This window comes from Myotis lucifugus, unplaced genomic scaffold (assembly GCF_000147115.1).
Source record: "Myotis lucifugus unplaced genomic scaffold, Myoluc2.0 scaffold_23, whole genome shotgun sequence".
Classification (NCBI taxonomy): domain Eukaryota; kingdom Metazoa; phylum Chordata; class Mammalia; order Chiroptera; family Vespertilionidae; genus Myotis; species Myotis lucifugus.
The window spans coordinates 2259981-2394801 of NW_005871071.1; the positions used below are offsets into that span (position 1 = coordinate 2259981).

General features: G+C 38.9%; 2 protein-coding genes across 2 annotated transcripts; one reads left to right on the forward strand and one right to left on the reverse strand.

The window, feature by feature from the left end:
• The first annotated feature begins 21958 nt into the window (after positions 1-21958).
• MNS1 (meiosis specific nuclear structural 1) lies at positions 21959-48991 on the forward strand. Its single transcript, XM_006085915.3, has 10 exons — positions 21959-22094; positions 22804-23025; positions 26160-26287; positions 37309-37411; positions 41117-41346; positions 41900-42116; positions 42220-42327; positions 44311-44568; positions 47132-47257; positions 48713-48991. Exons 1-10 carry the CDS (start codon positions 22092-22094, stop codon positions 48803-48805), a joined length of 1488 nt encoding a protein of 495 aa, XP_006085977.1. The 5' UTR covers positions 21959-22091; the 3' UTR covers positions 48806-48991.
• Positions 48992-49577: 586 nt separating this feature from the next.
• TEX9 (testis expressed 9) lies at positions 49578-95203 on the reverse strand. The gene is made up of 12 exons (XM_014453414.2): positions 95172-95203; positions 94982-95067; positions 85573-85636; positions 83596-83675; positions 72235-72280; positions 71337-71419; positions 69208-69386; positions 67111-67193; positions 66544-66717; positions 57312-57446; positions 50324-50458; positions 49578-49673 (listed from the first exon to the last, which is right to left on the reverse strand). The coding sequence occupies exons 1-12, from the start codon at positions 95196-95198 to the stop codon at positions 49596-49598; spliced, it is 1170 nt and encodes a 389-aa protein (XP_014308900.1). The 5' UTR covers positions 95199-95203; the 3' UTR covers positions 49578-49595.
• Positions 95204-134821: the final 39618 nt, after the last annotated feature.

Here is a 134821-nt window from a genome sequence, read left to right on the forward strand (position 1 = left end):
GTCTCAGTGGATAGAGCGTCAGTCCCCCCTGGGCACTGAAAGGTCCCAGGTTCAATTCCAGTCAGGGGCATGTACCTTTGTGGGCACTTCCCCAGTAGGAGGTGTGTAGGATGTTTCTAACTCTCTATCCCTCTGGGTAAAAAAAATCAATAAAATATGTCTCTGAAAACGAAGTTAACATTGAGTATACTGTACTCTGCAGACCTTACAAATATTTCACCAATTGTCCCATGTCCTTTGTTATAAATAATTTATGGATGAATGGATAAATAAAATCTGATATATCATATTGGTAAAAAGTAGGTTTACAGTTGTGGGTATGCGAAACAGTGAGCTTATTCGTGGATGATTATTTTTTATTTATTGTATTATTTTCATATAAACAAGGCTAAACCTAAATAGCCTCACCCTGAATAGGGGTATATATCCTATATAGTAAAAGGGTAATATGCAAACTGACCCTAACAGCAGAAAGACTGGGAATGACTGGTCACTATGACACACACCGACCACCAGGGGGCAGATGCTCAATGCAGGAGCTGCCCCTTGTTGGTCACTGTGCTCCCACAGAGGGAGCTCTGCTCAGCCACAAGCCAGGCTGACGGCTGCCAGCACAGCGGTGATGGTGGGAGCCTCTCCCGCCTCCTCAGCAGCGCTAAGGATGTCCGACTGCAGCTTAGGCCTGCTCCCCGCTGGCAAGTGGACATCCCCTGAAGGCTCCTGGGCTGCCAGAGGGATGTCTGACTGCCAGCTTAGGCCCGATCCCCTAGTATAATAATAGTTTACTTATTTGTCAATAAACTCATGAACAGAACTTCAAATTTGATCTGGAAGTCAATGTAGGCTCTGCTCCACTATGGTATTATTCCCTGGGCGGGAGGAACAGTTCTCTGTGAAACCTAATACATTTCTAGTGCTCTTCTTAGACACTCTAGGTATTTTATTTGGAAATTTTAAACTTCTATGTTAGAATGTCTGTTGGTTTTAATGTTTTAGAGAAATGTTTTTTACCTCTCATATTGCTTTTTCTAGTTGAACATATTCCATGTTTATTTATTCAACAAGTATTTATTGAATGCCATGATGAACCTTTTATATTAAGTGGGTGTTCTGAATAGAGGTAAAAGGAGGATGATAAAAAAAAAGGTTAATAGGTAAACATCTTTTCAAAATGTATTCAGTATATATGTGTAAATTTTTTTTTTTTTTTGCATCATGAGTCTAAATGCACTCAACTCTGTGCTTTCTTAGAATTGGGCTACTACATCTCTATGGTATTTTGGTAAAATTCCGTTTTTCACAAGGTATCATGCATCTACTTGACATATTTGTTAATTGATGCTAAAATATTGTAATCAGTCATGGAGGCAATGAGTCTGAGCAATGTGATTACCATTAATATAGTTGCTCTTATTTGAAGGAAGTTATAGGTATGAACTTAATCTGAATAAAATGATACAAGTTGTAAATCTTTTTCCAGACTTCAAGCTTTAAGAAAGTTTGAGGAGTTAAGCTTTATTTCTTTAAAGTGAAATACAAATAGTTCAGTGGTTGAGCATCAAACTATGAATCAGGAGGTCACGGTTTGATTCCCCGTCAGGGCACATGCCCAGGTTGTGAACTCAATCCCCAGTGGGGAGCATGCAGGAGGCAGCTGATCAATGATTCTCTCTCATCATTGATGTTTCTACCTCTCTCTTTCTCTTCCTTCTTCTCTGAAATCAATAAAAATATATTTAAAAATAAATAAATAAATAAATAAATAAATAAATAAATAAATGCTAAAATTGAATTCCAATTTAGGATGTAAACTCTTCACAAGCAAGGGAATAAAACTGTGTGAGAAGCAGTTTACAGCATGTACCCTTTATGCTACAGCATAGACTGTATAATCAGCTTCTGTTAAACATCTGTAAATACGTGTAGTTTCCTAAGGTGTTAATAATTGTAATCTCTGGGTGGCAGAAATATAATGATCTGGTCTTATATTTAGTCATCTGTACTTTCTAAAATGAACATATATGGCTTTTGCAATAATAAAAGCAAAAACAAAATAAACTACAGTAAACACCATACTCAGAAGTGAGATGTCAAACATAGGTCAAGGATGCCCCTATTAGTTCTTCTATTTAAAATTGTATTGTAGGCGTTAGCCAGGCCAATAAGGGAAGAAAAGAATTTAATGGTATTCAGTAGAGGAAAGAAAAAGGGAAAAAATGTGAGCATAGATAACTCAAGAGAATCCACAGATAAATAGAATTTAAAAAGGAATTCAGCAAAACTAGTGGATATAAAGTAAATATACAGAAATTGTTTGCATTCCTACATAACAGCAATAAACAGAAAATTATGTTTGCAAAAGAGACAGTGCTGGACATCTATTAGCGCCCCCAGACTTGTTCTTCACGTTGTCTGTCTGTAGCCTTATGGACTGGCAATAACAGGCTCCCTTGTTCTCCGGCTTCTGGTTTCAGTCAGTGGTAGCACCAGCTGGAGATCACGAGAGGGGGGAAAAGGATGGGGATTGTGTCCCTTCCCCTCTCTCCCTGTGGGGTTGTTCCTGGCTGGCTGTATGCCTTGACTGAAAGTCATAATTTCCATCGAAGGATTCTCTCCACAGAGCTTTTTGTGTCTTTGGGTTCTGGAAAATTGCCTCCCTCCCCCATTTGCCCTTAGCTTTAGGAGTGGTAATGGTTCCACAGAGTGGCCCCTGGGCACTATACAATCCCCGGTGCTGTCCTTATGCCGTTCACATAAGTGACCCCAACGAGGTCCTGTTTCCTACTAGGGCCTTAAATGATTTGGATATTACTTATCATAGCAACAATTACAATACTTAATTGAATATGTCAGGTATGGAAACATGGGTGTTCATATTGTTCTCCATGCTTTTCTATATGTCAGAAATATTACCAATGCGAGTGGACATGACAAAAGTAGAAATAAGGTATCAGAAATCAAATGTCCATAAATGTGGTGGGGTTTAATTTTTTAAATCTAAACTGGATGTGAACTATAGTACTTATGGGAAAAATAGGAACACATTGTTTAAATGAATAGGCATTAAAAGGAAGATAAAATAAAACCCTTACTAACTGAAAATCAAAACTAATTTTTCGCTAGAAAATTAACCAACACAATTCAATGTTCACCCAAAGTAAAGACAAGGAAAGGCAAGGTAAGGAAATGCAGAAGCCAAAGAAGAATTAGAAAAACATAATGGAATTAGAGGCCCGGTGCAAAAAATTTGTGCATAGGGGGGGGGGGGGGGGGCTTCAGCCCAGCCAGCACCATCTCCAATCTGGGACCCCCTTGGGGGATTTCTGACTGCCGGAGATTGGGCCTAAACTGGCAGTTTGACATCCCTCTCATAATCCTGGATCGCTGGCTCCTAATAGCTCACCTGCCTGCCTGCCTGGCCGCCCCTAACTGCCCTCCCCCTCCCCCGCCAGCCTGATCGCCCCTCACTGCCTCTGTGTGCCAGCCTGATTGCCCCTAACAGCCCTCCCTGCCAGCCTGGTCACTCCTAACTGCCCCCCCCTGCCAGCCTGGTCACCCCCAACTGTACCCCCCCTGTCTGCCTGGTCACCTCTAACTGCCCCCCCCCCACTGGCCTGGTCGCCCCCAACTGCCCCCCCCCACCAGCCTGGTCTCCCCTCACTGCTCCCCCACCGGCCTGGTCACCCCATGTAGCCTGCTTGTTCAGTCGTTTGGGCATCCCTCACTAACCCCCCTGCCAGCCTGGTCATAGGCAGCTATCTTGTGAGGGCATGATGGTTAATTTACATATTACCTCTTTATTATATAGGATTAGATGGAGTAGGTGTGGGCACCTACTAAAGTCCCTGACCTCAAATGTCCTTGATCACTTCAGAAATTGGTAAAGAATTTCATAAAACCGCTGTCTGTCATTTTATAAAACTCTGGCTGAGTGCCTGCTGAGGTTCAGGATATAGGGGGGGTTGGGGGGCGGGGGGAGAAAGCCATCACAGTGACTCTTTTTTAAAATGAAAAGAATGACCTTAGCATTATAATATGTCTATCAGGTCAAAACTCTTGCCCAGAAAGCTATTGAACTTTTTGTGAAAGCATTAATTTGCAGATCTTAAAAAATAATGTTGAACTTAAGATCAACATGAGTTGGTGAAGATTAAAATCTGTCAGTTGAATCCAATTTTCTTCTGCTATGGGTCTGGTAAAGGGCAGCGACAGTGTAATTAATTGCTTGAGGCTCAGAAACCCAATTAATCTTTAAGTTGACTTTTATTTCATAGAATGTTAGTGCTAGAAGAGGCCTCAAGGATGATCTAGCCCACCCCTTTCATTTTATAGAGGAGGAAACAGACGGCAGGGAGGTTAAATGACTCGTTCAAGGTCAAAGATACTGTCTGTTCTTGCCACTGCATCCTGCAAACAGGTTCAGTGCTGCTTCCTTAAAGCCTTTAAGGGTTTCTTTGCAGCTGATCTTGAAATATTGTTCGAACACAAGTTTTTCTTATGTGATAGCCTTTCACAAAATACGTGGAAATACACTCATAAATGTCTCCTTGCAAGGGTTTTCCAAGCCTCAGTTTTTACAATTTGAAGCCTGTTCCCTAGTGTTTATGCAGCAAAGCGGAAGTGGGAGGGGCGCAGTCCTAAGTCTGTGCACTCAGTAGAACTCTGTAGACAGAGGAGCAGCCTGCGTGGACTCGTGGAAAAACAGGGGGCCCAGTTTGACAGTGTGAGTGACACCTAATCCTGGAGGTACCTTGCAGGTCATGCCATCCCTTGTAGCAGCGGTTCTCAACCTGTGGATCGGGACCCCTTTGGGGGTTGAACGACCCTTTTCACAGGGGTCACCTAAGACCATCCTGCATATCAGATGTTTACATTACGATTCATAACAGTAGCAGAATTACAGTTATGAAGTAGCAACGAAAATAATTTTATGGTTGGGGTCACAACATGAGGAACTGTATTTAAAAGGCCAGAAGGTTGAGAACCACTGCTTTACAGCTTCTTAGGGCCCAATTCCAAGACACATGTAGAAAAGCTGGTGCTTGGAGTAATTTTAGAAAAGGTATCAGTAGGGCAATAATGATCGCAGAGATGACATGTGGCAAGGTCGGGGGAAATGAGGCAGCCACTGTCAATGTGGGAAGCATGGCAGCAAGCCGTGTGTCCGTGTGGCAGCCTTGGAGCTGCTCTGCTCAAATCTGCCATTAAGGGAGCCAGCTGCACAAAAAGTGGTTGTTTGAGGACCTCCAGTTGCTGCATGTTCGGATCTGCTGTGGCGTTCATGCTGAGGTCACGCTCCCCAAAGCTGATCCCAGCCAGGGCCAGAGGACAACCGGCGTCAGAGCTAGGACTGTTTGGCTCTGATCTCTAATGGGAAGTCTTTGCTTGGGGTATCTCCATGCTCCTGGCACAGACTTTCCGAGATGTGCTGCTGTTTGAAGCTCCTGCTTTCTCTTTTCCTCTCTCCTTTGACAGGTGTCACACCTGTCAGTCCTGAGAGCTCTCCCCAGTGACCTTGACATTCCCCTCCCACTTTATCTGTTATAGGCTTTTCCCCAGATAAACCTCTTGACCAGCCCATTCTGTCAGCATCTGCATCTCAGAAGACCCCGGCTGATAGGAAGTATAGCAATTACTCTGGTTGACACCAGGAGGGACAAAAGAATGACTTGAGAAAGAATTGGGATACTACTTTGCTGGTGGGGGCTATAGTAATGGTTTCCATTTGGCTGTTCTACTTGTCATTATTGCACTTCCTTAATTGTGCTCCTTCATAATGGCATGGCCTTAGGATATATGTACTATTGTAGTAAAATTAGTTTCCAGTGGAAAAAAATCCAGGATTCCTAGATTGTAAGATACGATTTCTTGTTTGTATTTTAACCTTTCTGAGATGGCTCTTAAAATAGATGACGTGTCAATTTAATTGGCAGCGTTTTTTTCTTCTTTGCTGATGAATAGTAAAAGGGTGCATCGTACCACTGACAGTGTCATAGATCCACTAAAATGCATTCGCTCAATTCAGGTCACCAGATGCAGGGACTGTAATAGATTCTAAAGAACGAAGGGGCTGAATTAGCCTTTGTGGGTCATTATTTGAGTATTTCTTAGGTATATCTACTAGGAAAGGAAAGAAAACCCAAGGGAGCAGACGTGTGGTGGAGAGGTGTGCGGTGGGTAACTGTTGCTATGGATATATTAGTATAGAAACAGAGATCCACTGAAGCATTAAAAATCATAAGCAGCAAGAAAATGTGCTCTTTTGCTTCTGACTCAATTCCCTCTTTTACTCTTTCCTTTTTTGCTACTTTTATGACTGATGTTTACCTATAGACCGTAGTCTACCTTATAGTTCTGGTTATTCTGCCACACGCCCAGCAGTATCTTGAACAACGGGAGGTATGACAAAGGCTTTCACTCTCTGTGTCAAGCCCTATCTTGATGTAGGACTGAGTGGAGGACTAAGCCAATTCAGTAAGCTTACTGCTCATCTTCAGGGAGACGGGTGAGATGGAGGGATCTGCTGCCTGGACTCCCCAGAAATATACCTGATCATCTAACATTGGATTCCCTGGTACTGACTCCTTTTAAAATTAGGAGTAAAACCATTGTTTCCTTTCCCTCCAGGCAGTCTTTATGGGTGGATCAGTTTCCACGGGCATCCCCTGTATTTCCAATAAGAGAAATCTCTGCCTCTGAACTAACATGAGTGTATTCCTTATCTGTTACACAACTTCTGGGCCATTATTGTCTGTCAACTGTCAGTTAACGGATACAGCCTCTCTCTCTGTCTCTCCCTTTCCCCCCTTTCACTTCCTGCTCCCTCCCTGCTCTCATGGCAGTAGACAAGCAGGGCCGGGTCTGAGGCAGCCTAAACAGCCTGGTGCCAATACTCCTCTGCTGTCCGTCCGGTGCTCACAGCCAGCTCAGGCTCCCCACCGGCCTTCTTCGCCTGCCGTTCCTCTGGAGGGGCATGGAGTTGCTGCTCAGGTCCTGGGTGCCCAGACATTCTGCTTTCCAAGGAGGCTGCTCAGGCTCCCCACAAGCCACCCCTCCCTGCCTGCCCCTCTGGCTCTCCACACACACTCAATTTCTCTAGCCACAGAGCTGATGTACTATCCTTTACTTAATCGTTTCCATATCATTACATATTTTTCTAAACTAGAAAATTCTACAACAAATAAAATAATTGATTTAATGGTTTAAAGTTTTTCATCTGGTTAATTTTTTATTAGAAAAAATTAGCATAAATGTAGCATATTTGATCAACTCAGGCACTTTTTCTAAAGTTAATAAATGAAAAACACCCTTCTAAAGCTGGTTTACATATATCCTCCTATATAATAAAAGGCTAATATGCAAATAGACCGAACGGCAGACCAACCGAACAACTGGTTGCTATGACATGCACTGACCACCAGGGGGTGTGTATGGAACATGGTGGGTGTTGGCCACTGCAGGATGGTGGAGCAGGTGAGTGGAGGTTCCACACCAAGGCGGGGCGCTGGTCGCTGTCATCAGGGCGAGCCTCTGGTGGTTACTGAAAATTCTTTGTTCCCATGTGCCGCAGTTCTGCCCAGCACTCTCACCCTCTGCTGGCACTGGAGCCACCACTCGCACCCACTGCCAGTGCCTGGCGCTGGTCCCGATCACTCGGCGCCATCAGTGGGTGTGAGCGGTACCTGCTGGCCCTGATCACCACTGAGTGCTTCTCCACCTCCCCCTGTTCCTGAGGGGCGATTGGGGCAGCAGCCACCACTCGCACCCACTGCTGGCGCTGGCCCCAATCGCTCCATGCCATCAGCAGGTGTGAGTGGGGCCGGTGCCTTCAGCTCATGGGAGCGGCAGCAGCAGGAGCGGAGCTACGGGCGGGCAGACAGAGGGCTGGGGGCCCGGTAGGAGAAGCCGGGCAAGGGTGCGGAGGATGGGCTGAGACCCGCCCCTGTGCCTACTGCAGCCTCATGGCCCACAGTTCCTTTCAAGGTGCATGAATTTGTGCACTGGGCCCCTAGTATGTATATATCTTAACACGTTAAGAGCCATGTCAGTCACTGGTGACTGACACTATGCTTTTGGTCCGGACCGGTCAGTCACTGGTGCCGCCAGCATATCGGTGAAATCGGATATCGCAGGCTAAACGGAAAGGAAGACAAAACAGGCTTGGCACTTAACGTGTTAATATGTATACACATTCTTTTAAAAAATCAATAAGAGCTTTATAATTCAGAAGAGGACTCCTCTGTTCTCCACAATGAATAATATGTGGTCATCTCTGCTTCACCACTAACCAAGTTACAGTCTCTGTGCCCCACAGGACAATCCCTAAGCCACTGTTACAGGACATCACACGTTCTATACCCTGTTTATGTCACACACACACACACACACACACACACACACACACACACACCACACATACACCAATCCCCTGTTGACTAATTTACATAATTTTTCATTCAATTCTGTGTCTATACCTGTTGTGTATTCTCTGTTTTTCTCCTATGATTAGAATATGGCTTTTCATGCAGAAAAAACAGACAGTTGAGGCAATAATCTGGATGAAGGTCATTTTTTCAATCATATGGCATTTTAAATAAAGGCAACTTTTTACAAAATTACCCAGATAAAATTTTATTTATATCCACAATGAATAAACATTCTTCTGTGGCGTGTTCCCCAACCCTGGAAATCCATAATCACAATTCTGAAGTTATTTCCCAGTTTTATTTTAGAATTCACAGTCAGCAATTTCCTATAGACTTGGTGAGGGTGCGAGAGCAAGAGTGAAAGTGGGAGAGCAGGAAAGGAAGAGACCCGCTAATCTAGGTTTACACGGGGCACCAAATAAGCCATTTAATGGTGCCCTTACCACCCCCCACCCCCCACAACAATTATTTAGCACTTGATCACATCATCACACAGTCAGTGTGATTCCAAATTATGGTGGCTAAAATATCCAGAAACAGATCTTACTCTCTTAATGAAACAATCAGATACAACATATGGAAGCAACAAAAAATCAATGAGAAAGTAGTCACTTCCTAACTGCATATAATAGAGACAAAAAGTAGGAAAGGAAGTTATATACAATGAAATCATTAAATGCAGATTTGCCACAAGGCAAGATGATAATGCTTGAACATTATGAAGTGCAAAAACTGCACAACACATTATATTTTAAACACTTCATCTATTTAACCAACTATGTACACTCTTCATCTAAATAAGATGAATTGAGATTCAAGAGGCAGCACCGTACTGGCAAATCTCGTCCTAAAGGCATCCATTAATATAAATCAACAGTAGCAATTTGGTTTGATCATTTATTTGCAAGAATCATTAAGGTTTATTAGCATAATTATTCCCTGTGGGATTTCATGTCGAGAAAATGAAAAATGGCATTATCAATATTTAAAAGATAAGTGTGTAATGTTCAGAGTACTTAGGCAGTCATCTGCAGGTGGCGTCCAGCTGCAGCAAATTAGATTAGATTCGGGCATTTTTTTGAATGAAAGAAAAATTGTTTTGTTCTGATTTCTTTCTTTTATAAAGCAATTCAATTTTGTAAATAATGTCTACTGTATATTTAGAACTTCTAGGGTATACCTATGAACATGCCTTATTTCAGATTAGCAACTCTGATATGTTCAACCCTCTTATGTTGTAACTATTGGGAAACATTAATCAGTATAATCCATCATTTATTATGAGGAAAAGCTCTTTCCCTTCAGTTCTCTAAACCTTTAGTCCAGACCTATATGTGAAAAGTTATCTTCCAAAGGGAAATGGACCAGATTTCTCCTTAATGCTAGGAGGGCATAAATCTTTCCTGAACAATGAAATATCATTTACAATGGTAATAACTTATCATGAGAAATAATCTTTAAATGTAATAATTGTTTTTTTAAAAGCCATACAATATAATATTATTCAGTGATTTAAAAAAAAAAAGAGCTTTCAAGCCTTGAAGAGATATGGAGGAACCTTAAATGCACATTGCTAAGTGAAAGAAGTCAGTCTGAAAAGGCTCCATTCTAGATGATTCCAACACTATAACATTCTGGAAAAGAGAAATCTATAGAGACAGTAGAAAGATTAGTGGTTTCCAGAAGCTTGGGGAGAAGCAGGAAGGGATGAATAGGTGGACCACAGGGGATTTTTAAATCAGTGAAACTATTCTTCATGACACTGTATTGGTGGATACATGGCCTTATGCATTTGTCAAAACCCATAGACCTGTACAAAACAGAGTGAACTCTAATGCCAACTATGAGCTTTAGTTAATAATAACACACCAATATTGGTTCATCAATTTTGACAAATGTACCACACAATGTATGATGCTAATGATAGAGGACACTGGATGGGAGTGGACGGGAGATGGGACATAAGAGGAACTCTCTATAGTCTATCATTTTTCTGTAAATCTAAAACTGCTCTATTAAAAATATAGTTAGGCTATTTTTTCCAGGTAAAATAAGTTAAGTAGTGTAATAGATTCAAGCTCTCTTTGATTTAGATGAACACTCCGGCCAAAAATCCTTTTCTCTGAAAGACCACCTATTAAATTACATAAATTGTTGTAGAATCTGCAATAACCTTAGGTAGACTGGAAACCAAGAGCTATCACTAAAATTTTTGTTAGAATCAAATGTCACCAGTTAGGGAAGCAAGAAATAATGAAAAGCACACATTTGCGAGAACACTTTGCAATGCAGCTTCAGAGTTCACTATTAGGAATCAACACATTCTACTCTATACGACCTGTTATTCCCCGTTTTTCCCTACCTTTACCCTCACTACAGGGAACCTAACTCTTTGAAAGATGCTGTGCTTCCTCTCAGGTCATTTTGTGCAGAACACCAAGAGGGGGAGCGTGTGCTCTCTCTCTTCCTCTCAGACAGTGTTGCCAATGAGCAGAGCAGTGCAGATAACACTGATTCACAACCACATCATCAAAAGCCCAAGGACAGCCTGCCTCAGTGACTGAGCCTCGACCTATGAACCAGGAAGTCACAGTTAGATTCCCGGTCAGGGCACATGCCCAGGTTGTGGGCTCAATTCCCAGTGTGGGATGTGCAGGAGGCAGTCGACTGATGATTCTCTCTCATCATTGATGTTTCTATTTCTGTCTTCCTCCCCCTTCCTCTCTGAAATCAATATAAATATATTTTTAAAAAAAACAACAACACCCAAGGACAGAGAAGGGAGGCTTGCAGCTCCCAGGAGCTCTTTCAAGGCTCAAGAGTTAAACGTTTGCTGCTTCGTATTCTTTTCCTCATCGTCTCAGTCTTCACCACACATCTGCCTTTCCACACTCCTTACCAGAATGTTGGATATTTTAACTTGATTATGTATGGCCATACCTTTAATCACAGTTTTCTTCCTTAGGAAACATTGCTTTTATTATAATATCATTACTTTAAGATGGGGGCCCTTTGCTGGGGCAACCTAGAAGGCAGTGGGAACACTGAGAACTTGAACTCTGCTTGATCAGAGTCCTATTGGCTTTCCAGCTCCCCTTACTCTTGTGGTTAAAAACCTGCCAACCATTCCACAGTTTGGCCTTTTAAAAATTCTTCTTTGTGTCTCTTGTCTTAATTTCTGGTGATCTACCTGGTTTCCCCTTAGATTATTTCTGACTAAATGCAAAGCTTTCCCTCCTCCTACACAGTAGATTCCCCATCTGAATTATCCTTCTGACCCTCCTAACACTGAAAGTACTGTAAATAGACTGTGAGCCATTCAGTGTATATTTGTTAGGCTATACTATGTTCAGGACTCTGTGCTAGCCATATTTTAGTAAATTTAGACAATTAGTAATGCATTTTTAAACTTTATTTTTACAGTTGAGACTATTACAGATGTCCCCATTTTTCCCCTGGTTGCCCACCTCCACCCAGCCCCCAACCTCCCTTCCCTCTGGCTTTTGTCTGTGTCTATGAGTTCTGCATATACGTTCTTTGGCTAATCCCTTCACCTTCTTTCATCCAGTCCTTCCCACCTCCCTCCTCTTTGAGATCTGTCAGTCTGTTCCATGTTTCCATGCCTCTGGTTCTATTTTGTTTGTCAGTTTATTTTGTTCATTAGATTCCATATAAGTGAGATCATGTGGTAATTGTCTTTCTCTGAATGCCTTATTTCATTTAGCATAATAATCTCCAGGTCCAGCCCTAATTGCTTTGGCTCAGTGGATAGAGAGTCGGCCTGTGGACTGAAGGGTCCCAGGTTCGATTCCAGTCAAGGGCATGTACCTTGGTTGTGGGCACATCCCCAGTAGGGGGTATGCAGGAGACAGCTGATCGATGTTTCTCTCTCATCGATGTTTCTAACTCTCTATCCTTCTCCCTTCCTCTCTGTAAAAAATCAATAAAATGTATTTTTTTTAAAAAAATAATAATCTCCAGATCCATTCATGGTGTTGCAAAAGGTAAGAGTTCCTTCTTTTTTTATGGCCACGTAGCATTGTGTAAATGTACCACGGCTTTTTTACCACTTATATACTGATGGGCACTTGGGCAGTTTCTAAATCTTGGCAATTGTATATAATGCTGTAATGAACATAGGAGTTTATATATTTTTAAAAAATATATATTTTTATTGATTTCAGAGAGGAAGGGCAAGGGAGAGAGAAATAGAAACACCAGTGGTGAGAGAATCATTGATTAGCTACCTCCTGCATGCCCGCCCCCCTCCAGGGATCCAGCTTATAACTCAGGCATATGCCTGATCAGGAACTGAACTGTGGCCTCCTGGCTCATAGGTTGAAGTTCAACCACTGAGACACTCCAGCCAGACTATTCTTTTGAATTGGTGTTTTAGAATCCTATATTAATAAAGAGCTAATATGCTAATTAGACCGAACAGCAGAACAACCATCAAGATGACCTTCCAGATGAAGCCGGGGCTGTAGGTGCTGGAAGCCGATCCATCCTTGCTGCTTGACGCAATCGCTGCAGGGAAGAAACATCTGCACAGCTTATGTTTCAAGGGACCTGGCGTATATGGCATACTGTTCTTAATATGTTTGCTCCCCCTCTTAATGCTATGTGTTTTAAACAGGACCACCTCTCTGAGAAAGATTGTTTCCCCAGGTGAGGATTTTTATCAGTAAACCCCTTAACTAAGTGCCAGGTGGGTAGTTAATCACTTTAACTATGAACAATCACGCTTAAGCTACATAATCTTTACTTAGAATAACCTCCTTCAGTTACTTCCTTGTAGCTTAATAGAACAATAGAGTAACCTTGGAATGGAGATAAGAAACACCCTGACCTTTGGAATAGAATGGATAGGGTTAAGATCAAATAGGATAAATACAAATGTAAGAGGACAATAAAAAAAGGAACCTGGCTAGAAGGAACCTGGCGAAGAGGAACCTTGCCATGATGATCACCTGAATGCGGCCTCCGTGTCTTTCCTTCCTCGCCGACTCCGTCCACGCCATGGGGAACCCCTGGACCTGTTGGGGCTGGACCCCAACATGTAGGGGCTTCGAGGGCTGGCCATGGCAGGCGGAGCTGCAAGGGCCGAGCCCCTTGCATGAATTTCGTGCACTGGGCCTCTAGTTCTTAGGATATATTCCCAGAATTGAGATCACTGGGTCAAAAAGCAGTTCAATTTTTAATTTTTTGAGGAAATGCCATACTACAGTAGCTGCACCAGTCTACATTCCCACCAATAGTTCCCCTTTCCCCACACCCTCACCAGAACTTGTTTGTTGATTATTGATGATAATCATTCTGACAGGTGTGAGGTGATATCTCATTGTGGTTTTAATTTGCATCTCTCTGATGATTAGAGACGTTGAGCATCTTTTCATATGTCTATTGGCCATCTGAATGTCCTCTTAGGAGAAGTGTCTATTCAGGTCCATTGCCCATTTTTAAACTGGATTGTTTGTCTTCTTGGTGTTGAGTTGTATAAGTTCTTTATATATTTTGGAAATTAACCCCTTATCAGATGTATCATTGATAAATATGTTCTCTCATACAACCGGTTTCCTTTTCATTTTGTTGATGATTTCCTTTGCTGTGCAGAAGCTTTTTAGTTTGATGTAGTTCCATTTGTTTAGTTTTTCCTTTGGTTTCCCTTGCCCTAGGAGATGTATTGGCAAAAATATTGCTGCAGAGATATGTAATGCATATAAACTATTGCTTACTGTGTGTGGTATTCTGAAATACTGGGTGTTTTAAGAAGCAAGTGGTATTGATTATGTAAGAGCCTGACTTAATAGATAATTTATGTATTGATAAGTGAAATACTTTGTGTATTTGATTAGCTAGTCTTTAAATTACAAATATTTTCTGCAAAAATATATCAGTGTGATTTAGAAGTTCATCGTAATGATAGAATTTACTTTTACCAAATAACTAAACATTTAATGATCACATTTATGACCTGTTCATGCTTTAAAAACATTTCTATTTATTGATCTGTGAGCATTTAAGGTAAATAATGTTGACCTGAATCTATTCAACCAAAAAAATTGTCATGTGGTTGTCAAGCAATCAATTGGATTGTGTTAAGCTGTTAAGGGAGATGAAGAAATCATAATGGATCTCTACTTTAGTGAATTCTCCCAGTAAATTCTTACAGAAAAGGTATAGAGATGTTGGTAGTATATTAGTAACACTGGTGCCTTGGTAACTAGTTGAGTGATCAAGCTCACAGGTTGTCGGTCTGTTTACAGTGGGAGAGAGATTCTCGTGGTGGAGGCCAGGGCTCTGCATCCACCCACCCTTAGTCTACATTTTTATCTATGGCCCTGGGATTTATCCAATTACTAGACAAGCATGTTGCATGGGTATTTTGGAAAACAAAACCAAGAATCCAATGTTGTGATCAAAACTCTGAGAGTACATAAATTAAGGGAAAGGAAAAACTGGCCAGTAGCTTCTAGAAGGTAAAAAAGGGAGAGAGGAAAATATGAGAAAGGAAATCAGAGAATTCCACTCTGCCTACTAACCTTCAAAATGAAACAGTGATAAAGTAGGCGTGTGTGTGTGTGTGTGTGTGTGTGTGTGTGTGTGTGTGTTTGTTATTCACTTTCACCCATTATATTAAAAAGAGATAGTGCTGGTATCAGTTAGGAATTGCATTTGTTTAACAGTAATAGAATTCTGGGTGAAAAACAGGACTTAGAGGCTTAAATTGTTTATTTTTGTTTCATTTAGCATAAGGTCAAGAATTAGGCAGGGCTGGTATAGTAGCTCTTTGGTCATAAAAATATCATAGCTCCTTCTATTTCTCTGCTATCTAGAGCATGTACTATCACATCGACAAGGTGGCTGGTGGAGTTTCAGTCTTGTTACAGGCAGAGACCCACACATATTAGTACAAAGGCCCTCTGACAGGAAGGAGCTCAAAAAAGTCCATTATGGCTAAAGTTTGAAGAAGAAACTTGAAGTAGGCATACAAACCTTTACAGATCAGGTTAGGGGTTGGGAACTTAGAAAACAGAGAATACTTACCATTAAGGAAAAAATTTCCAATTTATGATACCCTTCACAGCTAGCTGACCTAATGCTGAGACTGAACCAGGACAAAAGAGAAACCTCCTCCAACCACCTGGCCAGCAAGCATGAGCAACAAAGAACAGGGATCGACTCCTGGAGGCAGAAGCCAGGGTGTGGAGAGAGAGACTCTCCAATGAGCAGGAACATGGGGGAAAGCCTAACGCTAGGGGCGGATCAGGGACATTGAGAGAAGCCTTCTTGAAAAACAGCCCCCAAGATAATACAAGCTAATGCTAAAAACAAAAAAAGCTGAAGGCAGTGGAGCATGGAAGGTAACCATAGTAACAACCAAGCTCAAATGCAGCTCACCTCCTATTACACTGCCTCACCTCCTACACTAATGTTGTAGCAGAAGAATAGGTGTTTTTATTTCCAGGTATAAATATGATTTATCATCGTCTCTATTGTCTTATACATGATGTCTGGCATTTAATAAAAAAATGAGACCCACAAAAACGAAAAAGACATTGTAACCTTGTAAAAGGTGTATAAATATGAAGCAATCAGTCAAAATTCATATATGACCCAGATGGTGAAACTCTCAGGAAATTTTAAATACTATGACTAATATAATTAAAGCCTCTAATGGAAAAGGTAGACAGCATATGAAAAGATGGGTAATTTTTATGAGAAGATGGAAACTATAGGAAAAAGTTAAATGGAAATGTTAGATAAAAACCAAAACAGTACTGAACTTGAAGAATGCTTTTGAGAAGCTCCACAGAAGACTTACAGCTTGGGAAGGAGTCAGTGAATTTGAAGATATAGCAACAAAAATTACCCAAACAGAAACACAAGGAGAAAAAGATTGAAGAAAGAGAAAGAAAAAAACCCACAGCATTTGAGAGCATTGAGGCAACATCAAACCATCTAACATATGTGGAAACATATATTGTGGATTTATATATGTAAAAGTAAAATGTATGATAACAATAGCACAAAATATGGGATAGAGGAATTGGAATCATACTGTTGTAAGGTTTATACACAACAAATGAGACAGAATTATAGTGTTTGAATATTTAAATATACATATATTAAATCTTAGAGCAATTACTAAACATAATGAGGTAAAAGTAATAAATTGATAGTGAAAATAAAGTGGAATCACAAAAAATATCAAAAAAGACAGAAAACAGAGAAAATGAACAAAGAACAGATGCAACAAATTTTAAAATTAGCAAAATTATAGGTTTTAATGCATCCATATCAATAATATGTTAATGTCATACGTATAACAATTAAAAGACAGATGTCAGATTGAATAAAAAAGCTATCTATGAAAAGACATTTTAGACACAAAGATTCAAAGTAAAAGCATGGAGAAAAATGTGTCACGTAAGCACCCATTTAAAAAAAATCTGGAGTTGTAACATTAATATCAAATAAACTTTAGAACAAATATTATTACCAGGGATGAAGAAGTCATTTCAAAACGCTAATGTCAAAAATGTTATCAGGATGCAGTAATAATCTTTGAGGTGTATACACCTAACCACAATAATATTTGATGACCTCAACACGTTTCTCAGTTATTGCTAAAGTTTAAGAATACAGAAACTTGAACAGCATGCTCAACCAACTTGACCTTGTTGATGTTTACGGAACACCTCACCAACAGTACCAGAACACACATTATTTCCCAGTGCACATGAAACAATCACCAGGATACATCATATTCTGCACAATAAAACAAAACTCAACCAATTCAAAAGATTTGAAGTCATTCTGAGTGTGTTCTCTGACCATATTGTATTTGAATTAGAAATCAATAACAACAAGACATCTGGACAATGGAAATATCTGGAATGTTTACAAAACACTTCTAAGTAATTCATGGGTCAAAGACATTTCTGGATAGTTTGAGTTGAATGAAGGAGGAAGCACAACATATCAAAATCTGTGGAAGGTGCCTAAAGCAGGGCTTAGAAGGAAATTTATATTATACATTTGTATTTCCAAAGAAGAATGATCTTAAAGATTTAAGCTCCATCCGTAAGAAAGTATTTAAAAAAGAGCAAATTTAACCCAAAGCAAGCAAAGAAGGAACCAAGGGCGGTAAAAGCAGATATCAATGGGCTTGAAAATAGAAAAACAAAATACACACAAAAAAGACAAAAGTTTGCTCTTTTAAAATATAAAATTAATAAAACTAACGGATGAAGAAAAATATTTCTTCAGTGTTAATTCTGGGTAATGCTTTCTCCTATGTGCATAACAGTAATATAATTTCAATCATCTGCTCATTTACATAGCAAATATTTATTTAGCACCAGCTATATGCCAGGCACTACCTATTTTTGTTAATCCTCACCCGAGGATATTTTTCCATTTATTTTTAGAGAGTAGCAATGGGGAGGAAGGGAAGGAAGAAGGGAGGGAGGGAGGGAGAGAGACAGAGAGACATCGGCGTGAGAGAGACACATCGATTGGTTGCTTCCTGAACACCCCCCAACTGGGGCAGGGGACCAAGCCTGCAACCAGGTACATGCCCTTGACTGGGAATCTGCCCTTTGGTGCACAGGCCGATGCTCTATCCCAGGGGTGGGCAACCCCTGGCACGCGTGCCAAACATGACACGCCAGTAACTTTTGTTGGCATACAAAACCCTCTCTTATAATCTTCCATTTACATTTTTTTTCTTAATATCGACTTTTTATTTTTCAGATAAATTCAGTGTAGGTGCATCTTAGATAAATAATTTTACATAACAAGTTATCTTAAAGACCATAGACATGGATTGACGAGAGAGGGGAAGAGCAATTTCTATGCCGCTGCCTTAACTCTCCCTGCCTTCCTAGATCCGACCAGTGTTTTGGTTTCAGCCTCAGACAGCATGAAACTGGAGGAACTAAACTTACAAATGTTTTCATGGATAGACATGGCTGACTTTGAAATGCAGTTGATTGAATTTCAGAGTAGCTCAATTTGGAAGCAGAAATTTATTGACCTTAGAGTTGACTTGGAATACATTGAAAAAAAGCGATTAGAGACAGGAGTACCAGAGAGAAGTGTTGAAAACGAACTATTGAGGACTTGGAATGCCATTCCAGAAAATTTTTTCTGTTTAAAAAACTTTGCAACAGCGTTACTCTCCATGTTTTCATCCACATACGCTTGTGAATCTTTGTTCTCAGTGATGAATTTTGTTAAGTCTCATAATAGGAGTAGCCTGATGGATGAAAGTAGTAGCTCGTGCATATCTCTGAAGGTCATGAAATATAAACCTGATGTAAAATCTCTGTCATCAGTGATGCAGCAGCAAAAGTCCCACTGATAATATCAAACGGAATCATAAAGTTTTCTGTCAGACTATCAGTGTACATGTATACATTAAAAAATAAATGTATTTTTCATCATCATATACTGTGTTTTTATCGCTTGAATGAATTTTATTATTTCTTCAAGATTCTTCACATATGTACACCTAAAGAGATATCAATTAGGCATAACATGTTCTCAAAAAATTAGGGTTGGCATGCAGAAGAATTTTGAGTCAGAGATTTTGCTGGTTTTGCACAAACTCACAAAAAGGTTTCCCACCCCTGCTCTATCCACTAAGCAACACTGGCCAGGGTATCTTTTTTTAAAAAAATATCTTATTGGTGAGAGAGAGAGAGAGAGAGAGAAAAGAGGAGAAAGAAAGAAACCAATCTGCCTGGGGTGGAACCCACAACCTGGGCATGTGCCCTGACCGGAATTGAACTGGCCAGGATGCCTAGCACTATATTTTTTTTTTTTTAAATATATTTTATTGATTTTTTACAGAGAGGAATGGAGAGAGATAGACAGTTAGAAACATCGATGAGAGAGAAACATCGACCAGCTGCCTCCTGCACACCCCCTACTGGGGATGTGCCCGCAACCAACGTACATGCCCTTGACCGGAATCGAACCTGGGACCTTTCAGTACGCAGGCCGACGCTCTATCCACTGAGCCAAACCGGTTTCGGCACCTAGCACTATATTAAATGCTTAGGATACATCAGTGTCTAAAACAAATACAAGTTTCCGGTGGCAGCCTAGCCAGCAAGTTTTAATTAGAGGCTGATTCTCGACAACCTGTACATAAGCCATGTCTTTGGTAGAGTTCTTGTGGAAGCTGCTCAACGAATGGGATTAAATGCACGTGACAGTTGCATCCTGGTTTCAAAATGTTTTACACTGTACACGCCCTGTAGTCAAGTTTCATTTTGTGGGAACCAGGTTTATAATAACAAGGCCCCCAAACTACAGAAACACTGACAATACCCACCCGCCATACACACACAAGTCCTCTTCTAACGTAGGAAAGTAATTTGGATCTAAGATGAGGTATCCAAGCCCATAGGATTTATCTTTTTTTCGATCAATCCTTTTGCATTTTGATTTGGGAAGTTTCTATTGACAAATCTTCAAGCTCACGGGTTCTTTCCTCAGGGGTACCCAGTCTACGAATAGGCTTATATCAAAGGCATTCATCAGTTGCTAAGTGTTTTTGATTCCTAGAGTTTCTTTTGGGTTCTTTCTTAGAGTGTCCATCTCTCTGCTTATATTACCTATCCGTTCTTGCATGCTGTCCACATTTTCCATCAGCACTCTGCAGAAATTAATCAGTTATTTTAAATTCCTGTTTAATAGTCAACAAATCTGTGTCAAAGCTGAGTGTCCTTCAAGCTTACTTTGTCTTTCAGACTGTGTTTTTCCTTGCCTTTTAGCAACTTGCCTTGCGTCTTGCAGTCTTTTTGTTGAGAGCTGGGCCTGGTATATTAGGTAACCGGAACGGAGGTGGATAAGGCTTTAGTGAGGTGTGAGGTTTTTGATAATATTGCTGGAGGTTGGGCTGCGTTGAATGTTTGCTGTACCTGTAGGTGCCAGAGGCTTCACATTCCTCCGGTGTTTTGTTTTTGTCTCCTGTGGTCCGTGGATTTCCCTAAGAATTTCTCGTTAGGTGGTGTGTGTCTTGCAGCACTCCCAGCTGTAATCCGCTGTTATTACACGGGAGCACTGTGGGTGTGGTGGTGAAGCGTGGAAGAGGGAAAGCTTTTACAATTTTATGATTGAAACTTTATCTGCAGGGCTGTGATCTTCACAGGTGTTTCGTAGCTTCTTTCTCTCCACGTAGGTGAGGCAGGGAGGCCGGAGGAGTGTCCCAGGTGGGGTGAGGCCGTGGTAAAATAGTGTCCTCTGGACAGTAGGCCTTTACGATGGAGAAGGTTCTGGACATATTTCACCATGATTCTTCTCATTCCAGAGGAGATCTTCCTTGGCTTTTCATGGTGAGAACCTGCTGGGATTCCTGGAGGCGAAACCCTTGGAAGTGCGGGGCCTCCCTAACACTGCAGGCCCTCGTGGTTCACTCAGGCTAATCCGCACTTAGCCTTTATCATCCCATCAAAAGTGCCGCTTAAGTGTTATGAGTTTATGGCTCGGTGGCTTCTGCTCCAGGTAATTAGGTCTCCAGATCTCTGGGGGGTGGGCGGCTCTGTGACCTTGGTTCTGTAATTAGTCCAAGAAAAAGAATCAATGTTTAGTTTATTCAGCTTTTCCTGGGAAGGATGAAGACCATGACTTCCAAGCTTTTGATATTTTGGTGCTGAAACTGGAAGTCTTTTTTGTTATTAATCTTTAAGCAGAGATAGTGCTACACAAGGTGGACTGTAAGTTAGACAACACAAACTAAGTCAGATTCTTGCACCTGCGACCTTAATTTTTTTTAAATTTCATATTTGTCTAAAAATGTCATCTCTAAAATCAATATTTGACTAATTTCTCTGACCTGTTCCTGTCCTTAAGTTCTTTCATTTAAAATGGACTTTTCATTTAACCTGCTGATGAAATACACCAGACCTACATCCTGTGGTCATCTTTATTTTCTCTCATTGGTACCAGAACCATGTATTACGGAGCAGAATAATATCCATGTGCTACATACATTTTATTCCCAAAGTTTATCCACAGCTTCCTGTGTGTGCGTGCGTGCGTGTGTGTGTGTGAAGGGCATGTGTGCGTGCGTGCGTGTGTGAAGGGCATGTGTGCGTGCGTGCGTGTGTGAAGGGCATGTGTGTGTGCGCGCGCGCGCGCGTGAAGGGGCAGGGGCTGAGAAGCCACTCCCAGCGCCTCACCATTTCCCTGCCAGGCCCACGGGACAGGGCCTCCCACTGCTGAGGACAAAGCAGTGCAGACCCGGGCGCGATAGGCCCGAGGGCACAGATGGTCCGCGCGTGGACAGTGACCACAGCCGCAGCTCCTCGAGAGGGTTCTGCGCGTTTCTATGGAAACAGTTTCCTCGGTTTGGCTCCCTAATGACCAGAGTTTAGCAGCTGAGGGAAGCGAGCTCCCGAACAGACCGCAAAGGGCTGACTGCGCCAGGACACGGACCTGAACTTCCCGCGGCTTCCTTAGGACCTATAGGAGGAGCACCTCCCAAGAACCTCACAGCTGATTGGGTCTTACTTGTCCAATGGGAGGCCGCGCCTTGGTCAGGTTGGGCCGTTGCGGGGGAACCACGTAAACACCAGAGAGCACAGCGGGTGTTTGCGTTTGCAGGAGGCGGTGGTGGCTCCCTGAAGCCAGGGATTTTCGTCCGCCAAGATGGTGAGCGGGTGGGGCCGGTGGGGAGGTCTCGAAACTGCTTGTTTATTTGTTGATTGAGTTGTCGTTTAGAGCTTGCCTGCTTCTGAAAAAGGATTTGAAATGCCCAGCCTGAGAATTGGTGGGAAAGTGGCATTTGCGTTCAGGTGCGCGGTAGCTTCCAGTTTATGTCGCACTTTCCCCACACTTTTAGACCTGCCCCGTATAAATCTTATTTCCCATATAAGTAGCAGTGGGTTGACCTATTAAATCTGTATTAGGGACACCTGCAGGCATGAGAACAGCGCTTTATGGCCAAGCTGGGGGAGGGGACGAGGTCGAGAGGGGGGAAGGGAAGGAGGACGACAAGAGGAAGAATTCCCTCCGAAGTGGTAAAGAGCTGGGTGTACAGAGCGCAACCGCAGGTCTTTGAATCCTAGTACAGCTATTAACGGAAGAACCTTGTAAAGTTGCTTTTACTTTTGACCCCTCATCTATAAAGTGGGGAATAATAGTACCCGCTTCTTTGATAGATTTATAGCACATTTACGCTTTTATTATTTCTCTGAATTTAAGGAAGCCAAAGCCTCCCCCCCCCCCTTTTTATTATTACTGTTACCTATCTTTGTATCATTTGTTCCTGAGGCTTACATAAATATATTTTAAAAAATTAGATTTTGCAACACCAAAATATACATACTTTTATATATTTTTAAAAATTTTTGTATTATAGGCTTCCAAAGGGAGAACTTTGAGCTTCAATGAAAAGCACCAGCAATTAGTAGATAGAAACTACCACAAAATGTTGCACATTAAGGCTCTAAATAAGATAGAGTCTCAAATCAGGGACCAAATTGTGCGGAATGAAAATGATGATCGAGCTGATCGCAAGAGATTCCTCAGGTTATTACAGGATGAACAATTTGAGTTGGATATGGAAGAGGCCATTCAAAAGGTAAATTTTATTATTCATTCTGACATCATTTTTCCCCCCTTCGTTTTCTCCTTGGAAATGATGAAAGCTAACCGCTCATACTGGAATTGAGTAGATAGACAACAGCATCAGACATAGGATGCCTCAATGTAAGTCAGCCCAGTGTATTGGTTCAGAGCTGGGTTTTGGGAGCTAGACTATGTGTCTTTGAATCCTAGGACTCCTGTATATTAGTTGTGGAAACTTGGGTGGGTTGCTTTTAATTTTTATGCCTCATTTACAAAATGGGAATAATAGTACCTACTTTGTATGATAGTTTTAATGATGAGTTAATACATGCAAAGCCCTTGTGATAGTGCCTGGAACAAAGTTAGCATTCAGGTGTTTTTTTCTTTTTTTCATAAATATGATATCCATAATTACTAATGTCCATAGTTTTGTTCACATGTGTACAATTCTGTTGCATTCCATAAAATTATAGAGACAAACATTTAATACCTTTTGAACTTACTGAGATTAAACGTGTACTATTAAGAGGCAGAAAATGAACACTTACATATTAGGTATATTTACTTGTATTTTTAAATACTGCCTTGAAAAATTTGGGTACAATTTATATCTCCTAAAATACGGAGATAATTTTCCAGTGGAAATTTCTAAATATTTAAAGGGATGAGGGTGGTAGAAAAAGGGAAGCCAATAAGAAAAGAAATGAGTTCTCATAAATGTGAAAAAAGTATCCTGATATTTCTGTGTTTTTTGAGTGCCTATTTTATGTTCAACATTTTGTAGGACATTATGGGAAGTGGCGAAAGCAAGCTTTTTTTAAAAAAATTAAAAGTAGTAACTATCTCTCTAAGTTCCAAATTCCAGAAACTTAGACATGATTTTTTTTAACCGTGAGCAAGATCTCTGGGTTTAGATTTTATTCTTATTCTTTTTATTCTTATTTTTCTTTAAAGATAATCCCAGATATCCTATCAACTATCTCCTGCATACTTCAGTAGGCATTTTATAAAATATTTTCTTACATAATGCCACTATCTTCACCCAGTAGAATTATCAATAACTTCCAGGTATCATTTCATAAGCAGATTTCTGTGATTATGTCAGGAATCTGCTTTTTCAGTTGGTTTGTTTTAATCAGGATCTAAACAAGGCTCATGCAGTATATTTGGCTGTTTGGTCCCTCTTAATCTAAGACAGTGCTTCCATCATCCTTAATTTTTTATTGTTGTTGGTTAATTCTCCCTGGAAGATATTTTTCCCATTGACTTTTTAAGACAGAGTGGGAGGGAGGGAAGGAGGGAGGGAGGGAGGAAGGGAGGGAGGGAGGGAGGGAGGGAGACAGAGAGAGACATGACCTGTGGCCTCCAGCACACTCCGACCAGGGCGGGAAGCAAACCCCCAATCCAGGTACTTGTCTTTGACGCCCAATCAAACTTGTGACCCTCTGGTGTGTGGGCTGATGCTCTAACCAGGGCTCCTTAATTTTTTTACTTCATGTTTCTTGATTGTTATTAACTAGGCCAGTTGTTGTATACAATATCCCACATTCTGAATTTATCTGTTTACTTCCTCTTTGTTGTTTTTAATTTGTACTTTTATCTATATATATAAAAGGCTAAGCGACCAGCTGACTGGCTGGTAGCTATGACGTGCACTGACCACCAGGGGCCAGACACTCAAAGCAGAAGCTGCCGAGTGACAGCAGCTTTGCAGAGTGTCTTCTCGCACTCCAGGACCCCTCGGGGGTTGTTGGACTGCCAGTTTTGGCCCGATCCCCACAGGCCAGGCCGAGACCCCACCTGCCGGAGGGACCCGCTCACTCCACATACACCCCTTGAACCCCGGCACTCCCCCAAGTGCTGTCAGCCAGGGAGGGACTGCGGGAGGTTGGCTCCAGGGCATGTCTGGCGGCCCGTCTTGCCCAGTCCCGCCCCACCGGCCACCTTCTAATTAATTTACTTTCAATGTGCACGGGCCTCTAGTCTTTTATATTTTCTCTAAATGGAAGTTAGCTTTAGAGGCATGATTAGATTTGTATACAACTCTTGGTCAGTTACTCCATAGATGATGCTCTCCTTGACATTGTATCCCATCAGCAGGCACATGACTGGTTGTTTCATTTTCAGTGATGCTAATGTTGGTCAGTGGGTTTAATGAGACAGCCTGGTCCCTCCACTGTAAAGATCCCCATTAAACTGAATGAATGAATCTTTTTTTTCATTAGGGGGTTGCAAAACACTGATTTCTGATTTTGTTATTCTTGTCACATTTAGCTAAAATTCCTCTGTAAAGAAATTTCCCTCATCAGCTAGGGTATTTGGTGCCCTAAAATACAGTTCTGGAAATGGAGATAGTTAAAATCAGAGAATAGAACTGGTACCTGAGCCACTTCCATTGGTGTCTGCCTATGTTGTTTTTTAAATTTTGCATTTTTTTAGTTTTTGACTTTTTCTCTTTTTAAAATTATCTTTATCTTGATGGGGTCTTTATAATGGCTTTGAAGGAAAAAGTGTATATGTGGGGGTGACTTACAGAATAAAAGACTCAAGAGAAATAATAACAAGATGCAATATATGGACCTTGTTTGGATTTTCATTTGAACAAACCAAAAAAAAAAGCATCTTTGAAACAATTAGGGAAACCTGAATATACACAAGGTATTAGACCTTACTGAGGAATTACTGTTAATTTTTTTTACGCATGTTAATTGTTATATAGGAAGAAATTCTTATTAGGTAGAGATCACTACTCAATTATATACATGGTAATAACATATCTAGGATTTGTTTTAAAATACACCAGGAAAAAAAAAGAACAAAGGAAAATGTAAGAGTGACATAGAAGAGTAGAGAAAAAAGGTTAGTAAAATATTGCTAATCATTGAAGATGAATGATGGCTGCCTGAGGGTGTATTTTAATATTTTTCTTACTATTGGTGATGTTTGAAATTTTCTATGATAAAGTATTATCTATTATTTATTTAGATAATAATTGGTACTTTAAAATAAAACATAAATAATTGTTGCTCTGAAGGCACTTGCAGTTTTCTGTTATAAACAAGTAAATTCAGCCTTCATGAAAAAAATCTGATTCTGGAAGATAAATAACTAAAGTTCTGTGCTTTGTTTTGTTTTGTTTTTATTCAGGCAGAAGAAAACAAAAGATTGAGGGAACTCCAGTTTGAACAAGAAGAAAAATTGGCTGTGGAACTGGCAAAACTAAAACACGAAAGTCTGAAGGATGAAAAGATGAGGCAACAAGTAAAAGAAAACAGGTATCTTGGTTTCTATAAATTTCATGTAGTTAGTCTTTCTCTGTAAACTTTTATGTAATGCTTAGTAGTGAAATTTATTTCTTTATATCACTGCAGTTAGTTAACATTTTGCCTGGAAATACTGCTTTATATCCTATATATATTCATTTGAGAAAAGAAGCTGTATTCCTAGAAGTAAAGTGTTAATATTTAAGGTGGGGGAAAAAATCAATTCCCTCTGCTCTTTCCTCTAAACCTAATTTTTTAAATGACCTATTATAAAAAAAAATAGACTCATGGAATCCTACTCTTAAGAGAACTTTGGGTGATACCTCATTTAATTTTATACTCCTATATAAACTTCCTACAGTATTTCTGGAAAGCAGTTGGTCATTTGTGATCAACACCTCTAGTGACTGTGATAGGAACTTAATTTTTTTCATTCAACTCTAACTTTGAATAACCTTTTCCCCTTGCTGTCTCAAAGTTGATTTTCCTGTAACTTTCAAGTGCTTATCTCAGTTTTGCTATCTGAAGGGGGGAGGGGGTGGAATTAGTTTTTCTTGAGGACATCCTTTCATATTTATGAAGCCACTAAATATTTTCTTCTGTAAGCTAGATATCCTTCATTCCTTCATTTGTTCACCTTCTAGGTTCTCTTCTGTAAATCTAATTTAGATTATTGGTATTTCTTAACAAAATATTGCCACCATAATTTCTTTCTTGGTATCATTGCACTTTCTCCAGGGTACTGGGTAGTACCCCTAATAGTGAGATTGTTAACCACATTGTTCTAGAACAGTGATGGCGAACCTAAGACACGCGTTAAATGGCATTTAGAACTCATTTTTTTGGTTGATTTTTTTTTGTTAAATGGCATTTAAATATATAAAATAAATATCAAAAATATAAGTCTTTGTTTTACTATGGTTGCAAATATCAAAAAATTTCTATATGTGACACGGCACCAGAGTTAAGTTAGGGTTTTTCAAAATGCTGACACGCCGAGCTCAAAAGGTTCGCCATCACTGTTCTAGAATATGTTTCTTGTCTAAGATTGAGTTGCTTTTTAGGGGTATCCATTTCACCCTTTTGATTAAAACTCGAGACTAACTAAATGCCCATGTACTTATATAGTTGAATATATTGGAAATGTACTTTGATAATTGTTGCGTTTTATCTAAACTGAGAGGGTTTCTGTAGAATATGATAGGACCCATGAATGAGTTTCAGGGGTTTTGAACCTCATTAAAATTATGTGTTTGGCAAATAAACCCATGTATATTTTTTTTAGGTCCACAACTTTAAAATTCTCTAAGGGGTTATTATTAAAAAATGATTTAAAATTACTGCTAATGTCTCCATATTGTTCTAGTCTGAAACTATCTTTTTGTACCTTAATTCTCAAATCATGATAAACTATCACTCATGGTTTTCTATTATGTGACATGTCTTGTCTAATTTACTGATAAAAGATTTAAAGAGAGGAACTTCCCACGTCTAGCAATTGTAGACGAGGTGATGCAGATAAATGCTCCCTCTGAGCAGAGACTGTCTGGAGAAAGCGTAACAGTGAGATCTGGAGAGGAAGGAAACCAGAATGGCGAGCTGGGAGTTTGTAACCTGCCGATTCCAAAACTATGGGTGAGAGTTAAGTGAAGCAGAGCTTGGCTAATAAGCAGATGGCCAGGTGTTTGACATCATTCTACAAGTTGTGTTTCAGATTTGTGCACTCTAGTGTATGTTTTACTTCAACAATAAGAATTCAATTAGATGTTATTTGATTGAAACAGATGAAGAGATAAAGTGTTAGCAGGTTAGTGGAAAATATCTAGAATATAAAGCACAGAGAGAAAAAGGATAGAAAAATATACCACAGAACTTCAAAGAGATATGGGATATAGTGAAAAGTTCTCACAGATGTATAATTTTAGTCCTGGTAGGAGACATGAAAGAGGAAGATGCAGAACAGTATTTGAAGAGGTAGTGGCCAAGGATTTCAAAAAATGATAAAAGACAAAGCCTATCTATATAAAACCCTGTTATGCAAATTGACCGAACAGCGGAACAGCCGGTGGAACGACTAGTTGCTATGATACACACTGACCACCAGGGGGCAGATATTTAACATAGGAGCTGCCCCCAGCCCGCAGGCCCCAACCGGCGGCGGTGGGGGGGGGGGGGGCGGTGAGCGGGCGGCACCAGGCCAGCCAAGGCAGGGGCGAGTGGGGGCCCCCTGATCACCCCACCGGTCGCCCCACAGATTGGCCCTGATTGCCAGCCAGGCCTAGGGACCTTACCCATGCACGAATTTCATGCACCAGCCCTCTAGTATATAATGAAAACTACACTCATATTCATCGTAGTCAAACTTTTGAAATCCAACAGTAGAGAAAACAAAAATAACAAAAGTAGCCACACAAGAAAGATTTCAAAGGAGCAACAATAAAAAGTATGACTGAATTTTCAGCAGCAACAGTAGAAACTGGAAGACAGTGCATTTAAAGGGATGAAAGAAAATAATAGTCCATCTAAAATTCTATACCTTGTGAAAAATTTCTTCTGATTTAAGTCAAAAGTAATTCAGTTGAGCATTCTTTCAAATAGAGTAAGCTGCCTCTCACCCATGCAAAACTGCTAAGAATGTCTTATTTTGTGCATAAGCCATGGTAAAATTTTGACTCACATGCAGAAATAGACCATTTTCCTAATGAGTATGTTCACTTGCAAACTGGCAAGTCTAAGAAAATGTTTGCTGTGGTACTTAAAATGTATCCAAAATAACCCAAAGTCACCTATGTTAAAATTCAGCTGCTTACATTTAAAATAAATTAATTTTTTTAATGCAGAGTAAATTTTTTTTTTAAAATATATTTTATTGATTTTTTACAGAGAGAGAGAGGGAGAGGGATAGAGAGTTAGAAACATCGATGAGAGAGAAACATCGACCAGCTGCCTCCTGCACACCCCCTACTGGGGATGTGCCCGCAACCAAGGTACATGCCCTTGACCGGAATCGAACCCGGGACCTTTCAGTCCGCAGGCCGACGCTCTATCCACTGAGCCAAACCGGTTTCGGCTGCAGAGTAAATTTTTAAAAATAATTGAAATTTATTTAGAAAATAAGTTCAGAATTCATGAGACTTTTATTTGATTTTGAACATGTCATTTTTTTATCCAAGAAAATATTTATAAGACAATTTATTTTATCATTTATTTATTTATCTATTTATTTATTTATTATTGTCTAAAGTTTTACATATGTCTCCTTTTTTCCCAATTGACCCCCTCCTCCATCCCTTCCCAGCCCGGGCAAGCCCCCACCGCCCCAGTGTCTGTGTCCATTGGTTATGCTAATATACATGCATATAAGTCCTTTGGTTTCTCTCTAACTGCCCCCCCCCCACCTACCATTTGTCTCTAGATCGATCTATTCTTGTTCATCAAATTATGTTGATAATTATATCCCACATATGAGTGAGATCATGTGATATTTATCTTTCTCTGACTGGCTTATTTCGCTTAGCATAATGCTCTCCAGTTCAGTCCATGCTGTTGCAAATGGTAAAAGTTCCTCCTTTTTAATAGCAGCATAGTATTTCATTGTGTGGATGTACCACAGTTTTTTAACCCACTCATTGCTGATGGGCACTTAAGCTGTTTCCAAATCTTAGCTATTGTAAATTGTGCTGCTATGAACATAGGGGTGCATATGTCCTTTCTGATTGGTGTTTCTGTTTTCTTGGGATATAGTCCTAGAAGTGGGATTACTGGTCAAATGGGAGTTCCATTTTTAACTTTTTCAGGAAACTCCATACTGTTCTCCACAGTGGTTGCATCAGTCTGCATTCCCACCAGCAGTGAAGGAGGGTTCCTTTTTCTCCACATCCTCACCAGCACTTGTCATTTGTTGATTTGTTGATGATAGCCCTTCTGACAGATGTGAGATGGTATCTCGTTGTTTTGATTTGCATCTCTCAGATGATTAGTGACTTTGAGCATGTTTTCATATGTCTCTGGGCCTTTTGTATGTCCTCTTTCAAAAAGTGTCTATTTAGATCCTTTGACCATTTGTTGATTGGATCATTTATCTTCCTTTTGTTAAGTTGTATGAGTTCTCTGTAAATTTTGGAGATTAAACCCTTATCGGAAATATCATTGGCAAATATGTTCTTCCATGCAGTGGGCTTTCTTGTTGTTTTGCTGATGGTTTCTTTTGCTGTGCAGAAGCTTTTTATTTTGATGTAGTCCCATTTGTTTATTTTCTCCTTAGTCTCCATTGTCTTAGGGCCGTGGTCGGCAAACCCCGGCTCGCGAGCCACATGCGGCTCTTTAGCCCCTTGAGTGTGGGTCTTCCACAAAATACCACGTGCGGGCACGCACGTACAGTGCGATTGAAACTTCGTGGCCCATGCGCAGAAGTTGGTATTTTGTGGGCGAGCCGCACTCCACGGGCCACAGGGCCACATGTGGCTCGTGAGCCGTGGTTTGCCAAGCAGCAGTTTGCCAGCCACTGCCCTAGGGGCTGTGTCTGTAAAGATATTGCTACGACATATGTCTGCTATTTTACTGTCTATGGAGTCTTGTAGAATTTTTATGTTTTCCCATCTTACATTCAAGTCCTTTAGCCATTTTGAGTTTGTTTTTGTCCATGGTGTAAGTTGGTGGTCTAGTTTCATTTTTTTTGCATGTGTCTGTCCAAATTTCCCAGCACCATTTATTAAAGAGACTATCTTGTCTCCATTGTATGCTCTTGCCTCCTTTGTCAAATATTAATTGAGCATAATGGCTTGGGTTGATTTCTGAGTTCCCTGTTCTGTTCCATTGGTCTATATATCTGTTCTTGTGCCAGTACTGGCAGTTTTGGCTTGGCAATGTAGCTTGATATCTGGTATTGTGATCCCTCCAACTTTGTTCTTCTTTCTCAAGATTGATACAGCTATTCAGAGTCTTTTTTTTATTCCAGATGAATTTTTGGAGAGTTTGTTCTAGATCTTTGAAATATGCTGTTGGTATTTTAATGGGGATTGCATTGAATCTGTAGATTGCTTTGGATAGTATGGACATTTTAATGATGTTGATTCTACCAATCCATGAACATGGTATGTTCCTCCATTTGTTTGTCTTCCTCTATCTCTTTTTTCAATGTTTTGAAGTTTTCCGAGTACAGGTCTTTTACATCCTTAGTTATTCCTAGGTATCTTAATTTTTTTGGTACTATGGTAAATGGGATTGTTTTTTTCGTTTCTCTTTCTGTGGGTTCATTATTGGTGTATAAAAAGGCCATAGATTTCTGGGTGTTAATTTTGTATCCTGCTATATTGCCAAATTCATTTATTAGGTCTAGTAGGTTTTTGATGGAGTCTTTGGGATTTTCTATGTATAGTATCATGTCATCTCTAAGTAAGGACAGTTTTACTTCTTTTCCAATTTGATGCCTTTTATATCTTCTTGTCTGATTGCTATGGCTAGCACTTTCAGTACTATATCAAACAGGAGTGGAGAAAGTGGGCATCCTTGTCTTGTTCCTTTGGTGCCTGGGACAACGCCAAAACAACTAAGCCACACCAACCAGAGTGGCTGCATCAATTTTTAATTCTGCCAAAAGTGCACAGGGTTCCCTTTTTTCTACATCCTCGCCAATGGTTGTTTGTTGATTTATTGATGATAGTCATTCTGACAGGTGTGAGGTGATTGCATTTTGGTTTTAACTTGCATTTTCCTGATAATTAGTGATGTTGAGCACCTTTTTATGTCTGTTGGCCATCTGTATGTCCTCTTTGGAGAAAAGTCAATTCAGGTTCTCTGCCTATTTTTAATCAAATTACTTTATATTAAATTGTATGAGTTACATAATTATTTTGGATTTTAACTGCTTATCAGATGTATCATTGGCGAAAATCTTCTCCCATTCACTAGGCTGCCTTTTCATGTTGCTGTTGGTTCTCTTTGCTGTGCAAAAACTTTTTAGTTGATGTCCCATTTGTTTATTTTTGTTTGTTTGTTTTCCTTTCCCAGGGAGACATATCCAAAAAAATATTGCTAAGAGTGATGTCAGAAACTTTACTGCTTATGTTTTCTTCTATGAGTTTTATGGTTTTGGGTCTTATATTTAAGTCTTTTTTTAAAATATATTTTATTGATTTTTACAGAGAGGAAGGGAGAGGGATAGAGAGTTAGAAACATCGATGAGAGAGAAACATCGATCAGCTGCCTCCTGCACACCCCCTACTGGGCATGTGCCTGCAACCAAGGTACATGCCCTTGACCGGAATCGAACCTGGGACCCTTGAGTCCGCAGGCCGACACTCTATCCGCTGAGCCAAACCAGTTAGGGCTTATATTTAAGTCTTTAATCCATTTTGAGTTTATTGTATATGGTGTAAAAAGTGATCATTTCTTTCTTTCTTTTTTTTTTTTTGCATGTATCTGCCCTATTTTCAGCAGTTTATTGAAGAAACTGTCTTTACCCATTGACTATTCTTGCCTCTTAGTCAGATTAATTCACCACATAGATGTGGGTTTATTTTAGGGCTCTCTATATATTCTGTTCCATTGTTCTAGGCATCTTTCTTTATGCTAGTACCATGCTGTTTTGATTACTGTAGCCTTGTAGTATAGTTTGATTTTAAGTAGCTTAATACCTCCAGTGTTGCTCCTTTCTCAATGTGATTTAGATATTTGGTGTCTTTTGCAGTTCCATATACATTTTAGATTATTTGTTCTAGTTCTATGGAAAAATGCCATTGGGATTTTGGTGGGGATTACATTGAATTTGTAGATTGCTTTGGGTAGTATGGACATTTTAATGTTAATTCTTACTATCCATGAGCACAGTATATCCTTCCATTTATTTGTGTCTTCTTTAATTTCTTTGTTCAGTATCTTATAGTTTCCCGAGCAGAGGTATTTTACCTCCTTGGGTAAATTTATTTCTAGGTAGTTTATTCTTTTTTAAAAATATGTTTTTATTGACTTTTTTAGAGCGAGGGGAAGGGGGAGAGAGAGAGAGATAGAAACATCAATGAAAGAGAAACATCAATTGGCTGCCTCCTGCATGCTTCTACTGAGGATCGAGCCTTCAACCTGGGCATGTGTCCTGACCGGGAACTGAACTATGACCTCCTGGTACATAGGTTGATGCTCAACCACTGAGCCACACCAGCCAGTCCCTCTCAATTCTTAATCACCTCACTGTGTGCTTGGGACCTGCCCTTTCCATGTCTCCACCCTTCCTACCAGTCTTGACATGGCTTCTTCTTTATATCCTTAGTTATAGGAATTCTGTTCAGCTCGCCTTCTGGTGGTTCTCAATTATGGTTGTTCTATAATTTAGCTGTAATTTTGATATCATGGGAGAAGGTGAGCACAATGTTTATCTACTCTGCCATCTTGACTGGCAGACTCCTAAGATAATCTTCAAGATCAGAACTGGGGATTTCTCCAGGATATGAGTACTTATTTTAAAGCTATAATAATTAAGATAGTGTGGCTTTAGCACAGGATAAACAAATGGATCAATGGAATAGAATGGAGCACCTCTTCTCAACCAGAAAATTTAGGCCATAATGACCTAAGGCGGCATCCATTATATGTAATGAATTAACTCCTAAGGATCTAAAATAATGCCAGCTATATACCATCTTTGAGAAAATTAAAAACACAAATCATTACATTTTCTGTGAGGCCTGATTCTCTTATGGAACCCCAGCTGAAGAAGGATGGGATAGAAAAATCCAAAAGCAGATCCATGCATGTATGCACACTTACTTTATGAAAAAACGAACACTGCAGAGCATTAAAGACATTTTTATAAAATGGACTGGATCAATTGTATATCTGCATGGAAGAAAATGAACTTGGTCTCTGCCTCACACCACATACAAAAAGCATTCCCTGAAGAATTGTAGTCTAAAAGTGAATGGTGAAATGACAGAACTTTGAGAGACTGATATAAGAAAACTACAGGCCTGGTGCATGAAATTCATGCACTCAGCGGGTCCCTCAGCCTGGCCTGCGCCCTCTCACAGTCCGGAGACCTCGGGGGACGTTAGTCGGACATCCTTAGCACTGCCGCAGAGGCGAGAGAGGTTCCTGCCACCGCCACTGCACTCACCAGCCGTGAGCCTAGCTCAGGGGTGGGCAAACTTTTTGACTCGAGGGCCACAATGGGTTCTTAAACTGGACCGGAGGGCCAGAACAAAAGCATGGATGGAGTGTTTGTGTGAACTAATATAAATTCAAAGTAAACATCATTACATAAAAGGGTACGGTCTTTTTTTTTTTTAGTTTTATTCATTTCAAACAGACCGGATCCGGCCTGCGGGCCGTAGTTTGCCCACGGCTGACCTAGCTTCTCTCTGAGCCGCACTGACCACCAGGGGGCAGCTCCTGTATTTAGTGTCTGCCCCCTGGTGGTCAGTGTGTGTCATAGCAACCAGTCATTCTGCCAGTCGGTCAATTTGCATATTAGGGTTTTATTATATAGGATTATATAGGATATCTTTGTGTCTCTGTGGTGAGCAGCATTTCTTAAAACATGACACAGAAGTCTTTGACAATGAAGAAAGTAATTGGTGAATTAGAATACATCTCTTCATCCAAAGAAACCACTATGAGAGTAACCACAGACTGGAAGGAGATAATTATAATGTATATAACCAACAAGAGACTTATATCCATAATATATAAAGAACTTTTAAGCAACAGTAAGAAGTAGACAATCCAGTATAAAAAAGGGCAAAGATGTTGAATAAGAATTCCACAGAAGATATATATAAATTACAATGTATTGAACAGGTCTCAGTTCCATTAGTACTAGGGAAGCATAACTTAAACCCCAGTGATGTATTAGACACCCACAAGAGCGGTTAAAGTGTAAAAGAATGACTAGACTAAAAAGTGTTACTAAGGATGGGTAGCAGTGAGAGCACTTAGGTATTATTAATGAGTGTAAATCTATAAATCATTGGAAAACCAGCATTATCTACTAAATTTGAATATAGTCTACCCTGTGACTCATAAATTTCACTCCTAGGTATATATCCAGTGGAAATGTGTGCATTTGTCCTTCAGGTAAAGGTCATTTATTTGCACATTGATGCACATTTTTTTGTAGAGGCAATTATGAATTGCGATTGGGTTTGTACATTGGTTCACAACCAATGTCTAACTAAAAAAACAACAACCTTGCAAGTATATATCAGCCTCTTAGTAGAGTAAAATTTATAGACTAACCTAGAAACGTAATCCTAATTTATAATATTCTTTTTATGAAAGAAGAGCAATATAGTGTTGTATACATTTGCACTTCCAGCAGTAAGGGCAAGAGGACACACCATAACACCAGGAATATCTTTCTTCCCTTACCCCTTTGATTATCTCTTTGTAGGTATGGGGTACTTGTATTAAGATGTACATCTAGGTGACAACTAAGGACCCTTCCAACTCAGAATTCTCATGTCTATATATATATAAAAAGCCAGTGACCAGAACGCTCTAATGACCAGACTGACTGGTCGCTATGATGCCCACTGTGGCCAGCGAACCAGATCGAGGGAAGTGGGCCGGCCAACCCCCTGTGTGGCCCTTCCCCCCACCCGGCCCCACCCCAGATCAGCGCCCCCACCCCCATCACGGGCAGGGCCAGCCGGCCAACCACCCATGGACCCTCCCCCAGGCCGCTGGTCCCCAATCAGCCCCCCCACCCCATTTGGAAGCAGGGCTGGCCGGCCCACTGCCCACAGCCCGTCCCCACGGCTGGCCCCCTCTCTAATTGCCCCCCCCAATTGGGGGTGGGGCCCGCTGGCCAATTGCCTGCGGCCCCTTCCCCCAGTTGGCAGTCAACCTCCAGCTGTCTCCTCCTCCCGACAGGCCCGGCCCCAATCCACCCCGATTGGGGCCGGGCCAGCCGGACCTCACCCGTGCACGAATTTGTGCACTGGGCCTCTAGTTCTGTCATATTCAGAATTATGACTGGCACATTAACATAAAAAAAATTTTGTATGGCATATTGCTTTCACTAAGGTTAAGAAAATTATGGATTCAAAATAATTCAGAGATTATCTGAGATCAGTTTCCAGTTTTTAACAGATAAGAAAAGCCCAGAGCCCTAGCCGGTTTGTCTCACTGGACAGAGCATCGGCCTGGGGACTGAAGAGTCCCGGGTTCGATTCCGGTCAAGGGCATGTACCTTGGTTGCAGGCACATTCCCAGTAGGGAGTGTGCAGGAGGCAGCTGATTGATGCTTCTCTCTCATCGATGTTTCTAACTCTCTATCCCTCTCCCTTCCTCTCTGTAAAAAATATAAAAAAAAAAAAAAAAAGAAAAGCCCAGAGAGGTGAAGCTAACTTTCCAATTGTCACTCCCTCTTCATAATCACTATCAAGAATAATTCCTGTTTATAGTGTTTACTGTGTAACAGGTACTTTTCTAAGCTCTTTGTACACATTAATTTAATTCCCATATTAACCCTTTTACTAGTACATAGAGCAAAACCAAGGAACAAAATTTAAATAACTTGCTTAGGTTTAAACCCCTCTACTGTAGTTATTCTTTTAGTATTAGTAGCTGGACAGAAATTTCAACCAATATTGACAAAGCACCTTCTCTAAGCCAGGAGTTGGCAAAAATATTTTTAGTGATGATTATTGAAAATAAAAGGTTGTTCTGTGTATAAAATTAATTATAGTGTCCCATTTCACATGATTATGATTTTTCTTTGTATGAAGAACAGGGTATTTTTTCAAAATCTATAATAATAAAAGCGTAATATGCTAATTGGACTAGACGTCCTTCCTTCCGGACAAAGCCACAGCGGGCGGAGGCTGAGTCAGGCGGCAGAGGCCCCCGGCCGCAGCAGTGGCGGCAGGTGGGAGCAGGGGCCAAGGCCCTTGCACGAATTTCATGCATTGGGCCTGTAGTATTTAAATAATAATGTAAATATATTTTACACATTTAGGTAAAAATTGTTTTAAATTTCAGATATAGGTTGTTTATGGTAATCATCCTCAAACTTAAATTTCTGTTTGTTTTTAAAACAGTATTGAGCTCAGAGAATTGGAGAAGAAATTAAAAGCAGCTTACATGAATAAAGAAAGAGCAGCTCAGATTGCTGAAAAGGATGCCATTAAATATGAACAAATGGTAAGCATTTTCTATCCATTATGTTCTCTGTAATTTTAGGTTCATTAAAATAACAATTTTTTGAAAATTGTTACATATTAGAATTTACAGTGCTAGATTTCTTAAATACTTTTTACTTTTCAGATCTTTAAAGTATAGGAAATCATGGATTATTTAATATTGAACCTTGTTTAATTTAATACTAGAGCCTTTCAGAGACATAAAGGATAGGTTGCTACTTAGAATGAATGGTTCTATTCAAAAACTCCTAGCATTCTTTATGGTCTCTAACCAATTATTCTTTGACAAACCAATACAGTACAAGTTGTTAGCATAATTTACATTGTGTTATTAATTTTTCATTTTTAAAATGTTCTACAAAATAAAACATTTTATAATTTTAGGTAACTTTGCTGTTTTATAAACAGCAATCTCGTCTTATCATGTTTCCCTCTATTTTACCCTTTTCTAAGTCCTGACATCCTGCCAAGTTCAGGGCAAGAGTTACTCTTGGGCAAAGGAGTTTCAAACACACTCATCAATAGAAAATAGAGTTTATTGAGTTAACACTCACTGAGCTCTCACTGTCACAAAGAAAGGCTAGACACGGATGGAAAGGTCTGTTCAACATTACACAGCCTCTACGTTTCCCTCCTCTCATTGCTCTATTAAGGTGTAGAGCATTTGGTGGTAGAGTTCCCTCTCCTAGATCTCTTTGAAAAGATGTTGTACGACAAGCATGTCAAACGGGCCGCATGCGGCCCACAACGAATATTTTTGCGGCTGAGCCAATATAACGGTATGTAAGAAACGTTTTAATAAAAATTTCATAACTTAATTTTTACAATATCCTGTTATACATAATTATTAATAAGGAACTGCAACTTTCGCTAAGGACTGATGACTCTCATCGTGTTGCATTCATTTCCCTTACATGTCGGTGCCCCATTTCTCTCCACTAATACTAGCAGCGAATATTTTAGCAGCCGATTGCTGCGTCATTAGCCTTGGACTGACTTGTTTGGTGTGCGCAACAGGAAATATTTCACTTTCAGAGAACAAGAAAAATAGGTTTATTTGCATTATGCTTATTAATTTGTGCAGTTATTCAGTGTCTGGTAAGTTAATGTTCAAGAAAAAATAATTTTTATTAAAATGTTCTATTATTTTATGTTAATGATTACTCATTTATTTCAGCCCTCTGTATTCAGCATGTGTCTATTGAAATAAACCTACATTTCTATGAAAATGGAAGCTTTTGTGTTTTTCGCAGCCACGTAAACTTAAACCTTGTTTATTTGGCCTGTGTTAGCCTTTGAGTTTGACATGCTTGTTGTACAGCTATTAAAGAGAAAGAGGTAGAGGTAAATATTTTGGCTTTTAAAGCTAGACTGAATATATTTTAGGTTAAAAGGAAAAAGAGAAAGTTGAAGCAAAATCAAGTTGGAGAATAATACATATCACAGTCCATTTTATTTAAAAAGACCTGGAATGTATGTATGTGGATATCAACATGTATATATACATACATGTATGTGTTGTATATAGCAACACACACACACATACTCATACACACAATTAGAGGGGTGATATTAAAATATTTAACTGGTACAGTGCAGTATAGGCATCAAATAAAAATAGACATTGCCTCGGCCAGGTGGCTCAGTTGGAGCATCATCACATACACCAAAAGGGTTTCAGGTTCAAGTCCCAGTTGGGACACATATCTTGGTTGTGGGTTCAATCCTCAGTCAGGGCACATACAGGAGGCAACCAATCAATGTTTCACTCTTACATCAATGTTTCTCTCTCTCCCTCCCTTCCTCTCTCTATAAAATTAATAAATATATGAAGTGAGGATATTTTTAAAACAGGATAGATGTTGACCATAGTGGTATGTGTGCATGTATGGCAGTTTAGGAAACATCTAAAGGGTTATATAGTATGCTGTAACAGTGATGATAGGAGAGGGTGAGGAGCCTTCATTTCCTAAGTCATACAGTTCTATTCCACCGTTTCAAAAGTAAAGTAGATTATAAACAATGTGCTATTTGACCAGCAGTTTACAGTTTTAATTACCTTATAATTGAGGTTATTCAAGGCAATTGTAAACATTTTGTCTGATACGTGAAACAATAGCTATTTTCTAAATAAAATGGATCCATAAAAATTAAAGTCAAATACTCTTAGGACTTGACTAGGTGTCAGGATATCTAGGTGCTAGTTTTGGTTCAGTCTTTCTAAGCCTTAGTTTTCTTATCTGTGAAATGAGAAGTCTTTATAAGTGTACTAGAGCCCCGATGCACAAAATTTGTGCACCAGGGGGAAGGGGGAAGGTTTCCTCAGCCCACCTGCACCCTCTCCAATCCGGGATACCTCTCACAATCCGGGACTGCTGTCTCCTAACTGCTCACCTGCCTGCCAGCCTGATTGACCCTAACTGCCCCCCCCTGACGGTCTGGTTGCCCCCAACTGTCCCTCCCTGCTGGCCTGGTTGTCCCTAACTGCTGCCCCCACCGGCCGGGTTGCCCCTCACTGCCCCCCCCTGCTGGCCTGGTTGCCCCTAACTGGCCCCACCTGCCAGCCTAGTCACCCCTAACTGCCCCCCCCACTGGCCTGGTCACCCCTAACTGCCCCCCCCACTGGCCTGGTCACCCCTTACTGGCCCACCCCCTACTGGCCCACCCCCTGCAGGCCTGGTCGCCCCATGCAGCCTGCTGTTCAGTCGTTTGGTTGTCCCTCACTAACCCCCCTGCCGACCTTGTTGCCCCACACAGCCTGTCAGCCTGCTGTTAGGTCGTTACTGTTACTGTGACGGCGCCCCGGACAATTTGCATATTCCTCTATGGTAATATGTAATACATGTGGTGGTTTGAACTGAACCCTCAATATCTCCAGGTGTGCCTGTGCTATCCGTACTCTAAATAGCAGCTGATACACATCAACGTAAGAAATGTCCAAACCTGAGGATTTCTTAAGAGTTTATTTGAGCCAAACTGATGCCATATGCTGGGGAGCAAGACCTCAAATGCCCCAGGGAATAAGTTTTGTAGCTTCTTTTATGCATTTGAAATTAAAGAGTGATGAACATAAGGAAGATTATGTGGAGGTGGAAGAAAGCAGAGTGGGGATTGGATTAAAGGGTATTAATGAGATTATGTGCTCTGTTGAGGGTGGTTACTGCCTTATTTCAAAGGTATGTTAACCTAGAGATGAACAGAAACAATGGACAGGGTTCACTTAAGGCAAAGATAAACTTTATACTAAAAAGTTACAAGCTTAGGGCATGACTATCAACTATGACCTCCCCCGTTAGGAATCCATGTTCAGATCACCCTGTGAGGTTACTTTCCATAGAACCACTTTTTTCCCCTCCACATACACAAAAGAGCTAAAAATTGTTAAAACTGCCACCATTAAATAGAAGAAAAAGATGGCTATTGTTTTGCAGTTATATTGTAACATTATTAATAGAGAACATCTAATTTTATTTACTGCTTTTCAAATGTGGAGTTATAACTATCCTTATTATGTGTTGCCCTGAGAGAACTCCTTGAATAGGAAAGCCTCTTACGGTTTGACTCATCGTTCAAACCCTTCAGGTGACAGTGACTTACCTTAGCTTTTTACCTACACAGGTGAGAATATTTTCTGTAATAGGCTTTATAATATTCTATCACACTGCTCAGATTTGAAAATGGAAGATGAATTTTGTTTTCATAACAGAAACGTGATGCTGAAATAGTGAAAATCATGATGGAAGAGCAGGAGAGAGTAATAAAGGAAGAGAATGCTGCAGAAGAGAGACGGAATAAAGTAAAAACACAGTATTATACTGACTTAGAGAAACAACTTGAAGAACAAGAGAGAAAAAAGCAGGAAGCTTATGAGCAGTTGCTGAAAGAGAAACTCATGATTGATGAAATCGTTAGGAAAATCTATGAAGAAGATCAATTGTAAGTTAATCCAATTTTATGTGCATAAACATTTACATTAATCTCAGGCTTGAAGAGGTAGAGCAACGAAAGAGAGTGTCTAAACACAGTAAGTCCTCATTAATGTTATCACATAAACTGAGACCAGCTTTTATTTATCTCTTGGCATGACAATTATCTGGTAATTAATAAATGCTTATTAAGTGACAATGAATAACCCCTGTTTTTCTTAAATATGCCCATATCGTATGTCAGAGGACTTGTTTTCAGATGAATTTCCTTGGTGACAGCTGAAGTGTAGAGTGCTGTGAAGCAGACGTTAGCAGGTTGTAGCGTTTTTGAAATGTGATGCATAAAACTTCATTAGTAGGTTAGAGAAGAGGCATAGTATGTTACTCAGAAAAAACATACCCATCATATAGATAGTGGCAAATAGTCACTCAAAATGTTTTGTTGCATGAATGAAAGAACACACTATACATTTTTCCCAGATTATTGACTGAACAAAATTACACATATTTTTTGATATTTTATTATTTGTTACTATAAAACTGCGCTCACTATTGCATTTTAGAGAAAGACAACAAAAGTTAGAAAAAAAGAATGCAACTCGAAGGTATATAGAAGAGTTTCAGAAAGAGCAGGCTCTCTGGAGAGAAAAGAAACGTGAGGAAATGGAAGAAGAGAACAGAAAAATCATAGAGTTTGCCAACTTGCAGCAACAAAGAGAAGAAGATCGGATGGCAAAAGTTCAAGAAAATGAAGAAAAAAGGCTACAGCTTCAGAATATGGTATTAAAATAACCACTTTTTTATCGCTGGAGAAATTCTGAGATATGTGTTATAGGATTTGGTACCTGTAAATGTCTGATTATTTTTTGTTTTGTTTTAATAGCTGGTTGAGAAATTGGGACAAATGCTGCAGCAACGTGAAGATTTAGAACAAGTGCGACAAGAATTATACCAAGAAGAGCAAGCTGAAATACAAAAGAGGAAACTAAAAGTAAGTTGGAAATTGAAAGAATGATTAACATAGAGAATAATATCATTTTGAATTGAATCAGTAGATAGATTTAAACCCAGTGATGTTGATAATTACCTCATATGTAAATGGTATAAGCACTACAATTAAAAGGTAATTTTCAGGCTGGATGGACAAAGCTAGACTCCGGCAGCAGTTCACAAACTATGTAAGAAGCATCATGCAACTATGTAGTCTGTAAGAAACACAACTTAAACATGAAGACACATATAATTTAAAAGCAAAAGGATTGAAAAGGATATACCATGCAGACACTACTCAAAAGCAAGTTGGAGTGGAAATCAATATAACAGGGTTAACTCATCTGGAGGATGTACTAGTCCTAAGTGTGTATGAACCTAAAACTTCAGAATACAAAACCAAAAGGAGAACTAAACAAATCCATATAATTGAAGATTTCAATACCCCTTCTCATTAATATAGAGAATAGTCAGAAAACCACAGGATGTATCATTGAAAAACGGTATCAACAAACTTAATCTCAAGTCAAGATGATTTGCCGATTTTCTAATTGGGTTGTTTATTCATTTATTGTAGAAGTTTGAGAGTTCTTTATATATTCTAGGTACTAGTCCTTGTTACAAATATCTTCTAATCGGTAGCTTGTCTCTTCATCCTCTTAACAGGATCTTTCTCTGAGCAAACGTTTTCGATTTCTATGAAGTCCAATTTATCAGTTTCTGTTTTTATGGATTGTAGTTTTGGTATTAATTCTAGGAAGTCTTTCCCTAGATCCTGAAAAATTATTCTCCTAAAAGTTTTAGATGTTTGTATTTATAAGTCAGTGATCCATTTTCAGTTAATATTTTGCATAAGGTGTGAGACTTAGGTCAAGGTTCAGTTTTTGCTTTTGGATGTCCAGTTTGCAGCCTTACATAGCCAAGATAAGGAAATAATATCTAAGAGTACACCAATGGATAAACTGATAAAGAAAATAACAAAGAAAAATAAGATTGCCTATTAGGAATTAATTTTTAGTGGGGAGATAAGGCATGTACATATGACGTAAAATTAAATGATGGAAAAGTTAAATGGTATCTGAGTCCCCCAAAAAGAAATATGAATTCGAGTGATTAGAAAAGACTTTATGGAGGAGGTAGGATTTGAAAAGGGGGCTAAATAGGGTTAAGTGAAGAGGTTGAATACACAATATAATGATCAAAGTTGCTATAACTGATACTGCAGATTGGCTCACTTAAAACCCACTCCTTTTTAAAAACATTTGTGTTACTTTGAATGCCTTCAGGATACTGTACTACCAGGAGCTTGTGTAATAATTGGGCACGGTTGGTTAGATTAGAGAAGGACTTAAATTTTGCATTAGTCCTAACTGAACAGATCAAGTGATGAAGCAATTATTAGTAGAATCCAGGTGTAAGGTATGTGAATGATCACTATAAAATTCTTCATATTTTTTTGGTTATGTTTGAATTTTTTCCTAATAAAATGCTGGAAAAATTAAAGTTTATAGAAAAGGACTTTTTAACTCTTCCTAGTAAATTTTAATTTCCCTGAAAAACTTCTGATTGTCATTGCTGGATTATTTTTCTGATTTTAACAATAGTTTCATGCAAGATTCTAGAATGATTCATAGTTGGTACAAATTTCACAGAACACAGATTTAATAAACTTAGGTGAGCAATAGAAGTTTTTATATCAGCTCTTTTCAAAGTAGTTATGTGTTAATTCTGAGTCCAGAAACAAGATGGTCAATATATACAAATTAAAATTTAAAAACAAGTAATAGAAGGCAATTCAAACGTAACCTGCCCTTTATCCAAACAGTATTAAAATAATGCAAAGTGTTATCTTAAAAAGGCTTAATTTCTCAATTTTATTTCACATTGTAACACTAAGCTTAATCAAACTATTCTACCCTTTCTTGAGAAATCTGCTTTAAAGAAACAGTTACTGAATTAACTTCTATATATAAATGGTTTTTAGGAAGAAGCAGAAGAGAAGTTGAGAAAGCAAAAGGAGTTAAAGCAAAATTTTACAGAACAAATGGCCTTGAAGGAACTAGTACTACAGGCTGCAAAAGAGGAAGAGGAGACCTTTAGAAAAGCTTTGTTAGCTAAACTTGCTGAGGATGATCGAATAGAATTAATGAATGCTCACAAACGAAGAATGAAGCAACTAGAACACAGGAGGGCTGTGGAAAAACTTATTGAAGAGCGTCACAACCAGTTCCTTGCAGACAAAGTAAGAAAAAATGTTTTTTGGGGGTGGGTTTTTTTTTGTTATTATTTAACAGCAATCAGCTCATGTATTCATCCAGTAAACAGTTAACTGAGAACCTTTTATGTGCCAGATAATAGCTATTAATCATATATGATATATAATTTTCTTCTTTTCTTGTTTCCATGACTTTGACAAGGAGTGGTCCGAAGAAATAGTGACCCTTGTAAACTAGTTATTTCAAAGAAAAGCTTTGCATTAATAATACTACTTTAACTAAAATAATTCCTGGTAGGAGTTCATCACTATTTCAATACTGCCTTTTAACATCCTTCCCTGTCAACAGGATTTTTTGGATATATTTCCTTAAGAGTTCTTTTAAGCCCTAAAACTTATTAAAGCCAGACATCTCTTCCACATCATATAGCACAGAATTTTGGTGTGGTTGAGTATTCAGAACTCTTGATGCTATTTTTATACTTCATACAGGCTTTTTAAAATTTAATATATGGAAATATTTCTTTTAGATATCCCTATTCTGTTGTATCCATTATTTTTGTGTGTCAGACACTGAACCTGCCTTCAGCACCTGCCAAATATTTGTTGAATTCATTAGGAAATCACTTTGAACATTTCTTCCTTGGCAATGAAGATATTGTCTTGAAAATGTGTACTTGCCTCCTAAAATCCCAGTCATAACCAGAGTGGGGCAAAAGTAGGCTTACAGTTGTATGTGCAAGTTTATTCTTGTATCATTTATTATTGTATTTCCCATATGAACAATTGTAAACGTACTTTGCTCCACCTTGTATTGTTCTTATAACTTTTAAGGAATAATTACTGTAAAAGAGATATATGTATTATATATATATATATATATATATATATATATATATATAATCTAAAAAAAGAGAAACATGGTAATTAGCGTACAACCGCTACCCTTCCCATTGGCTAATTAGCGAGATATGCAAATTAATCACCAGCCAAGATGGCGGTTAACCACCAACAAAGATGGCGGTTAATTTGCATATGTAGGCACAATGCAGGGAGGCAAAAGGGAAAGCACGGAAGAAGCCCCCTGCCACTGATAGTGATCGGAAACCCAGGGGGGAGCTAAGAGCCCTGCCCCCCAGCCCAGGCCTAACGCCTCGGCCAGAGGCGTTAGGCCTGGGCAGGGGGGGTGCCAGTGATCATGGGGAGCAGGGGCAGAGTCCCTGATGGTGGGAGCTTGGGGTCCCCTGCCCAGGCCTAATGCCTTGGCCACAGGCGTTAGGCCTGGGAAGGGGTGGAGCAGGAGGTCCCTTGGAGAGCTGTGGGTCCCCTGGGTGAGAGGCATTAGGGCGGAGCCGTCAATCGCAGGGAGCAGGGGCTGAGTTGGTGATGGTGGCATGCTGAGTTGGTGATGGTGGCATGCTGAATGCCTTGGCCAGAGGTGTTAGGCCTGAACATGGGCAGAGCCAGCGATCGTGAGCAGGGGCGGCGTGGGCGATCGTAGGGAGCTGGGGGTCCCCTGCCCACCCTGATCCGGGACACCCTTCAGGGCAAACCAGCTGGCTCCCACCCGTGCACCAGGCTTCTATCCTATATAATAAAAGGGTAATGTGCACATGCAATTTTTTTTTCCAAATATATTTTATTGATTTTTTACAGAGAGGAAGGGAGAGGGATAGAGAGTTAGAAACATCAATGAGAGCGAAACTTCGATCAGCTGCCTCCTGCACACCCCCTACTGGGGATGTGTACGCAACCAGAGTACATGCCCTTGACGAGAATCGAACCTGGGACCCTTCAGTCCGCAGGCCGACGCTCTATTCATTGAGCCAAACCCGTTAGGGCAGTAATGTGCAAATTGACCTTAACAGCAGAACGACTGGGAATGACTGGTCACTATGACACACACTGACCACTAGGGGGCAGATGCTCAATGCAGGAGCTGCCCCCTGGTAGTCAGTGCACTCCCACAGGAGGAGCTCTGCTCAGCCACAAGCCAGGCTGACGGCATCACAGCGGCGATGGTGGGAGCCTCTCCTGCCTCCTCAGCAGTTCTATGGGTGTTCAACTGCAGCTTCGGCCCGCTGGCAAGTGGACATCCCCCAAGGGATGTATCACTGCCAGCTTAGGCACAATCCCCCGGGGAGCAGGCCTAAGCCAGCAGGTGGACATCCCCCGAGGGGTCCCAGACTGCGAGAGGGCACAGGCTGGGCTGAGGGACCCCCGAGTGCACAAATTTTTGTGCACCGGGCCTCTAGTGTGTGTGTGTGTGTGTGTGTGTGTGTGTGTGTGTGTGTGTATATATATATATATATATATATATATGATATATATGCAGGGTGGGGCAAAAGTAGGTTTACAGTTGTGAATACACAAAACACAATTCTTATATTATTATGTATTAATTGCTGTATCATTTTCCATACGAACTATAAACCTACTTTTGCCCCACCCTGTATATCACCTAGTATCTTTTGAAATTAGTATCAATAAATAGTTCATCACTTTTATCTAATTCACTGCAAGAGTAGTTTTGACAACTTCTTTAAGATTAACGTATTGTGTGACAATAAAATTTTATTTACATTTCCAGCAACGTGAACTGGAAGAATGGCAGTTACAGCAAAGTAGGCAAGGACGTATTAATGCAATTATTGAAGAAGAAAGACTAAAACTTCTCCAAGAACATGCTACAAAATTACTAGGATATCTCCCTAAAGTAAGTGAGATTTAACTCAAAGTGTAAGCCTCATGACATCTACTGGTGGGGAAAAAAAAACCATGTATTAGGATTACAGAGGTCCTGGGTTTTGCTCACTTTTTGCTGTTACCAAGCAGTAGTGAGATTTTAGCCACTCATTGAATATCTCCAAAATGAGAGCTAGTCTTGGAACATTTTTAGAAGTATGAGCTAAATGTATTGAATTTAAGGTTTAGAGATTCTTTTCTCACCGTTCAGTGTAGGTGTTACAAAACTAAACTACTATAAAGCAGTTGTGATACTTTGCAACAGGAAAACCTTGTAATCAGTAATACCAGTGACAGACACACGCTTGAACTGAGTCTATGACAGATCTGCTCTATAGTAGGAGGTTGTGTTATCACTAGGCACTAGTAACTAGTTTTTAAAATTTTTAGCAAATTTCACGTACATCTGAGATACACTGTGACTATAAACTGAGTTTCACAGGCCACATAAACATGGACTCGTGTATTTTCGTCCTTGAAATATAGAAATTATGCCATTTGATATTTTAGTCAATTGGAAGAATCAAGTGCATATTTTATATTTAGCCCAATGCTAATTAAGGAAGGAGAAAGAGAAACATGAGTAATTATTGCCTGCCCTCAAAACCTTATAATCTGTTTAGATAGGATTAATGAATACAAAATAATATATTAATGACAACAGCCACATGGAATTGATAAATTCTGTGAAACAGACTACAAATTCTGGGAGAGTCTTGGGATTTAGATATTTTTGTAGGAAAATAATTGTGGAGATGGGGAGAATCCAATAAACCTGATATCCTAAAATGACTTTTTATCCTTTAGGTCCTAATGGCCCCAAATGACCTAAATTATTCTTTGGATCCTTTACAAGTAAATATTTAAGTTCAATTTTGTTTTAAAGAGCCACCTCTTACTATAAGGGAAAACAAAATAAAAGCCTAAAGAATTTTAAAGGGCTTATTCAAATGGCTAAACTCCAAACCTGGATTCATTCTTTCCTGCAAGATTGAATGTTTGCTGATTAGCCATAGAACTGAAGCAAGAGCCAGTCTCATGCATGCATTTGGCAAAACTCAAACTTTTCACCCTGACCCCTCATAATTGTATTGTAGGTCTGTTTCAAGACAGGGTAGCATACAGTATACATTAAATTCCTTCCCATTCAGCCAATCCAAGTAGTAGTACTTGTAAAATAGAAGATTCCTATGACAAGTTCCAACAGTGGAACTGATAAATCAGGAAGTCTGGTCAGTCTGAGAATATTCAGTATGTATATCAAGGTGTAATTTTCAGAAAATAACCATTTTCTTTATAACTCTACTAAAGAGATTTAATTATCTTCTTAGAAACAACTGCAAATTTCAATTCTATTTGCTAGTCTCACAAACATTTGGGGAAATATTCTGGTATTCAAAGTAACCCACAAATATTTTTCTTGTAGGGAGTATTCAAAACAGAGGATGATATTGATATGCTTGGTGAAGAGTTTAAGAAAGCATATCAGAAAAGGAGTGGAATTTGTGAAGAAAAGTGATATCAAGATTTGGTAAAACCTGGATTCTTTTGCATGTTACCACTAGATGTCAGTGTAAGTTTTGTTTTACAGTTCAGTGATAGGAATCTTGTCTATTTGAATTTTCTAAAACATCTCCATCTCATCATTTGTAAGTGGTTCTCTATAAGAAAACATTTATTTTCTGATAAAAATTAAAATGAATAAATACTTTCAACTGCAAAATTAACTGCTGTTTTTGTACTGAATATCTGAGTTCTACACCACCATATTATAACATTCCATGTATATAAATAAGGACACTACCTTTTCCATACTGTTCAGAATTTTTTCTGTCACCCTATTCAGGCTACAGTTCTGTCTACGTTTGTGTTTAGGAACTTTACTTGCCTGATTTGGCCAGGGAAATAAGTATTTATAATTAATTTGGGTTTAAAGCACCATTTTCTGAGCATGTGACATCATGGGGAGCAGTGAGCCCTCAGACTTCCAGAACTGTGAGACAATTTCTGTTGTTTAAGCCATCAAGTCTGTGGTTCTTATGGCGGCCTTAGCAAGCTAATCTATATAGTATGTTTTTAAACATTAATTTTTATATTAAGTAAAGCATCCTTTTCTGTCTACTATAAGGGAGAAGAAAAGTAAACGGTGAGGAATTCCAAAGTGCTTTATTTGTCAATAAGAACTTAAAACAGAATTTCTCTCAGATAAACTCATTTCTTAAGAGTAAAAATAATTCAAACCATTATAACTTAAGCTAAATAAAATGTATAACCATCACACACTTAGTTATAGACACTAAAAAACCCACTTAAGAATTTCCCCAGTCAAGTGCCTTCATAAATTCCTCTTCAGTGAAAGACAGCATCTTGGCAGCTTCAATATGCATCTGTGTTTTTTTTTTAAAAAAAAATTACTATGAAGACATTTACTTTAGTATTAAGAATAAACCACACAACAGGAAGTTTATAGAAGTGTGTGTATACAATGCTATCAAATTATAAGCTCTGTTGTAGGAATCTGTACTCTAATTCCAATAAACATGATATATGAAACAGTAATTACATTCAAGAGTCAGCCTCTAAGAGCCTATTTGTCCAATGGTGGTATTGCACCAATTAACTATTGAAAGACAATTCAATAATGGTTTAATACCTAACCTAACCTTTGCAAAAAGGAAAAGAGGCAGAACCACGAATTCATGTCTACTCACTACCAGGTGACTCATGTAGAGAATGGAACAATAGTGATTTGGAATCAATTTTCACTCCTCCAAGAGGCAATCCAAGTTGCTCTTGTATATGGTATGTTCTTTATTTAGGACGTACCCATAGTGTATTTACCAGTCCCATTTTCCATATTACTAATTTACTTGCATGAAAATATCCACTTCCTTGGAGGACACATTATAAATAAATCTTATATAAACTTTTGTGCCTAAGCATGTTAAACAAACATATCTGAAGTACAAATACTAGTAAATATTTTAGTAGAGAGTTCCAAATAATATCGATGGGTTTTCTTTTAGGGTATACTCACCTTCTGCCTTTTTAAAACATCAATTAATTTTAATTGTTTCTTGAACCCTATCATTAATTCTCCTTTTTGTTTTTCTAGCTTCTTGTTTTCTGATTTTAATGCTTCAATTTTTTTGTGTTCTTCACTTGCTATATCCTACAAAAGAAAAAAAATAAGTTCCATATATACCTTTTTCACTCTTTTAATAGAAAAAGATTATAAAAACTATAATGAACTGAAATATAAAATTTTTGGTAAAGTTTTCTTTGCATTACTAGATTACTATAACTTTGATAACTTTTAATGATGTTCAAGTCTCACATTTACATTTTAAAAAAACGTTTTGAAATAACAACTTTGTTATATTCCAGTAATAGTAAAATAGCTTGTATTGGACCAGCTCTCCAGATAGTAGCAGATATAAACTCTGGACACAATTTTTAAAACATTTGAAGATGTAGGTAAGTAATCAATAGCAAAGTGGTGGTGGTATGACCCTTGAAAAAAATGGAAGCATATTGATTTAGAGTACTTTCCAGTTCATGAGTTCGCTGGGGATAGACCTCAAATCAGAAATAACAGTCTTATCCATGGGAAATCTTGGAAACAATGGAGTCCTCAAAATCTACTTAAATATTCCCCTCAAATCCTTGGCAGACACCTAAATAACCATGTGCAGCCACTGTCCATGACAAGTGAGACAGGTTAGAACTTATTAAGTACTGGAAGATGTTATATAGTAAGTCCTCACTTAGCATTGTAGATTATTTTGCTTAATATAAGAGAAACTATGTATAATGAAATCAGTTTTGATACAAACAAGTTTCTATGGCATGTCATCAACATTATAACAAACAACACTGAATGAAAGTAACTTTTTTCACGTATAGCAGGTTGTCGAATAATGTAAAGTCGTTCATGCAAAAGGAAAATGATACCAGAAGGAAATCTGAACCTACATACACATAAAGAAAAAACGAATAACAGCAATAGTAATATGGTAAAATAGTAAATATGACTTTAAATTATTTTTTTTAAATAGAGAGTGATGTCAGCCAGATGGCAGAGTAGGAAGCTCCAGAGCCCTTGTTCTCCCAAGGAACTCCCATGGAAACACTGAATATACAGTACACACATTATTGTGGCATTGTGAGAACTCTAGAAGCCAAGTTAGCAGCAGCAACCAAGCAAGAACCACATTCAAAACACTAGGAAATGACATTGCATTTATGTTCACCCTTTCACCTCACCTTCCCCACCACCTCCCTTGGGATGGAAAGAATAAGAACAGAACTTGGTTTTATGTTCTGACTTATATGAGGGTGCCTTAGGGACTGTTTTGTCTCACCTGATGGAATGGTGGCATAGTCTGACTATTAGGTTGGAGCTGCTGAAAGCAGGGGTGGGCACTGCTGGACATGAGGACTGTAGGGGGTCTTCAGAACCACAGGTGCCTAGGGGCAAGAGCTTATGGGCAGAGGAATAAAATACATCTAAGGCACTGAGAAGTTGGGCCAAGACTCTTAGGAAATCAAGACATTTAAAAGATGAGAAAACTTTTTTAAAAAATTGGCAACAGGAAGTTCTTCCCTGTTAGTAATAATGTGAAATATAAATGAATTCCATTCCTATACTAGAAGAATGGGTTTAAAAAAATAGGACCAACTATATGCTGTCTACAAGAGATTCACTTTCAATCTAAAGACATACATAGATTGAAAATGAAAGAATGCAAAAAGATATTTCATGGAAATAGTAACCAAAAGAGAATAGGTGTGGCTCTAATAATATCAGGCAAAACAGACTAAGTCAAAACAGTTATAAGACAAAGAACATTATATAATGATAAAAGGGTTAGTTCACTAAGGCACTACAACAATTATAAATATATATGCACTAATATCAGAGCTTTTAAGTATATAAAGCAAACATCAATAGAACTGGTAGGAGAAATAGCTCTGTAATAATAGGAGACTTCAATAATGGATAGTACAATCAGAAGATTAATGGAACAGTAACTAACTAAATCACCAAGACATATTAATTCCCACATATTTGTGGCTATTGCAGCTTTCATTCTGTAATTGATTGCTATTTCATTATATGAAAAGGAAAGATACTTTGCATAATTTACTAAGATTTGTTAGTGGCCTAATGATTGGAGAATGTTCCATGCATATTTGAGAAAAATGTTGGGTGGAATGTTCTGAATATGTCTATTAAGCAACCAATAGGTCAAAGAAATCAAGGGAATTTAGAAAATATCTTAGGCAAACTATAATGAAAACACAACATACCAAAACTTATGTGAAAAAAGTTGTAAGAGAAATTTATAGCTGTAAATACTTACATTAAAAAAGATCTTAAATCAACTTTACAATTTATGAAACTAGAAAAAGAATTAATCCCCAAGTTAGTTGAAGACAGGAAATAATAAAGATTAAAGCAGAGTTGATGAATATATAATAGAAAAATAGTGTAGAAAAATCAATGATATCAAGAGTTGGTTCTTTGGAAAAGAGAAGGCTCAAATAATATCAGAAATTAGAGAGGGACATTACAACTGGTATCCCAGAAATACAAAGGATCATAATACTATGAACAACAACAAACCAGATAACCTAGATGAAATGGATAAATTCCTAGAAACTCACAACTTACTACAACTTAATAATGAATAGGACATGTAAACAGACCTATGACTGGTAAGGAGACTGCAACAGTGATCAGAAAGCTCAGTATCAGATGCCTTTATTGGTGAATTCTACCAAACATTAAAAGAAGAAGTAACACCAACTCTCCTCAAATTCTTTCAAACATTGAAGAGGACAAAACAACAAACTCAATCTATGAGGCCAGCATTAACCTGATACCAAAGCCAGACAAAGATACTGCAATAAAACTACAGACCACTATCCCTGATGAATATTGATGCAAGAATTGTCAACAATGCCCTGACCGGTTTGGCTCAGTGGATAGAGCATCGGCCTGCAGACTGAAGGGTCCCAGGTCGATTCCGGTCAGGGGCGTGTGCCTTGATTGCGGGCACATCCCCAGTGGGAGGTGTGCGGGGGGGCAGCTGATCGATGTTTCTCTCTCGTCGATGTTTCTAGCTCTCTGTCCCTTTCCCTTCCTCTCTGTAAAAAAATCAATAAAATATATTAAAAAAAAAAAAAAGAATTGTCAACAAAATAATAGCAAACTGATTTCCACAGCATATGAAAAAGATTATACACCAAATGAGATTTATTGCTGGATTTGCAAGGATGATTCAACACATGAAAATGAATGTAACACAACACACTAACAGAATAAAGGAAAATAATCACATGCTCATCTCAATGGACACTGAAAAACACTTGATAAAATTCAACATCTGTTCATAAAAACTCTTAACAGATTAGGTTTAGAAGGAATATACCTCAACATAATAACAGGCCATATATTGCAAGTCCACAGCTAACATCATAGTAAATGGTGAAAGGTTGAAAGTTTTTCCTCTAAGATCAGGAACAAGACAAGAGTGCCTACTCTTAGCACTCCCATTCAACATAGTACCAGAAATCCTAGCTACAGTAATCAGGCAAGAAAAAGAAAAAGGCATCAGAATTGGAAAGGAAGAAGTAAAATTGTCTATTTGTTAATTACATGATTTTATATGGAAAAAAACCCTAAAGACTCCATGAAAAAACTGTTAAGATCTAACCAACAAACTCACATTGCAGGATACAAAATTAACATTAAAATATGAGTAATGATTCTATACATTAATAATAAATTATCTATAACAGAAATATAACAATCCCCTTTACAAACTGCATCAAAAAGAAAAAAAATACTTAGGAATAAATTTAACCAAGGAGGTGAAAGACCTGTACACTGAAAACTATAAGACATTGGTAAAAGTTATCAAAGAAGAGACAAGTAAATGGAAAGAATATTATTAAAATGTCCATATTACCAAAGCCACCTATCAAATCAATGCAACTCTCTATCAAGATTCCAATGACATTTGTTACAGATAGAGAAAAAATAATCCTAAAATTTATATAGAACCACAAAAGATACCAGAGACAAAGCAATCCTGAGAAAGAACAACAAACCGGAGGCATCATACTTCCTGATTTCAAACTACATATAAAGCTGTAGAAATCAAAACAGTATGGTATTGCATAAAAACAGAAACATAAACCAACAGAATAGAATCAAGTGCCCAAAAAGAAGCCCATGCACATAAGGTCAACTAATACTTTACAAGCCAAGAATACACAATGGGGAAAAAGAATGAAACTAGTCACCTATCTTACACCACCCACAAAAATTAATTCAAAATGGGTTAAAGACTTAAATCTAAGACCAAAAGCCATGAAACGCCTGGAAGAAAACTTGATAGTAAATAGGCAGTAATACAAACAAAATGTCATCCCATCGTGTTTAAATCTTTCACCCACAATGCAGTCCTGGGGTCGGAAGTTTGTCTTTAACACATCTAAGTTGTTTATATAAAGTTGAGGGTTTTATACTAAGTTGTTTACAGACCAGGTCATTACTTGAACTTGCACAATGGCTGGCTATAATTAGTAGACTCATCTGTTGTCATGGAAGCAAGTTTTACTTACTACTTATTTAATGTGTGTGCTAAAATAAAGATCAAATCTATAACCAGAATTAGCAAATTTTGACGTAACTGGTTATTTCACTTCGTTTTTTTTCAGACTTCCTTTAGAATGCACCAAATTAAAATAATCTATAATAATAAAAGCGTAATATGCATGCCCTGACTGGTTTGGCTCAGTGGATAGAGCGTCGGCCTGCGGACTGAGGGGTCCTGGGTTCGATTCCAGTCAAGGGCATATACCTTTGTTGCAGGCACATCCCCAGTAGGGGGTGTGCAGGAGGCAGCTGATTGATGTTTCTTTCTCAACGATGTTTCTAACTCTCTGTCCCTCTCCCTTCCTCTCTGTAAAAAATCAATAAAAATATATATTTTTTAAAAAGCGTAATACGCAAATGGAATGACCGTCCGGACGAAGCCAGGGCTGTGAAGGCCTACTCTTGCATGAATTTATATAGACCTCTTGTCTAATCTAATAAAAGAGAAGCATGCAAATTGACTGTACCTTCGCTATGCCCCCAAACCACGCCCACCAGCCAATCAGAGCGACTATATGCAAATTAACCCAACCAAGATGGCGGCAGCCATGGAGCTGGAGCTAGCAGGCAGCTTGGGTTGCCCCCGGCGATGGAGGAAGCCAAGCTTCCCACCTGCCCTGGCTGGCCCTGGGCTACGCTCAAGGCTACAAAGTTTCAATTATAGAAGATAAATAAATCCCAGAAAAAAGAAAAAAAGGAGAGGCTGGGAGCTTGGGTCACCGGGGGGGCGTGGCCAGCCTGAAAACGGCCCTCAGCCCCTCACCCAGGCTTGCCACACCCCCATGGGGTGAGGGTCCCCACTGGGGGGCTTGACCAGCCTGCAAACAGCCATCAGCCCCTCACCCAGGCTGGCCAGGCACCCCAAAGAGACCCCCACCCTGATCCGGGACACCCTTCAGGGAAAACCAGCCGGCCCCCGCCCATGCACTAGGCCTCTCTCCTATATAATAAAAGGGTAATATGCAAATTGATCCTAACAGCAGAACGACTGGGAATGACTGGTCACTATGACACACACTGGCCACCAGGGGGCAGACACTCAATGCAGGAGCTGCCCCCTCGTGGTCAGGGCACTCCCACTTCTGCTCAGCCAAAAGCCAGGCTCACAGCTGGCAAGCGCAGCGGCAGTGGTGGGAGCTTCTCCCGCTTCCGTGGCAGCACTAAGGAACAGCGAGCTGAGTGGTAAGGAGCAAGCAGGCGGGTGTTAAGGAGCAAGGGACCCCGGACTGTGAGAGAGCGCAGGCTGGGCTGAGGGACACCCCCCAGTGCATAAATTTTGTGCACCGGGCCTCTAGTACTGTAATAACATGTTAAATACTGGTAAGTTTGTAGACTTCCTAATTTGTTCATTTAATGACTTCTATTGATAAATCCCCATCATCATGCCATCATTGACGGCTCTTAAATATGAATATAGTAAGTTCATACAGCATAAACCATCTCGCAGAAGACATCTTAAAACTCTACAGTCACTGCAACGTATTTGTCTCTATTCAACTTGTTGGAGGACTTACCAAGATCAGTTTTATTCAGTGCCCCATGTTATGCTAATTTAATCTAAAATGTATCATTTTATGTAATTAGGGTAGCTCCTAATTTCATCACCCAACCCATTGTTAAATATTGTCCTAAGAGAGAGATTCCAATGGAGCAACACTTTCAGCTTGACACAACCAAAAGCTATAGCCAATATTTATAGTATACAAAATGTTTTCACACATATTGATATTTGAGCCTTCATTTGTTAGCAATCATTTGTTAGATACTGGGAATACCAAGGTGATCCTCACAATAACTCTAACAGTGGTTATCAAAATGTTATCTCAGACCCAGGGGCATCATCACCTGGGAATCTGTTAAAACTGCACACTCTCAGGCCTAACCCCAGATCTACTGAAACAGAAACTCTGGGGTGGGGCCCAGCAATCTAGGGTTTAATGAGCCCTCCAGGTGAACCAGTGACCTGTAAAATAGCCCCTTGTATTATATACTAGAAAATTGAGGCTCAAAGAAGGATACAACAAACGAGATAAAAAGAGACTTTTCTTCGTCATTTATCCCAAAATTAGAAAAGTGTCTGGCATATAATATGGGCACAAAATAAAGATCTGTTGGATGAAAATAGTGAGTGAATCCTCCAAAGAGTTGTGCTATCACCCAATTATAGCAATTGCCCAAGCAATGTAATTCTAACTTACTGAAAATGTACATATTGATATTGAGTGTATTTCTCAAAAGAGAAATGTTTACCATGACAACAAGAATTATAATTAAAAAACTATTTAGTTTTGAATATTGCATAAAAGAGGAAGCTATCAAAGTTGATCACTACCAAAACCTTTCCATGTTTCCATACCTTGCTATTCTGTCTTAATTTACTTAGCTCCGATTTATATTTTTCTGCTTCTTCTAGAGCTCTATTCAAGCGAACCTCCGTGGCACTTTGCGTAGTGGCAGCTTGTTTTTGTAGTCTTCTTTTATTTTCTAATTCCTGTACAGTAAAAAGAAAATGTATGGAACATTTATAAATATATCATAAGTTCCCTCTATTAGTCTGCAATATTTTCCATTTTATATTCCTTGCTTTCTTTGAAATTTTACACACACCACTACCACCACAACCAGAGACTATAGAGTTCTCAGAGAATTCTTACCCTGAATTGGTATTAGAAAAATATATCTTTAAAGATATAGTTGCAAATTAAGCTTTCAGGTTACTGTTTGTTTGGAATTTCCTGCCTCTTTTTATTGATCCCAAGATACAGTAGTCATGCCTCCCTCCATTTTATAAGTAACTCTTTATAACTACAGTTATTCCTTTGGGAACAACCCAAAACATCAAATGTAAGACACAAACTCATAAATACTGTTTGTGTAAACCTGACAAACATTTTAAAAAATAATTGTTAAACACAGAGCATTCTACATTAGCCTTACAGGGAAATCCCAATTCTATGCAAAAACAACAGCTCTTAGGAGTTATTTTCCACATATCAGAGTGGGTTTAGACCTGCATTTCTGCAAATATTCTCAGAGATGCTGTTGCAGAGAATCTATAGGCCAAACAAAAAGAAACATGAACATATAGGATAAACTCCCAAATCCACCATAATCTGGCACCATAATCTCATTTCCTGCCACAGGTGTTAACTTTGGCTATATCAACAGTACTTGGATATCTCCCAAACCATCATGATATTTCTTGCCTCTGAGCCTTTGCTCATGCTCTTCCTTCTGCCCTGACCCCTCCCTACTCTTCATTTTTATCTGGGTAGCACATACTCACCCTTTAAGAAGCTAGGGCTAGTCACTATGGTTTTACCTTCTCCCAGAAGCCTTTCCTCTCTATCCTCCCAGGTTAGATTAGGTAGCCTTTCTTCAGAGCTTCAATAGCATCCTGATATACATACACAGTAGTCCCTGTTGTATGAAACTGAATCTGTCCATTTGTTTGTTCCCCCACTATAGTGTAAGTTCCTTGAGGATAGGAACTGTCTTAATTTCTATATTCCCAGAACTCTGGTGGCATACAAGAGGCACTAATGACATGTTTATTGAATGGATTTTATTTTGAAATACTTCACTCGATCTTCTCTGTATCACCTGCAATGCCTAGTACGAGCCTTTTACAAAGAACATACTCACTATGGAACTGAAATGAGGGAGTTAAAAATACAGTTAACTGTTTTTTTCTTTTGTAAGTTTTTCTCCTGGCTGTATCACTATGCTGTATTTGAAAACCGATCTCCCTGGCTCCAAGTAATTACAGGGAAAACAAAACACATGCTGCTCTTTATGTAGGTTTCTAAACAAATCAAACTGTGTATGGATACCATCTGCTATCACCAGCCTCTTCACAGCTTTCTGGTGGTTGCTTACACTAAGAACTAGCCTGATTTATCTCACTGTTCACATAGAAAAGGCAAAGATTCTCGTTAACTACAAAGTCCACAATTCTTGGTGATTTTGTAACCTACTTCACAGAAAAATGAAAGCCATCCTTCACCACATGATGTCCTCCCTGACCCTGAATCAATACTGCCCACTCCCTTTCTTAAAAGTGAAAAAACGTATAGTCAGAAGAATAGTAAAGTAGGAAATAAAGTTTTCCTCTGTAAGTAAATCCACTATAGAAAGGAAAAACCTTATTAAAAACTTGAAAGCATTTGTTTTCAATCATTTCAAGTACTTTTTACAAAATGCAGACAGGATACCAATACTGTTATGAGAGAACTTGCATCCTGAAATTACTCAATATAAAGCAAATATACAGTTACAAAAATTAAGCAGTTTTCATATCGCTAGAGAAAAATTTTGTGAAACCAAAAAATAGCTGAGGTACCGATACATATATCAAACAATGATAAGTTATTAAAAGTGGGGCCCCTTAAAACTCAAGATAAAAAAAAGAAACCAACAAAACCAACAAAAACAAAACAAAACCCATTTACCATTGTAACAAAATCATTAAGATACCTAGGAATAAACTTAAATAAGGAGGTAAAAGACCTGTACTCAGAAAACTACAGGACCTTGAAAAAAGAGATAGAAGACATTAACAAATGGAAGAATATACCATGTCCATGGACTGGTAGAATCAACATCATTAAAATGTCCATACTACCCAAAGCAATCTATAGGTTCAATGCAATCCCCATTAAAATACTAATGGCATATTTCACAGACCTAGAACAAACTCTCCAAAAATTCATATGGAATGAAAAAAGACCCCGAATATTTGCAGCAATCTTGAGAAAGAAGAACAAAGTTGGAGGGGTCACAATACCAAATATCAACCTATATTACAAAGCTATTATTCTCAAAACTGCCTGGCACTTGCACAAGAACAGACATATAGACCAATGGAACAGAACAGAGAACCCAGAAATTGACCCAAGCCATTATGATCTGCACTAATAAAAGACAAAGATGCTAATTGACTGTACCTTTGCTATGCCCATCAGCCAATCAGAAGAGTATGCAAATTAACCCAACAAAGATGGCCGTTAAATTTGCATACTGCAGGCAGGGCGGGACAGCACCATCCGCCGCCTGCCCCGCCGCCATCCGGGCCTGCTATCTGCGACCCGTGGTGGCGGGGCAGGACAGCACTGATCCGCTGGCCCGCCTGGCCGCCATCTGGGCCTCCCATGTGCTACCCGACCTGGGGCAGCCGGGTGGGACAGCAGCGATCCGCCGGCCCGCCCGGCCGCCACCTGGGCGTCCCGTGTGCGACCCGACCCGGAGTGAAGACTGAAGACAGTGTAGAAGGAAGCCAAGCTCTGCAGAAGGGAGTAAAATGGCGGAGAAGGGAATGGAGACGGGAGCGGAGCTGAGGCAGCGGACATGGAAGGGAGTGAGGCAGCAGAGATAGGAGGGAGCAAAGTGGCAGAGAAGGGAGGGAGCGAGGCAGCAGAGAAGGGAATGAAGCCCACAGTGGCTTTGCTCCCTTCTCTGCTTCGCTCCTGCCTCAGGAAGCCCTATTCTTTTTCTTTTTTTAAAATATATTTTATTGATATTTTACAGAGAGGAAGGGAGAGAGAGAGTTAGAAACATCGATGAGAGAGAAACATCGATCAGCTGCCTCCTACACATCTCCTACTGGGGATGTGCCCGCAACCAAGGTACATGCCCTTGACCGGAATCGAACCTGGGACCTTTCAGTCCGCAGGCCGACGCTCTATCCACTGAGCCAAACTGGTTTCGGCAGGAAGCCCTATTCTTGAAGGAATAGGCCCGAGGAAGCCCTATTCTTGCAGGAATCTTCCTGCAACGGGCCTCTAGTCAATTAATATTTGATAAAGGAGGCAAGAGCATACATTGGAATCAAGACAGTCTCTTCAATAAATGGTGTCGGGAAAATTGGTCATATACATGAAAAAAATTAAACTAGAACACCAACTTATACCATACACAAAAATAAACTCAAAATGGATAAAGAACTTAAACGTAAGACAGGAAACCATAAAAATCTTAGAAGAATCCATAGGCAGCAAAATATCAAACATATGTCTTAGCAATATCTTTACTGATACAGCTCCTAGGACAATGGAAACCAAGGAGAAAATAAACAAATGGGACTACATCAAACTAGAAAGCTTCTGCACAGCAAAAGACACCATCAACAAAACAACAAGAAAGCACACTGCATGGGAGAACATATTTGCTAATGTTATATCTGATAAGGGCCTAATCTCCAAAATTTATAGGGAACTCATACATCTTAACAAAAAGAAGATAAACGATCCAATCAAAAAATGGGCAAAGGACTTAAATAGACTCCTTTCAAAAGTGGACATACAGAAGGCCAAGAGACATATGAAAACATGCTCTAAGTCACTAATCATCCGAGAGATGCAAATCAAAACAACAATGAGATACCATCTCACACCTGTCAGAATGGCTATCATCAACAAATCAACAAATGACACGTGCTGGTGAGGATGTGGAGAAAAAGGAACCCTCGTGCACTGCTGGTGGGAATGCAGACTGGTGTAGCCACTGTGGAGAACAGTATGGAGTTTCCTCAAAAAACTAAAAATGGAACTCCCATTTGCCCCGGTGATCCCACTTCTAGGAATATATCCCAAGAAACTAGGAACACCAATCAGAAAGGATATATGCACCCCTATGTTCATAGCAGCACAATTCACCATAGCTAAGATTTGGAAACAGCCTAAGTGCCCATCAGTAGATGAGTGGATTAAAAACCTGTGGTACATCTACACAATGGAATACTAAGCTGCTATAAAAAAGGAGTTCTTACCATTTGCAATAGCATGGATGGAACTGGAGAGCATTATGCTAAGCGAAATAAGCCAGTCAGAGAAAGATAAACATCACATGATCTCACTCATTTATGGAATATAGTGAACCACATAAACTGATGAACAAAAACAGATCCAGAGACAGAGAAGCATCGATCAGACCGTCGAATCTCAGAGGGAAGGTAGGGGAGGGTGGGGTAAGGGGGAGAGATCAACCAAAGGACTTATATGCAAGCATATAGGCCTAACCAATGAACACAGACACCAGGGGGGTGAGGGCATGAGAGGGGGGGATGGGGAGTAATGTGGGGATAAGGACACATATGTAATAACTTAATCAATAAAGAAATTTAAAAAAATAAAATACAAATGCAAGTTGTAATAAGATACTACTTCTGCCCTCTAATATGGCTAAAATTAAAAAGATTGACAATATCAAGTGATGCTACAGGATCACTGGAACTCTCATATATTGCTAGTGGGAATAAAATCACTGTGGAACACAATTTGACAGTTTCTTTAAAAAATTAAACATGCACTTTCCATAATACCCAGAAATTCTACTCCTAGTTATTTATTCAACATCATGAATGATACTGGATGTGTCTATACATACATACAAAGTGTGTCTACACAAAACACTGGTACATGAAAATTCATAGTGGCTCTATATCCAATGGTCCAAAGCTGGAATCAAATCAAATGCCCTTCAACTGGTGAACAGATCAACAAAAATAAATTCATAAATAAATACTACTCAGCAATACAAGGGAATGAACCACACAACACACAACAGTATTGATGAATCTCAAAAACATTATGCTGAACAAATGAAGCCAGATGCAAAAAAAGGTACATACTTATGATTCCATCTACATGAAATTTTAGAACAGGAAAAACGAATCTGTAGTAAAGGATTGCAGATAAGTGATTGCCTGGAGCCATGGTTAGAGAGTAGAGATGGATGAGGAAGGGATACAATAGAAATGTGGGGGAAGGGGTGACGGAAATTTTCTTTATCTTGATTGTGGTGGTAGTTACAAGGATGGACTAGCTTGTAAAAACTCAATGAGTTGTACAATTGAAACAAGCATATTTTTTAAAAAAACAAGCATATTTTAATGCAGAGATCATTCACAGAAAAACAAAATCAATGCTGAAATAAAATGCTTTCTTTTTTGTTTGTTTTTTATTTTATTGGGGTTTTTTTACAGAGAGGAAGGGAGAGAGGTAGAGAGTTAGAAACATCGATGGGAGAGAAACTTCGATCAGCTGCCTCCTGCACACTCCCTACTGGGTATGTGCCCACAACCAAGGTACCTGCCCTTGACCGGAATCCAACCTGGGACACTGGCGTCCACAGGCTGATGCTCTATCCACTGAGCCAAACCGGTTAGGGCTGTTTTTATGTTCTAAAAATGACCTCATCTATTAGTGTCAGCAGCTAAAATAATATACATAACTGTTTAAATAGTTAGCTTTTGCGGGTTTACAGAAGCAGCTTCATTAAACTAAAGCTCTGTTTTATATTTCTGTGAACTGTACATTGAGATTTGTTGCTAGAAATATATAAAATAAATGCAATTATCAAAGAAAGATTCAGTCTTGAGTTCCATATAACCCAGAAAGAGTTATGCTTCTCTTGCTCCAAGGTAAATAAGGATGCAACCTGGGAATTTAGAGCAAATGAAAGTTTCCATAAAAATCTTCAGGTTGCCAATGTACCATAATTACTTAGTTACTATGAACCAAAAGTTTCAAATATTTAACTCTAAACAGCAAGGAGATTTTGGAACGACTGTGTGTTTAAGTCCATTTAATTTGGAGAGGGAGGGGGCAGTTGCAGAAAAAGTCTATGTGCTTTGTAGAAAAAACCCCCACTTTGTAGTCAAATACTGTTTGAATCCTGTTCTTTCACTCCTATGTGACCTTGGGCATTCTCCTTAACCTCTCAGACTCAGTTTCCTTTTTATAAAATGTTTTGCCTGGCACAAAGCACCCAAAATATGTTAGATCCTTTTCTGCCCATACAAAGGTAGTGTTACAGTCAATGTAGTCCTTTGGAAACGTTAATCTATTGGCATACTACAGGATACAATGGACAAGGAAAAGAGAAAGGACATAAAATAACCAGTAAGGAGGATCAGAAGTAATAGGAGCTTGAACCAAGTAGTGAGTGGCAATGGGAATTGAAGAAATGAATGAAAAACATTAAGAAGAAAGAATGCACAGGATTGAGTATGATGTCCAAGAACAAGAAAAGAATCAAAAATATAAACAAAGTTTTAAGATTATGCGAGACTAGAACAATGATATGACCAGAGCTGGGTTGCATAATGACAAATGATAAAGTGTTCATACCAATTAAAATTGTTGTTCCCCAGATAGAACAGCTTTTTTTCCTTAGGCCATTTGTCCAGATTTCTTAGCCCAACAGTAATATAATATATTTCTATTTAATTAAAAAATTTCTATTAGCCACTTTAATAAGTAAAATTAATTTTAATACTATTTCCCTTATCCCAATACATCCAAAATATTATTATTTCAACATGTAACCATTATAAAAATATTAATGAGATTTCACATTCTTTATTCTCTTTTATATTTAGTCTTCAAAATCTGATGTTTATTTTAAACTTTCAGCATGTCACAATTTGGACTAGGCACATATACAGTGAGTGGCTACCGTACTGGACAACACAGGCTTAGAGTATTAAATACTACAATCAATTTGTATTTCTAGATGAGTAGGTAGATAAAATTTGGTAATGTTACACTATTCAGCAATAAAAACGAGTGGACTACTACAACATGGGTGAGTCTAAAATGCTTTATGCTAAGTGAAAAACAAACAAACACCAGACTCAAAAGGCTACTATGTGGTTCTATTTATGACATTATGATAAGGGCCAAAAAATAAGAACCAAAAGAAATGAGTGTTGCCTGAGGCTGGGAGAAGAGGAAGGACTTGACTAAATTCACAAGGGAATTTTGTGGGATGATGGGCATGTTTTATATCTCAATTATGGTGTGGTTTCAGGACTGTGCATTTGTTAAAACTCATAGAACTGTGTAATAAAAGAGGTGATTTATTGTATATAAATTATATCCCAATAAATCTGATGTTAAAAAATGTATTACCAGATGATAATGCTAATTATACAGGGCCATAATGTTTAAAAATAGGCACTTTTATATGAACACACTAAAGAGAAATATGGCATTATAATGAAGAATGCATATTTTCTTGCTACTTAAATCTCAATACATGCTATGTTACATAAATTTAATCATCACTCAGTCTTACAAAATAATACTGCATAGTGTATTTTTGTTAACACAATGGTATGTAATATAAAAATTCTTAAGTAGGATAGTTTATTTAAAATATATTCTCCCTGAAGATATGACACCAAAAGCACAAGCAACCAAAGATATATTAAATAAATTGGATTTCAAAATTTAAAATTTTTGTGCTTCAAAGTACACCATAAAGAAAGTGCAAAGACAACCCAATGAATGGGAGAAATATTTGCAAATCATATATCTGATGAGGGACTGTATCTAGAATATATAATGATCTCTTACTACTCAATAATTTTAAAATTCTAATTTCAAAAATGGGCAAAGACCCTAACCAGTTTGGCTCAGTGGATAGAGCGTTGGCCTGTGGACTAAAAGGTCCCAGGTTCAATTCCGGCCAAGGGCATGTACCTGGGTTGTGGGCACATCCCAAGTAGGAGGTGTGCAGGAGGCAGCTCATCGATGTTTCTCTCTCATCGATGTTTCTAACTCTCTATCCCTCTCCCTTCCTCTCTGTAAAAAATCAATAAAATATATATTTTTTAAAATGGGCAAAGGATCTGAACAGACATATTTCCAAAGAAGATATACAAATGTCCAATAAACATATAAAATATCTTCAAAATCATGAGTTATCAGGAAAATGTACCTCAAAACTACAATGAGATAACCACCGCACACCAACAGAATGGCTATAATGAAAAAGATAATCTAACGTGTTGGTAAGAATGTAGAGAGAAATTAGAACCCTTATACACTGCTGGTAGAAATGTAAAAGTTGTATAGCTGGTTTGGAAAACAGTTGGCAGTTCCTCAAAAGTTAAATAAACGGTTAACCTATGACCCAGCAATTCCATTCCTAGGTATTTACCCAAGAGAAATGAAAGCATGTCCACACAAAAACCTGTATGTACATGAATGTTCATAGCAGCATGATTCACAAAAATTGGAAACCAACCAAAATGTCTATCAAATGATAAACAGATAAATGTGTTACAACTACATACTCCATGAAAAGTACTAAAGTAATGATATGTGCTACAGTGTGGATAAAACTTGAAAACATGTTAAGCTGAAGATGTCAGTCTCAAAATACCACACATTGTATGATGCTGTATATATGAAATGTCCAGAATAGTCAAATCTATTGAGACAAAAAGATTAGAAATTGCCTAGGACTGGAAGGGTTTAGAAGAAGAGGGATGGGGTACTTGGCTAAAGGGTATGGGTGTCTTTTGGAGTGATGAAATGTTCTCAAATTGATAGTAGTGGTAGTTGCACAACTGTGAATACACTAAAAGCCACTGAATTGTACACTAAAAGGGTGCGATGTATTCTCTGTGAACTATATCTCAATAAATCTATTAAAAATACTCTCCTATATAAGGAAGAAGAGTTTTTAGTCAACACTGACAAAATAACTAAACAACCAAAAGTGGTGTCTATCCAAATGTGCAACTATAGTGGTTTAGTGCATCTTTGGTTTTAGGTTAAGAAAAATAGCAAAATGATTACCCTTTCTACTGAAGACAGCTGTTGCTGTAATCCATCACATTTTTTGTTTGCTTCTTCGAAAAGAGTTTTATATTTTTCTGCTTGAGACTGTTGCAAATTAATTGTTCGCTGCTGTCTTACACAATCTTCCTCAAAATTTTTTACTTGAGACTTTAAATCCTGAATTTCATCCTCCTATAGTTATGAAATTATAGATTATGTTTAAAAATGCACTATTTGGTATATAAAAATGCACATGATTTAAAAATATAAAGCAGAAAACAAAAAGGAACTTCACATGATCTTTGATTTTCATTTTAAAAAAATGAAAGTCACATATTTTATTTGTGCTTAATAGCTTACACTTATAAGTCTAATATAAAGAATTCTAATTGCTAACAAGTATTTAAAATTACTTAGCTCTGAAAATTCCACATCTTAGAATGGAGTTCAGTGTTTACATATAATTTTTAATTCAAAATTTAACTGAATTATATCTCAATGAAGCTAATTTAAAAATATAATTTAAATTATTCCTAAAATGTCTTAATATTAGAGCATATACATTGAGAGCTTTTAAAAACTAACCTTTCTATTGCATTCACATACAACATTATCCAATTCCTGCTGCATAACACGGAGTTTGGCCTTCAGAAATCTGATCTGTGCTTCTGTGGATTTAAATAATTATATTTATTGCCTTTCACTGAATCTAAAACGTCATCATTTATAAGAGAGACCATTATATTATGAAAGAACAAACACGTTCAAGATGGGAATCTAACAGGAGATCCCTGTTTGGGAAGACTAAATACTCCTAATTTAAAGATAAATTAACAAATCACCCAACAGAAACAAATGCTCACATTTCAACAGTGGAACCAAGTAAAAAAAGGGGGGGGTTCGGGGGGGGACCAAAGCACTCCTGAGAATCTGAACCACAGGCATGCGTCTGCGTACACACTTTCTGTTCCCAAGCTCTTATCAAGGTCCCCAGAGTCCCCGTGGAGCTGATGAGCTGCAGTTGGTTCTAACCCACCTATAGCCTCAACTCTCTTTCTAGCTTCTCACATAACTTCAGGCTAACAGGGATAGAAGGGGAATGATAAATTCAAAAGTGTGACATTTGCAGTAGTTGGTCTCTAGGGGAAAAGAAAGAAGAATGGGAGAGCATGACTTTTTCCTACTATCTCTTTCTCTCCCCCACTTTAGGTACACAGCACTAACCTCCCCATCCCACTCCAACTATTAGTCTTACAAAGCAATCTGTGCTGCTAAACTACTTTTTGATCTTTTCCTCCCTCAGGCAATCATCCGGAATAAAAGAATAAAAGGGGAGACATGCAGGGCAAAAATTCTCAAAAAGGGGGTAAAGATGCAGAGGGGTAATTGAGCAATTAGAAAAAGTAGTTTGTGCTGGTTCCCTGTATCAGGGAAGAGGAATACTGTAACAGGGCCATGTTCACTGTGTGCCGAGGAACAGCTAACATCTGACCATTGTGTCCTTGAAGGCATCTTAACAGAGACACAAAGGCAACACCCTGCTTCATTTAACTTCCTTCTTGACAACTAGCCCCAGAAAGCTTGGATAGGTCAATAAATATAGTAAATGCATAAATATATTTCTCTTCACTTATGACTAACTAGCATGCAGCACAACAATCATTACACATATAATTGTTGTGATTTTCACAGAATCAGATAATTTTAAAGATAAAGTTTATAATCATCTAATACAAAGTGCTAAATTTTGAAACTAATATATTGCTATTATAGAGGGGCTAAGTGGCTTGTCTGAACTCACAATTAATTATAGTTCAGCATTAACTATGTACATATACACTGAACTGTCTTATCTTTTGTTTACAATAGTATTGGTGACTCCTCACAAACTCAACATAATTTTAGAGGCATTACTGGTAACTAACAATGTCTTCAGATGATCTAAACTTAGTCCTATTATGTTTCTAGTGGTCTGACAAAAATGAGTTTATAAGAAAGAAAATTATATTGGTTAGAAAACTCATTTGATCATTTTACCTGATGCTACATCTATAGTTCATTTATCCTTTTGACGTGTTAATTTAATATGCAATAAGAAGAATATAATAATGGTAAATGAAAAAATTCAAAGAATCATGTGGGGTGTGTGGTTTTGTTTTTTTTTAATTTTAATGTTTTAAGGATTAGTTTTGGGACATTTTAACCTTAGTTGAAGAGTGGTCAATGAAACCAACACCATAAAAGTAGAGACTAGTTCAATGAAGCAGTTACTTTCCCATGATCCACTTTCATAATTACTGACTCATAACCAATTACTTCAGTTACAATCCCACTCATTCCTTCCACCATCATGTCCCACTAGATCAGTGGTTCTCAACCTGTGGGTCGCGACCCCTTTGTTGGTCTAACGACCCTTTCACAGGGGTTGCCTAAGACCATCCTGCATATCAGATATTTACATTACGATTCATAACAGTAGCAACATTACAATTATGAAGCAGCAACGAAACTAATTTTATGGTTGGGTCACAACATGAGGAACTGTATTTAAAGGGCAAGAAGGTTGAGAACCAATGCACTAGATGATTTTGAAACAAATACATCACAATATATTTTAAAATGCAAAAAAGTTCCTAAATATCTTTTTCTAATTAACTGTGATATAAATAAAAGAAAACTTACCTGTTCCAATGTCTTTACTAGCACCACAAAAAATATCATCATCTATATAATCAGGTAGGCCTTCTTCTTCCAGTTGCCCTTCAATTTTGCTAACTGTTTTTGCAAGAGAAAAGTCTGAGAAATCCTCTGGAATGGCAACATCATTGGCAGTTGGTACATCAGAGTATTTCAACTTTATACTAAAAAAGAAAATTACATATGTAAATGTACATTACACATACTGTATATGTAAGACCCCTAAATATGACTTATCCAAATAACAAAGCATATCAAAATTATCATAAAATTTAAATTTATGATGAAACCTATAGTTGATACTTTCAAGGACTATAAGTGTCTTAGTAGACTTTCCACCTTTATGAATTACAGAACCACAGAGCTAGAGAAGGCTTTGTGAGGCCTGTTTATTTTAACATTGCCTCCAAACAAATGAACATCAAAAATAAAAGTACTAAACTTGGCCTCCTTGGTCAAATCTAGCCTGTGGCTTTTAATTTCACAAGCTGCTGGAGAAGACCTGTACAAATAATAGCACTCTAGCCATAATTCTGCAAACACTAAAAAAATAATATCTCTTGAGAAAGAATTACAGAGTAAACACTTCTTAGCTCAAACTCAACATTTTTTTCAACCTAAAAAAACACATTGTAACCAGGATCAAAGTCGACCAAAAAGTTGGATTTACTTTTGATACAAAAGCAAAAGCTTCTGAATTTTATTTTGAAAAGCAACCTTTTCTTTGTAAAAGTAAACATGAAGTCTAAAAAATAAGATAACCTTTCCAGTATATAGTATGTGTTCTCTCTTCTTCAATTAATCAATTTTTAGATTTTTCTTCCTATCCTTTCACTCTATTTTTTTCCTCTATTTATTGAAGAAAAAAAAAAAGGTTATTTAGCCAATTAACAGACACAAGAATTAACAAACATTTTTCCCAAATTAGGAGTTTAGGCAAGTAATCCTATCTAATAAAAGAGAAATATGCAAATTAACCATCACTCCGCAACAAAGATGGCAGCGCCCATAGTGGTCCGGGGCGGGACACTGGCGGTGTCGCCCCAGCAATGCGAGCCCAGCATCTGTGCCCCGGCCACGTGGAGGGAGGAGAGGGTCCCAGACCCGGCCACGTGGAGGGTGGGGAGGGGCCTCGGGCCAGAGGCCAGGGTGAGGGATGCTGGGCTCACGGTGACGCAAGCCCAGTGTCCCCGCCCTGGCCATACAGAAGGAGGAGAGGGGCCTCGGGCCAGAAGCTGGGGCGAAAGATGCTGGTGTCGTTGCAGGCCGGGCTGAGGAACCCCCCACCCCCCGTGCATGAATTTCGTGCACCAGGCCTCTAGTAGACATATAAATTGAATAACCCTGTGAATAAGAAGCTGATTGGTACAACCCACAGCAGGTATGACCCTCCTTTCCTAGAAAGTCTCCAACCCAAAGAGCCTCATGGGCCCCATTTTTAATACATAAAGTACTAAGACCAGTCTTGAATTATTTTTCATCAAAAACAATAAAATGTAAATTATATTATAGTCTTAGAGCAAGTCAAATCATTCTATGTCTCAAATACAGTAAGGTATGGTGCCATTAAATACTCAAAAAGTATATGCAATTTCGTTTACTTGAGAGAAGTAGGCAGAAAATAACATCTAGGTTCTAGTCATAGTTCTAAGAAAATACAAAATTAACTACTGCAAGACATTTCTGATAGAAAATGTTTTAAATTATTGAGTGTGGACAGATATATATATATGTGTGTGTGTGTGTGTGTGTGTGTGTGTGTGTGTATTGTAATTTTGTATATTTTGTGGTAAAAAAGACCTGGAGAAACAAAAAACTTAATAATTAAGAATGGCCTGACCAGCGTAGCTCAGTGGTTGTGCATTGACCTATGAACCAGGAGGTCATAGTTTGATTCCCGGTCAAGGGCACATGCCCAGGTTGCAGGCTCAATAGCCATTTTGGGGCATGCAGGAGGCAGCCAATCAATGATTCTCTCTCAGTGTTGATATTTCTATCTCTCTCTCCCTGTCCCTTCCTCTCTAAAATCAATAAAAAATATTTTAAAAAAAGAATGATACTACTGTAAATTATAAAATTTAGGGAAAAAGTATACTTTTAAAACTGTACTATACCTTGAATTTGTTTTCTTTCCTTTATTTGCAGAGTGTAGTTTTTTTTTAACCTTGTTTACTGGATCAACATTTTTGCTCTTTGGCTATATGAAAAAAATTTAAATTATTGGTTAGTTAGATTCTAATCATGTGCTAAAGTAAGTAATTCAGACTTGTTGGTTTGCAACATAAAAGAATTGCTATTTTCATGAAGTGAATCAAACTGTATTTTTTAAAATCCCAGAATTCTATAGCTGGAAAAGACCTAGATGATATTAGGACCAAGAGATTCCAAGACAAAGAAAATGAGTCCCAAAGTTTCAAGGATATTCAGCTAGCGGGTCATACGTTAAACTGAATGTTCTGACTCACAGAATTTAGTTCCCCTTACTGATTATTCCCCCGATGGCTTTCATGTGTACCAACCATGTCAAACTTGCAGCCAGCCGTGAGTTTGACATGCTTGATGTATACTGTTACTTAGACCTACATCCCCATGGGTGGGGAATTTACAGTCCACAGTAAGCTCGGCACCTACAATAGTGATCCCTACGTGTAAATATTTAAATGAATGAATAAACCTTTTAAAAATACATTCATTGTATATAAATACTTTTCTTTTTCAGATTTTCTATCTATAAATTTGGGCTTTAGAGAGAAAACTAAAATATCCTTAGGGTACAGACTCATTTCACTTAGAATTTTTTCCATCATAGCTCCAAATTGTTCAGTGAAATTATGAGACAAAAATGGATTTCATTTATTTTATGAGCAAAATTTCATGAAGACATCTCTTCTGAGTATCAAGCTTATATTCTATTTCTAGAGTCATAACACTTCTCTGTTTTAAGAAAAGTCTTTAAAAAACCCCTAAATTTTACAGAATGTAATTATACTCACAAAAAATTTGATTTCATACCTGAGTTTCTGAATATAGATGAACTGTCCCTTCAGATAAGAGACCTCTAGAGACCAAAAATAAACATACATTAATAATAATAGATGATATTGAGCTGAGACCCAATAAAATTCAACAGCAACTATATTTGAAAGGAAAAAATGTACATCAAGTAGACTTCGCTATAATTTTAAGCATGCATATGTTAATTTATTTAACGTGAGTGTCACAAATAAGAAAAGTGGTTTGTTGAATAAGTCACCTTAAAAATACTGTACTTGAATTCTCCCATAACCACATCAAAATTACAACTAAACTACAGAACAACCATCATTCAGAACCACCTGAAATATAGCTGAATGTAAGTCCTCATCAAGTTTAAAGAAGAAGCCTCATCAAGACTAGTAGGGGGGAGCAGAGATGTGGAACGGGCTGGTCCCACACCTACATATGGTGATAAAAACTGGGAGGGATATCTCAGCTGTGGAGGTCCCTCCTGAGGAGTGAGGGGTCCCAGCCCCACACCAGGTCCCCCCAGCCCAGGGTTCCAGGGCCAAGAAGAGAAGTCTCCATAACTTCTGCTATAAAAACCAACAAGAATCTCTGGTTGGTGTGACTCAGTTAGCTGGGCATCGTCCCATGCACCTAAAGGTTGCTGATTTGATTCCTGATAAGTGAACATGCCCAGGTTGTGGGTTCAATCCCTGGCAGGGAGCCTGCAGGAAGCAGCTGACCAATGTTTCACTCTCACATTGATGTTTCTCTTTCTCCCTCTCCCTGCCTCTCTCTCTAAAAATCAGTAAGAAAATCTTTTTAAAACACACACAACAAAACCAGCATGGACTATGGCTGAGTAAGACCAAGGGCTTCTGGAGTTTGGGCAGTTCCTTTAAAAGGAACCATGTGCTGACCTACTGGACTCACTCCCTCTGAGGTCTAGCACTGGGGCAACAGACTGAAAGGAACCAGGGGCATACAGGGAGGAACTGGATTGTGTGGCATCAAGGTGAAAGCTGTGGGTAGACAGCTTTCTGTCAGATAAAAGTGCTGGCAGAGCCCTGGCTGGGTAGCTCAGTTGCTTAGATGTCTGATTTACCAAGGTTGCAGGTTCCATCCTCAGGGCACATATAAGAATCAACCAATGGATGCATAAATAAGTGAAACAACAAATAGATGTTTCTTTCTTTCATTCTCTCTCTCCCCCGCTAAAATCAATAATTTTTTTAAAAAATGTTTAAGTGCTGACAGAGGCCACTGTTCCTTTTCTGAGACCCCTGCCATAGAGCCAGCAGGTGAGTACCTTATCTGAGTCTCAATAGTCACACTGTTCACCCTGCCCTGGTGATTTCCTGAAACCCTGTCCCCCCCAACTTGTGAGCCTATCCAAGCTGTTTCCAGTAGGTTTCCCAAACAAATGGTCTATCTTGGCTCATGCTTCAGACTTTCATAAAAATCTCTCTAACAAGCAACATCTGGCCTCAGTGTACCCCATACCTCCAGCTAAGTGACCCCAGGCCCGGCACAAGCAGCAGCTGGCCTTGGTTCGCAGTTTGGCCTTGCCAGGGCATCTCCAAGCCCAGCACAAGTAGCAGCCATCTGCAGATCTCTTTGTAGCTCATGCTGGCGAGCTCCAGGCAGAACACAAGCAGCAAATGAGCTTGGCCAGCACCTCTCAGGAGGCCTCAGAGCCAGTGCACCCAGTAAACATCTTCAGACCATATTGAAGCACCACCCAACCACCTCCACAAGTGACACACTCAAGTAAATCCTTCTCTGTGGGGTGGGCCCCAGCACAGCTATCCTCCATGGTGGTTGGTGGTCACAGCCAGTCCCTGCAGACACCTGGCCTGGGGGTAGCTCCCTTCCATTGACATGCCAATAGCAATCAAGGCTCAACTACAACAGAAGGGTGTACAGAGCCCACATAGGGGGTCTACACCTGGAGTGCCCAGCTCAAGTGAATGGAGAGGCTATGCCATTGGACCCTACAGGACATCTACTACATAAGGTCACTCTACCAAGCCTGGGAAATAGCAGATCTATCTAATACACAGAAACAAACACAGAGAGGCAGCCCAAATGAGGAGACAAAGAAACATGTCCCAAATAAAAAACAGAACAGCCCATCAGAAAAAGAACTAAACAAAATGGAGACAACCTATCAGAAATAGAGTTCAACACACTGATTATAAGTATGCTTAATGAACTTAGTGAGAACTTAGAAAGAAGAGATAGGAAACAAAAACAAAGATAGAAAATTTAAAAAAAAAAACCAGAAATGAAGAATACACACTAACTGAAATGAAGACTACATTACAGGGAATCACCAGTACAGGAGATGAAGCAGAGAAATATAAGGAAGCAAAAAACCCCAATTGGAACAGCAAAAAGAAAAAAAATCCAAAAAAGTAAAGGAGCCTCTGGGACAACTTCAATGTACCAACATTGGAATCATGGGGGTTTCTGAAAGGAGAAGAGAGAGAGCAAGAAATTGAAAACATATTTCAAGGAAAAAAAAAATAGAAAACTTCCCTAATCTAGTGAAGGGAATAGACATGCAAGTCCAGAAATCAGAGTCCCAAAGTTGAACTCAAAGAGGCCCACACCAAGACACATCAGAATTAAAATGCAAAGGTGAAAGATAAAGAATCTTAAAAGCAGCAAGAGAAAAGCAGTTAGTTACCTACAAGGAAGCTCCCATACAAGCGTCAGCTGATTTCTCAACAGAACCTTTGCTGCCCAGAAGGGATGGGCAAGAAATATTCAAAGTGATAAACAGCAAGGACCTACGGCCAAGATTACTCTATCCAGCAATGCTACCATTTAAAATCAAAGGACATATAAAGAGCTTCACAGATAAGAAAAAGCTAAAGATGTTCATTACCACCAAACCAGTATTACATGAAATGTTAAAGGGTCTTGCTTAAGAAAAAAAAGAAAAGAAAAAAAATGAACAATATTAAATGGTAATAAATACATATCTAACAACTGAATCTAAAAAAAAATAAACAAAAAGAATAGAAAGACTCATAGATACAGAGAACATTTTACGGTTACCATATGGGAGGGAGGTTGGACACAAGGGGGGAAAAAGATAAAATAAGAAGTACAAGTTGGTTGTTACAGAATAGTCTTGGGAATGTAAAGTACAGCATAGGGAATAGAGTCAATAATCCTATATAACAAAAGCCTAATATGCAAATTGTCCCCTCAACTGGGAGTTCGGCCGGGAGTTCAACCAGGGGCAGGGCTGGCCCCTCCCTGACTAGCCCCGCCCCCAATCAGCCACCCCCACTACTATCGGGGGCAGGGCTGGCTGGCCAACCTCCCAGGTGCCCTTCCCCCAGCCAGCCAGCCCGATTAGCCTGATCAGGGAGGGTGGGCCAGACCCCACCTGTGCACAAATTATGCACTGGGCCTCTAGTATTCTAATAACTATGTATGGTTTCAGATGGTTACAAATTTATTTGGATAATCACTTAGTAAATTCTGTAAGGTGTAATCACTGGGGTGTACATTTGAAACTAATGTTTTTAATGTATGTCAACTGTAACTGAACAATAAAAAATGATTAAAAAGAAATAATTTACCTTTGATAAGATATATTATACATTAGGGTCAATTTTTTAAAGAAAAATATAGCATAAATCTTAATAACTGGCAAATTATAAGAACTGATTATTGGTTATACATGGGGATTATCTATTTTACAAAATGATTCACCACAGGGCTTTTTATTGTGCACCCACTCAATGTTATCCTTTTTCTAAAGCATTTAAATACCTGGTCGGTGTCTGTTTTCCCCATTACATTGTAAACTTCATGATGGTAGTAATCATGATGGTAGTAATCATGCCTAGTACTTGGCATAGTATATGGCATATAAGCTTTTAAATTGGTACTAAATATTTGTTAACTGTATAATAAAGTATATTTAAAATACGATTTACCTTTATGCACAAAATTTTCAAAATATATTTGTAATTTATTTCCAGTTACAGTTGACATTCAATATCTATATATATAAAACCCTAATATGCAAATAGACCAAGTGGCAGAACAACTGAACAACCAAACAATCTGTCGCTATGACGTGTGCTGACCACCAGGCGGAAGATGGCAGGCGTCAGCCACAGCAGAATGGTGGAGCAGGTGAGGGGGGACGCCAGACCAAGGCAGGGCACCAGTCGCTGTCATCGGGGTGAGCTTCTGGTGGTTACTGAAAATTCTTAGCTCCCGCATGCCGCGGTCCCGCCTGGCGCTTGGACCAGCGCTGTCAGCGCGTGGGAGCGGCAGTGGCGGAAGCAGGGCTGCCGGCAGACAGGGGACCTAGGGCCGTGGCAGGAGGGGCCAGGCAGGGGGAGGATGGGCTGAGACCCGCCCCTGTGACTACCACAGCCTCTGTGGCCCACAGTTCCTTTCAAGGTGTACGAATTTGTTTACTGGGCCCCTAGTTATTTTATATTAGTTTCAGGAGTACATCATAGTGTACCAGTATATAAATTATAAATTTATGTAAGTGATTCCCCCAATAAGTCTAGTACCCACCTGGCATTATACATAGTTCAAAATATATTTGTAGTTTAAAACAATGAGTGTTTATGAGGCTCTGCAAACTATGGCCCCGAGGTTGAATCCACCCATGTCCATTCATTTATACATTATCTATAGATGTTTTCACACTACAACAGCAAAGTTGAATAGTTGTGACAAAGACTGTATAATCCACAGATCCAAAAATATTTATCTGACTGTTCATTGGAAAAGTTTGCCTGATCAATTTTCTAGATCATTTGCAACACATTTTAGTATTTCAGAAAACCTACCATATTGCCACGAAAAATTAAGAGAAATACTCCATCATATCCCCTAAGACAGCGGTTCTCAACCTGTGGGTCGCAACCCCTTTGTTGGTCGAACGACCCTTTCACAGGGGTCGCCTAAGACCATCCTGCATATCAGATATTTACATTATGATTCATAACAGTAACAACATTACAGTTATGAAGTAGCAACGAAAATAATTTTATGGTTGGGTCACAACATGAGGAACTGTATTTAAAGGGCCAGAAGACTGAGAACCACTGCAAGAGGACATAAAAGCACAATTAGTTTCCATCAGATGCCAACAATTAAATTAATAGATTTTTTTCAGTATTAAACACAAAGATATACTTAGGTAAATGTTATTAAGTACAACCTCTTAAAGAACCAGAAATAGCTTTGGAAGAAAAAAATGGCTTCAAATATCTTAAAATCACAGAGAATAAAGAATCAATCTCAGCCCTGATTGGGTAACTCAGGTGGTTAGAGCATCATCCTGATATTCCAAGGTTGAGGGTTTAATCCCCAGTGAGGGCACATACAAGAATCCATCAATGAGTTCATAAACAAGTAGAATAATAAATCGATGCCTTTCCTTAATCTCTTCCTCTATCTCTAACATCAATCAATCAAAAAAATAAAATTCTGACATAAGACACAAAAATGGTTCCAAATTCTATATAAATTTTAAGTGTCCTCTTTAACCACCCTCATTTTAAGTTATTATTTTTCATTTCTTTTTTTAAATTTTTTTTAAAATATATTTTTATTGATTTCAGAGAGGAAGGAAGAGGGAGAGAGAGAGAAGCATCAATTATGAGAGAGAATCATTGATTGGCTGCCTCCTGCATGCCCCCCACTTGGGATCTAGCCTGCAACCCGGGCATGTGCCCTTGAGTGGATCGAACCTGAGACCCTTCAGTCCACAGGCCAACGCTCTATCCACCAAGCCAAACCAGCTAGGGCTTTCATTTCTTCATATTGTTTGCATCTTTCAGCTCCCCACCCCCCACAATACAAATACATATCAGCAAAAAGACATTTATCTGTCTCCATCAGTTTTAAAAAAACACTATTACTTTGCTAGCATTATTTCCAGAAAAAATGAACTAAAAATCACAACATTCTGATTATTTTTGTTAAATATCTCTAGGAAAGGTTTGTGTGTAATATAATTGAAATGATTTGTGTAGTAAACTTTGCTTCCAGTAGACTGTATGTATGCTATACTTTTAGGAAATAAATTCTGGTTTCCCTAACACACAGTTTAGCAGAGTAACCTTGGATTACTCTGAAGACTTAATTATAATACTAGAGGCCCAATGCACGAAATTCGTGCAAGAGTAGGTCTTCCTTCCCCGGCTACCGGCACCGGCTTTCCTCCGCACCTGGGACCCGGCTTCCCTCTGGCTGCCGGCACCCGGGACCTGGGCTTCCCTCGCAAAGGGAGGCCCTGCCCACCCACCGCAGCCCGCTGGTCGGTGGCCTGGGCCTCCCTCTTTGCCCTGACCAATCGCATCGCACCTGCCTTGGCTGGTCAGGCGCCAGTGGGTATCATAGCGTGGTCCCAGATGGTCATCCTGCTATTTGGCTGTTCGGTCGATTTGCATATTATGTTTTTATTATATAGGATATACTGCCTAACTATAATAATTTAGCTAAATTATTATTGTTCTAAGTTGAAATAGACTGTCTCTTTACAGAATTAATTATCTCCCATATTCAGCAATTCCCTACTAATAGTTTAGTGCCATGTTTTGTTCATGTGGTAAAAGCCATCCATTCAAAGTAATTTTTTAAAAAGCCACCTGATCTAGGTAAATAGTGGTGTCATCATTATTCTACACTTAAGAAAAATTTAGTGAAAGAAAATGAACAGATTTATTTTTATGCTTATGAAATTCTCTCACTTGCTTCAACAGAAACCAGTTTACCAAATAAAAGCCATGCCCAATCTTGTTTGGAATTTTGATTACTATTAAACATCATTTTCCACAAATTATCAAAGCATTACATGTAATAAGGATAAGTAGTTTCATTGCATCAAATGATGATGTAAAAAATTTTATGGAAAATTTGTTTAATTAAAAAATATTTTTAAAAGCAACACACTAGGCATAACTCCTTGGAAGCAGAACCTGGTCTGTGTATTCACCACTGTACCACTGTAATTAGACCTGGCACTAATGGTGTTCAAAACTTTTTTTCAAATTTATTGAGATATAATTTACATATAGTAAAATACACCCTTTTAGGCATATAGTTCTATACATTTGAAGAAACTTCTATGGTCATGTAAGCATACAACAACCAAGATACAAAATACTTCCATCTCCACAAAAAATTTTCTTGTGCCCCTTTGTAATTAACCTTCTCCTTCCACCGAGCCCCATATAACTACTTACCTGATTTCTGCCCCTATAGCTTTACCTTTTCCAGAACATCAAATAAATGGAATCATACAGTCTATACATTTTTTGGTTAGGCTTCTTCCACTTAGCATCTATATTGCTGCAGTATCAGTAGTTCATTATTATTGCCAAGTAGTATTCCATTGCATGGATATACCATGATTTGTTTATCCATTCACCACTTGAGGATATTGAATTGTTCCCAGGTTTTGGTAATTATGAATAAAACTGCTATAAACATTTGCATAAGTTTTTGATTGCAAACATGTCTTCAGTTCTTTTGGTTAAATATCTAGAGCGGAATTGCTGGGTCATATGCAATAATAATTATTTTTTTAAAAATATATTTTATTGATTTTTTACAGAGAGGAAGGGAGAGGGATAGAGAGTTAGAAACATCGATGAGAGAGAAACATCTATCAGCTGCCTCCTGCACACCTCCTACTGGGGATGTGCCTGAAACCCAGGTACATGCCCTTGACCGGAATTGAACCTGGGACCTTTCAGTCTGCAGGCTGACGCTCTATCCACTGAGCCAAACCGGTTAGGGCGCAATAATTATTTTTGAGTACCTGAATAATGTCCCAATAGTTCAAGTACAGCCAAACATACTGCCGCTTAAATACATTTCTCTTTTGTTTCTAAGTTCTCTAAGGTGTTTAAATACTATGCCAGTGATGGCGAACCTTTTGAGCTTGGCGTGTCAGCATTTTGAAAAACCTTAACTTAACTCTGGTGTCGTGTCACATATAGAAATTTTTTGATATTTGCAACCATAGTAAAACAAAGACTTATATTTTTGATATTTATTTTATATATTTAAATGCCATTTAACAAAGAAAAGTCAACCAAAAAAATGAGTTCGCGTGTCACCTCTGACACGCTTGTCATAGGTTCGCCATCACTGTACTATGCCCTAAATTAGGGCTGTGCAACTCTCACAGTCTGCTTCTTCATCTTACAAGAATGCGAGGACAGATAGCTATTTTAAGATTTAAACTAATAGCCGAAACCGGTTTGGCTCAGTGGATAGAGCGTCGGCCTGCGGACCGAAAGGTCCCAGGTTCGATTCCGGTCAAGGGCATGTACCTGGGTTGCGGGCACGTCCCCAGTGGGAGATGTGCAGGAGGCAGCTGATGGATGTTTCTCTCTCATCGATGTTTCTAACTCTCTATCTCTCTCCCTTCCTCTCTGTAAAAAATCAATAAAATATTTAAAAAAAAAAAAAAAAAGATTTAAACTAATAGTTTAGGTCCATCACTCAGAGTTTCTTTGCTGGTATAACTCTCAAAAACTAGTGAATTTCTTACTTGATTCCAGTCGGTTTCATGTGCCTTTAGCACACCCATAATGCTTTCCAAGACTGTATTTCTTTACCCTGAACACCTCCTCCACCTCTCCCTCTTTCTCCTTCTCCCCACTCCTATTTAAAAATGGGTTGTTTTGAGTTTGTCAGGCTTCTATGGGGAGACTATACCTATAGTTAGATCTTTGCCCTGAGTTATTTTATCCAATTGGAAAGTTTCACTAGGTGCCATTTAATATGATCTTTGCCCTGAAAAACCATTGGAAAATATTACCCATAGTTGTGAAAACCACACCTTTAGTCTAATCTATACCTCAAGGTTGAGCTTTAATAGGCTTTTGTTCCTCAAAGATTTTCTAAATTTTATCTCAATTTTTGAGGTCCAAAACAGCATATTCTCAAAATAAGGATAATCAAAGCAATATAGTTCAACTAAAAAAGGGCAGAGGATCTGAACAAACATTTTCCAAAGAAGACATACAGATGGCCAACAGGTACATGAAAAGATGCTCCACATGACTAATCATAAAGGAAATGAAAATCAAAACCACATAGCACTTCACACTTGTTAGAACGGCTATTATAAATGCTGGTGAGGATGTGGAGAAAAGGGAACCTTGTGCACTGTTGGTTGGAAAGCAAACTGGTGTAGCCACTATGGAAATAGCATGGAGGTTCCTCAAAAAAAATTGAAAACAGAACTACCTTATGACCCAGCAATTCCACTTCTGGGTATTTATCTGAAGAAAACAAAAACACACCCAAAAACATGTATGCACCCCATGTTCACTGCAACATTATTTACGATAGTCCAGATGTGGAAACAACCTGAATGTCCATTTGTATTTGTGGTATACAAATACAATGGAATATTATTATTCCATTAAGAAGACCCATGGATGGACCTTGAGGTCATTACACTAATTGAATAAGTTAGACATAAAAAGACAAATATCATATGATCTCATTTGTATGTGGAATCAAAAAAAACAAAACAAAAAAACAACTCCTAGTGTACTGGGCTGCATATCTGGCACTTCGGCCAGAAGGGGCGTGCTGTGCTGCCTGTTCCTAAAACACATAGATAGGAAGGTACTGACATCAGGCCAGGCCTTGAGATATGGTCTCATGGCCCCTTCCCAGCATGCAGGCCTTCTTTCTCAGAAGGCCCGGAAGTCTCATTCCAAATTTGGGAGACAAAAGACTGGAAAAAGTATAAATAAAGAGAGTTTCCTCCATATTGGGGGCCCAGAATTTGAAAGACATATTTTTCTCTGGGCCTCCACAAAATTTAATAATAAAAATGCTGTAATTCCTGTAGTCTGGGCTGCAGTTCAGCCTCTGCTCCGGTGCTGGGAGCCGGTCCATCCTTGCTGCTTGACACAGTCGCTGCAGGGAAGAAACATCTGCACAGCATATGTTTCAAGGGACCTGGCGTATATGGCATACTGTTCTTAATATGTTTGCTCCCCTTCTTGGCGCTATGTGTTTTAACCAAGGTCACCTCTCCGAGAAAAGTTGTTTCTCCAGGTAGGGATTTTCCCCTGAAGTTAGGGAGGGGATAAAACCCCTTAACTAAGTGCCAGGCGGGTAGTTAATCACTGTAACTATGAACAATCAAGCTTAAGCTACATAATCTTTACTCCCTGGAATGGAGATAAGAAATGCCCTAACCTTTGGAATAGAAATTGATAGGATTAAAATCAACTGGTATAAATACAGATGTAACAAGACAACAGAACACAGAACCTAGAGACAGAACCTAGACACAGAACCTAGAGACAGAACCTAGCGAGAGAACATGGCAAAAGATCCTGGACAGAACCTGGCTACAGAACTTGGCTGGAGAACCTAGAGACAGAACCTAGCGAGAGAACCTGGCTGAAGAACCTAGAGACAGAACCTAGGGAGAGAACATGGCAAAAGATCCTGGACAGAACCTGGCTACAGAACTTGGCTGGAGAACCTAGACAGAACATGGCGGGAGGACCTGGATTGAACCTGGCTGAAGAACCTGGCTAAAGAACCTGGCGACCGAACCTGGCTGGGGAACCTAGCCAGAACTTCTCTGGAGATCCTGACCAGAACTTCTCTGGAGATCCTAACCAGAACTTCGCTGGAGATCCTAACCAGAACTTTGCTGGAGATCCTGACCAGAACTTTGCTGGAGATCCTGACCTGAACTTGGCTGGAGATCCTGGCTAGAGATCCTGGCTAGGCTGCTGATCAACTGAAGGCTGTCTCCGTGTCATTCCTTCATCGCCGACTCTGTCCACACCTTTGGGGACCCCTGGACCTGCTGGAGTTGGACCCCAGCACTCCGGCAGGGTGCTGTAACTCTAGTCAGCTGGCCAGCTTAATAAAGGCTCTTAAATTTGAATTCTGAGTCAGTGGTCTATCTCACTGAGTGAACCCATAACAATAGATACAGAGAAAAGACTGGTAGTTGCCAGAGGCTGAGGACTTGGTGGAGGGGGAGGAGAGGGGGGGAATAGGTGAAGGGAATCAAAACGTACAAAATTTCAGTTATAAAATAAATAAGTCATGGGAATGTAATGAACAGCATAATGACTATAGTTAATAATATTGTACTGCATATTTGAAAGTTGCTAAGAAAGTAGATCTTCAAAGTTCTCATTATAACAAAAAATTCTGTAGCCAGGTATATGATTGTTGTTAACTAGACTCATTATGATGACTATTTCACAATATATAAATAACAAATTGCTGTATACCTGAAACTAATATAATGTTATATGTTGATTAGATCTTAAAAATAAAAAAAACCTTAAAGCATTTACCCAGTTTTAAAAAAGGTGTTTAAGAATTTAAGTTACTTACCTTAAACTGTAATCATCATCATCTTCATATGATTTAATTTGTGCTGAAATAGGCTGAGATCGTACTTCTTGCTGATCTCTCTAGTTAAATGAATAAAGATAAGTCACATAGGAAAAAAATGAACAAAAATAGGATTTATTCAAGTGCCTTTTTTATTATTAACCATTTCAGATTGTCCACAGCTTCCACAAAATTGAGGCACAGAATTCTAAACAACATGGTATGAAAATAAGGTCTGTTACAATGTAGTTGCACCTTTCATCCATTCTAGGTTAAGAAAGTCAATTCTAAGGGAAAAATGTTGGCATGTCAATGTCTTTATATGATCTTATCCGACTCCTGCTTCCACCCTACATTAGAATCTTCCGTTCTGTGTAATATGCAAAGGAAATTATACTCACAAGAAATGAAAACATAAATCCATTAGATGGGTAGAAAAATTTGTCGCAAATAACACAGAACTTCAATGTTAAGAATACCATGAAAAGGCTAAAAAAGAAGCACTAAGAGTAAAATCTTTTGGCAAAGATATATCAAGAAATAAAAGGGAGCAAACAAACATTCAATGTGACAATAATTATATCTATCAGTTTCTGTGGGGGCAGGAATGCCCTCTCCTCTTCCCCACCCCTTCCCAGTTTTCTACTCTACTCTTTTTTTTTAAATAAATAAATTACAAGGTCCTTATTAGAGGGCTCTTGGAGCAGAATACATAATGAATCCCTCATTCTACCATAACTTTGGATTTCTTTTTCAAGCATTTTCTGGCTCTTCAGACACTGGCAAAACTAAAAGATGTAATAAAAATATTTCTTTTTAAATAAATTTTTAGTTACAAATGCAACTAGCAAATCTGCATCCATTATAAAAATATATTACCTGAAATGTTATATATATATATATATATATAACAATAAGTTTCTTATTCTACTCTAACAAATAATGATGGATATGTATAAGGCCTTAAAATAAAATATCACCTTTTCTTTCCTGCACCCATCAACTCCAAAGTGGGGTGGAGGGTAGGGTTTAAAAGAAAGAATTATAAATAAATTAGGGTAAGAACTAAAAAAAAAAAAAAAATTAAAGCAGCCACTTTATTTCTCTAAGGCAGCGGTTCTCAACCTGTGGGTCGCGACCCCTTTGGGGGTCGAACGACCCTTTCACAGGGGTCGCCTAAGACCATCGGAAAACACATATATAATTACATATTGTTTTTCTGATTAATCACTATGCTTTAATTATGTTCAATTTGTAACAATGAAATTGGGGGTCACCACAACATGAGGAACTGAATTAAAGGGTCGCGGCATTAGGAAAGTTGAGAACCACTGCTCTAAGGAATGCTACTATATACTATCATTTCATAATGGGAATACTGATGTATAAGGATGGATGCTTAAAGCAGGAATAACCAATTGGTACCCAGAATGGGGTAAAATATGCTTACATTGTCTAGTGTTATAACCTCATTACATTTTTCCTAACTATAAATCTGATATGGTCTAGCCCTAAGAATGTAAGTAATAGGCATCTGAGGAATTTAAAAAACAAATTACCATCTGAATAAGAAGTAAATTACCATCTAATAATTGTTATCCTTTATCCAGCTTTTGCCCAGAGACAATGTTATTTCCTTCCTTACAGAATAACCAGTGTTAATTCTACATAGCTATTCTCAAATATTAATCTTAAAATAGTGGGAAAATTTATTAAATATTAATGTTCTTATGATTGGACATCTAAATGGAAAACACTTTGTGGCTGTTAGAAAATATATGCTTATAAAAATCGCATGCAAGCATATATACACACACCTACCTACCTACACATATATTCATGTTCAATTTTTAATAATTCATTGAGCTTAAAATTTATGCTTTGGGTACTTTTTTGTATGCATGTTATAAATCAAATTTAAAAAGTTAAAAAAAAAACTAGCACACTTACATGGAATTACTACTAACATTTACTTACTATTGCTTCCTCAGCTTGTCGAACGAGATCAGCTGTTTTTGCCTCCAATTCTGCATTTAAACGCCTAAAAGCAGAAAATAATTTACTAATTGGAATATACTGAAGATTCTAACAAAAATAAAAGTAATTAAATTTCAGTAACTATACTTTAGCTCAGTGATGGCGAACCTTTTGAGCTCGGCGTGCCAGCATTTTGAAAAACACTAACTTAACTCTAGTGCCGTGTCACATATAGAAATTTTTTGATCTTTGCAACCATAGTAAAACAAAGACTTATATTTTTGATATTTATTTTACATATTTAAATGCCATTTAACAAAGAAAAGTCAACCAAAAAAATGAGTTCACGTGTCGCCATCACTGCTTTAGCTAATCAACAAATTCCAAAACAAATGACTTTTTATTCTAAAATTAACAAAATGACTAGAATACTCATCTCCAACTGCCCATGATTCCTCCTTTTTTGTGGTAGAAATTCAAACAGTGTAACTCTTGTCTTCTCTCTGGCCCTCATTTCAGGTGTAATGGCTTATTTGGGAAGAATCAACTGGTGGGTTCAACTCAATGCCACTCTTCATCATCTTGGGATGAACTCCAACTGGGGACGGGGTGGGGCAGGGTGGGAGAGAAGCCTGCTTTGGCCTCGGTGTTGCTGTGACATTTTTATTCTATTCTTTTTTATTTTTCATCTATAGCATACACACAATTTTGCACTATGTTTTCCCATAACAAACAGAAGGAATATGTTTATCTCTTTATAATTAGTGCCTTAAATGGATATGAAATACTTTAATAAGTTGAAGTTAACATAACGTATGTATCAATCTATTTCTATTGTTAGTTCAAGTCCCCCCCCTCCCTTTTTTTTCACTTTTAAAGGTAACAATATAGCCCTAGCTTGTTTGGCTCAATGGATAGAGCCTAGGTTGCAGGCTTGATCTCATCCCCACCCCCTCAGACAGGGAGCATGCTGGAGGCAACCAATCCAATTTGTCTCTCTCACATCCATGTTTCTCTCTCTGTCTCTCCCCTCCACTCTCAAAAAAATTAACGGGAAAAATATCTTCAGGTGAGAATTAACACATACATACATACATACATACATACATAAATGTAACACTATAATAAACATATTCAAAAGCATGTAACTTTTTAAATTCTATTCATAGACTAAAATAGAATTTAAAAATTTCTGGAATATTTAGGATCTTTTGCAGTTATATGAAGAAAATATGTTGAGCAATTTTTAAAAATTAGATACTTTGCTGTTTTTCCCCCAATATGTGATTCTGAAGTAAACAAACCACTTACAACACCAACCACCCACCCCTGAAAAAAAAAAAAAGCAGTAACATATCTCTTCTTAAAATAGTCCAATGTTTCAGAAAATATTTTTACATCTTAGGATGAATTAATCAAAAGAAAAATAACTAATAAAAGCTTAAAGTTCCATTTAAGATGGCATTATCTGAGTTTTCATATTTCCCTAACAAGAACCATTAGAAGCCTCTGGGAAATGTAGTAGACCAAAATGATTCAGAAGGCTTTTATTCTGCTCAAACCCACAGAAATAATGTAATGAAGGCTATACTGCTAAGCTCAATAGATGTAATGTAAAAAAGGCTATATTGCTAAGCTCAAACTCAGGCAAGGAAAATAACCTGGCACCAAAAATAAAGCAGCAACTAAAAGTGAGAACAATTAACAGGAACAGAAGACAAAATAGCTTAACAGCTAAAAAATGATGCACGTGTGGGAGTCATGGAGAGCTACACTTATTAAACACAAACAAAAACACTACCCATAATTTTAGGTGAACAGAAATGAAACTATAGCCATTGGTGAAAAAGAATCTCTTGTGAGTAGAAAGAGCATACAGAAATGTGGTCCAAGTTTTTCTTACCAAGATGGTATATAGAGGCTCTATGCCAAAACTTTAATATAGAAAGTTGGCCTAGAACCAGTCAAAACTCTAAGCTAAATGCAAAACCATCTTTAGGGACATTTACTCATTGACAATATATAGAACTCTCTCAGAAAGTAAACCCTGCTAAAGATGACTTCACAAAGATAACAAAATTGCCTAAAGAACCAAGTCACCGAGAGGGATAATCAGCAGATATAAAAAAAAATGTATAAGAACTGAAGATAATAAAACAATTAAATAAACATTTTTCATTTAAAAAAAAAGCAAGAATAGAACCCATCAGGCAAGAACCAAACATTACAAAAGAACACTAAATATGGAAAAGAACAAAACAGAAATTACAAAAATCAAAACACAGTCATTGAAATTAAAAACTCAAACTCAATGGATAAGTTGGACAACAGAATGCACTGAAGAAGGAATGAATGAACTACCAGACAAATAAGAGAAAATCACTTACAAGGAGGTACACAGAAACAGAAAGATAACAATACAAAAGAGAGATTAACATCCACTAAAAATAGACTGCATGACAAAGACAGATTTTTATCTACCTAATAAAAGGTGCAGAAGGAAATCCCAGATAAGGAGGGAATGTCAATATTTAAAGAGATAATGCTGAGAATTTTCCAGAAATAAAGAAAGATATGAATCTCAAGCAGAACTAAGAAAACAAATCCACACCTTATATATCATAGTGACACTGCAGAACTTCAAAGACCAAGAGAATATTCTTTAAACTGTGGAGTGGAAAAAATAGACCATCTAGAATTCTATGTTCAGCTAAACTGTCTTTGAACAATAAGTGCAAAGGAAGAAATTTTTCAGAAAGAATGGAGAATTTAAGACTCAAATTTTCACAGAAATAAGTAATGAAGGGTCTACACTTCAGGAAGAAGAAAACTGAACTTGGAAAAAAAAGAATTATAAGAAATTAGAAAACATAATGATAAATCTAAATTAGTACAGACTATAAAAATAACAAAGAGGGGTGTTCAAACAAAGAGGAAGGAAAGTATAATCCAATATTTAACTTCACAGGCAGGAAAAAAAAAAACAAGTTAAAGCAGTATTTCCACACCAGTAAAAGTGAAGACAATATAAACTCATTCAATCCAACAGAAGTCATAAGAACTAAAGGAAAGGCATAGTAAATACAAAACACAAAATAAGATAGCCAAAACAACTTCAAATTAACAAGCAAAATAATATAAATAAATTCACTTATTAGAAGGCAGAAATTATCAGACACGATATAAAAGGAATACTCTTAAAGCTAAATGACATAAAAAGTTTGAATATAAATGAAAAAAGATATGACAGAGATGACATACTAATGAAAGGAATAATTCATCTAGAGCAGCGGTTCTCCACCTGTGGGTCGTGACCCCTTTGGCGGTCGAAAGACCCTTTCACAGGGGTCGCCTAAGACCATCCTGCATATCAGATATTTACATTACAATTCATAACAGTAGCAACATTACAGTTATGAAGTAGCAACGAAAATAATTTTATGGTTGGGTCACAACATGAGGAACTGTATTTAAAGGGCCAGAAGGTTGAGAACCACTGATCTAGAGGATTTAAATAATATATCCCCCAAATAAAAATGGACACAATTATATGAATAACTAGAGGCCTGGTGCACAACATTTGTGCACTCTGGGGGGGTCCCTCAGCCCGGCCTGCACCCTTTTGCAGTTCCAGAGCCCTCAGGGGATGTCCAACTGACTGCTTAGCCACAGTTGGACATCCTTGGACATCCTTAGTGCTGCTGCGGAGGCGGGCCACTGCGCTTGCCAGTGGTGAGCCCGGCTTGTGACTGAGCGGCGCTCCCCCTGTGAGAGCGCACTGACCTCCAGAGGGCAGCTCCAGCATTGAGCATCTGCCCCTTGGTGGTCAGTGTGCATCATGGTGACTAACTGTTCTGCCATTTGGTCGATTTGCATATTACCCTTTTATTATATAGGACTAGAGGCCCAATTCACAAAATTTATGCAAGAATAGGCCTTCCTTCCCCCGACTGCCAGCACCAGCTTCCTTCTGGCACCCAGGACCCGGCCTTCCATCTGGCCCTGGCTTTGTCCAGAAGGACGTCCGGAATGATGTCCGGAATGACATCGGGTCTAATTAGCATATTACGCTTATATTATTATAGATTATTTTTCAATTATAGTTATAGTTGATTTTAGTATATCTCTAAGAAACCAATACAGCCAGTAGAAAAAAATGGTGATATACTGATATTGTGGACATGAAAATTAATTAGTCTGCTCTAACAGATGGTCAACAAATAGTAAATATACTTTCTATCAAAGATTATTTTTAAAAAATGAACATGTACTTGATCACAACTAAGTTTTAATACATTTTTGAAAATCAATGTTATATACATTATGACTATAGTTTAATTAAAATAATTTTTTAAAATAAAAATAAAACAAGAAAACCAATATGTTTAGAAACTAAAAAACACTCTTAAAATAATTAATATGAAAATCATAAAATATTTAAAACTTTAAATGACAAAAAAAGAAATATATATCAAAACAGGTCCTACAAAATAGATAAGCTATAGTTAGAGAGAAATTTACAGAAATTAAATGTATTTATTAAAAAATAAGAAAACAACCCTGGCCGGTTTGGCTCAGTGGATAGAGCATCAGCCTGTAGACTGAGGGGTCCCAGGCTCGATTCTGAACAGGGCACATGTCGGGTTGTGGGCTTGATCCCCAGTGAGGGGTATGTAGGAGGCAGCCAATCAGTGATTCTCTCTCATCACTGATGTTTCTATCTCGCTCTTCCTCTCCCTGCCTCTCTCAAATCAATAAAAATATATTTTTAAAAAATAAGAAAACAAAACAATAAACCCATCGCAATTAGAAGAGATAAAAATAATAAAGATAAAGCTAATGTAATTTTAAAGAAAACATAAATTAGCAATAAAACCAAAAGCTAATTCTCTGAAAAAAATCAATAAAATATATAAACAATATTGGTAAGTCCCCAAAAGGTGTGTATTGGATTACAGACAGTCAAGATTTAAAACATAAGAGCTAATTAGAATAAACTTAATATATTTTAAAACATATTAAATGGACACTTTTCTAGAAAACTATAAAATAACCAAAATCTATTCTAGAAGCAACAATTACTAATGAAATTAAATTAACAAGCAAAAAAGGTCACCCCAGGCTGTTTCACAATTTTAGTCAAAGAGCAGATGATCCCTGATAACAAAAAGCTTCCAAGAACCGAATAAGACAATATCGAAAAGCCATTCAGCTTATTTCATGTGACAAGGATAATACTGGTATCAAAACCAGAAATGAAAAGAATGATGGAAAAAACTGAAAGGCCAATTTTACTTTTGTTCATAAATTTTAAAAAACCTACATAAAATGAAAGCAAATTTAGTAGTTTTTAAAAAGAAAATAAGAATCTGCCTTTGTAGTGCAGTATGTTAAAACATTAAACAAGGAGGTGAAAAAAAAACACATTTCATCACCTAAATTAATTTGGGGGGGCCGTGGAATTTTGATAAGATTTAACATTCATTCAAAGGAGGAATTAAGGGGAACAGTGTCCTTAACCTGATTAAAAAAAAACCTACCAAAACTCTATAGCAAACCTCAAACAGTGATAAGTTACTAAAAGTGGGGCCCCTAAAAATCAAGATAAAAAGACAAACAAACAAACAAAAAAACCATTTACCATTGCAAGAAAAACATTAAGATACCTAGGAATAAATTTAAATAAGGAGGTAAAAGATCTGTACTCAGAAAACTACAGGACCTTGAAAAAAGAGATAGAAGAAGACATTAACAAATGGAAGAATATACCATGTTCATGGATTGGTAGAATCCATATGATCTGACACAGAAAAAGCATTTGACAAAATTCAATATTCATTCTTTTTTTTTTTTAAAGCTCCGAGAGAGAGGACTCTAAAGCTTTTGCCTGGTTTTCTCTTGACTTCACTCCATTCACCTCTTCCTATTGCTGATTTTGCTTTGTATCCTTTATTGTAATAAGTGATAGCCATGATACCACAACAACAACAAAAAGTTAAGCAGAGCTGATGATCTTTATCTATATAAACACTGGTGTTAGGATCAACACACAAAAATCAGTCTTCTTACACATCTAACCAATTAGAAAATGTAGTAGGTAAAAAAAAGCCATTCATTATAGCAACAAAAACTATATAGAACCTTGAAAAAAATTACATATGAAAGACTTTTATGTAGTAATATAATAAAATAATAGTAAAGGACACTCAAACACCCATGTATAACTGGAGGTGTACCACATTTGTGGAAGGGACGATTCAATAGCATAAAGATATCTGTTCCCTGCAAATTAATCTATAAATGCAATGTAATTGCCATTTACAGACAGGGGGTTGGGCAGGTGGGGGTGGGGGGTGAAGGCTTGTCCTACCAGTTATCAAGACCAATTGAAACAGATGTCACACAATCTTATTCTATAGCTTTCTGGTTTTATGATGTATACATGAAGCTTGGAAAATCTACTGACTTCAATGATCAGCATGTTCCTTAGACTATCCTCTTAGATAGTGATTATTTCCTCCAATTCTGTATTGAAATCCCTGGGAAGTCCTGTGTTCAGGTAACTGAAAAGACATCACAATATGCTTAAAAGCAAGACAACATGTGGTCAAAATATTGTGTTATGAACTCATATTCTTGCCTAACAAAATGACCAAAACAAATACCATATGATTTCACTTATATGTGGAATCTTCTAAAACAACAACTACAAAAACCAACTAACAAACTCAAAGATGCAAGGAACAGATTGGCAGGTACCAGAGGGGCAGAGGTTGAGGGAGGGAGTAATTAAAACATAGTAGTGATCACTACATAGTACATACAAATATTGAATTATAATGTTGGACACCTGAAATACATATATATAATGTTGTATAAATTTCACCACAATAATAAAATTTTAAAAAATGGCCAAACAGTTCACTTTTCTCCATGGTGCAGAAGTGACCTAGAAGCTTTAGTCAGAACTTGGGAACCAAGTTGAAACATCTCAGATTTGCAACTGCAGAGTACAGTGGGGCCTTGACTTACGAGTGTCCCAACTAATGAGTTTTTTGAGATACCAGCTGTCTCTCGGCAGATTTTTTGCATTGAGTTGATAGAGTAATTTGAGTTAACGAGCTTCTTAACGAGCTAGGTCTCCGAACGAATTAAACTGTAAGTCAAGGTCCCACTGTACAGGTAACAGACCTAATTACACCTGGGCATCTTTACCACAAAACAACTTTTGCTAAAACAAAACAGTCTGCCTTTAAGTTGGACCATATCCCTAATGACAGCCTGATCCAGGTGCAAAACATACCCTTAAATAAACAAATGGTATTTAGTGCTATCTGGTGTAGAGTGATGAAAATAACTGAATTGTTTATGGACAACAGGTCAGTTGCTTAAGTACACTCTTAAACAAGAATAACAGACCCATTTCATCAAATCGAGAGGGATGATTATGTTCCTACATGCTATATGGCAAATGGTATGTGTTTCTTTCATCTACAGAGTGTACATGTCAGTTTTAACTTTAAATGTGCTTTGTACAAACTACATGGTAACTCTGCTTAACTGTTTAAAGAACTGTCAAAATGTGTTCCAAATTTTAAATCAAATTAGTTATTTTAAAAGAGAAAGTGAATTGTTAAAATATATTTTTTTTGTTTTTGTTGTTAAGGGCATATACAGTGGTAATTAAAAACATGGTCTCAGACCTTGTGGAACTCATCACCCAGTAGACGCAGTGGTTCTCAACCTTCTGGCCCTTTAAATACAGTTCCTCATGTTGTGACCCAACCATAAAATTATTTCCGTTGCTACTTCATAACTGTAATGTTGCTACTGTTATGAATCGTAATGTAAATATCTGATATGCAGGATGGTCTTAGGCGACCCCTGTGAAAGGGTCGTTCGACCGCCAAAGGGGTCGCGACCCACAGGTTGAGAACCGCTGCCAGAAGTGAATTTATGGGAACGCAAAAAAACATTAATAAGACAATAAAGAAAAAAAAAAAGAAGAACAGGGGTGCCTACTTAGCATAGTCAAGGAAGGCCACTCTTAGCATTATGGGTAGAAAGCATGTGTGACTGCCCCCCAGGAAAAAGCTGAGGCCCCTTAGGCTGAAGTGTGGGAGGCAAAAAGGAGAGAGCACAAGGTCAAAAAAGAGGCGGGAGTCAGATCTGACAGAGCTTTCGAAGTGCAGCGTGGAATCATTGCAAAATTTTAGGGGCGGGAATGACATTGAAGCATCCATCTTATATAAAACTGCTGTTTGAAATTTTAACCCTGCTATTTCTGGCTTCTGTAAATGCTTGTTGGCTTAAATAATAAGGAAAATAAGACTACTCCCATTTCAGAGAGGCCATTAAACCTTCCCCAAAGTTATCAGTGCTGGTGCCAGGCCAAGCCTTTGGTTGAGGTCTCAAAGCCCCAGCACATCGGGCCCTTTAAGGACTTGCAAAGGGAACCGGAAAACCCCCATATTTAGGGGACAAAGAAGGTAAAATAGTATAAATATGGGAAACTTCGTGTATGATTTCACCCAGAATTTGAGAGACATTTTCCTCTGGGCCCGCGCGTAATAAATGTAACTCCATCTCTCTAAGTATTGCTTGGTTCTTCTCCGGTTTTTCTGTAACATTATGATCAAATTAAAAGATTATTCTCGGCGTCTGTGTGAAAACTGGGGGATGAAGAGTGAAATCGTCTGAGAATGAAAGCGCATGTTGTCAGGATCGTTTGCAATTATGTTGAGCTGATAAAGAAATGAAATCCTCCTCCCAACTCCACCAAACGTGGACAAGAAAATTCCAAACGCCCTGAGAAACAGGCTTTCCATTTAGAAACCAAGCCTACAAGACATTTACATACGTAAACTCTAGGGCAGTGATGGCGAACCTATGACAAGCGTGTCAGAGGAGACACGCGAACTCATTTTTTTGGTTGATTTTTCTTTGTTAAATGGCACTTAAATATATAAAATAAATATCAAAAATAGAAGTCTTTGTTTTCCTATGGTTGCAAATATCAAAAAATTTCTATATGTGACACGGCACCAGAGTTAAGTTAGGGTTTTTCAAAATGCTGACACGCCGAGCTCAAAAGGTTCGCCATCACTGCTCTAGGGAATTGGAATCGAGTGGAATGCCTTAAACTATAAACGGAGCTATCCGTGGCAATTCCGGCTGTCCTAACCGCGTCCAGCAGTATCATCTCACCGACCAACATGTTGGCTCGGGTTAAATTAAAATTTCGCTCACTTCGAACACCTTGGTTGGGCGCAGGCGAACTCAAGTTAAAAAGACGGGAGAGAATGCTGGGCAGTGAGCTGTCCCAACGCTCCCGTCACCAGTAGAAGCCCGTGTAAGCAGCCTCACTTTTAGGCGAAAGAAAGAAGAGCTGAACCGCCCAATGTCTTACTTATATTCTTCCTCCTTGGCGAGGAGGTCCCGGCGCGGCGCAGCAGGTTGCTGAACGCGGGGCGGGAGCGGAGTCCCTGTCCGTCTCTGTAAAAGAGACGGGGACGTTCAGACCCAGAATTAAAAGAGGTTCTGGTCCTCTACCCCGCCCCGAACCTATTCGCGACCCAGGAGTCTGGGGTTGAACCGACCCTCACGCCACAACCTCGACCTGCCATCTTTCGCGGCCGCGACGCCGTTACCGAGGCAACAGAGTAACTTCCCGCGAGAGTTGCCTCCTCGCGGGCATCCTCACGCCGAAGGCGCCGACTCCGCGAGGGCGGGGCGGGGGGCCCTCGACCTCTGTGCCCCTCGGCGCTGCGCACGCTAACGCTGCCCGGAACCTGAGAAGCCAACGTGCTGCGTTGACATATAAACTCTCAGGTTGGCACGGAAGGGTTTCAACCGAAGAAGAAGGCAGGTGCATGTCGAATTCTCAGTGCGAAGCAAGATAGTACAGCCCCTACTCTGTCGTGCTTTTCCCAAGTTAGTGGCCAATCCGACCGCCCCCTGTCCTGTTTTCAATGAGCTGACTCCTCAGTGGAATTGACAGTTCTGATTGCTCACAGTTATCCATGCATGCGCCGGAGCTCAGGCTCTCAAGTCAGTAGGCCTCCGTTGATGTCCTGGTTGTGCTGCTCAGTAGCCACGAAGTTAATCTTGGACAAAGCATTGTTATCTCGAGTACTTCATCTGTAAAAACTGGGGTAGCAATAGTGCCAGTTCACAATTAATATGAGGAGTAAACGAATTGTGCTTAGGACTGTGCCTGGAAGACAGTAAAGAGTCCAAAATTCCAATTTGGGGGAAATCAACTCACATTTAGGGTCATCTAATCTTCAGCGAGGCTGCTAAGACCATTCAAAGGGGGAAAGAATAGTCTTTTCAGCAAATGGTACCAGGATAAGTGGATGTCCACCTGTAAAAGAATGAAGTTGGACCCTTATCTCACACCATGTACGAAAAGTAACTCAAAATGGATCAAAGGCCTAACCTTAAGAGCCAAAACTATAAAGCTCTTCAAAGAAAACATACATGTAAAATTTCACCACCTTGAATTAGATAACAATTTATTCACTATGACACCAAAAAACACTATCAACAAAAGAAAAATTAATAGAATGGACAGCATCAAAATTAAAAACATTTCGTTTCAAAGGATACCATAAATAAAGTGAAAAGACAGACCACAGAAGGGGAGGAAAAATTTGCAGATCTTATATTTGATAAGAGACTTGTGTCTAAAATGTATAAAGACCTACTAAAACTCAAAAATAAAAAGATAAATAACCCAAGTAAAAAATGGGCAAGGATCCTGAATGGGCATTATTCCAAAGAAGTCCTACAAATAGCCAAAAACACATGAAAAGTTGCTGAATATCATGAGTTTTCAAGGAAATCAAAATCACAGTGAGATACCACTTTACACCCACTAAGATGACTATATAGTAGCAAAAAGACAGATCATAACAAGTGTTGGGGAAAATATGGGTAAATTAAAACCTTCATATACTGTTGGTGGAATATAATATTGTGCAGCTATTGTGAAAAACAGTCTGGTAATTTCTTGAAAGTTTACACAAAGAGTTACAACATGATCCAGCAAACCACCCCTCGGTATATGCTTAAGAAAAATGAAAACTGCCCAGCTGGCATGGTTCAGTGGTTGAGCATCAATCTATGAACCAGGAGGTGACAGTTTGATTCCCAGTCAGGGCATATGCCCGGGTTGTGGGCTTGATCCCCAGTGTGGGGCATGCAGGAGGCAGCCAATCAATATTTATCTCTCATTATTGATGTTTCTATCTCTCTCTTTCTCTTCCCCTCACCCTTCCTCTCTGAAATCAATGAAAATAAATTTAAAAAAAGAAAAATGAAAACTTATACTGCACATAAAAGATTGTACACAAATGTTTATAGCAGCATTGTTCAGAATAACCAAAATGTGAAAGCAGTTGTTTAGACAAGAGTGCTTAGTATTAAGTGCATACATTAGAAAATAAGAAAAATCTGAAATCAACAATCTAAGCTTCTGTCTTGGGCAATGAGAGAAAGAAGAGCAATTTAAGCTTAAAGAGAGCAAAAGAAGAGAAATAATATATAGAGAGAAAAATTACATATAAGGAAAATTTCTATGTCCTTCTAGTCCTGACATATCCCACTCCAGCGCTCTTCCCCCTTCAAATAGACAAAATTGATTCTTCAAATAGACAATTAAGAATAAAAGGACAAACCTGAGAAAATGCCCATAAAACAAGTCTCAGGTCAACAGTAATATGTTGGAGCTGAGCCTGAGATCCTTGCTCTAAACTACTTAGTTCACTATAGTTCTAGATCAGTAGTAGACAAATCAAACACAAATCTTTTTCTGACAAAAATATTTCTAATTAGACCCACCAATTCCTGGATTGAGATAAACAAAATGTGAGTTTACCATAAAAAATGACCAGCCCTAAAGGAAGCAAGTCACCATGAATGAGAAATCAGAAGAAATAATAAATATTTAGAACCTTCAAGAAAACCAGACATTAAAATTTTATTAGTTGTGAAATATAGAATATCTATTTAGAAAATATTTAAAGAAATAAGGGATAGAATCATAAGATGAACAAGCAACAGAGACTATCAGAAATGAGCAAGCAGATGTGACAAATAAACAAGTGAAGCTTTTAGGCATTAAACATATTATTTGTTGAGCCCTGGTTGGTGTGGCTCAGTTAGTTAGGCATTGTCCTGTGCACCGAAAGGTTGCCAGTTCCATTCAGGGCACATGCCCAGTTGCCTCTCTGGAAGGGGGCATGCAGGAGGCAGCCGATTGATTCCTTCTCACACTCACATCGATGTTTCTTTCTCTTGCCCTCTCCCTTCTTCTCTCTCTAAAAAAATCAATAAAAATATATTTTTAAAAAACCCAAAAACATGTCTGTTGAAATGGAAACACTCATGGATTGAATGGCAGATTAGGCACACATAATTTGTAAACTATAAACTAAGAAAATTCTCCAAAATAAACAGAGAATGATAAGAATGTAAAAAATATGAAAGAAATGTCAAACAATTATAAAAGTTAAACTTAAAAGATCTGGCATATAAATAATCAGATTTCATGGAGAGATTTTAAGAAATGAGAAGCAATATTTCAAAAGTTAAATGCTTAGAATTTTCCAGAATTTAGAAAAGATATGAACGCACAGATTCAAGAAGCACAAAATATCCAAGAAGGATAAATTTAAAAAGCTATTCTGAGACTTGTCATAAAATTCAAAACACCAAAAAAAAAAAAAATGTTTAAAGCAGCCAGAGAGAAAAAACAGACAACCTACAACAAAACAGACTAAAAGCAGATGCTTTAATAGCAACAATGGAAGCCAGACAACAGTAATATAATGAGTGACATCCCAGGATATTAAGCCCCATATTAATGAAAGTTTGGATCCAGTATTATCTGATATAATAAAAGGCTAATATACAAGTCGACTGAACAACGGAACGACCAGTCGCTATGACGTGTGCTGACCACCGGGGGGAGACACTCAATGCAGGATCTGCCCCCTGGGTGGTCAGTGCATTCCCACAGGGGGAGCACTGAGCCAGGCTCACAACTAGCGAGTACAATGGCAGTGGTGGGAGCCTCTCTCACCTCTGTGGCAGTGCTAAGGATGTCCCCCTGTGCAGGTGGGCTAAGGGACCCCCCCCCCACGAGTGCACGAATTTCATGCACCAGGCCTCTAGTTGGTAATTAATCACCAATAATCATTAATGATTGCCTTCTATCTAGCCCTCATTTCAAATTGGATGGGATACACTTTTATCTTCTGAGTGGAGGACATGGAGGAAAGGGTAAGGCTGGGTGAGGAAAAATTAAGCACACTATGTCAGGAAACAGGGAGGCAGAGGGTGAGTCCTTTATTACCAGTATTTTTCCAGCCCTATCTCCTTTGATCAGACTGGTTAAATGGGCCCCGCTTAATTAGATTACTATAAATGCTTCCACTGTTCTGGAAGTTCTAGCCCGTGAGACAGGATCCAGAATTGGCACCAGATGACATTTGTTTTGAAACAGACAGCCACTACCAAGTGGTGCCAAACCACAACCAGGATGAGCAAAGATTTTAATTATAGAGTCAGACCACTAGAACTACTAGCCAATCAGCTAGACACACTCAGATGACTCATTTCTTTACTTTTTAAAATAAGCCCACTTTTCTCTTTACAATTGAAATTTTTCATCTTAATTAATCTTATAATGAGGAGATTTTATTGTATCTTCAAAGTGATTAAAGAAAATAATTTCAGTCTAGAACTGTGCACTCACTCACTCATTAATTCTATATTGCAGGAGTGAAGGTGAAATAAAGATACTTTCAGATACATACAACCTACAAGATTTAGCACCCGTATGCTCATACTAAAGGAACTTCTAAAAGATGTACTTTAGGAAGAAATAAAAGAAACACTTTGAGATGACAGAAGAATGGTAAACAAACAAAATGGTAAACATGTATGTAGGTTTAAATAAATCAATTTTCTAAAATTCCTACTAATAATAATGTCTACTTTGTGAGGTTTTTTTTTTTAAACGATTGGAGCCCTAGCCGGTTTGTTCAGTGGATAGAGCATCAGCCTGTGGACTGAAGGATCCTGGGTTCGATTCCCGTCAAGGGCATATGCCCGGGGTTGCAGGTCCCCAGTGGAGGGTGTGCAGGAGGCAGCCAATCAATGGTTTTTTCTCATCATTGATGTTTCTATCTCTCCCTCTCCCTTCCTCTCTGAAATCAATAAAAATATCTTTTTAAAAAAGGATTAGATTCTCATTAAACTGGGAATAGAAGAGAACTTATTCAATCTGATAAAGAGCATCTCAAAAAACCTACATCTAACATATTTAATAATAATAAATCAAATGCTTTCCCCTTAATATGAGGAAAAAGACAGGGATTTCCATTCTCATCATTCCTATTCATAATCATACTGAAAAACTGAAGATTTTATCCTGTGCAATAGGTAATCAATCAATCAATCTTGGAAAGAAGGAAATAAAATGGTCTTTATTCACAGATGACATGATTACCTGTTTGGAAAATTCCAAAGAATCTCCCAAAAAAAATCCATGGGACTATTTAGTGAATTTAGCAAAAAAAAATTTTTTAAATCTCAATATACAAAAATTAATTGTAGTTTTAAATACTAGTAATGAACAATTGGAAATTTAAAATCCAGTACTATTTACAATAGCACCAAAAGAACATGAAATGTGTAGGTATAAATATACCAAAATATGTGCAAAATCTGTATGCTGAAAACAGCAAAAACACTGATGAAAGATACAAAGAAGACCAAATAAATGGAAAGATATTCTATATTCATCAATTAGGAAACTATATTGTGAAGATGTAAATTCCCTCCAAACAACATCCCCGCATGATTTTTGTAAAAATTAACAAGCTGATTCTAGAATTTATATGGAATGACAAAGGAACTAGGCTAGCCAAAACAATTTTACGAAAGAAGAGCAATGTTGCAGGACTCACAGTACTTGATTTTAAGGCTACAGTAATCAAGACAGTATAGTATTGATAAAAAATGTAGACACATGGATCAATGGAAGAGAAGAGAGTCCAGAAGTAGACCCACAAAAGGTACAAAAACATTCAATGGAGCCAAAGGATAGGCTTTTAAACAAATATTGCTGGAACAATTATAAATCCATATGAATTTAACCTTGATCCATACTTCACACCATATAGAAGCCAATTTGGCAGTATCGTATCAAGTTAGACATATTCTTAGCATATGTTGCAGCAACCTAGGTAATTACCCAAGACAAATGAAAACATGTCAAATACAAAATATACTATTTGATTCCATTAATATTAAGTTCTGCGAAAGTCAAACCATCGTGACTGAAAGCAGATTGGTGGTTGCCTGGATTGGAGGAGGAAGGAAGGCCTTGAATAGAAAGGGCCACAGGAACTTTTTTTTAAATATGTTTTTATTGATTTTTAGATAGAGAGGAAGGGAGAGGGAGAGAGAGATAGAAACATCCACGAGAGAGACACATCCATCAGCTGCCTCCTGCACACACACCTGAGTGGGGATTGAGCCCGCAACCCAGGCATGTTCCCTGACTGGGATTTGAACCTGGGACCCCTTGGTCCATGGGATGACACTCAGTCCACTGAGCCACACCAGCTGGCCCACAAGGAACCTTTAGTTGTTGGAAATATTCAATGTCTTGATTGTAGTGGCGGATACATGATCATATCTAAATGCCAAAACTCATTAAACTATACATTTAATATAGGTGAGTTTCATTGTAAGTTATTCCTCACTAAAGATGGGGGGAAATAAATGGGTTAAAGTATCCCTAAAAGTTCCTCATATTCAGTTTCACTTGTTCAAATCACTTTGCATCTAAGAGTCATAGATCTCCATCCCTCTCCATGCGGTATTTTCCCTTGTACCATCAAGTGCTGGTTGTACAACACTTACTAAGAATGCTCTACAATTTTCTCCAGAATTTACTTTTATACTTCTGACACCCATTCTGCAAGTTTTTAAAAATATATATATTTTATTGATTTTTTACAGAGAGGAAGGGAGAGGGATAGAGAGTTAGAAACATCGATGAGAGAGGAACATCGATTCAGCTGCCTCCTACACACCCCCTACCGGGGACGTGCTCGCAACCAAGGTACATGCCCTTGACCGGAATCGAACCTGGGACCCTTGAGTCCGCAGGCCAATGCTCTATCCACTGAGCCAAACCGGTTAGGGCCCATTCTGCAAGTTTTGATATGAATGTTCAAGCAGTGATAATCACATTGCTTCTGCCACTTATCTGACTGTGACTATAAATGCCTTCTGACTTCAGATATTTATTTTAAACTGTGAAGAAAAACAAGGACATCTTAGTATTGAAATGTGGTAGAAGCAAGTAAGTTTTAAATACTGGTGAAATGAAACCTTTTATCATAATGCAATAATCTATCTCCAATAATGAATTCTGGTTTGTCAGTTTTATCTGATGTAAATATAACTAACGTGGAATTTTTTAATTCATTGCCCTGGTCTATCTTTTCCCCATCTCTTTACTTTTGGAGATCGGCCCTGCTTTGACAATTCAAGGGTTCTAAAGAGTCCATGCTGGTGTTCAGCTGAGACCACAATGCTTGGTGGGAGGGAGGGGGATAGTACCTCACAGAGCAGCAGCAGTACCTTTAAAGTAAGATGTGTTTGTAAGTACCAGAGAGACAGCTCTAGGGACTCCCAAAAATATTTGAAGGATACTGCAGAAGTGAGTAATGTCCTCTGTAAGTATAGATTGCGAAAGCAAGCAACATCTGAGTATTAATGTAAGAATGATTCCTATCTCTGGTCCCAACTGCCATAACTCAGGATAAAAATGTGTGAAGTATAGAAATGTGTTTAAAGGCCAGGCCAGATACCACTAAAATGTTGTCCTTGGTTATCTATCACAAATGATTTTTAAAATCTGTATGTCCTAATCCACTGCGAAGAATACATATTACTTTTGTAATACTTAGAATGCTAAAAATAAAATGAAATCAACATGAGGCTACCCATCTGAAACACAATGGAAAGATTAGACAACAGGCAGCCTGAGAAAAGGCCTCTGGATTTCCTGCTGGCCTCCGGAAGGATATTTATGGTAAAGAAAAAGAAATGGAAGCCATGTTACAAGGGAATGAGTGGGAGTCAACTACTACAACAATATGCTTGAGGAATTTGGTGCCAATTATGGTTGCATATTTCTTTCGCCTCAGTCCATATCCAAAAGTCTGAGGCTGAGGCCTGACCGGCTAAACGGCTGCATGTTGGTTTCTTTATGTGTCACTTTAAATTTTTACCACATTATCTCTTTTTGTTCGATTTTGTTTTCTTTTTTTTTTTTTTTTTTTTTTTTTTTTTTAAATATTTTATTGATTTTCTACAGAGAGGAAGGAAGAGAGAGAGAGAGTTAGAAACATCGATGAGAGAGAAACATCGATCAGCTGCCTCCTGCACATCTCCTGATGTGCCCGCAACCCAGGTACATGCCCTTGACCGGAATCGAACCTGGGACCTTTCAGTCCGCAGGCCGACGCTCTATCCACTGAGCCAAACCGGTTTCGGCAGTCGATTTTGTTTTCAATAAGTCATTTAAAAAGGCAATTTTAATCATGGGTGCTAATCTCTTTTAATAATTATTTGGTTCCTTTTACATTAATGTAACTTTAAAAGGAGCTATTATTCCCAACTCAGGAAGCTGTAAGTTGTCATTTTCAAAAATGCTTCTTTTTGTACTGGTATGATTTTATATTTCCCCAAATAGTTTTATAGAGAGATCAGAATTTAAGTAATGGTTGTTATTTTCATTTATTTTTTACTTAAAAATATCCAAAGCTAAACATTTCTTTGCAGCATCTGTAGGAAGTAACTATTCATTTTTCACCATGGTTGTCATGAAGGGAAATAGCCAGAACCCAAAACAAGAGCATATGCATTAGTATAATTACACCAAGCAAATGCAAACAATATAATAAATCAAATGTACATTAAAATGTATACAGTAGTTATAAGTGGATAAAAAGAAAACAAGGCCAGTCCAGTCAGGACAATAAGAGGATTATGAAACCAACTTAATTTATCTCTTGGTGTAAGTTTAGTTGAAAAACTTTAAATCTATTTTCAGCTTCAGTTATCAAAGAACTTTGTAACAAATTCACATAGACAAAGTTCTCAGTTTCTCTTCATCTATAAAAAAGCTACTGTTATTAAAATATGGGTTATCTCTTTAATATTTTTTATAAATGTTATAGATGCCTAAGTAAAACTTATATCTTTACTGAAATGACTTACTTTAGAATTATTACCAGAAAAAAATTTTAAGTTTTAAGAAACAGACTAGTCCAATGGTATAGAAAATTCAACTTCCTACAAGAGCCATGCTGAATACATAAAATGAATAGTTAAGAAAAAATTTTTTCCATCTCTCTGCTGTCCCTAAACATGTTTATACAATCTATTTTGGGAGGGAGGGATGGTTTCTGGATGTTCTTCTTGAACAGATTGACAATTGGCAGCAAACAGCAAGACACATTCACACCCCTTATTCTTTGCTATGTATTTTTCAGCAGCTGTTCCCTACCTTCAAACATTGTGTAATTAATGTCAGGTGAGGTCAGGCAAGAGTGTGTTAAATCCTTCCTGACCAGAAGCAGAGTATTAGCTGTAATTATTCAAAAATCTCCTAACTATGACAATGTTTATGGACAATAATTATTAGATCTGGTGGCAAAGCTGCACCATACTTTGATCTGTCATCCCCCAAATGACAAAGGGCTCCTCAAGTCCTGCCTTGATAATACCAATTTTCTGGTGTTTTTCAGATAATCCTTGTCTACCTACTAAATGACTAAAAGAATCAACTATAAGTGAAGTCATGGTTGACACACATCTCTTTTTTGAATAAGGAAGAACTCTGTGAAAGCAATGGTTTTGATTACTTCTACTATAAATGGAAATTGCAAAGTCAAAACTAGTTTTCCATCATTGAATTCTACAAATATTTGAACATTTTTATATAAATTTATATACAATACAGAATCTCAGGCAACACCCCAGACCTACCGAATTAGAATCTGCATTTCTAACAAGGTCCTCAGGAGATATGACTGCATGTTAAAGTTTGAGGAGCACTGCTCTGGGCTTTTTAAGATTGTAAGAAATATTCTCATGTTACTTCAATTAATGAGCATCTACTGTTGATATACAGTTGGTCATTCAGTAGAAGGAAAGAAAATTGTCTCAATAACCATACAGCCAGGCAATGGAGAACTGGGGTATCATTATGGCAACAACATTCTTGCAATCTTCTATTTTATCTTACCAACAATAGTAGACTTGCATTGCTCCCAATTCTAGTGCTCTGCTTCTCAGTAGCTATCTTTATTGCTACTCTTCCTGTCTGTCACTAACATTGAAATAGCCCTTTCACAGCAGGTGTCTCATTCAAACTCTCTAAAAGAAGCCTCCATTGGTATTGGCCAGTATTGGGCATCAGGGAACCACTCTTAGCCAAAGTTCTCATGATAGGCTCATTCACCTGCTTACCAGGTCATTTGTTACCTTTGGATCTAATCAACTATAGTCACTGTATTGAGATACTATAACACGAAGCATGGCCAGCTATGCTTAAGGGCTGCTTCTGGTCTATTTGTTCAGAACAAGGCTATAAGCATGTCAGGTCCCCAAATATTATGCCCTATATCACAAGGATCTAAACATTTGTTCATCAGCTTTACATAAGAATAGGGAAGAACTTACTTTAAGTGGTTTAGATAATGAGCTGAGTTGGAGAGAAGATGGAGAGGAGAAAATGATTCAAAGATAGTTACAAATGTATTTTTCAAGCACTAATATAGTATGAAGTTATGAAACAGAGCTAAATCTTTATAAACTGACTGAATATCTTATTTTAAAGTTTGGGTGGAGTAACTAAAATTTTTCTGAAAAGCTTGTTTTTTAATCTTAAAGCAATACATTTCTTTTTTATAATTTAATTTTTCTATCACCTTTTATCCCCTCTATGTCCTCTACTCCCTCCACCCATCCCCCTCCACATCCACAATCACCACACTGTTGTTCATGTTCATGAATTCTTTCTCTTTATTTTTTTCTTTTTTGCTCAATCCCTCCACACACACCCCCACCACACTCCACCCCTCACCCCCAGGGCAGTCTGCCTGCTCACTATCTATGAGTCTGTCTCTATTTTGTAAAGCAACATATTTCTAATGTGACAAATATATTTGCCACTTTCCGGTAACCTGATATAAAGCATCACGTGGTAAGAACACTGAAAACAGAGACAATAAACAAGAATAGAAGTGCTATCACCACTGCATTGTTAAAAGAAGAATAAATTATTTAAATAGGTTTATACTAATGAAAGACACAAGGCAAAGCTTGAAGTAGAAATGCAGCAATTAACATTTGGGTGTGCCTTTAACACCTCAACACTTTCCAACTCACTCCTGTCTGGGATTCCCTTTAAACCTGCACATGCTAACTTCCTGGAAATGAAGTTTATTGCCCCAAGTATTGAAGTTGCTTCTTTTTAATTTAATTTTATCTTTATTGTTGAAAGTATTACAGTCTGCATTTCCCACCAATAGTGTACTGGGGTTTCTTTTTCTTCACATCTTCACCAGCATTTGTTGTTTGTTGATTTATTGATGGTAGCCATTCTAGCAGGTGTGAGGTCGTACCTCATTGTTGTTTTAATTTGCATCTCTCTAATAATTAGTAACATTGAGCCATTTCATATGTCTCTTGGCCATTTGTACTATAGATTCAATGCAATACCTATTAAAATACCAACGGCATATTTCACAGATAAGGAACAAATATTCCAAAAATTCATATGGAACCATAAAAAGATTCTGAATAGCCACAGCAATCTTGAGAAAGAAGAACAAAGTTGGAGGGATCATAAACAGCCTGATACTGGCACAAGAACAGGCATATAGATCAATGGGATAGAACACAGAACACAGAAATCAACCCAAGCCATTATGCTCAACATTTGACAATAGAGGCAAGAGCATACAATGGAGTAAAGACAGTATCTTCAATAAATGGTTTTGGGAAAATTGGACAGGTACATGCAAAAAAAAAAAAAAAGAAAAAGAAAGAAACTAGACCACCAATGAACACCATACACAAGAATAAACTCAAAAGACTTAAATGTAAGTCATGAAACCATAAAAATCCTACAAGAAAACATAGGTAGCAAAATATCAGACACCTCATGTAGCAGAATTTTCAAGAGATACATCGCCTAGGCCAGTGATGGTGAACCTATGACACGCATGTCAGAGGTGACATGCGAACTCATTTTTTTGGTTGATTTTTCTTTGTTAAATGGCATTTAAATGTATAAAATAAATATCAAAAATATAAATCTTTGTTTTACTATGGTTGCAAATATCAAAAAATTTCTATATGTGACACGGCACCAGAGTTATGTTAGGGTTTTTCAAAATGCTGACACGCCTAGCTCAAAAGGTTCGCCATCACTGGCCTAGGCCTTAGGGCAAGCAAAACAAAGGAAAAAATAAACAAATGGAACTACATCAAACTAAAAAGCTTCTGCACAGGAAAAGACACCAGCATCAAAATGAAAAGGGGACCCACTGTATGGGAGAATATATTTACCAATGATATATCTGATAAGGGGTTCATTTCCAAAAGAAAGATAAACAACCCAATTAAAAAATGGGCAGAGGATGGAATAGACCAGTGGTTCTCAACCTTCCTAATGCCGCGACCCTTTAATACAGTTCCTCTTGTTGTGGTGACCCCCATCCATAAAATTATTTTCATTGCTACTTCATAACTGTAATTTTACTACTGTTATGAATGGTAATGTAAATATCTGATATGCAGGATGTATTTTCATTGTTACAAATTGAACATAATTAAAGCATAGTGATTAATCACAAAAACAATATGCAATTATATATGTGTTTTCTGATGGTCTTAGGTGATGCCTGTGAAAGGGTCGTTCGACCCCCAAAGGGGTCGAGACCCACAGGTTGAGAACCGCTGGAATAGACACTTCTCCAATGAAGTTGCTTCTTTTTCAATCTTGTTCACTTTAGAATAGTTTTAAGCTTTTTACAGCTATAACTTCAGACAAAGAGGTTCAGTATGTACTTCTTATTCATCCTCTCCTACTCATCGAAGTACTAAGGAGGATGTCAATAATATCCAAGTGCCTTGTTAACGAAGTTACATACTGAGCCTTAAAGAAACCAAAAGGAAGCATTTGGTATACCTGATCTTGGTACCTTAGTTGTGATTATGGCAAAAATATTTAGCCTATGGACTGATCTTATAGTAGACACTAGAGATATACAGATAAATACATTAGGGTCCCTGAATTCAAATTCTCATAATCAGTTGGAAAATAAATATATACACAATAAGCACATTTGACACAAGATCCTATGAAAGCCCAGAGGAGAAACACCTAACCAACACCCTGGGTAGCTAATTAACATTCAACTTTTTTTGAGGAAGTAATGTCTTAGCCCATTCTTGACGAATGAACAGATGTCCTTTTAGTTAAAAAGAGAGGAAGGGGGCTCAGATTCTGGTACAGCTGAGCAATCTATTGGACCAACCCTTTTGCAGTTAACAAGTTTAAACTCTGGGCACAATAAAAAATAAATAAAGACACTGGAGGGTGACCAAAAGCAGATAATTTATGGTAGGAAAATTATACTTCAGCGAAGGTAATGACATGGAATGAGTTTCCCATCTTAATAGATTTTACCCTGAGGTCAAGCTGTAATTGGCACAGCACAGGATGGCTAACACTCTGATAAAAAAAAACTCCATAGTCTTCCACGAAGGAAGAACCAGAGAGCAGAGTTTGGAGCAACCGAAAAAGAGCACGATAGAGGGAGAGCCCATGTATAAACACTGCCTGAAGCTCTCGCTGACCACCGGATCACATTCGCATGAACAGATTTTGAGCTGATTTGTTGTTGTTGGATGGGGTAACAAATAAACAAACAAATTAATAAATGAATAAGGATGATTTTCCAGTGCCAGTTTCCGTAAAGCAAAGTTTCTTCCAGCCTTGTCTTCTGCTTCCTCAGAAATCCCTATACTCCTGGTCGTCCCATTGCTATTCCTGTATTACACTCAACTCCATTGCCTCACATTTCGTGAAGTTCCTTGAACATCTGTATTCTTTCCAAAAGGTCTGAAATTCTCCGAATGTAGCCATACCAGCAATGGATATGTTTTGGGAATCTGGAAATCAAGCAGCCTCTACAAATATTAACAGCTTTATAACTTGAAGACGTCATGCCATGACTACTCAAATTTTGGAGGCTACATCCCTTCTGGAATCACTCATTTTCTTCTGAAAGCACCTGTGCTCCCCTTAGTATCAAGCCTTTGAAGGCTTCCTTTGGTAGTTCTTCAGGCTCGAGATCATTGTGTTCTATTTGGATCACAGCCTACGTAAAATGAGTAATCAGGATAGTGCCCGATCATTTTTACAGAAAGCTCCCTGTACACCAGCTCTAAAACACTGCCACATTCATTTCAGAATAACATAGCCAAGTGTCTGAGCCAGGAGCACAGATCTCTAGCACAGAGACTCCAAACTACACTAGAAAAGTATTCTCCTTCTGCATCTGCACCCTTGAGTTAAATGGAGGAATAAAGAAAAGGCTTTTCTTTAAATTGTTTTAAATGCTTAGAATTGCATACTGTTTCATATTTTTCTTCAAGGAGGAAATTGGATAGATGAGGAAGGAAACAATGGTGAGAAGCCTGTCAATGGAAAGGAATATTAAAGGATGGGAAAACAGAACAAACTTGTCAGTTCTTTAAACAATTAAAATAATTGAAATAATTATAGCCAATTATTTCTGAATTATCTAGCTATGACGTATACTCAGATCTTTATGACCTTTTTCCTCCCTTCAATTTTATCTAAGGCATTGCATCTGAATTTCATATGCCCCTCCAACAAGCATTATCCCCTTCACCACGCCACCTAGTGTGAATTATAAGAATATCATTTTGGCCTCTGTTCATCCCTCACACACATGTGGCAAAACCTTGATTCTAGATTAATTAAGCCCTCTGCCTTTTTAATTCATACACCTGGGCTTCTGAACATTGCTAGACAAAAGTCATATAGCCGGGAAAAATTCTTAGTCTCCAACTTCAGCTGGGCTGCAAGTTGCCTAACAGCAATTCTACATGGACTACAATGTCTACTTAAGACCCGAGTGAATAAGGAATCCTAAGTTATTAAATATGTGATGAGCCGGAGATGGTGCTGTGGCCAGGCAATAGGACAAACCTTTCCCTCTCACTCAGTCCTTCCATACTCAAACCATTCCGTACTACCGCCATTTCTGCACAGTGCAATGGCTTTCTTGCTTTCATACTTGCCCCCAAATGTCTATTGTCTACATAGCAACCAAAAGTGCAAATCAGACCAGTTAATTCCCCTGCTTACTCTTGATGGCTTCCTAACATACTTAACTAAACCCACTTCTTATTAAGGCCTTCCAGACTCCACGTGATCTGGCTGCTCCACACCACTTGCCTAATCCTCTCCCTCCACGCTGGTAGTCTTGCTGATTCTCAAGGTTAAAGCATGTGCCCACCATCCCTTTTGCACTTGCTATTCCCCCTGATTAAAGCACGCTTCCTTAGAGTTTGTGTTGGTTCACTCCCTCACTTCAGTCAGGGCTCTCTATTCATATGTCACCTTTCTCTACCTTCATACCTAACCTCTTTCTTACTCCATTAGCCTGAATGTCAGTACTTCAAGTCCTATTAACTACCATATAAGGACATTTTTGATGCTTCAAGTTACATTCTTCCATGTTCTATTTTTACAGTGCCATATGCTCTACAACATGCCTACACCTGGAAAGGTGGATATATCTTTGTATCAGCAGAAAGATATAAAGTAATAGTCTAGCATGGCAAGGCATGGGGGAAGGAGAGTGTTATCTGGTTTTACCCATTTTAGGCCTGGGATTCTTTTATTTTTTAGAAAGTTTTATTTATTTATTGTTATATTTACACACAGTAAGACCCACTCTTTGTGATGTACATTTCTATGAAGTTGGACATATGCTTGGAGTCATGTACCAACACCCATAATCAAGACATAAAGCAGTTTTATCACTCTCCACAATTCCCTCATGCAGGCCCTTTGGAGTCAACAACTTCTCCTACCCTCCCTCCAATACCTACAACCACTTAGGTGTTTTCCATCCCTATATTTTTAGAATTTTGACTGTAAGCAGTATTCAAGGTCTAGCAAGTCCTAATATCTTCAGGAATTATTCAAATCAGTTCTTGATAACAAAATAATTAGCTGAATGTGACTCAATATGGATATAGTTAATAAACTATATATGGCCTTTCATAGGAATATAGATTCTCAGGGCAAAACCTAAGCCGGAGTGGTTAGAAGAATAATTTCTGTCCTGCTTGGGCTTAACTATGTTCTTCCTCTCCTATTTCATCAAAGTTTTGCTAATTCCCTTCCTGATATCTGATCCTGCCCTTCATACAGTCACCTCTTTAGGTAATACCCTTAATACTGAGTGCAGTATTTTCTTTCTTTGAATTTACAAATGCCCCTTTTAAGCACAGACTGAACTGCTGAAGATGACTTTCAGATGACTTTTGCAAGATGCCAGCTACCTATTCAGTTCCTGCCACTCCCTGTCCCTTTCCACCTGAGTCTGTGCCCCTGGCTCAGTCAGCAGTTGCTTCTTAGCTTGAGTATTCTGTGCTCTGCCTTGGCTCTCTGGTTGGCCACATTTGTGTTTTGAGTGTGCCCTGAACTGAAGGTTGAAGTGCCAGTTTTTAACTCCAGCCTGGTTTCTGCAGTCCTGGAGTCTTCTTGTTTGACCATGTCACACCCACTCATCATTCACACCCATTGGGAACTTTGACCCATGAATTCATAGAGGGATTGGGTTTCCCAGGAGTAGGAAATAAGAAGTAGGAATAACAAGAAAGCTCACAAGTTAGATTCTGTGACTTCTGTACCTACATCAACACCAGGGGTTACCATGTTTGGCAGGCTGTGATTGCAAAGTAGCTGAACATCCATTGATAAGTCACAAATCTGCCTGAGCTTTGTCCATGCATATTAGAGGGGCTGCAGTGGGTCCTAGCTCTGAGTTCACCTTGGAGGCCCCTTCATTTCCTAGATCCAGCCACTGCTTCCCACAAGATCTCTGAAGGAGATATATGCCCAAGCAACAAGGGCAAAAGAAAACCAAGTAGCACTTTAGTCTTAGACTAGTAGTACCATTGACCTGGTTTGTCAGGATAGTGCTGGATGTCCAGGAGTAATTATTAATAGCACCTTTTTTGCTCTCAAAATGTACCATTTTTTATTATAAATTTTCTGGCCTTTTTTGCTCTCAAAATGTACCATTTTTTATTATAAATTTTCTGGCTACTCTAAGTAGATACAGCACACACACACACAACATATAACTCACCCCCTCCCCATCTGGAGGGAATATGGAGCCATTAGAAATTAGACAGACAAAAATAAAAGGGGAGTATAGGGCCAAAGAAAGGACTAAATCATTCCTATTATTGACAAGTAAAATTGGCAGCCAGAATTTTGTAATGCCTTTTGGAGTGGAAACAACATACCCATAAAGGCAATTCTCAGAGTAGAATTTGACTTTTCACAAATACAGGGACTAATGGAAGGCACTGAAACTAGAGAGTAACATCCCCCAAAAGAAGTGTGGCCAAGCAGGAAGGAGATGCAGCAAGCCATGCAGAATGAACTAGAGACTAATCCCTTAGCCAAAATGGCTGAAAGAGGAACAGAAGATATCAGATGCCATTACATAGTAAAGGCTCTTATCTTGAGGTCTGTGGATAGGCTTGGGGTCTATGTCAATTTGCAAATATTAACAACTAAAACTTCTCATGTATATAAAAATTTCTAGAAGGTCTATCCATGATTTTCATCAGATTCCCAAAGAGTTCCAAAAAGTTAAGGACTATTGTTTTATGTTTTCAGTTCTGGTATATATCCTATATAATAAAGAGCTAATATGCTAATTAAACCAGACGGCAAAACAACCTTCCAGAACGACCTTCCAGAATGACCAGTAGGCAGGGGGCAGGGCCGCGAGGCAGTTGGGGCTGCGAGGGCCTAGCCCCTTGCACGAATTTCTTGCATCGGGCCTCTAGTTAAAATATAAATTAAAATATATCTAGTTCTTATTCCAGTGTGTAGGTTTAATCATTTCTAGCACATCTACCACTAGTTTCATAAAAATCTTGAGTTAAATAGGCCTTAACTCAGCTGTGGGGGCCCTACCTGAGTTTTACAATAACAATTCCAACACTCAGAGTGGAGAAAACCAGATAAACAACATTGTTAGCAAAATGTTCTCTTAGCTTATTTCTGTCTAGACGCTTTGTACATTACAGAAGCCCTTGGTAATTCTATGCTTTGTAGGATAACATAGAGACACTTTTGCAAGAAAAATAGCATATCAGATAAAGATGAGAGAGATATGTCATGTGTAAGAAAATAGACTGGTTCTGCAATGCCATTTGAGGACACTTTTTTTTTCCTTTTGACTTTTGGTTTAGTTTATTCCTCTGTGTACTGCAACTATGTGCCAATTAAGCTCAGATGTGATTGGTTTATATGGTTCTTACTTGTAATAAAATACCAAGTTGTAGGCAGCTCTACCTCTACCCTTAAGTATCTGGATGCCCTTTTGAAAATCATCTACCTTCTCTGGGGCTGGGGTCCCTTATCTCCAGGCATGAATGAGAACATTGGATTTTATTAGATGTTATCGAAAGTTCCTTCCAGGTTGGTAGTTTTATGGCTTTGTATTTCTAGGAATGCACCTGTGTTTATCATTCTTAAGTTGATGCAACACACTCCTGAGGAGGAGAGGCACTTTATGTTCATTCAGGATGACAAAAAGTAAATAAAAGAAAAAAACATTGATTGAGCACTTTTGGCAGCTGGGAAGAATGCCTCTTATGGAAGCCTTCCTTCTCCCAACTCTTCTTCTTCCTCCTGAAAAAGACTGATTGGTCAGATTCCAGGTGTCTGTTTGGACCATTTACCATAGTAGATGGGACCATCATGCACCAAAGATCTGTGTCTGTGTGTGTATGGGGTGGGGGGGAGAGGGAGGGAGGGAGGAAGGGAGAGAGAGAGAGAGAGAAAGAGAGAGAGAGAGAGAAACAGAAACGCCCCCCCCCACACACACACACAAATGCAGCATGAATTCTCTATTCCTTCTTATACCTCCAAGACTTATCTAGCTTGTTCTTTTGTTTCATCTTTCCCATCCTACAAAAACAAATAGAAAACTAAACCAAGTTCCACTTCTCAGTGGGAGGGATCCTGGCCTTCCTGTCCTCTATTCTCTCCTGGGCACTGAAGTGCTTCTTGCAGGTCTCCCATCCAGCTGGCCTCCTCTTTCTGGAACATGAAGAGGTCCTGATATTCAGAGGTGGGACACAGGCCCCTACTGAGAGCACCAGACATGGCATGTGGCAGGGGGAGGGGCATGTGGGGTTAGAGGCCCAAGTAGGGTTATTCTATAAATCTGATAATCCTACACTAGTTATATACTACATTCTCTTGAGGCAAAAGAATCACTTCCTGGTTACGGCCAGAACTGAAAATTGAACAGAATTATGGGACCTTCATGTCATCTCCAGCCCTAGCCCAGCAGTAGCCACGTTGTAAGGATTATTATTTAATTACATGTGAGCCCCTTTTGTTCTGACATTTGTGATGGCCCTGAAGAATGATTACCCCAAAGAATGATTAACCCCCTTTACTTTATGGCTCTTATGTCATCTTAGGTGATGTCACCGGAAGTTCAAAACCCAATATGTTTCACTCTAGAAGTATAAAATCTCATATTTTATTCCAGAAAAGTGACTTTTGGTGTGTGTCATGCCACACAACATCCATATCTACTTAGTCACTTAGTACTGCTTAAAGATTAGTTTCCGTATCGGTAACAAGAAACTTTTGTTGTTGTTGTTAATCCCCATCAGAGGACATTTTTCCTTTGATTTTTAGAGAGAGTGGAAGGGAGGGGAAGAGACAAAGAGAGAGAAACATCAGTTGGTTGCCTCCTGACCTGCAACTAAGGTACATGCCCTTGATCAGAACCAAACCTGTGGACCTTCAATCTGCAGAACTACGCTCTATCCGCTGAACCAAACCAGCTGGGGTGATAACAAGAAACTTTTGTTGACATAAGTAGATTAGAAACGTAGAATAAAAGCAGGGTGGCACTCCTGGGGATATAATATATAGCATGGTGACTACCAATAAAAATACTTTATTGTATGTTTGAAAGTTGCTAAGAGAGTAGATCTTAAAAGTTCTCATCATAAAAAAATATTGTAACTATGTGTGTTACACCTGAAATTAATACTATGATGTTATATGTCAACTATGTCACAATGGAAAAAATAATAAATTTTAAAAAACACATAGGAGCCAATAAAAAATATCCATTCCCATGAAAATTGAAATTTTGAACTTCATTTATATTTTAGGCTTCTCCTCCACACATCTGGCACCGATTTGCTGCACCCAGAGAAGCCAAAAGTCAGGAGAGGTAGTATGACTCACTTCTCTTCCCTTTCATTGCATTTCTACTGCTTCTCCCCCAGCTTTATAAATCTCTAAGGCTGGAGTGCAGAGAGGAGAGGAAAGCAAGCAGGAAACTTACTGACTAGTAACTGATGCCGATACTGGCGGCTATTGGCCACTTTAGACTTGGCAGATATTTACATCTGGCTCTTTCTCTCCTGGAGGATGTTTGGGTTATTTTCAAACCCTACCATCATCACCACCACTGCTGGGTATCTTAAATTCATCTCTATTCTAGCTGGTCATTTGTGATTTGTTCCGCACGCTTGAGGTCTATGGGGGTCCACTTTTGGGCCTCCTTGTACTGAGGCTTCCTCTTAGGCAGGAACTAAGACAACCCCAGGCTAACTTTCTCTCACATTATCTACCCAAACCTGATCGTTGGGGAACATCACAACTCTTGCTGTGACAAACTCTGAAAGGGCAGCTACTTCCCAAACTATAGCCAATGGCCACTTCCTCTAAGGTCAGCTCTCATCCTTTAGATTTTTCAGGTATAATTCTGACACCAGTCTTCTGTGTCCCATACACTGCAGGAATCACAAACTCTTTAAGTGGTTTCCCTAAGTTCTTTCTTGCCTTAAGGTAAAACAGAAGCACACACAACCTTAGCTCTTGCCACCATTGTGGTATAATCATACTTATAATTTACATAAAAGTATGTATGTATACATTAAAATTTTAAAATAAAAAACAAATAAGATAAGGCACTTAAGGAGCCAACCACAGTGCTGGGAAGATAATAACCACTAAAAGAATATTAGCTATTATTGCTAAATATCAGTTTTCCTGAAGAGATCATCTATATGATTGTTTTTTTTTTTTTTTTAGATCTTTAAATCTTTATTTTTTTTTTTAATAATAATTTTTATTTCTTTTATTAAATTATGATTAAAAATATTAAGGACTATCCCCTGTGTCTTAAATTTTTACAACAGAGATGGTCTGACATAGTCAAGGGAGGTCAGCACATTTGCAGAGGCAAAGAAAGTTTTACCAAAATATGAGCCGCTATGAAAGAAAAACTAAACATACATGGCACAGCATTTTGAAAAACGGTTAGCATTAAAAACAAAACAAAGAGAAAACTAAAAGACACCAGGGTAGCAAGTCAACAGAGCAACTTTTGGTGCCATCTAAATACTTTCTATAAACAAGGTAGACTATAAATAGAAGTTGCAATAGCCGTAATTGTTCCCTGCAGATCACACAATCGGCATAGAGGAAGCAATTTGGTGGCGTATTAAAACGGCTGAAATGATCAGATTTCTGTGTTGTTGTTCATGCCATTCAGACCCAATCAGAGATATTCATGCTTTCAGTATCCATCACTCATTCAAAAAATATGCACCTAGTATGTGCAAAATGTTTTCTTAGAGCCTGTGATGAATATTAACCACTATGACACAATCATTGGCCTCAAGGCATCCCAGTCTAGTTGTAAAAGGTAAACAAAGCCTGATGTCTTTCAGTTTAGAAATGTTGTGGAAAACTATGGTAGGTAGGTAGACTGTTAGGTCCTTGTCATTAGGAGGAACATCTGCTGTTACTGTTAAATGCTATACATTTTCAAATCCAAGATGTCTGTTTTCAAGTTTGTTACTGTTGGGTAGTAGATAAAAGATGCATATGGTAAAAAAAAAAATATTCAAATGATATGAGTATTTGTTTTAAAATATCATGTATATATTCATTTCTTATATACCAGGACACGAGAAATGCCCAATTTTTGAAGACGCTAGTTTTTACTTCATCAGCTTATTACTTTATTTCCTCCTCCAGTTTACCTCTCCCCACACAGCCTGCAATATGCAGAACTTGGTAGGTATATTGTAAGCCAGCATAATGCTCTGCCAGATGTCATTCCCTGTTTTCTTTACAGAATTTCTAAAGTATTTTCTGTAAATAATTTTTCCTCGATATAATCTATCTTCCTTTTTTTGTTGTTGTTTCCTCCATTTCTTTCTTTCCTGAAAAAAAGCCTAATCACATAACCCAATAGGGATCTAAAAATCCTTATTTCAGCACCTTCTAATCTGCTACTGAATTCTTCCCAGACCCATGATTTAACATCTGTGTTCAATATTCTAACCTACCAGAGGAATGGAGCTCAGCTTAACTTGCTTCTTTCAACCTGGGAGAGCAACTAAAAAAAAAAAATAATTGAATTTGTTAGCTTTAAGATTTTTATAATGTAGCTTCATTATGAATTCCTTAGATTTCGGAGTCACCCATATTCAAATTTAAGCACAAAACCACCCCAAAGACAAATATAAATTACTCATGGATTACTCAACCTCTGCTTCTCCTGATACAGACAATTGAGTTGATGTTGTATTTTACACAGTGAAAAGTGGCTAATGATTAGCTTTTTATATAACTTTGAGATATTGTAGCCCAAAGAGAAAGAGTACAGACTTGTTAATAATTATTTTTAATGCTATATTTAAAATAACTTTAAAATTGGGTCATACTGAGTGATTCTTGAAAAATCCCCAGCTAATTTTAATGCCCCAGCTTTAAATAATACTAAAACACAATAGCTTCATCTTGAAAATTTGACAACCAAATTGATACTAATTAAAGCAATGTGTGCAATTTTCCTGGAGTTCTAAAACAAAATGGAATTTGAAACTCAGTTACAAACTAGAATGACTATCACAAAATTAGATAATTAGAAAATTTCAAAAGAAGCACACATGTAATACAGCAGAGAGCAGGTAAATCTACAAAGCATTATGTGAAACATAATTTATGTGAATTTTTTAAAAGATGTAATAGCTGAGTGCACTTAGCAGAGATGATGCTTGTATGAGCGTCACCCTGAGACATACTGGGACCTGAATACAGATGGGACAGGAAGAGAAACTGATCCAATTATAGAGTTGAGTCACAGGGGCAGCAAGCTAGTGTTCAAATGGCAAATTCACCACTGATTTATTTATTTTTTTTTTTCAGTGATTTTTAAAAAAAATATATTTATTGATTTTCTACAGAGAGGAAGGGAGAGAGATAGAGAGTTAGAAACATCGATGAGAGAGAAACATCGATCAGCTGCCTCCTGCACATCTCCCACTGGGGATGTGCCCGCAACCCAGGTACATGCCCTTGACCGGAATCGAACCTGGGACCTTTCAGTCTGCAGGCCGACGCTCTATCCACTGAGCCAAACCGGTTTCGGCTCACCACTGATTTAGACTGGCATTGAAATGTAGTTCATTCCAGTGGGAAAGGGTATAGAGACTAGAAAATAATGAAATCAGGAGAGGCAATGTTTTTGGATTTCAGGGGCAGCAGTCTCACAAAGCTTTGGGTCTATGGAGCACAGGATTCAGCCCCTCAATTCACATGAATTTGGCTCAGTGCTCCTGTTCCAAAGAAGGAGCTTGAATTCTGAACAGTTGACTGAGAAAAAAATCCATCCCAATTGCCTGGGATCACACACAGGGGTGAAGAGAGGCTTCAGCTTTGGGGCATATGAGAAGCCAAGCCACTCCCCAGGCATGCAAAACCCAAGACTAATCCAACAGCCCATCAGCTCTTGTTTGAATCTGATAAAATAGTGCCTCTTAGGTACAAAGATGAAAGCAATGGCTGCAAGATGGTCAGGACCCTGATGAGGCTGGAGGTCATGCCTTCAAAAGAGCAGGGCCAGAGAAGGCAGACACCTATGAGTTCAGTCCTCAAGAAGTTATTCACGATGTAGAGAGAACTGAGTACCCAGAAAAGAAATGATTTGTACTTGGATAGAATTCAAAAGAGAGTGCTTCTTCTTTTTAAAAAATATACATTTTTATTGATTTTTTACAGAGAGGAAGGGAAAGGGATAGAGAGTTAGAAACGTCGATGAAAGAGAAACATTGATCAGCTGCTTCCTGCACACCTCCTACTGGGGATGTGCCTGTAACCAAGGTACATGCCCTTGACCGGAATCGAACCTGGGACCCTTCAGTCTGCAGGCCGACACTCTTTCCACTGAGCCAAACCAATTAGGGCAAGAGAGTGCTTCTTTTTTTAAAAAATATATTTTATTGATTTTTTATAGAGAGGAAAGGAGCAGGATAGAGAGCTAGAAACATCGATGAGAGAGAAACATCGATCAGCTGCCTCCCACACACCTCCCACCGGGGATGTGCCCGCAACCAAGGCACATGCCCCTGACTGGAATCGAACCCAGGACCCCTCAGTCCATAGGCCGACACTCTATCCACCGAGCCAAACCGGCCAGGGCAAGAGAGTGCTTCTTAATCAGTATATCCAGTTAGGACAAGAGAGGTGCCTCCTTCACTATAGTTGGTGAATTAATTTTTTAAACCCAAAATGTTATGAGAGCTAATAATAACTACATTTACTGAGCATCTCTACTGAGCCAAGCACTTTTCATTAATTATCTATAATGCTCTCAACAAATTATAAGGTAGTTAGACTTATAGCTATTTTACAGGTGAGGAAACAGACTCTGGTACAGTAAATGGTCCCCAGGCACTCAGTTAATAAAGGGTTAAACTGGGTCTGCTTCCAGTAAATCAGCAGAGAGAAATAGATTTACATCTATATTAATAAAAGGGTAATATGCAAATTGGTCACAACTCCCTAACAGTCATGACTGGATATGCTAATTAGTCACAACCAGTATGCAAATTTACCACCACTCCAACACAATAAGAGAGGGATATGCTAATTAGCCCTGATATGCTAATTAGTCACAACCAGTATGCAAATTGACCATCACTCTAACATACAAGATGGCTGCCCCCATGTGGCCACAAGATGGCCACCACAAGATGGCCAGCAGGTGAGGGCAGTTGGGGGTGACCCAGCCTGCAGGGCAGGGCTGTTGGGGGTGACCAGGCCTGCAAGGGAGGGCAGTTGTGGGCAATCAGGCCAGCAGGGGAACAGTTAGGCGTCAATCAGGCTGGCAGGGGAGTGGTTAGGGGGTGATCAGGCTGGCAGACAGAAGCAGTTAGGGGAAATCAGGCAGGCAGGCACGCGAGTGGTTGGGAGCCAGCAGTCCTGGATTGTGAGAGGGATGTCCGAATGCCCATTTAGGCCCGATCCCTGTGGGATTCTGACATCCCTCGAGGGGTCCCAGATTGGACCCCTAAATGGGCATTCGGACATCCCTCGAGGGGCCCCAGATTGGAGAGGGTGCAGGCTGGGCTGAGGACACCCCCCCCCCCAAGTGCACGAATTTCATGCACCAGGTCTCTAGTCTATATATATAAAGCCCTAATATGCAAATAGACTGAACAACTGATCAACTGGTCTCTATGACATGCGCTGACCACCAGGGGGTGCTCGCGGAACATGGTGGGCGTTGGCTGTGGCAGGATGGTGGAGCAGGTAAGTGGGGGCACCAGACCAAGGTGGAGCACTGGTCGCTCGCTGTCATCGAGGTGAACCTTTAATAGTTACTGAAAATTCTTTGCTCCCACGCACCGTGGTCTTGCCTCGCACTTGCACCCACTGCCGGTTCCCGGCACGGGCTCCGATCGCCCCTCAGGGCTTCTCCACCTCCCCCTGCTCCTGAGGGGCGATTGGGGCCAGCAGCCACCTCTTACACCCGCTGCTGGCAATGGCCCCACTTGCACCTGCTGCCGGCGCCAGAGCCGTCACTAGCACCCACTGCCAGCGTCAGCCCCACTCTTACCTGCAGTCAGTGCTGGAGCCACCGCTCTCACCTGCTACTGGCACCCGGCACTTGTCCAGATCACTTGGTGCCATCAGCAGGTGCAAGTGGTGGCTGCCAGCCCTGATCACCCCTGAGGGCTTCTCCACCTCCCCCAGCTGCTCCTCACACCTGCTGACCATGCCGGCCCCAATTGCTCCGTGCTGGTGCCGGCCCCAATTGCTCCGTGCTGCAAGAGGGTGCAAGCAGGGTTGGCGCCATCAGCGCGTGGGAGCGGTGGCGGCGAGAGTGGGCTGCCCACAGACATGGGACTGGGGGCTGTGGTGGGAGGGGCCAGGCAGGGGCGTGGAGGATGGGCTGAGACCTGCCCCTGTGCCCACCACAGCCTCGCAGCCCACAGTTCCTTTCAAGGTGCACAAATTCATGCACTGGGCCCCTAGTTATAGAATAAAATATGTACAATTTATCACCAGTTAGTTTAAACCAAAAACTCATTTACATATATATTAAAACTTACTTTAATAGATGTACTAGTACATGTAGTACAATGAAATACAGGCTTCACTACTGTGATGTTCTAATGTTCACTGGTCCTTTTTCATTCAGATACTAGTGATTTCTTTAGATAATGTCTACCCTGTTCAATTTCTTTTGTATCCAGCTTTTTACTCCCACAAGTAGTCTATAGACAGACATATTACCCCAGTTCCTACATTAATCCTAAGCAAAGTAGAACTTGTGTTTAAACTCTGCTGGTATTCAAATTTTAACCTACATTTCCTCCATGTCTTTGGGTCACACCCAAACGATTCCATGGAGCCTCCTCCCAGCTACTCTCAGGGACCTGACATCAACTAATACCTAATGATGGGAAAAGCTAAGGAATGAGGTAATATTATTAGCTAGAATAAATACAAATTTAGATGAAAATGACATAGACTCCTTAAAATAATAAAGGAGGTGTTATGGATGTCATACTGCATCTATTTACAAAGAATTCTTATTACAAAGGAATATTTATAATTAAAATCTACTGTTCATTGGAAACTCCCTATCTAACTAATTTTATTTCTTTATAAAACTGCTTGTTACCTCATTTTCCAAATGAAATAATTGATTACAGTGATAGTTTCATATTTATAAGAATAACATATATTTTGAACTATATTCCTTAATAGATATTCTAGCCCTATACGATAACTCATTTTTTTCTGTATTTAAAGTAAAATAAATTTGTGACTTTGGTCTCTCTTTTCGGATTCCAATCTTATATTTTTCTCGACTCTTTGTTGGTCAGATTTAGGACCACAGTTGTATTTCCCATTATTATATTATCCACCTTATCAGAGGAGAATTTTTCCTCAGGGCTGGTATGTATCTTCAGAAATCTCTTTCTTTTTATTAGATTCCACACAAAAAAAGTCCAAACTCAAGTTATTGTAACCACTACCATTAATTTGATTTGGTGGTTTTCTTTATACTTTTCACAGAAAATCATTTCCTCCTCAAAAATCTTGTCCTCTTTAAAATTGTGTAATATCTTCTGAAGAATAGTTTCCAAAGAAATTTTGGAGTTTTGCAACATTCTCTAATCAAATGCTAAAAAAATCCAACCTGATATAAAAGTTCTGTAAGTTCAGAGGTGGGACAGACTGGGATCCATGCTTGCGATGAAATGAGGAAAATATTTCAGGAAAACAAGAAGAACTGAAAAAACTCAAGATGTGTTCAGAGGATTAGGGAACTAGTTTATATGGAGGGTTTGGAGAATGAGACGTGAGAGTTAAACCTGAAACAGAAATGTGGAGGACTTACTAGTACATGCCAAGCTAAGAATTAGATTATTTTCCTGGAGTTAAATGGAAGTCTTAGCTGGTGTTTAGAAAAGGAATTGACATTATCAAAGATTTATTTGGGGAAGATGTGTGATGGCATGAAGCAGAACTATTAGAAGGAAAACTAATGACAGAAAAATGTTTGAGGTAATTCAACCATGGGAAAAATAAGGCCTCATGCTCACCAGAGCAAAAATAGAAATGATAGATGGGAAACCCATTTCAAAATACAGGGCTTGTTTGGATGTGCCTGAAAAAGTTAAACATAGAATTGCCATATGACCCAGCAGTTTCACTCCTAGGTATGTACTCAAAAGAATTGAAAACAGGCATTCAAACAAAACCTTGTATACAGATGTTCATAGTAGCACCAAAAGGTGGAACCAATTCAATTGTTCAAATAATGAATGGATAAACAAAATGTGGCATAGTCATATGATTTAAGTCCCCATTGCTTTAAGAATATTATTTGGCAAATAAAAGGAATGAAGTACTGATACATACTTCACAGGTGAACCTTGAAGACATTATGCTAAGTAAAATAAGCCCTACGCAGAAAGGCCAACATTGTATGATTTTATGTATTTGAAATATCCAGGATAGCCAAATCCGTTGAAACACAAAGCAAATTAGTGGCTGTTAGGGATTGGGGAAAGGAGAAGATGAGGAGTGACTCAAGGATACAGGGTTTCTCTTCAGAATGATGAAAACATTCTGGAACTAGATAGTGATAATGGTTGCACATCTGTAAATGTACTTCCTAGTAATGCCACTGAATTATACATTTTTAAATGGCTGTCCTGGCTGGCCAGTGTTGCACAGTGGTTAGAGTGTCGGCCTGTGCATCAAAGGGTTGCAGCTTTGATTCCCGGTCAAGGGCACGTACCTGGGTTGTGAGTTTGCTCCCCAACCCCAGTCAGGGCATGTGTGAGAGGTAACCAATCGATGTGTCTCTCTGGCATTGATGTTTCTCTTTCTCTCTCTCTCTCTCCCCACTCTCTCCCTCCCTTCTACTCCCTCTCTGAAAAGCAATGGGGAAAAAATATCCTCAGGTGAGGATTAACAAAAAATCAAATAAAATGGTTAAATTTAAAAATTTTATGTTATGTGTATTTTACCACACACCCACAAAAAGAAACAAACAAACCAATAAAAAACAGGACTTGCCTCTGATTGGAAATATTAGAAAGAAGGGGGAGTCAAGATATTAGCATTTAAAGTATGGTTGATTAAGATACTGATGACACCATTAATTGAAAGAAGGAATTAATTAGGGAGCTTATTTGGGTGGAAACTTTGTTGTAGTCCCCTCCCTATATGGCAAGAGGGGCAGTCATAGGGGCTAATATTAGACTTCTTTGGCTGGCTTATTCAATGTGGGTATTTAATCCTTGCAGCCTATTGATAATCATGAAGGAGGAGACTTCCACCCCAATGCTCTAGATACTGCCTCACCCACTGTGAGGGATGCACCATCCAGATCTACCTTCTTGGAAGGAGTAAAAGTGCTGGTAACGTGCTGGCAGGCAGGCTTTAGCTGTCCGCACTTATGAGGTGTGTCTCAGCTACTGATAGCCCCTAGCCAAGGTCATGCCCTTCCCAGGGCAGCCCATGGACAATGACCCATTAACAAGGATATATAAAGGCTCTGCTGTTGGATTATTTAGCCCCAGAGCTCCTCCAAAGGGTCCACCAAGACTGCTGTTTGGGCTTTCAAGGCTGTCATTTGTGCCTGCAACAAGGCTCAACTTTCCCTCTGCCGAATCCTGTTTCTTACCCCTACCTTCCACAAGTATTGATCACAATGGCATTCCCTAATAAACACCCTGCACCCTAAATTCCAATTCAGTGTGCTTCCCAGAAAGTCCAACCTGCAACCTTTGGCACCAGGAGTGGTCTAAGAAAACAGGTAAGATGGGGATTTAGAACCAGTTCATTCACTACCCACTTGGTAAAGATGTCATCACTAGTGGTAAATGAAGCACAGAAAGCTTCTGGTTGCAGGAAGCCATGCAATTGTTCAAATTTCCACTAGTGGTGAAGTGTGATGACATACCAGTAGAAAGAAATATCCTATCTTGTTTGATATACCAGACATCAGAGAAATATGGATATAATAGTAACTGCATGGCCAATAGAATTCCATAGTTAATGCTAAACTGGATTGATGCTCTAGAAAAAGATAACAAAGGCTGAGAGCAATGGATAGGCCATTGAAAGTCAAGAGGAAAATCAGGGAGCCCTTAACTCAGTGATGGCGAACCTATGACACGCGTGTCAGAGGTGACACACGAACTCATTTTTTTGGTTGATTTTTCTTTGTTAAATGGCATTTAAATATATAAAATAAATATCAAAAATATAAATCTTTGTTTTACTATGGTTGCAAATATCAAAAAATTTTTATATGTGACATGGTACCAGAGTTAAGTTAGGGTTTTTCAAAATGCTGACACGCCGAGCTCAAAAGGTTCGCCATCACTGCCTTAACAGCATATAAAGTGGTTCTCATTTCCTGTAGCGGGGGACGGGGTGTGGAGGGTGTGGGGGGGGGGGGCGGGCAGGAGCGGGGAGGCAGAGAAAACTTAGGACCAGGCCTGGGACTTGTCAGAGTAGGTACTTTCCCAAAAAAGTCAACTTCCAAACAAAACAGGTCTGCTAAGCCTGCAAAGTAGCCCAAACCTCCCTATTCAGAGCTACCACTTTCCCGTTGCTTTGAGAATATGCAGATTTCTGCCCCCTGCAAGACAGTATGTGTTCCTCACAGAATCTGTGAGGTGGGTAGTTGGGAGAATATTCTGATGGGGGTCACAGCACAACCCAGCTGGAGGCGTGTTGGGCCTAATAAAGACAGAAAGGAGATGCAGGACGCAGGCAGCTGGAGAAGTATGCCTGGGACTGTATTCCGAAGTGTTTGATCAAGGGGAGTCCAACAAAAGATTGGGAAAGGGTTTTTATTAAATTCTAAGATGTAGGGTTTAACACCTCTAGCAAGTATTCCAAGAGAGAGCATGAACTCACTAATAAATAGCACCTAGAAGGATGGGGAAAATTATGACCCATAATAAGGGAGATCAAAATGGCAGCAATCCTGTGGCAGATGGAAAAAGGGATTGAAAGGCACCAGAATATGAGCATGCTGGCGTAGATATATTGTATTAGATACCCCCCCTCCATCCCAAGCAAAAATCCCTGTAAATGATTATGTTCCATGGGAAGAGCTGAAGGATACACACAATTTTGCAAGATCATACGGGATGTGCTGATGAGAAGAAGACAAGCGTGAGTAAAAAATTCAATGTAGGTTCTGTTTTGTATGCCAGTGCTGACAACAGCAGAGACTATTACAGTTCCAGGCTCCCTCATGGCAATGGTGATGAGAAGAGGCCAGGTGGGAGTCTTAATTGTCAAAAGCCGGGTAGATATAACTGCGGTAATGAGTGGCTAGTTCAGGCTGGCAGTCAAGTAGGGCTGACCCAACAGTTACGGAGACAGTTAGCAGAATGCAGCATCTCTGGAGCAAAACGGATGGGCAAAAGCAAATGTACTACTCAACTTGTACCATCGGAAGAAATCAAGGATGGCTAGTCAGGAGGCTGAGGGCAACTGTCCCAATAAAACTTCACGACCTTTTGCTCAGTTATTAGAATTGAATCCCCCTTTTCTTTGGACCCAGAGGATGTCAGCTTCTCAGACGGAACCATACAACAGCAGAAGACATGTGCATTGTAAAATCTTCTCCCGTGGGACCTGTGGGCATTTACATAGATACGTGTCTACTGGGGAAGGGACTGTCCAAACATTTCTGGGACTGTTGGATGTCACTTTAAGATGAGTACACATCCTGAAGAGTCGTGTCCCTTTCCCACGTGGGAGTCATGTCCAAAAACAGCAGACCTGCCAGCCAAGGATGAGACGCATCTGAAGTGAGATGAGCTGAAATTATAAAGCTGTAGTGCATTTCACTAACATTGCTTTTCTAAGTTTTCCCCAGTAGTAAATGTCCACCAGAATCCTGGAGGAGCTTCTCTCTGAACAAATTTTAAGAATTAGATTTGAGCAGTGCAGAGGGTAGATAGTGATGGGCACAAAATTACGATGCCCAGACCCCTGTTCAAAGAAGGGCTCGCATCCAGTCACTGTGTTGTTGTTGTTTGCGCCCAGCTTTCAGCTCTTTTCAAAATTGCTTCAGGTACAGAGAGGTCCTTCACCCAAGGTCATATCCCTTCCCAATGGCACGCAGCCGAGGGGTAATTGATAGTAAGATAGAAGGCCTCTCACCATGCCCACCTAGGATGAGAAATCCAACAGGCCAATTTAGCTCCAGGAGTCTTCTGCATTGGCAAAAGCTTTCATCAGGCCTGCGTTGTGGCTTGACTTTGCTCTCTGTGCCAACCTGCTTCTTTTCTTTCGCCTATAGGTAGCAATCACACGGGTATTCTGTAATAAACATTTTGCACTCTAAAGTCTAACTGGAAGTCTGCTTCCTGGAGTACCCAACCTGTAGCACCTAACTTCCCCAAATAAAATGAAAGAGTATAGATATTTTACTGAGATGGGGTTAGAGTGGTTGGTGGTAGTAGAAAATGGGGCATTGGGTCCCTGGTATTTGAAATGTGCCCTTTTCCATATAAGGCTTCTCTCTCTAGAACTTCAGATGGTAATTAGAAGCTCCCCTTCTCTCCCTCACTTTGAAAATTTCCCTTCTTCAGCCTACTCTATTTCCTTCTGTACAGTCTACCTCCCCATTTTCTTGGAGTCTGCCTTCTTCCCTACAGAACTCACTAACTCCTAACCCCCACCCCTCTTGGGACCGATGCACATCCATTGCATGAGCAAAATCTACTTGATCCCACCTGTGTATCGCCTTTATGGAACTTGGTGGACAAAGGCAACCAATGGAAACATGAAGTTCATGCTGTCCGCTGTGCCACGAGTAAACATTTTTTACTCTCTGACCCAGTTTTGTGTCTTCTGCCAGCATCCTGGAAACTGTGTAAGGCTGACTTTTAGCATGTGAGTACAGCTCAACAGACCCTTTACTGCTCTTGACAGTTTTGTTTTGTCCCACGGAAAGTGGAGGAAAGAAGAGGAGTCGGAAGTGTCCATTCCAGCTGTGGCTGGGATTCTTCTAAGTAATCATAATCAAGTGCCCATCTACCTTGAAGTTTAATTTTCTTTAACACAATCTCTCTACACAAAAAATACATAATTCTATTGGTATTACTCTGCTTTTATTTATTGCAAACTTGGGCTGTATGTTAAAAGAACATAATATCTTCCTTGACCTGGGTTAAATTACAAAGCATTCAGACATTAAGTAACCATAAGGGAAACTCTGCTCATATTGCTTTTCCCTATTCCTGAGTTTCTCCCCTGATTAAAGGAAGGAGAGTATAGAGGTAATTGTCTCCACTGGCACTGCCTCAGTGGGAATACTAGTGTTATAGTAAATATATATATGGAGTCCATTGTCCCATCTCCATGTCCCTTCAATTCTAGAAGCTCTCTGCTGCTTTTGTGCCAGTTTAGTGCCTGGGAATCTATGTTCCATCTAGATGCTCCAAGGGCATTTCTCTCTGGCTGCTTTTTTCCTCTCTGCTGTCTCCCTGTGGCTCTAGCTGAAAGCAGTACCCAAATGTCTAAGCACTGGGCCCCACAGATCTTGTCATTCCTACCCTCAATCCAACAGGATATCCTTTTAGTCTGAGGTAGATCTTTGTTCTTTCCTGTTTCTTCTGAGATATGCCATTTATGCCTGGGAATTTTATTCTCCTTTTCTTTTAACTTCCCCTTGAAGTTTTCCTAAGGACTTACACTTGGGGATTGCAAAAGCCAAGGAGACGTGTGGGCTATTTCTGCTCTCCCTTCTGCTGCATACCGCCTTCGAGGCAATGATCACAGAGCTCCATGCTTGAATGGGAAGTAAGAAGGGGAAATTCAGAGATGAAAACCCCATAGATTCATATCTCAAAATAGCTTCCAGCCACATAGATTTGATCATAAGCTAAATAAAGATGAAGCCATGAAAATTAAAGCAATATTTTTTTATTTCATCAAATCCATTGGTCTATCATGCACTTTAAATCACACTTCTGCCATTAAATTTGTCAAACTATTTCAAACCATGGTGAATTCATTTCCTTTTGAACTCGCAAAAAGAATATTGCTATTTTCATTCTTTTGGCAATAATCATGGGCAATCTCGGGACTAATCTTGCTCTTCAAATATTCTGATGTTTTTGTCTATATTTATTTTTAATTACAAAACTAATATGTGTTCATTATAAAGAATGTGTTTGGGAGCTTAATTTTATATCATGTCAGGTAAGTATTTGAATTAATGCTCTTACTGAAAACACCAAAAAAGGCTGAATAAAATAGTTGTTTTAATTAAGAGCACTGAAGAACTGACAAGATCATAAAAAACTACCAATCCAAAATCCAAGAAAAAGCCAAAATCCAGAAAGAGAAGTCACAACACCAAAGCCACTCTTTGGCTTGAGGGTTTTTATCATTCCTGCAAAACTTGAATTTGGTTTTGGCAAACCTGCAGGGTGTTGGGGACACATGTCAAATCCCAAATGGGAGGTGGGGTGTCTCGTAGGAAATTTACCCAAATTAAACGGAGGCCCCAAAAGGCTATACTCTCAGGGTACAGATAAAACAAGTACATCTGCTCTCACACCTACTTCCAGGGGACTGCAAAAACATTGCTTCGATGCTGAGAAGGAGGAGGAGGAGGAGGAGAAAAAGAAGAAATTAAAACCTTCTCTAAGAATTTGTGATTACACAGCGTATCCTTCCACGAATGTGAGCCTGGACTTACTAGTATTTCACCTAGTCCAGAAAGCCTCAAGCCATGAACTTGTTTTGAGATGGTCATGGACTGGAGCCTGGCAGAAGCAAACACAAATACTCTCTGGAGAAGCTACTGTGGTAGGCTGAATCACCCCTCCTCTCCCCAAAACAAAAGATGTCCATGTTCAAACCTGTCACCTGTGAATATGTTACCTTACTCGGCAAAAGGGACATTGCAGATGTAATTAAGAATCTTGAGATGGGGAGAGTATCCCAGATTTCCAGGTGGGCCCAATGGAATCACGGGTTCTTATTCGAGGGAGGCAGGAGGACCAAAAGCAGAAGTCGGAGTCATGGTAACTGAAGCAGATGCAAAGAAAGGGCCATGAGCCAAAGAATGCAGGCAGCCTCTAGAAACTGAGAAAAGAAAGGAAACGGTTCTGGTAGATTAAAAGCACGCATTGTTGCTTTCTCTTTCTCACTGTTTGTTTAGCATTTTTTGCAATTTTATGAATAAGAAGGGTTAGTAATATCTTTTTTATGATTTGAGAGAAGTATCTTAGAATGAGAGAACATCAATATTTAAAGGGTAGGTAATCTCTAAATATGGCAGAAATGCCTTTTGTTATAAATGAAAAACAATTGATATTCTCATACATAAAAACAGTACCCTGTGAATTTGATTAGCATGAACCCATACCATCTCATCATCCCTGAGTGAATCAAATTCCTCAACCTGTAGTTCTTAGGAGTGGATACTGTTTAGGGGAAGAGGTATAAATTGTAATAGCCATAAGAACTGACTGCAAGCAGTTAGCCACAGCAACTCTCACTACAAGTTCCTAGGTCAAAGACCGTATTTTCAAGTGTAAAAAAATATTATCTAATTACTTTATTATATATTTACTATAGATTTCTTTTGCTTTCCAGTTATTTATTTATTTATTTATTTATTTATTTATATTATTATTTTTTTTTACGTCTTGGGTTGGTCTTTTATTTTATTTTTTTTAAATTAAATCTTTATTGTTCAGATTATTACATTTGTTCCTCTTTTTTTCCCCCCATAACTCCCCTCCTTCCAGCTCCCACCCCACCCTCCGCCCTCACTCCCCACCCACTGTCCTCATCCATAGGTGCACAATTATTGTCCAATCTCTTCCCGCACCCCCCAACACCCCTTTCCCCCCCAAGAATAGTCAGTCCATTCCCTTTCTATGTCCCTGATTCTATTATAATCAACAGTTCATTCTGTTCCTCAGATTATTTATTCACTTGATTCTTAGATTCATTTGTTGATAGATGCATATTTGTTGTTCATAATTTGTATCTTTACCTTTTTCTTCTTCTTCCTCTTCTTAAAGGATACCTTTCAGCATTTCATATAATACTGGTTTGGTGGTGATGAACTCCTTTAGCTTTTTCTTATCTGTGAAGCTCTTTATCTGACCTTCAATTCTGAATGATAGCTTTGCTGGATAAAGTAATCTTGGTTGTAGGTTCTTGGCATTCATCACTTTGAATATTTCTTGCCACTCCCTTCTGGCCTGCAAAGTTTCTGTTGAGAAATCAGCTGACAGTCGTATGGGTACTCCGTTAGGTAACTGAGTTTCTTTCTCTTGCTGCTTTTAAGATTCTCTCTTTGTCTTTTGCTCTTGGCATTTTGATTATGATGTGTCTTGGTGTGATCCTCTTTGGATTCCTTTTGTTTGGGGTTCTCTGCGCTTCCTGGACCTGTAAGTCTATTTCTTTCACCAGGTGGGGGAAGTTTTCTGTCATTATTTTTTCAAATAGGTTTTCAATATCTTGCTCTCTCTCATCTTCTGGCACCCCTATAATTCTGATGTTGGTATGTTTGAAGCTGTCCCAGAGGCTCCTTACATTATCTTCGTATTTTTGGGTTCTTTTTTCATTTTGCTTTTCCAGTTGGTGTTTTTTGCTTCTTTGCATTTCAAATCTTTGACTTGATTCTTGCGCTCCTCTGGTCTGCTGTTGGGAGTCTGTATAATATTCTTTATTTCAGTCCGTGTATGCTTAATTTCTAGTTGGTTCTTTATCACAGCATCGAGGGTCTCATTAGATTTCTTGTAGATCTCAATAAGTTTATCGGCGGCTTCTAGACAGTTCTTGAGAGACCTTAAAAGTGTGGTTCTGAACTCAATATCCTCCCTTGATAGTTTTGTCCTGTTTCTTTGTCTCCGCATTTTTACGCTTTCTTGGTGCACCCCCTAGTGGTCTTTGTGCTCAGTCTTGTTGTAGTTAAGCCTTGATTGTTGTAGTTAATACTAGAGGGATTTGACTCCGGGCCGACTGGCTGTGAGAATCAGCTGTGTCTGCAGTGGGAAAACTTCTGTCCTCTGGGGAGGTGCTAATCTAGCCTTTGCCTGAGGCTATCCGGCAAATGGCTCCGTGCAGGGCTTGGGCGGGGCGGGTCGCAGGGGATCAACAGGGCGGGCGGAGGGAGCAGTTATGGCTGCTCTCAGTCCCGTTCCCAGAGGCTCTGCTTCTCAGAATCCCAGCAACCGCTGCAAACCTCGGACAGAAAGCTGCCCTGGCGTACCAACCGATGCCAGACAATCTCGCTTCTCCCGTTTGAGTCTGAGTCCCTAGAGATTCGCCCGGATCTGGAGCTCAGAGTCTGAGACTCCCTCCCGATTGAAAACGACAACCGCGCCCTCAGCCACCAGCCCGCTCCACGCGCACCTCCGCACCTTTGTATTTTCCACACTGCGCCTCCTCTGAGCCTCGGTATGCTGTTCTCTTTCCTTCTAGTTGAAGAATCTCTCCTCAGCCAGCCTTCCTGTGGTTCTGGGTGATGTCCGTTCCATCTTTTAGTTGTATTTTTGAAGTGGTTGTTCGAGGCAGCAAACTCCAGTGTTTACCTATGCCGCCATCTTGGTTTCCTCCTATTTATTTTTATCTGAGAGAGAGAGAGAGAGAGAGAGAGAGAGAGAGATTGATCTGTCGCCTCCAGCACACACTCCAATCAGGGATTGAACTCAAAGCCTGGGTATGTGCCCTGACCAGGAACTGAACCCACAACCTTTTGGTGCATGGGACAACGGTCCAACCAACTGAGTCACACTGGCCAGGACACTTTTCAGTTATTTTGACTACTGAGTGTTTGAACCTATATGCTAACCTCTGTTAACCAATATTGTTTAGGGAATTGTCTTTTCATTTGCCTTCAAAGGATTCTATTTTTCTCTTTCCCATTCTATGACACAAACATATTTTAAGGCATATCAGGTATTTAAAAGCCCATATATTCAGAAATACCAGCACTTTTACAATGTTCAAGATAATATGCAAGCAACTCAGATGTCACTCAACCTCTTCAATACAGTATTTCTAACACACACACACACCTTTCTTACCAATAATTAAAACACACACACACACACACACCCCTTTCTTACCAATAATTAAAACACACACACACACACACACACACACACACACACACAATAATCTGGAGTACCTCTCAACTCAAAAGGAAGGATCTTAAACCCATTAAGTCCCTCCTAAGCTATAAATGCCAACTTTGCTTGGGTTTCTTGTTTAATTCACTTACTGATGCCTGAACACTAATCTTTGGTTGAAGTTACTTTAGTAGGTCTATGTCAGGCATTAGTTATTCATCTGGCTTTAAAATAACATTGGTTTTTCTAATTAATGCTCACTTTTAGGAATAAAATCTGGGTTGAGAATTTAAATGATTCAGCCAGGGACTGACAGATGTGGAATTTATTCCCAGCTCCAATGATTGTTATGTCCCTCTTCAGATAACTTTCTTCAAGACATCAATTTTCTGAAATTAAAAATATCCTGTTAGAGTTATGTTCTCTTGTATCTTTGTGTGGATGAGATTTCCTTTTCTTATAAATCTGTTTGAAAATGAATAGAATAGACATAAGCTTGCCTTTATTTGTAGCAACCACATTCATACATTATTTTACTTGGCTCGTGTAATTTATTCCTTATGCACAGAAATTATATCTGCCATTACCCCTCCAATCTTTGCCTTTGGATAGAATGTTCAAAAGATAGGAGGAGGGTTATCCCTCTGGTAAAATTATCCTGCATGAGAATATATATATATATATATATATTTTTTTTTTCAAGGTTTACACAATGTGAGAGTTTAACAATTAAATAAATTTCATCCTTCATTTCCCTGACACCAAAGTCTCTTCCCACAAGACCAGCTAAAGTTGTTAGCAAGAATCGTAGGGGAGCAGGGCTGGCGTGGCTCAGTGGTTGAGCATTGACCTATGAACAAGGATGTCATGGTTCAATGTCCCGGTCAGGGCACATGCCCGTATTGCGGGCTCAATCCTCCAGCAGGGGTTTGCAGGAAGCAGCTGATCAATGATTCTTTCTCATCATTGATATTTCTCTCTCTCTCTCTCCCTCTTCCTTCCTCTCTGAAATCAATAAAAATATATTAAAGAAAAGAGAATCATAGGGGAAAAATGTCTCCAAATTATCTCTCCATCCTTATAGTCATACCACATCTTCTACTTTACTGTACAAAAACTTAATATTTCTGAGATGTTTGCTTAATATAATTCTGTTAAGAGAAATGTTGTGACATTTGAAACTAAGGCAACAAGATGAGTACATATCTTTTAAGAGTAACACCAAAGCACTAATGGCTCTATCCAATAATTACTTAACTAAGTACAAGATTTTACTTATGCTTGACTTAATATTTACTCTTTTTTTTAAAAAAATATATTTTATTGATTTTTTACAGAGAGGAAGGGAGAGGGATAGAGAGTTAGAAACATCGATGAGAGAGAAACATCGATCAGCTGCCTCCTGCACACTCCCCACTGGGGATGTGCCGGCAACCAAGGTACATGCCCTTGACTGGAATTGAACCTGGGACCCTTGAGTCCGCAGGCTGACGCTCTATCCACTGAGCCAAACTGGTTAGGGCAGTATTTACTCTTGATTAAGTACTAGGTTCTGTGAAATTTGGTTTTAACTTTAGATTTCTTTCTTGAAGTAAAGGTAAACCCAATGGTTATAGTTTCCTCTGTTACTGGTAAGACATGCACAGGGTTTCCCCCTCTCCTTAAATTTATATATGGGGAGCATTATCTCAATCCCCTGAGATTTTGCTTCCCAGAAATTGTCAGTGTGGCTCAAATAAACTCACAAATATTCTTAAAAAAAAAAAATTATGTGTGTGTGTGTGTGTGTGTGTGTTATAAGACACCAGCTAATGGGCCGACCAGCTGGTAGCTATGATGCGCACTGGCCACCAGGGGGCAGACGCTCAACGCAGGA

What these genes read in the sequence shown, in the direction of transcription:
- TEX9 (XM_014453414.2), bottom strand. Translation starts at nt 95,198, where the DNA reads ATGGCAGGTCGAGGTTGTGGCGTGAGG. An exon ending in GATGATGATTACAGTTTAAG is followed by an intron (nt 72,281 to 83,595) that starts GTAAGTAACTTA and finishes TTTGGTCTCTAG; the next exon opens with AGGTCTCTTATCTGAAGGGA. An exon ending in TATGTGAATGCAATAGAAAG is followed by an intron (nt 66,718 to 67,110) that starts GTTAGTTTTTAA and finishes TCATAACTATAG; the next exon opens with GAGGATGAAATTCAGGATTT.
- MNS1 (XM_006085915.3), top strand. An exon ending in TGGAAGAGGCCATTCAAAAG is followed by an intron (nt 23,026 to 26,159) that starts GTAAATTTTATT and finishes GTTTTTATTCAG; the next exon opens with GCAGAAGAAAACAAAAGATT. An exon ending in GGCTACAGCTTCAGAATATG is followed by an intron (nt 42,117 to 42,219) that starts GTATTAAAATAA and finishes TTGTTTTAATAG; the next exon opens with CTGGTTGAGAAATTGGGACA.